This window comes from Nematostella vectensis, chromosome 14 (assembly GCF_932526225.1).
Source record: "Nematostella vectensis chromosome 14, jaNemVect1.1, whole genome shotgun sequence".
Taxonomy (NCBI): Eukaryota; Metazoa; Cnidaria; class Anthozoa; order Actiniaria; family Edwardsiidae; genus Nematostella; species Nematostella vectensis.
This window is the reverse complement of record NC_064047.1, coordinates 1,107,626-1,213,866: the sequence shown is the minus strand read 5'-3', so window position 1 is coordinate 1,213,866 and position 106,241 is coordinate 1,107,626. Positions and strand designations below refer to the sequence as shown.

At 41.4% G+C, this 106,241-nt stretch overlaps 6 protein-coding genes across 20 annotated transcripts; 5 read left to right on the top strand and 1 right to left on the bottom strand.

Moving 5' to 3' along the window:
• The first annotated feature begins 2,392 nt into the window (after positions 1 to 2,392).
• On the top strand, positions 2,393 to 14,709 carry LOC5512807 (chymotrypsin-like elastase family member 2A). Its single transcript, XM_032382316.2, has 8 exons — positions 2,393 to 2,939; positions 5,225 to 5,530; positions 10,891 to 11,109; positions 11,310 to 11,522; positions 11,919 to 12,028; positions 12,672 to 12,909; positions 14,147 to 14,313; positions 14,570 to 14,709. Exons 1-8 carry the CDS (start codon positions 2,876 to 2,878, stop codon positions 14,573 to 14,575), a joined length of 1,323 nt encoding a protein of 440 aa, XP_032238207.1. The 5' UTR covers positions 2,393 to 2,875; the 3' UTR covers positions 14,576 to 14,709.
• Positions 14,710 to 16,447: 1,738 nt separating this feature from the next.
• Positions 16,448 to 57,099, top strand: LOC5512795 (5-hydroxytryptamine receptor 1). Of its 14 annotated transcripts, none has more exons than XM_032382299.2 (5): positions 20,400 to 20,773; positions 47,333 to 47,395; positions 53,144 to 53,279; positions 55,058 to 55,272; positions 56,079 to 57,099. In XM_032382299.2, exons 4-5 carry the CDS (start codon positions 55,085 to 55,087, stop codon positions 56,923 to 56,925), a joined length of 1,035 nt encoding a protein of 344 aa, XP_032238190.1. In that variant the 5' UTR covers positions 20,400 to 20,773; positions 47,333 to 47,395; positions 53,144 to 53,279; positions 55,058 to 55,084; the 3' UTR covers positions 56,926 to 57,099. The 14 variants fall into 14 exon arrangements, with proteins under 14 accessions (XP_032238187.1, XP_048577580.1, XP_032238190.1 ...); XM_032382300.2 differs by lacking the exon at positions 20,400 to 20,773 and adding an exon at positions 22,794 to 23,174; XM_032382295.2 differs by lacking the exon at positions 20,400 to 20,773 and adding an exon at positions 26,006 to 26,499.
• Positions 28,364 to 29,290, top strand: LOC125559882 (transcription initiation factor IIB-like). The gene has a single exon (XM_048722046.1). It carries the CDS (start codon positions 28,364 to 28,366, stop codon positions 29,288 to 29,290), a length of 927 nt encoding a protein of 308 aa, XP_048578003.1.
• A 15,416-nt stretch (positions 57,100 to 72,515) lies between the features above and the next one.
• LOC5512819 (neuroglobin) lies at positions 72,516 to 89,779 on the top strand. Of its 2 annotated transcripts, XM_048721829.1 has the most exons (4): positions 72,516 to 72,848; positions 81,864 to 82,147; positions 86,456 to 86,684; positions 89,525 to 89,779. In XM_048721829.1, exons 2-4 carry the CDS (start codon positions 81,960 to 81,962, stop codon positions 89,663 to 89,665), a joined length of 558 nt encoding a protein of 185 aa, XP_048577786.1. In that variant the 5' UTR covers positions 72,516 to 72,848; positions 81,864 to 81,959; the 3' UTR covers positions 89,666 to 89,779. The 2 variants fall into 2 exon arrangements, with proteins under 2 accessions (XP_048577786.1, XP_048577787.1); XM_048721830.1 differs by lacking the exons at positions 72,516 to 72,848; positions 81,864 to 82,147 and adding an exon at positions 74,901 to 74,986.
• Positions 89,780 to 89,805: 26 nt separating this feature from the next.
• LOC125559881 (clumping factor A-like) lies at positions 89,806 to 91,604 on the top strand. Its single transcript, XM_048722045.1, has 4 exons — positions 89,806 to 90,628; positions 90,683 to 90,895; positions 91,067 to 91,305; positions 91,506 to 91,604. The coding sequence occupies exons 1-4, from the start codon at positions 89,806 to 89,808 to the stop codon at positions 91,602 to 91,604; spliced, it is 1,374 nt and encodes a 457-aa protein (XP_048578002.1).
• Positions 91,605 to 91,982: 378 nt separating this feature from the next.
• LOC5512843 (probable inactive peptidyl-prolyl cis-trans isomerase-like 6) lies at positions 91,983 to 105,589 on the bottom strand. Its single transcript, XM_001633104.3, has 9 exons — positions 105,458 to 105,589; positions 105,280 to 105,375; positions 103,906 to 104,030; positions 101,523 to 101,586; positions 100,924 to 100,986; positions 99,654 to 99,810; positions 95,057 to 95,113; positions 93,464 to 93,599; positions 91,983 to 92,673 (listed from the first exon to the last, which is right to left on the bottom strand). Exons 1-9 carry the CDS (start codon positions 105,533 to 105,535, stop codon positions 92,547 to 92,549), a joined length of 903 nt encoding a protein of 300 aa, XP_001633154.2. The 5' UTR covers positions 105,536 to 105,589; the 3' UTR covers positions 91,983 to 92,546.
• Positions 105,590 to 106,241: the final 652 nt, after the last annotated feature.

The window sequence follows — 106,241 nt, the reverse complement described above, 5'->3', positions numbered from 1 at the left end:
TTTTGCAGTTCAAATTTGTGAACGTTGCACTCGACATTGTTCTAGGAAATCCAAGAATGTAGCTTACCCGAGCCGATTTTTCAAACCAAAGCGCATAAAACATGTACAAAATCGTGTACATTCCTCATAGCATGATTCAGTTTACTTTGTAGTTCCTGAGCACATGACATATGCACGTGCGTGACTGAACAGAGAGAAACAAAGGCCATATAGACCTAGGCCCTAGCAGGCAGTACACAATGACGTACCATTACACTACCTAGCAACGCACTAACTCCCAAGAGACACTAGCGCCAGAAAGACCCCGATATTTTTCAGTGTACATCTCAGCGAGCTGTGCGTGGCGTAACCGACTAAGACAGGCCTGGGATCCTGGTTATTGCCTCCCCATTAATGCGCGGGTGCCTCAGGTGCCTTTGTGTTGTACAGTTCGCTAGATAGCGGTGCTGGGGCCGAAATCTCCAGCGTAGCCGTAAAGCTTTAAAGCTGCCATACGGCGTTTCAGCAAATGTCTGGAAGTATGGCCTATTTTTGTCTTTTTTCTTCTTATCTGGATGAGAGTTCGATCCTCGGCCACTTGACTTGATTTTTTTCCTATATGGTAATTAGCACTTTTCATGGCTTTATCTTTTTCGTGCAATTTTGAGTAATCTACGAACTCACCCTCGCGACAACTTGCATTTTTAGCTTCTGTCAGTCAAAAGCCTTGAGCTGCTCTTATTGGTCAAAACTTTCCAGCCAAGCCATCTCACTGCCACTACGTTGACCACTTAGATACAGTTTTTTTTATAAGAACGTCTAATCTTCAGTTGAGGCTGGGCCGTTCTTATTTTTGGGACATTTTAAGGCTGAATATGTTCTTAACGATGTTCTTAAATTTTTTGTATATAACAATATAACACCCAATGAATTATTAGGAAGAGAATTACACTAATGATCAATAGCAATATATGAGCACATTTTGATTCTGCATTTTAGAACGCATCAGGACTAAAACAAAAATTTTTTCTGCTATCTCAGCCTCGGCATGTTCTTAAAATTTGGTGAAATCTCAGGCTGGACGTTCTTATAAAAAAATAAGGTTCTTATAAAAAAAAGAGTGTGTACAAAACGTGTCCGTAGAAATTCAAGGGTTGAAAGAGGGAAGTTAGAAGCGGTTTTAGCGATTGGATCGTTCTTTTAATACTCGAAATCACAGTTAAATCAAATCAAACTTCGAAGCCAATTCCAGCCGTTTTTCGATTTCCTGATGTCCCTGTTGAGCCTGGAATTTCCGTGCGAAATACCGCAAATAATCGTTATTTTCAAAAAATAAACAAAAAAAGTTATGGCCTATCAAAATAATTAGTAAAACTAGTTATACTATTTCGACTCGTAAAACATCTCTTTATCCCCTTACTATTTTATTCCCTCATAACTTGATTAGTAGTAATGTGTAGCCGAGAAGTAGACATTGTTAAAAATTTTAAAGGAGTCCAAAAATGTTTCTCATAAGTAGTGACACACGTCAAACGAAAAGTGCTAGGAGTTTTTTTTTTTTTTCGAATGACAAAAAGTTGTCAACATTCAAAACAAAGCAAAATGGGAATTCATAAAAGTTATAACATATAAATGTTCGGAAACCAAACTTCCTTGACGCATTGACAACGCTTTGTTGAAACAACGATTACAAACCCTACCGTAAGTCAACAGCATAAAACCTTCCGCGGGAATTAATTATGATCAAAAGACAATTAAATGACGATCAAACGAGATTAATATACAGTTGAATTTGCGATCAGCACACAGAAAATGCTCTTTCGAATGAAATAACACTAAATATACTTCCTCTACGGAGAGAGAAACGTTAGACATATTTTACAACGTGGATTATAGCGATACGTTTAGGAAATCCAAGAAACAAAGAATAGAGGCTGCAAACGACTTTTTCCCGTCGAAAAAGCATACAAAACAAACAAAAACAAAACTAAAAGAAATAACAATTTTGACAAAGCATGCAAACTAGAAACTTTTTTAATTTTGTAACAAAAATTGCTAAAGGGGAAGCAATGCTCCTTGGTAAAACAAGTGCGAAATCATTAGAATTGTTACAATTTGCCTGACTAACTGACAAAGACCTGTAAGATTCTTATAAGAATAAGGTAAGTCAAGTACATTAATAAAGTAAGCTGCTCTTTGACAACGTGTTTACTGACAAAACAAATTTGCTAACTGTAGCCTCAGTTTCAATGCTATTGTCTGGCCGCCAACACGAAAAAGGAAAACTCATTTTTCAGTCAAAGGAAATTTATTAATAAAAAAATATTTGCATAATGTAATTAAAAAATCTTGTAGTATCCCTGACATGAAGTTGATATCAGAAGGTTCATTGGCCGCTCAGCTTCGCGCCGATATAAAAAGGGCAATTCGACATTGCACTATTTCATATCACAAAGAGCGTTTCTTGGAGTAAAAAAAACTCTCTTTGAGGTACGCATCTTCGGACCATACTAACAGCTGTCATCTTGCCCGTTTTTTAATTGACAAGTTCAAGTTACTATTTCAAACATTCTTTCCCTAATGGTGTTTTCGTATTGCTATTAATCTCGCATTTTGAATCCTGAGAATTGCGCCAAACAATTTTTGTCACTGGGAATGTCAGCGAGAGATGATTTGGGGAAAAGATAAACATAAACGACGTTAACGAGAAAGACTGAGTTTCATTTGAGGCCCTGGTAAATCAAATTTTATTTACACTTGTTTCCCAACCGGTGTCAAAACATTGTTATCACTTACATGCTATGATGTACAACGGAAACTTGAAAAAGCGTTGGTGGACGGTTATTAGATAGAGGGCACAGGACCAATAGGTACGGCATCAGTTTCAGGCGACAACATGCGTGTGTGTTTGGCGAGTGGAGGCTTTCTTAGCTTCTTAGTTCTTATACAACAAGCTCAAGGTATGTAATTGTGTCTCTACTTTGTTATTTTTTTAACTAAAATTCAAAGTAATGTTAGGTGAGACTTTTTCAAAAGGCATTTTTTTTGTTACCTTCACGAATAGGTATAAAAAATACATCGTTTGCTATGCTACCCTTGAATCAGTTATTCTATAACAAACTTTCATTCAAAATCTGTGAATTTGAAAATGCTTTTGGAGTTTTGCTTTATTACAAATACAGGGAAAAAAGACACATCTGCTTATCAAAATTTGACCCGCTCTGCTTCGAACCGTGAAATGTGAGCGCGCACGTATCCATGGGATCACCGACGTTCAAAGTATTTTCACGAATTGCGACCGTTATTCTCTGCAAAGTTTACTTAGTTCTTCAGAACTGCTGTGCTTTGTTTCAGAGCCGACTCTGCTTATTTGATAACGGTTATACTCTTATTTCAAATAAGGTTGTACTTGGAGAATCCATGTGTCATAACCCGCATCGTAGTGCTTCATGGGTATCAAATAAACCAATACTACTACTAATAATAAGCTCAAATAAAACAAAACCCAGGATGGATATTTGTAACATTCTTGTTTTTGTGTCGTTAGCATTCAAATGGTCCTCGGAGACCAGGATTCACTGCGAGTTACGACAATTGATTCCTTACAGGAGTACAACGTCCTTTGGAATTGATGTACACTCCTTTTTTATAAGATCCTTTTTTTATAAGAACGTCCAGCCTAAGATTTAACCAAATTCTAAAAACATACCAAGAAATGCCGAGGCTCAGATAGCAGAAAAAAATTCTTTTTTAGTCCTGATGGGTTCTAAAATGCAGAATCATGTGCTCATAGTAACAACCTTATTATTGCTATTGATCATTAGTGTAATTCTCTTCCTAAAATTCATATATTCTTAAATACACTAAAATTTAAGAACATCGTTAAGAACATTTCAGCCTTAAAATGTCCGAAAAATAAGAACAGGCCGGCCACAACTAAAAATTAGACGTTCTTATAAAAAAAAATTAAAGTGTATATGTCTTTACTGTAGAGCCCCCCCCCCCCCTTACCCAGGCTAAGCGGGTTCTTCTTCATCTATTTTTGAGCCCCCCCTCCCCCCTTACCCAGGCTAAGCGGGTTCTTCTTCATCTATTTTTGAGCCCCCCCCCCCCCACTTACCCAGGCTAAGCGGGTTCTTCTTCATCTATTTTTGAGCCCCCCCCCCTTACCCAGGCTACGCGGGTTCTTCTTCATCTATTTTTGAGCCCCCCCTCCTTACCCAGGCTAAGCGGGTTCTTCTTCATCTATTTTTTTAGCCCCCCCCCCTTACCCAGGCTACGCGGGTTCTTCTTCATCTATTTTTGAGCCCCCCCCTTACCCAGGCTAAGCGGGTTCTTCTTCATCTATTTTTGAGCCCCCCCCCTTACCCAGGCTAAGCGGGTTCTTCTTCATCTATTTTTTAGCCCCCCCCCCTTACCCAGGCTAAGCGGGTTCTTCTTCATCTATTTTTGAGCCCCCCCCCCCCCCCCCTTACCCAGGCTAAGCGGGTTCTTCTTCATCTATTTTTGAGCCCCTCCCCTTACCCAGGCTACGCGGGTGCTTCTTCATCTATTTTTGAGCCCCCCCCCCCCCTTACCCAGGCTACGCGGGTTGTTCTTCATCTATTTTTAAGCCCCCCCCCCCCCTTACCCAGGCTAAGCGGGTTCTTCTTCATCTATTTTTTAGCACCCCCCCCCCTTACCCAGGCTAAGCGGGTTCTTCTTCATCTATATTTGAGCCCCCCCCCCTTACCCAGGCTAAGCGGGTTCTTCTTCATCTATTTTTGAGCCCCCCCCCACTTACCCAGGCTAAGCGGGTTCTTCTTCATCTATTTTTTAGCCCCCCCCCCCCCCCCCCCTTACCCAGGCTACGCGGGTTCTTCTTCATCTATTTTTGAGCCCCCACCCCTTACCCAGGCTACGCGGGTTCTTCTTCATCTATTTTTGAGCCCCCCCCCCCTTACCCAGGCTACGCGGGTTCTTCTTCATCTATTTCTGAGTCCCCCCCCCCCCCTTACCCAGGCTACGCGGGTTCTTCTTCATCTATTTTTTGCGTGTGTCTGTACTCACAAGATATACAGATGACGTCACAGCGTGTCATAAAAAAGCACGCAACGAAGCAAAATGTTTTCTTACGTTACAATCTAGTTTTGATGAGCGCATGCGCGCTTGCTCATGAGCGCATGCTGACGCCAAGCGTCAATTAGAGCGTGCGAGTGTTAGAGTATAATGTAAAATATATAACAGTCTTAAACTAACTTCTCAGGTGTACCCAAATATAGAAGTGTCGGTTGCTATAGAGACACACAGGAGGGACGTCAGCGACCGCTTCCGAGACTCCTCGCCGACCTCCGACCATATATCGAATGGCCCGACATCAGTAAAACCATCGACAAGTGTGCAGCGTTAGCCCAGACGGAAGGATATCGATTCTTCGGGGTCCAGTTTTTCGGGGAGTGCTGGTCCGGCACGAATTCCATTGATGACGTCACGCGAGATGGGAAGTCAAACGCGTGCTTTCAGGGTGTGGGGGAGGCGTTTGCTAATTTTGTATACGAGCTTCCTGTGAAAGGTAAGTGTTCAATCAAACATCCTCTTCATTTTGTCATCCTAGCAAAGTACCAAGTGTGAAAAAGTATCCATTTCCTTCTGCTGATTTGCGAAATCTAATGCGATATTGTTTGATTGAATTTGGTATATAAAATATCAAACTCTGTTTTTATTTAGATGGTTATATTTTCGAGCTATTAAATAAAAACAACGACAAAGGTAAGACTGTCAAGTCTGTGAAATTATTCTTAAAAAGGCTTGAGTTTTTTTTCTCTAATGGCAAGCAAACTCGTAGTAGACACGAGTTCCTGCAAGTTTTAAGGAGTTCTCGACGTGCAAAGTCCTTAAAGTTAATGAGACATGACGGAAAAACATGACTTGACGTTTCCAATATCCTCATTTCCCATCAAATAAGGCAGAAATCCCCCTAAGAACTTAGGGAGTAACATCAGACAAAATATAAAATGCGACTTTTTTTAATTGAATGATGTGACTATTTTTAGGTGTCATTTAAAATTTGAGGTTTTCGTTCCTGAGTTTATAGAGATCGCAAGGATGATCAAGGAAAAAACCATCTTAAAAGGCCGATCCTGGGTATATGCATTTCGGCCTCACGTTAGTACTGGGATACCTGTGGTAGCCCAGTCATAAAATGCAACTGTTTTTTTTTTTTTCGTCGTCTCGCGTTTGTGCAAAATATCCAAGAATCTTTGCGATACCTTCTGCATAGTTTAAAACATAGGTGATCCAGCTCTCTTCCCGGGAAACATAGGTGATCTAGAAATACAAATTCCGGAAAAAGCAGACATTTCTAGACCGACCCCGAAATCCGTAGGTGACCTTGCTTCCGAACAGATATTTGACCGAAAATCGTCGTTGGGTGCCCTTGACCCATGTTATTTGTGCAGTTGAAGGCCAGAATCGCGATTTCATTACTGCATATATTACCGTAGTCTCAATCTCTATCAAGTCTTTGTGCAAACTCATCTCAAGACGGATTGATTTCGCTGTATTTACTAGTGTTTGCATTTGCGATTAGACGAAGAGACCTGGACACGTGAGGCTCGAGATTAGAATTATCTACTGCCTGCTTTAGACACATACAGCTTACTTCAAGACGTAATTAAATGTGCTGTACAGGACCCGAAATGATCCCAGGACCCGAAACGATCCCAGGACCCGAAATGATCCCCAAAAGTACCCCAACTGATCCAAAGACCCGAAACGATACCGAGGAGTCCCCGAAATCAACCCCACGGAATTGCGGTAATGGACCAAGGGAAAGCAGAAGAAAGCACTTCCTAAAATCGGCAATGTTCGCCTGTACTTTTGATCAGCGGATAAGCGCGTGAGTCTGGCGGGGTTTTCAAAATGGCGGCTCGCTACAGCCGTGAAGAAGTGCTCGCTCTTGTCTTTGATGACAGTGATCCTGAATATAACGAGGATTATGACAACCCTACGACAACGAAGACTGGCAAAAACTCTCGGCAGTTTTGCTTGTCCATTTTCTTTATTTCCAAGGACAAGAAGGAAGAAGTTCTGCACTTTTTTTCGATCCGTTTATTTAAGGTGTTTTGCGTTACTTTGTCCGGCTTCACATCAGAAGAGGTGATTGGAATTTTTCAAACGCCATCTTAAAGGAATGAAGACTGGGCATAAGGTGTCCCTTTTTGTCTCCGAAAACAAGGAGCTGAGACTAGCGTACAATACACGCAGATCGCAGGTTGTTCTTTCTTTTTATTATGGAGAATGGAACACTTGTGGAATTCCACAACACAAAAACTGACATTCTCGTTTTTACTGTTGTCTAACCTCTTTCCAAGGAACACTTCTATTCAAGGAACACCTCTATTCAAATGACACCTCTATTAAAGGGACACCTCTATTAAAGGGACACCTCTATTCAAGGGACACCTATACAAGGGACACCTCTATTCAAGAGACACCTCTATTCAAGAGACACCTCTATACAAGGAACACCTCTATTCAAGGGACACCTCTATTCAAGGGACACCTCTATTCAAGGGAAACCTCTATTCAAAGGAAACCTCTTTTCAAGGGACACCTCTATTCAAGGGACACCTCTATTCAAGGGACACCTCTATTCAAAGGAAACCTCTATTCAAAGGAAACCTCTATTCAAGGAACACCTCTATACAAGGGACACCTCTATTCAAGGGACACCTCTATTCAAGAGACACCTCTATTCAAAGTAAACCTCTATGCAATTGACACCTCTATTCAAAGAATACATCTATTCAATGGCATATCTCTCCTTAACTCAAGGAATACTTTTGTTTTATGGACAACTTTATTCAATGAACATCTCTATTCAAGTTACACCTCTATTCGAAGGGCACCTCTATCCAGGCAGACAATGCATTATTTTTAGTAAGATGAGATTCCTGACGAAAAATAGATATTGAATTCAGTCCTTTTCTGCAGTCTCTGTTGTCGTATAGTTGTCATGATCCTCGTTATATTCAGGATCACTGTCTATACAAGGGACCCTCTATTCAAGGGACACCTCTATGAAATTGACACCTCTATTCAAAGAATACCTCTATTCAACGGAATTATCTCTCCTTAACTCAAGATAGAACCTCTATGATATTCAAAGAACACTTTTGTTTTATGGACAACTTTATTCAATGGACATCTCTATTCAAGAAACACTTCTATTCAAAGGGCACCTCTATTTTATGGACATTCTATTCTAGTGACACCTCTATCAAGGGACACCTCTACCAACAAGAGACACCTCTATTCAAGGGACATATATTCAAGGGACAACTCTAGTGAGGGACTCCTACTTTAAGTTTATCTATATTAATAGAAAATATCTGGCAGAAGTATGAAATTGCAAGATTTATTTCAGAAATAGAGGTTACAAAATATGTAACAATTCAATAAATATTGTAAATATATATATATATATTTATAAATTGATATGATAATCTTATATTATTTATTATCTTATGAATAAAGTATTTATTAAATGGTCTCTATTACCATAAAAGGCACGAGCACTTCTAAAATTGAAGTAAGATTATATAAATATTTTTCAAATAAATTTTTACTTTTTTGCTAAATCCTTAATTGCTTTAAGCAATGAATGTCAAAAAAACTGTTGTGTGACAGAATAAATATTGGCAAGAATTAATAGTTATGGATATATCAGAAAATATATAAAAATATCAGCATTACAGTATTATGCCTCAGAATTCAAATATTACATAACTATTATTTTCAGATAGTATAGATCACTTTGTACAGTATATACAAAAAATATGTGTGAACATTTGCAACATTTTGTTGCATGGGATTTTGAAAACCTCAATAAAGAATAATTTACCAATATATTAAAGTATTTTAATTTTAGTACCATAGACGAATGTTGTTTATTTCTTCCCTGATTCTAGTATATACTAAGGGATATACAATTCCAGTTTCCTTACATTTCTTATGAAGCTGCATTAGGTAGCCACTTTATTTTATGCCAAAAGCAGATCAATCACACTTTTTATGTAAGAACACAATACAGTAAATGCTCTGCCAACATGCACTCTTGTGAGTAGACAGCTTTATTTCCAAACAACTTTTCTAAACCCAGATTTTGCATCATTGAAATACTGTGTTCAAGTTTATCATAGACCTCACTGCATCACAATAACAATGTTCTTATTCATAAAAAAAGAGTTGCTGATGATTTGAAATAATATATTTATCAAATGTATTCCAAAATTAACATGCAAATATGTCTTTTTTTTATTTGCTGTAATTTGTAATTGTATATCATAAGAGATCTGCATTTAGCATTTGTAAAGATAATGGGATAAGTAGAAAGTATACCAACTCTGTCTTAGGCTGCCATAAGATAATTTACAAAAAAAAGTTCAATAAAGATAATAGAAAATCAAACATTTTATTTAAAAAAATATTTTATCACCTAACAAAGTCTATCATTCATAAAAAAAAATCATTTAATCATTGGATGCTTACAAATAGATTGTTTTTTTTTTCTATCAAATTAGCCTCTTACATCTTTTTACTCACCTTTTTAAGGAGACAATCCACCTCAGAGTACATCAAACATGCTATTTTTTACAGGATTACATACCTTTATTATTTGACTCTTACAGCCATGGCAATCAGCCAGCAAGAAATGTTTGGATGCAACATTTATATCATGTACACAAAGTGTGTGTACATCAAACATGTTCTGGATGTATGTCAAGGCAAGATAAAAAACAACAGAGAAATAATGGAAACATGTAAACGTTAGTAGTGTAACCCTAAGTGACAGCACTTTGGGTGTAGTCAACAGTAATTCTTACCCCTAAGATATCTTAAAGCTTGCACATCACTATAGCATCACTATAGCAGGTAGCATGACCCCTCCCTCAGTGAAGCATGTCGGATTCTTCCTCCTCATAGACACTGCATTTCCATTTAAAAACCCCTTCTGACTGCCTCCTCCCTGACTGTTACCTTCCATACGACTGTCTGAATCTACCTACCTATTTTTAACTGCTATGCAGAGTAATGTTATTGATTACATTTAAATATAATAGCCTAATAATAATAATAAACTAATTACTGCTATCTATTTTCTATTGAGGATATCACTAATCTGAAGAGAATATCCATGTAGCCATCAAATATGAAACAAACAAACAAAGATAATAATTAGACCAACATGAAACTACAAGTCATCTGTTTGGAAGAACTCAGAATTTAGAATCCAATTAAGTACTAAGTCTTACTTAACTATTTTGATTTGACTAAGTTTTCTGATGTAACTTAAATGATTATCATATTTGGTTTCACTTGAGTTTCGTTAAGAACAAGTTTATCCAAGAATACAATAAACTGAAGCGCTGTTGAAACTGAAAATACTTTCACAACAAAGAATAATTATTGTTTATAAGCTACCATAGCAACGCGCACGCCGAGTTTTTTTAGTTCTATTCCATGTGTTATTTCTTTGACGAAACGATCTTCTTTCTCCATCTCTTCGAAGTGCGCATGTTCAGGGTTTTTCGGTCATGTCAGTTTAAGATGATTAAAACGCAATTTTTATTTTCTTTAAATAAGGTTAGACTCGAGAATCTATGTATCGTAAGTAGAAATGGTTAATTGGGGGGGGGGGGGTAACCCAAAATGATCTTAGACTCTGGAAGTCATGTAAGCATTAGCAGAACGGCAGCTTTTTGGACTGGGTTTGTTTTTATTTTCGCTTATTTGTTTGATACCCATAATGCACTTGTGGGCCACGACAGAAATAATCAATTCCGTGGCTAATTTTTTGGAAGTATAAATGCGAGTATATTTTAGGGAAATCTGGTACGAATAAGGCTATGAACACGATTTTGTTCCCAGCCCCCACTCCAACGTGCGGCATCAAGCCAATGTCACGTATCATCGGCGGAACGACTGCTGCCCCGCACGATTGGCCATGGCAGGCGCAGATCTTGATTCATGTTGACAAGTCCTGGAACCACCGCTGTGGAGGCACTTTGATCGACACAGAATGGGTGGTAACCGCTGCTCACTGTGTTTTTCAAAATATTGAGCCTTCGAATTATAAGATCAAGCTTGGTAAGATATAAACCTTTTCATTACTATTTATTTTACATATTATTAAGAAATGATTATAGAATTTAATGTGCGATCACGTCTTTCGACTAATAAGATATCAATCATTGCCTTTGATTTCCCATTCCTTGTTTATAGTAATTGATAGTCTTTAGTGTAAAATAGTGGAAATAGTGTAAATAATTCGCTTTTGCTATGAATAGGTGCGCATGACCGTGAGTCTAGCGAAGGTGCGCTGACCATACCAGTGACAGCGATCCACATGCACACTCGCTTTATGACGGATGGTAGCTATGGTTACGACATAGCGATCATGAAGCTCGCAAATCCAGCCCCGATTGGCCACACCATTAGCCCAGCCTGCCTTCCTGGCCTATATGACCAGGTCACCTCCGGGACCATGTGCTACGTCACAGGTATGACGTCATAGGTTACCTATGTATGGTATGGTACCATACCATACCATACTTTATTCACACCGTATACATTTTAGCGTGCATTGGTTTGTGTAGCTATTACACATTCACAAAAAAGTGAATATGAGTCATCCCAGCAGCGGTTCTCCTGGTTCATTTTTTTGTTGAAAACCAAGCCCTGATCAGATTACGAAACCCCCCCTGTGACCATGTGCTACGTCTTAGGTCTCTAGAATACTTTTTTCTAGCTCCAAGTGAAATCATTTTTAGTTTTGCTAGGCTTGAGTTACGGACTCGTTCAATACAGCGCTTTAGTAGGCCTATTTAAACAAGGCATGGTATCCGAGCTATGAGTTTATTCACGGGTCCTTATGTAGGATGATGTTGAACCCTTAGGTTGGGGCATGACCGAATATGGCAATGCAGGTGCAAGGCTACTGCAGCAAGCCAGGATCCCTGTGGTTTCCAGCGAAGAATGCGAGAGGGTGAACAACAAACACCGAAAGGTACCATGGGAAATCTAGGCAGAGAAAACAACATATGAAGAAAACGTTGTCGTTTTGAGGGACTGGTTCCGAGGACTCTTAGTTTCTTTTCAGATACTTTCTCCATTGACTAAAGATAGTCACAGTCACTGTTTTCTCTTCTGATTACAAGTCATAAAGTTTACGAAGCACCTGCGGTACGGTAACCTTAAAAATAACAAGAATCATGCAGTTTTTCCAAATAAGGAATATATTAGTTCCCTTATATGGAAATGCCCGCGTTTGGCAAAAACGACAATTTTAGCTGAATTTTCTTGATATGAAACAGTCAAACATTAGCGGTAGTCCGGTATCATTTCGACTGCAGAGTGCAATCTGGTCGCGCGTCATGTAGCTTTTAAAGTGACCTATAAACACGAGCGTGCTTGATTTTTAAGAGGGGGGGGGGGGGGGGTGGGAGCATAAGGTTCATATGCCTTTATTAACCTTCTGTCCGCAGGGGGACGGAGAGGGGAAGGGGTTATTACAATCAAAATACTGACGTATAGTCGTTTTTTGTCATGTTACAAAACTATTTTATTATACTGGAGCCAAGTATGTCTGATTGAAAACACCTGAACCCCCAAACGTTTACTCAACCGCTTCATTTTAACATCGCATTAAGGTTGACAAGGTGACAATGCTCTGCGCCGGTAACGGTGGCAACAGTTCTATCAGCGGTTGTCATGGGGACAGTGGTGGTCCATTCGTGTGCATGGGAGGGGATGGTCGCTGGGTCCTGCGTGGCGCGGTGAGCTGGGGCGACAATGAGTGTAAAGGAAGCACGTATTCTGTATTCACAAGAATCAGCTCGTTTGTTGATTGGATCAAATGCAAGATGACGTCAGAGCCTCTTCAAAGACGTGAGTACTTAATAAGGGACTTGCGCTAAGAGGTCACGTGTCCTTCTGGGTGGAAAGTCAAGCCAAAATAAACACAGAAATGATTGCCCCCGTCACGCCAGAGAACGACGAAAAGAATTAAATATTTCGATAAAAAAGCCCTTTCGGACAAAAAAAAACATTCTGACTTTATTTCCGCTAAATAAGTTGCTTTTTGTTGCTGTTTTTTTTTTTTTTTTTGCCGCTAAAAGCCTGGGCGCGCGCTAGTTTGCCAGCCAAAAGGTCACGTGATCTCTTAGCGCATATCCCCTATTGTAAATGATTCGCTCTTGTCATTAAAAGGTGCGCATGACCGTGAGTCTAGCGAAGGTGCGCTGAACATGTGGGGACGGCATCTCCTTGCGGCATGGGTTGCTAGATTAGGAGAGCGCAGATACAACAAGGCCGCGTCGAAGGCATTTATGGCACCCTAGGAAGCCATATTTAACCGAATATACAGTTTTCTAACAAATGGCCCTCGGTTAGTAAGCACTGTCACTGGGGGTGGTCACTGCCAGAGGGTTTGTTGCGTTTCCAGTTGTTCTTTTACATCCCTTCGGTTCAGGTTAATGTAGTGCATCAGCTTGAAGAGACCGGACGTCCGGTTCAGTGTCCTTATCCGAGAAGACTGGAAACACGGGAGAATAACTTCAACTCACTTGCGACACAAATTCGAATCAAGGCAGGAGCCCGGAAAAAATCCTCAGTTTGAGCCAGGATTCGAACCTGGCGGTGAGAGGCCCTTTCAGCATACGACTCAGATACGACTCATGTCTGGCCACGAAACAAAGCTCTTTCGGGTCAAAATAGTTTGATTTTGTGGAGGAGAACGATATATGATATTAAAGTATCTGGATTAGCTGAAATTAATGTTTTTGGATGACTCGAATATTGGACTTTCTTATGAGGTTTGTCTGATTTTTCAACCCAATAATCACAACACAATTTTTGTGTGTCGACACGCAGTCAGCTACTAGAAGCTCCGCAAAATTGATCTGTCTTAACGCCTGATAACTACGAATCTGGACTTTAAGTTTGTAACTAGGAGATTGTGCAGTTTGCGCACACCCCTTTGGCCGCTGAAAAAATCAGTGGGTTCTTATTGAGGGACCGTCAAATGTTATCCTTTTTCCTTATGAAACCTATGACCAGTAGGACTGCGCATTCCCAATCATTGAAAGTGATGTAGCACCTGTGTGTTTTGTGTGTCTGACGCCAGCTACTGAGTGCAAAGACGCGCATTTCTACTGCAAAGAGTGGAAGACGATGGGCTGGTGCAAGTATGACTACTTCGCCCACATGCTGAAAGGGTACTACTGCAGGAAGACTTGTGGTGCATGCAAGCCTGCAAGCCTTAACAACCATTGGCCTGGCGCCCACTTCGAGGTGAGACATAGCAAGATATTGATTTTATAAGAACCTCTAATTTGCAGTTGAGGCTGGGCACGTGCAGCCATTAGGAACTTTCTGAATGATTAACAAATTAGTTTATTGATGGCCCATTTGCAAGATATTATAACTCTCCTCCCATTTTGGCGTAACTGCATTAAATTTTGGAAAGCCCATAAAAAGTTCATAAAAGTGGGCTTTATAGAATACTATGCATTAATGGAACTGGTATTGTTTATTTTTTTTTTTTCAGGGTTAGGGTATCTTAACATTTTACTGTCGGACACTAGAAGCCCTTCTGTACCGCTTTTCAGGCGTCTGAAATACCATACTTTCCAGGAACTTCGAAAGCTGGATTCTAATTTGTGTGATAATAAAAGCACTTAAACAATTGGTTTTCTTTGTTTTTGTTTTCTAATACAATGGAACCCCGTTAATTCCAATCAGACCCCGTCTCCACCTTTCCGTTTTCGTTAGAAAATGAAACCTTTTTGTTACGGATACGGGTATCGTCCACACGGAAACAGGAAAACGATGGCCGAAAACGGAATGATTTGAAAACGATCTCCAGAGTGGAACAATTTGAAAGCAATACCCTGATGGCCGGATATACGGCATATAACTGATCCAGTGGTTCTGGGTGGGTCAGACAGATCTTACATACTTCACGCTGAATTTATCGCTTCAGCAAACTCAAGCAGGCAAAGGCACATGGACAGTACCTCCCGTCCCTCAGATATTTATTTTCTTGTGACTTTTCATTTTTTTACTCAAAAGGGGGGTGGATATCCACTCGATCCACCCCCCCCCCCCCCCCCCCCCCCCCTGTATCCGCCCCTGACCCTTTCGGTGCCGTGGGGACGGACAAAAACGGGACCTTTTGATAACGATGGCGTGTCAGGTCCAGTCCACTTGGCGCGCGAGTACGCACGCGCTGTAGAACTTGTCATCGTTTTCGTATCGTTTCTGCGTTTTCGTGTGGACGGGTCGTATCAAAATGAAAACGCTTCGTGTGGACGCGGATCTTTTTGAAAATGGAACAAACAGGTTGCGTTTTCAAACGATAACTGATACGTGGGGACGGGTTCTAATACGTGGGGACAGGGTCTTAGTTCGAGCTAGCGCGGGCTCAAACAGATGGCTTCGAGAATAACAAACAACGATAAACTATTACTCATAATTGTTTTTGCACAGTAAGGTTGCAGTCGATAATTCATCGTAACCCGCAATGATTCATGGGAAGCATAATGGCTGAATCGTGATCTCTAAGGCTAAGTGCATGAGTGCTAAATGCAAAGTGCTTGATGCAAATGAAGATGAAGCAATCGACTCGATTAATTTGCATGCGTTTGCATGAATAAGGCTCATGGGTAATACGACATTTGAACGTAGCCTTAAAGTCATGTGAATGTTTATTACAGACGAATGAACAAGTATGTAGCAGCTTATCAAACCTGGATTTGTTTATTTTCGTGAAGCAGGTATAAATGTCGACCAACTGTTATCCCTTAGGGGGTGTCGAAGGATTTTTCCGATTCTGCCGTCTCTTGGGCATAAAATTTGAAACAAGAATTGTTTTTGTTTACGCTTATCCGCCTATAAATTTGAAACCCATAAAACATGTTGTTGTATTTGGTATTTAGCGCTAGCGCAGCAAATGCGCGCTATACGGGTTTTTCCCAAGAAAAACTTTTCTATTTTCTGGGCAGCAAATGAGATGGGTAGGTGCACCTTAGAGGAACGCTTTTAAGGCATTTTTAGCCCAAAGTGGGGGGGGGGGGGGGCGAACTCCCGAAAGCCTCCCCTTAAAAATCCGCTACTGGCTATTATTAATATTAAAATTATAATACTACTATTTATCAATTGATTTTTTTTTTTGAAAGTCAGATAGAGCCGTAGCAGGCAAGTTAAGATTTGGGGGGGGGGGGGGGCACACTACAGAAACATTAAGAAAATATCGGGGGGCCCAGCTACGCCCCTACACGTCTTTTCCTTATAATTTTTGAAAATATTCCCGGGGGAGGGGGGAGGGGGGGCACAAGACCTCAGCATACCCCACCCCCTGATACGCGGCTCTGCAAGTGTCCCTTTCTTTGTACATTTTGGCACGTACTATATAACCTTCCGGATGTTTCTGTACAGGTAAAAACAACAAAAGAAATCCGCAAACCGAATTAGCTCTCTAAAACTTCTCAGCGGTTACCCCGTCTCTTGGAGACAACTCGAGTTTACTCCATGGGTAGCATTTATCATTATGGCATCGAGATTTACGGGCTAAGCCATCAAATCTCAACTGGGAAAAGAATAAAAGTCCTCAAATGCAGCTGCACTGGCGAGTCTTTGATTGGCTGATGCAAAACTCGTTACCAGAATCGTGCTTGTGTTTGAGTGAGGACTCTCCTGCCTTTGTGTGTTTCCAGACGGGAAAATGTTCAGATTATATTCTCAATGAAGATGGATTGATAATAAAGGAACTCATGCAGAATTGGCAAACCATAATTATATTCGACTACGAAATGGGTATATCTTCTTTGACAGCTTTTCGGATTGCACACACAGTTAAAAATTTTGAGTACTGAAGACCTGCGCGATAGAGCTCTTAAAAGGTCATAAGGTAAGATTTCAGCTTATGAACACGTATTTATTGCTCAAGTTTTATATTATTTACTTTACTATTATTCTTCACACGTGTAGGATTTGCATGTAAAACCACTAGGTAGGTCAAGCTGACACCAAGCGATTTTATTTTGATACGGGGAGAGGACTTTTCAATTTATCGGCTAAAACTGACACCTTACGCGAGTAAGGTATTTCCCCATCTGCATATATCGACGCCTTCGAGTTATGTTCTAGTTACGGAATACTAGAGATGAATAATAAACGGGATAATCATAAATCTCATAACATTATTCCTACTAGAAAGTATGTGTATCAAGATTTTCGAAAAAAAAATATCCACTGTTTTCCTTTGTTTAGTCTTATTTCCGTATGTATTTTCTTTATTTTTTGTAACATTATATAAAAAAAGTCAAATAAAAGATTATAAGAGTTGGTTTGTTAGGTATAGGACGTGTGTTTACTGAGATTCTGACTGAATAACAGAATATTGTCAAAACGTTAAAAAGATCGTCTGACAGAAATACTCAAGGCGCACTGTTAAAAATGAGTTATGTGCACATAGAGCAGTCGATACAACTGAAATGTTTTGTAAATACAGAAGAAACAACTATCATAATTTGATTGAAATGAAATTTAATTTAAAAAATTCTTTCTAGAAGGATATTAAAATACTTTTTTTTTCGTGTGTGCACGTATCAAATTTGAAGCTAAACCTACAAAATCGATTTCCCGGTTTTTCTAGACACAGTGCAATATCATTGAATTTTTTTGAATTTAATCATCTCAAAACCGCAAATAGTTGTGAAACCCCGGCGTTAAGAAAAATACTCATATGTGACATGTCAAAACAGTTTGAATGAGTAATCAATATCACTACAGTTCTCTATTCTAATCAGTTTTTGGCGCATGTACAAAAAAGAGGGGAATAAAAATGGGTAACCATATCTTAAATTTTATTGAAATTCTACCCAAAATTAGCAAAACGACTCTCCAGTTAGTCTATGACTATCGAGGATAACTGGCCCACAGTAATTCAACCACAAGGGAAGTTTGGAAATACCTACTCGGTAGATTTTCATAAAAAATGCCTCATAATAAATGTTAAGCGAAACCGAAAGAAAACAAGTAACTTGATATCATTCTCCAGCATTTTAAATATTCTGATAGCCACATTAGTATTCGAAGCAATTCACCAGAAATAGAGTAAAATTTGTATTTTTTAGTTATTTTATTATTATCTGCGCAATGCGTAAACGTAAAAGTATGATGGGGATAGCGGGAGATCAGCACCTGTTCCCTGTACCATCTGTCGTTGGGCGCGCTTGCAAATATCCCGCCTTTTGTTTTGGATGGGAAAACAAGCGAGTGCGTGTTTGTTTTTTTAGGCCTATTCAATGTCGTATGGAGAGGGTTTTCTAAGGTTTTCGTTATTGCTGCTGTTGTCGCCGCCGTCGTCGGTTGGTCTTATTGCTGTTCTTTTGTTGTTGTTCATGCTTAGGGCTTTGCTTGTTAAATAGCCTTAGGGGAGGGGTGGATTAAGGGAATATTTTGACTCAGGACCCTTGAAATGTAATCACATCGAACGGGCATTCGAAAGCTAAAAACGGTCAGGATTGCTGGCCGGTTCAAAGTAAACAATTTGATTTGATTTGATTTCTTCTCAACAACAATACCCAAAATGCTAAAACCGCCTCTCACTTGCGTCAATCAAGGGTTGGAGATTTCATTCCCGGCGTGCACCTCTTGGAGGGCAACCTAGCAATTACTCTAATCATCGCAGTACTTTCGATGAATGCCTCTTAACCGTCCGCCGCATTGGCATCGATATCACGGTATTTAGCCTACATATCATCGGTCTTATGTAATGAACTGCCTGATAATATGTTTAGAAACTCGTTACTTTGTGGGGTAAGTAGGCGTAGTGACAAGAAGAGGTCAAGGTTTTATTTATCGTGGTTGCTCGCATCATACGATCGTTTATGGCGCAAAGTAGTCAAGTAATTTAAAAAAAGATGAATGCATCTCAATTCCCTATATGCACGTCAAAAGCAATAGACAATCGCAGGAAACATTTTAAAACTTATACGTCTACATTTTGTTGTTGCAGCTTATCTGCTAACACAGCGCGTTTGCCCTAAAAATAGAAAAAGTGCTCATTCTGCACAATTATGCTAAATGTCTTAATAGCACAGCTCACCCATAACATCGCAATCTAAAGGGCGTGGTCACTCAAAAGAAGCCAAACGTGTAGCAAGTGGGGTGGGGGTACAAGAAAGGGTGCGCTTATCTCCACTTGGACAATCCAGACCACAAAAAATGGCAGAAATATACACCCCTCCTGTTTTCTATCGGTCTGTTCCTTACTTGAATTTCTGAAAAAAAAAAAAGTTTTACAATTGTGCACCATATAGATTCAAAATGAACGCTCTTACTTTTTTAGAGCAAGAGCGTATAACGGACCGTATAACGGACATCCGCGAATGCTCTTGAAAGATCTACAGTCATTTGGTGCAGTGCTACCTCAATATAACAACGTCCATTGAAAGGAGACTTTCCAGATCTCGGATTTCCAATTAAGCAGTAGGATTCTTTCTAAAACCAGACTCAAAAATGGTGTCATTTTTTGTCCCCGAAGAGTGTCCGTTATTTTCTTGCAACTGGTGCAGATAACTTAAGCTACTACATAGGAAGTTTCTAGCGGATTATACAAGGGTCAGTCATAGTGTAGGCTTGACCTGTCCAGCGGACCTCGCGCTGATATATTTCGGTATGCTTATCGCCTTCAGGTGTTCTTAGAAAGTGAGAGAAACAAGCAAATCCTGCGTATAAGTGTAAATGATGCGCACGGTAGGCGGGAGGTGTCAGGAGATAATAATAAACACATAATCGCCGAGCGAATAGATGGGCTGTTTTACACACAAGATGGAATGAAGCTTGGAGACAAAATACATAAGAAATAAGACATTTATCCATCACTATATAGCCCCAGGAGCATAACACGTCCTTCTTCATATAAGACATTAGCTTGTTCTTTTTTCGTCGGGTCGTGGCATAGAAAATTCTTCTCAACTAATCAAAACCTCTGATTTGTTTGCTGTATACATAGCGTTTTAGCTATGGCAGTTGTCGCTATACGCAAGTCTTCTTTGATAGCCTTAGGCCGTCTGTTAGCAGATACATGCGGCATTGGTCGCAATGAGCAGGTCTACTTTGCCAGTGAAAGTAATTTGTCAGCAGCTACTTGGCGGTGGTGGTCGCCATACGCAGGTCTACTTTGATAGCGAACTGTTAGCAGCTGCAAGACATGGTGGTCGCAATAAGCAGGTCTACTTTGATATTGTAAGGCATCTGTCAATAACTACAAGGCGGTGGTCGCAATAAGCAGGTCTACTTTGATATTGTAAGGCATCTGTCAATAACTACAAGGCGGTGGTCGCAATAAACAGTTCTACTTTGATAGTGAAAGTCATTTCAATGAAAGTAATTTGTCCGTAGCTTTAAGGCGGCAGTGGTCGCAATAAGCAGGTCTACTTGGTGGCCGCTGTATGCCGGTCTGCTTTGGTTTAACCCTTTAGGAAATTGCATTCCAAATCCGTCAGTGTTGGCATGACTCATCGCCATGTCCTTGATTGAGACTTCGCATGAAAAACTTCGTGGCGGACGTCTCTGGGATCAAAGTGTATACGAGCCGCCACGCGAAGCTGCGGTTAATTTCTAGTGCTTTCCATGGAATTTGTAAAAACGTGGTCTGAGCTTGGATATGTTTTCTTGCTGCGTGCCTAGAAGCGTTTGACAGATCCTGGGCACGCCAGGGAAGACAACAGTCTCAGAACATTTGGTAAGTTTTGTATTGATTTTAACCCCTTAGTAGATATACAAATTCAATGAAGAGGCAACCAGGTTTTCTAAGCATCTATGTTTCAACTTCATCCAGAAGTTTTCATCAGGGGGAATGAAGATCAACCGTTACAATATACGGAATAGTAGATATATTGAAACGACTTTTATTTTTTTGTCACTCGCGTCAGAGCATATAAAATAGACCGACTTAACTTTTACTTTCTCTGTGTGTACAGAAGTTTGTATTGTCGATAGTGCTTATGACTTTGCTTGTCAATATTTAATTCGGATAAAATTATTCGTTATTGTCGCACGCATAGAGTCTAGTTTTAGGTTATGAATATTTAAAAATCCCTCAATACTAGACCTGCCGTATTTACTACATGCATTCTCTATATTTCTCCCCGTTAAATATTAGTTATCGCCAGCAATACACCTCATGGAAACTAAAGAATCTGGATAAGACTTTGTGTGACGAAAAAATCGATTGAAATGCATTAGTACATTTCAGAACTGAACTAAATCCAATTGAATCACGGTCAAATCCAATTCATTCTACAATAAAACTGACTATATTCTATTGCTAAAGCTTATAATACTATATGGAAACAAACAACATAGGCTGGATTGAGTTGGGGGGGGGGGGGGGGGAGAAAGGCGCCGTTCTTACATAAAAAGAGCGGCGAACTCGGCCTAAGTTGTAATGTTCGAAAGTGAACCGTTGACTTCATTAAATGGCTAACTTCCTTATTAAACATTGTCTAGAAGGGCAAGATAGGGCAAGTCGCAGTTTCATGCCATTCATGTGGGACGAGTAGCGAGCCATGAGATTGAATCTTGATGTCAGGTGACATTTTTAGCTAATCGCCTTCTATAGCTGCGGATATTTGTGTTATCTTCTGTAAAAATGCGTTGTTGAAAAACATGTTGGTGTTCAAAGGACAAAAAGGGTGAGAGTGTCGAAGGGTCATCACTTGAATAGATTTTCGTCAAATTTATCATTTGATTATCAACTTTGTGTCATGTATGGTTATTGAAAAAGCTGTTATTGAAAAGCTAAATCGCATTTCCATTTTCGATTACAATGCATGAACGCCCAATCCAGAAAAACACATACACACAGAAAGGAAAAAAAAATAATGCACAACTGAAACATCCTCACCCCCTTCACTTTTCTAATGGTCCTTCCCTAAGAGAAGCAATCAGTTTGAACAGTTTTCAGAACGTTCATTTCATGGCCTGGTATTTCGCAACAATGGATTATTTCATCTTTGCTGTCGAATAGGTTGGCAAAGAGGCTAAGTATATGAGTTTTGGCATCTTACTGATCAAAAAGAAGGCATATATTTAGCGATAACATTTCCTCGACTACGCAGGTCCGATTAAAAATGAAACGTTATCAACATGATATATGGGAAAAGAGGATTATACGGATTTACAGTAAATACACACACGCGTCCGTTGGCGCGTGATAGGGTGGACCGCTGACAACGCCACAGGCACCAATTTCCCGCCCTTTTCTCAAAAATAGATGCCGCCGCCGCATGCAACCCTACAAACTACTTTCCATATAGTCTAAAGTCATTGAAAAAATGTCTGCCTCTCTAAACTGTTTTTAATTTACAGTCTAGTAAAAGAAGAGCTGAAGTTTATTGTCTGAGAAAGCTAATTTGATCTCCGTGAAGACGGAATTGACAAGACGTCTTCTAGACAAGACTAGTGCGGCTAAAACCGATGATATAAATCGAGAATTAAACGATCATTACAAAACCCTTTCTGTATTGCATGACCAGCTGGTTTTCAACTAATGCTGTACCCGAGATTTAAATCAGGATACAAAAAGAGAAATAGAAATCAAAAGTAAATTGGTTGCAACTTATGGAACAGTGCATTGTGCTGATTGCATTCAGTTGGTCTTACGAATTTATGTGATCTATTTAAAAACATAAGGCTGTATAAGACCATTTGGACGAATACTTGAATAAGAAATAATCTTCAATCAAGAGAAAAACGGTGGTTTGATAATCGCCTAAGATCGATCAATAGTGAAGACCGAACAGACTTTTCACATTTGTAAATGGTTTTCGTTTTGTTTGTTTAGATGACATTCTGACTCCTTTGCGTTAGATTTTTTAGCCACATTTTTGCTTCTACCCATTTAAAAGCAATTAAATACAAACCACAAGTGCAGAGATCACGAACTAAGCCTTGATTTTTATTTAGTCATAACAATAAACAAACACAGATGATAACAGGATCAACGAAGTATTGAAAGCTTGTTTCACGAAGCGAAATTTCATGTCACCTCTTTTTACATATGGAATCCGCATCGCAACAAGATATTTCAGAAACAGCATAGAATAGAAATTTAAAGTTATCCAAGGCTTGTTTTCTAGAAGGTAGGTACCAAAGCGAACATAACATGCACAACTGACTTCTTTGAAAATAGAAAAGGTTATCTCATTCCCGCGCGTTAAGCAATAACATGCACCTATTTAAATAAAGGTTGTCAGTGCAAACGGCGAATGGCATTTGCCAATTGCCGAAAGGTGTTTTTCGGGTATCACTTATTTGTAGAAATAAAGGTGGTAATAAACTCAAGCGAAATTAGAACTATATATTATTTTGGAACAATTTTTTTGGGATCCATGGGTCCTTTTGTTCGCAGAGCTGCCATTTGTCAATGGCCATTTCCCATTTGCACTGACAACGTTTTTTTGAAACAGGTGTTAACAAGAATTTGTATAGCGCCTATTTCACAGTTTCTTAGGCAAGTTCAAACGTCGTATTATCCATGAGCCGTATTCAATGCAAATGCATGCAAATGAATCAAGTCGATCGTTTCATCTTCATATTTGCACGCGTTTGCATTGAATACGGCTCGTGGATAATATGACGTTTGAACTTAGCCTTAGGGCTTTACATCGTATTAATAATGTCTATGTTGGGACGTAGGAACACAAGTTTCTAGTGAGCCCACAATAAGTTCGACAAGTCAAAATCAGGACTGAAAAACAAAAAAAAAGGCCCCATGTCTCGACCGGGAATCGAACCCGTTCTAGCAAAAGTGACGAGGTCCCATTAACTGACGCTCTTACACACTGAGCCACACGTTCATGAAACGAGGTTACAAGCGCAAGAATTAGCCATAGATCCTGAAACTACATAGTTTTTCCATTTTAAAGCAGTCGAATATACACTTGACTGTTTCCTGTTTTATAAAATTATTTAGAATTTTGTATTATATGTTTTGATTTGAAAAGTGCGTCATGAACACCTTTGTTTTCATTTAATATTGGAAGGCACATATTGTGACATATCTCGAAGTAACCTAAAACCTAACTTCTATACTTCATTTGCCAAATTCAGTCGGAAATATCGCATCGGTTTCCCCAAATCTGCCTATGGAAATGGGTGCTTTTTCACACTTGGTACTTTGCTAGGATCTCAGGCTAATTTTAATTTTGAAAAGGCTTGACTATGGGCTTATACGCGGAACAAAATGATTTTCTTGAATATCTCGCGAAGTATATATGGTATAGCAATAAAACTTGGTATAGTGGTAGATCGGGGTAACCTACAACAGCTGGAATTGTTGTTGCCATGGAAACGCGTTTAAAGGAATAAATTTAAATTGTAATTATCTAGTATCATTCAAGTAAAAATGGGGAACATTTAAGCAAAACAATTTGGAAATCTTAAGGCATATATGTGTTTATTGACATTACACAGATTTGAAATAGCCTTTGCACCTGGTCCAGCTGTTAATTTCAGTGAAATATATAATTTTTATGTTACCACGGTAACCATTGTCATAGTTACGGGGTCGATGGACCAGACGCAAAGGCTATTTATTATGGAGCTTTTGACTATGAATAAATATATGTGTTTAGAACACCAATTTAAGTGCATAAGTTTTCCCCATTTTCGTTTAAAATTTTTAGCTAATTAATATGCAAATATATGCACATTTGCTGCTTCCATGGCAACAGACTTTGCAGATCATGTTTTTCTCCTATGGTTATTCACCTTGCCAAATTTGGTTGTTGTAGGTTATCGCAGTCTTGAATTTTCTAAAAACGCTTAGATGTCCGCGTATAAGCCCATAGTCAAGCCTTCATTGGCAGAGATGACAAAATGGCGGCTGCCAGAGGCTGTTTAATTGAAAAGTGTTCTATGTAATCGAGGTTCATAAGAAGGGGCAATCCACTTCCCCATATACAGGAATGACAAAGTTGTCAGGGCGTTTTTACAGACCAGGCTATTTTTACACGCACATATTAACCAATCTTGTGCGACCTTTGACGTTTTCGTTTTGGGCTGAGCCCTCATCTGCGCGCGCAGTCTAAAAGCCATGCGCACACGGTTAGGAGAATCCCACATGTGCACTTTGATCACTGCTTCGCGAGGCCAAAAACTCACAGTGAGTGGACGTCGATCGGACGAACTCGCGTCTCGCGAGCAACTAAGGCGAAATTCTCTCCTGCTTGAACTGCGAGTTTTTGGCCTCGCGAGGCAATGAGCAAAGTACACACGTAAATTGTTCTCTCTTTGGTCCTTTCACTTTCATTGTTTTCTCCTTCAATACGAATTTCTAAACTCAACTCTACCTACGACTTTGAATCTTAGCTTGCAACGCTTTTCGTAAACAAAATAAAAACCGACGGATGATGGATACAAATATCACACTTCCTAATTGCATTTTTGCGCATGCGCCTCGCGTCAATAGCGAGCGCGACCAACACGAACATAGCGTGCATCCGGGCCTCAAACGAGCATTTACGGCGTTATTGCGAGCCCGCCAAAATATACAGCGGGAATGTTTACCTGTAAAGAGGCCGTTTGAACGAGCCAGCGACACCTCAGAGGATTGTGTTGAGTTAAAGTTGAACCGAGCCATAAAGAGCATCAATATAATCCGAACACAGCATACCAAATTGTTTACATTGCACTGTACGGCAAAAAAAAAAAAAAAAAAAAAAAAACTCAATGATCATGAAACGTGAGAAAGGTGATGCAAGGCTCCGCTATAGCGGAGGAGGGACGGGGGTTGTAATAGACATCATATGCAAATAAGCAGCCATTTATGCAAAAAGAAACTCTGAAAGTTTTTAAGACCGGTTGATATGGGAAGCGCACGGTCTTAGCGAAAAACTTTATGGAAATTTCGCACAAATGAATACCTTTCGCGAACACATCGGGGTATGTTTCATGTACAAGTGTAGTTTAAAAGTACACGTCCCGGTTTGCCCGCTTGTATTGTTTACGTTATCTTAAGAACTCCTTAGTATGCCTTTAATATCAACTAGAACTTCTACATCCCTCCCCTTCTTTAAAAGCCATCCACTTATTTTGGGCTTTTGTCTTCGTATTATCACCAATCCCCCTGGGCCGATTTACAATCCGCGATTGCGCTAATGGCTTTGAAGCATAACAAGCTACGGGAACACAAGATAACGAAACGTTGACAGGAAAAATCTCGGTGATTTGTTTTTATTAATTAAGCCATTCGAGGTTACGGAGCACGACGATTTCTCTTATCTTGGAAAAGGTTTTACTAAAGGCCTTGCGCTAGAAGGAAAGAGGCGGATTACTTTCAACGGGATTTTTAGACATCGCCGATTCGCAAAGCGGGAAATTGATTTTATCATCACTGCGTTTTGGCGTTTTCGTATTTCAGACAACATTTTCTTGGCCTTCAACCATATTTTACAGTTTCTTCTGGTAAGTAAAACACTATTTCTTTTTTTATTTATTGATTCCAATGTTTTATATTCATTTTTTTTACAAAATGATAATTATTGTTATCATGGAAACAGCGGGTGGCTCGTAAGAAAAGTCAAAGGATTCAAATTCCCATTCATTATCTAAAAAAAAAACATTTCGCTTGGAAATAAAAGGTAGAAGAAAGACAAATTTATTATACATTTATAGAGGCTTAATACTGTCATTTTCTTATCTCGGAGAAAATGGAAAACTTTATAACCTAGACAAGGAAAAATATACTCATACACAAGTATGTATTCATGATCAAATAGAAAAGTCACACTTGTTTTATCTTTTTTTTTAGTATTCATGTTTCAAATCGTGCTCTATCCCGCTGAATTTTAGAAATAAGTGATATTTGACGTAAAAACGCACTTAGTATGATAGACAGCTTGAAGTTAAGCTACAAATGCAAACCTCTGAGAATTTGAATTGGAATTGTGTTTTATTATTCTTTTAGTCAATCGTGAGTCAAAATATATTGTTCGTATATATTTACACAATGAAAATAAATGGAAATAAAGGGAATGATAGGTTTAATCGCTTATAATTGACAACTAAATCCTATAACTTATAATCCCTTTACAGTTGTCCCTTTCGGTTAAGATCCTAGCAAACAGTCAATGCCAGAAAACCGTTCCGTCGATAAAACTTTGAAAGTTCCTCCTTTGAAACTCTTTGTTACATACATTTGAAAATACAACAGTCTATTATAAGAAAACTTGTAAATAAACATCCGCAATTGAGGTTCGATACTTCAGTAACAATGTTTAATTTTAAGTACCCAAGAAATAACAGTAATGACAACATATTGTTAAAAAAACTGTTTACAACAGAATGGCGCAAACGTATGTTTACCACCTTAGCTACTGTGTTACAACTATTTACACAAATGCGGCTAATGTGTATGAATAGTCACCGTTCTACAAAAACTATATATTTTTCCATAAACATTATTCGTGCAGAACAGTAGTAGGGTTTTGGCGCAGCTGGCGCAACTTTTTGATCTCCCCAAATTTCATTCCAAAAATGGCGCAAAAGTCTCCACGCACCTCCGCCAAGCCCCGCGACCTGCGCATGCGCGAGTTTGCCAGAGATCTCTTGCACGACCAAGCCCACCTGTCAATCACTTTGTCACGTGACGACCAAGCCCACCTGTCAATCACTTTGTCACGTGATAGCCAAGCCCACCTGTCAATCACTTTGTAAAAAACCTGTCAATCACTTTGTCACGTGATAGCCACGCCCACCTGTCAATCACTTTGTAAAAAACCTGTCAATCACTTTGTCAAGGACCTGTCAATCACTTTGTCAAGGACCTGTCAATCACTTTGTAATGTGATAGCCACGCCCACCTGTCAATCACTTTGTCACGTGCTGCACTTAGGGGGAGCTCGGGAGGCTATTCTGGTCTAAAGACGTATGGGGTCCTAGATAAAATGACATTAAAGACGGAGGTTAAGATTAGAAATGGTGCGGCTACCGCCGGCGGTTGTTCGGTGCCGGAGGTGGATGTGAGTAACACTGCGGATGCGGGGCCTGAACACTGCTGTTGTGACGCTGATTACTATGAAGACTCAGAATACGGAAGCTTCGACCCCGTTGGGTTTGTGGCCGGAGCGGCGACAATTGTCCTTGGTGTTCTAGCAATGTTAGTCTCCATGCCACGGTATGACGAAAAAAGATGGGTGAGATACTAGTCCACGAATGTGGTGCGGAGACTTTAGACCCCACCTAGGGGGAGCTCGAGGGGGCTAGCCTCTCAGCTTCACATCTAGAAGGCCTTTGAAAAGTGGTTTAAAGACGTGAACAGTCTAATAAAATGGAGGAACGAACAGTTGAACGCACGGTTGAAGATCGGTCACCACCACCATATAATATCCCCGGCGGACCGGTGCCTGAGATTAACGTCCCCACCCTCATGCCGGAATTTGCACTGTTTGACCGAGCCCTCACCGAATACGAGACTAGTAGAGCCTCCTTGGGAGACGGGGATAGTAGTAACACCCTTTGCAATCATGACGACCTAGTCACAGAAGACGGGGTCACTAGTTGCTTAGAGTGCGGGGAACAGATGCAGCGCGTGATCGCGCACGAAAGGGAATGGGGTTTTTACGGACATTCCGACGGCAAACGGTCTTCGGATCCAAGTCGGGTCCAGGTACGTAGGTCTGAGGATAGAAATATTGACAAGGATGTGGAGGACATGGGTTTTAGCGGGGTAATTGTAGCCAAAGCTAACGAGATATACACTCAGGTGACGAAAGGCCAGATTTTTCGCGGCGACCCACGGAAGGCGATCGTCTTTGCGTGTATCTACTACGCCTACAAGATGTCCGGTAAGTGTCAGACACCGAAAACCTTGATGGAGACTTTTGGATTGAGCAGGAAGAGTTGCCTTAAGGGTCTAAAAATCTTTAGTATTAACGCGCCTAAAGATTACTTACTACACGGAACGTCTCCCACCGTCGTGGACCACATTCGCGATGTGATGGATAGATTCTCGGCGTCCCCCGCACAGAAGGGAGAGGTGGTCCAACTCTACTACAGATCTAAGAATCGCTCGTCTGAGTTGAATCGCGCTCGCCCACAATCCTTTGCGGTCGCTTTAACCTATTACTGGGTACGGCTAAAGGGGGTCGATATTACACTTAAAAAATTATCCGAGAGAACGGGCGTCTCCGAGTTAACCATCAGTAGGAAAGCGAGAGAAGTGGCCACAGTCCTGGGTACGCCTGGTGTGGTATGATGTTTCCTGATTTCCAGAGAAATCAGGATTTCCAGAAAACTGTCAGTTCGGAGTAGATGTGAATTGACACGTCTAAAAAAATTCGAAAAAAGTGGTTTAAAGATTTGCGTGGATTGTATAAATGGTTGGAACAAGATTGCTGGTGACCGGTGGCGGTGGCGGTGATACACATCTACAGGATGACAACATGTGTGATATATACTCCTGGGAGGATCCGTGGTATGGTACGGATGGAAAGTACTGTAATATCCCCCACTTCCTAGACCCCATTGATGATTTATCTGGGGAATATGATCAGTTGGTCTTCGAGTCAGTAGTCAACGCCGTAGGACGTGGCGGCGTCGCGGAGGTTGACGAGTACTTTAGTAGCCCAGCTGAGGCTACAGGTGACCGCCTCTCTGACGAGTTGGAGAAGGTCATGCTGGCCGCAGTGAGCTATAACAATCTTGAGGTCATGGAGGCGTGCCGCCGCTATGGGGTGGTCAACCTCGATGAGGCTTTGGCGTGCGCTTCCTCCCATGGTCATGTTGGTGCGGTGGGGAAGTGTCTGGAGTGGGGCGCCGGTGGGTTGGGGCGGGCGCTGCGCTGCGCGGTGTTTGGCCGTCACCTGGAGACTGTGAGGATGCTGCGTGGCGTCGGTGCTAAGATATCTGATGTGGAGTATGACATCGAGGACCCTGATGGTGATCACTGGGAGTGGTTAGAATACCTAGACTCAGAAATGGAGAGGGCCGGCAAGTACGGTGACGTCAGGGCCGTTAGAATGTGTTGTGAGCTGGGGGCCTGTTCGTTCTTTGAGCCGGCCACCGAGGCGGCCAGGTACGGTCGCATAGGGGTTTTAGAGGTGATGAATGACTACTGTGATGATGTGTATGTCTGGGAGGAGGCCATGATTGAGGCCGCGGGGTGGGATCAGGTGGGGGTGGCCAAGTGGTTAATAGAGAGGGGTGTTGGTGATTATGTTGGTGCTTACACCATTGAGGCGGTGTCCAATGGCTGCTATAGGTTTCTAAGACTGTTGAGGGAGAGCTTTGAGAATTTCGACCCAGACTACGCCCTGTTAGAAGCTACTAAATGTAATAATATTGGTATTATGAGGCTGTGCCTCGAGTTGGGTGCGGTTGACCTCGTTAGGCCTATGGTCTACGCGATCTACTGGTGGATGCGTGAGGCCCTAGATATACTACGCGAGGCGCAGGGATGGGTGTCCCTACATGAGGAGCTGTTTAGACACCACCACAAGCGAACGTTTCAGAAGCACATTGAGGACGAACTAATGCCAGTAGCTTGGCACCCGGACAGGTTTATGGATTGGTGCATTGATGAGGACCAGAGGAAGGAGTTGGGGGAGCTGTTCCGGGTGAAGTGAGAGCGTGGGGCTGAGGAGACGTTCCTAAATCTTTGAGAATTGATTTAAGAACATGAGGGCACCGATTAAAACGCGATGTCGTACTCGTGGAGCATATTCGGCGGTTCCTTTGCGGAGCCGCCTGAGAAAGATCGTGGTGGGATATGCGGGGTTTGTGGGTCGGAGTGCGAGCCGGGCCAGGCGCTGGATGAGATCGGGGACCTGGGCGAGAACGGCCTGCTGAGGCTAGATGTCGGCAGGCTAAAGTATTTGGCTCATAATATAGGTCTCAAAAACTTTGGTAGACTAGGAAAGACCAGACTCGTCGAACGTATAATAGAGGGTTCGGTCAGGTCCAGGGACGCACACGTATTGGCCTCGTTCGGGCCGGTCGGGTCGTGCGTTAGGGATATCGTTAATGACTGGAGGACCGATGACTTCAACCGGTATCTCCTCCAAGCTGTCGTCTACCAGAGATCTGACGTCGCGAAGGTGTGTGTTAGGCTAGGGGCCACCAATCTAAACAGTTTATCGCGGTTGGCGGTCCGGGCTGGTACGCCCGGTGTGGCGAGGGTGCCCCACGAGTTGAGGTTCAAGGAGTTGGAGGGTGAATTGCTCCGGGTGGCCTGGCACCCAGACAGGTTCTGGGACTGGTGTCTTGATGAGCAAGAGAAGGGAATGTTGGAAGAGTTTTTCGTCAGGTAGACGTCGGCCGGCTAGGAGGGTGAGTATCGAGGCGTAAAAAAATGAAAAGTGATTTAAGGACATGACCGGTTTGATAGAAATGGAGAACCAAACGGTGAAAGACCCGAAAGTATCCCCCGTAAAGCGAACAACGGATTATAAGTGTCTTCATGGCAGAGTGAAATATTATTGCAAAGATTGTCACGGATCGCAAATCTGCCCTCACAACCGGAGAAAAACGCGGTGCAGAGAATGTAACGGCGGTAGCATTTGTGAGCACAGACGAGCAAGATATGTCTGTAAAGACTGCAAGGGGAAAGGGATGTGTGAACACGGCAAACAGAGACCCTTTTGTAAGTTATGCGGAGGGTCTCAAATATGCGAACATGATAGACAAAAGCACCATTGCAGAACGTGTAACGGAAATTAACATTGACCCACTCAGTTTTGTAACGCGTCTCACGTTACAAAACACATACATTCCTAATCACCCTGACAACTAGCGATTCTGAAAATAGGTTTTGTATTTACATTGAGAGTTCGCGGTCGCCAGGGTGGTCTGGTATGCACACGTGAACAGGTATTGTCTTCTTGCGGTGCGTCACATCCGCCCACATGCACCCCGCATGTTACCGGAATAGATACCAAGCTAAACCAGCCGTAAAGGCTGTGATCGTGGCAAGGTTAGTTTCGTGCTGTGTGTTCGTGGGTTTAACCACGTCCGGCTTTGGGTTAGTTTTCGCCTCCGGTTCCGGTTTGTGAGCCGTGACTGACTCGGTATGAGGTAACACAATCTTTGAATGACCCATATTATGTTTTGGGATCGTTTTTATCTCGTTATTTATCGGATTCAGCCCCAGTTTCATATCAGTGGTGGCTTTTTGTAACTTGTTATTATAGCCAGCGATCGAAGTGTTGTTATTTATCACAAGATACGATGGACTTAACCAACAGCCGAGGGCGAAAGCCAGGTCTAGTTTTTGTCTCGCCTGTTGTAAAGCAAACTGATACCGTTGTATACTTTTCGATATACTGTTTTCCACCACCGCGCTTTCAAAGAGTTTCGTGAAGACCTGTTTCGTTTCCTGAGCTGAACCGCTATCACCGACGATTGACGACCGGGTCTGAACTTGCGCGCCTAGAATACAGTAAACAAAGGCTTCAATGCTCTGGTTTATCCTAGACAACCCAGCTTTGGTTAACCCCATTGATTTTTCCGGAAAGAACCACTCATACTGAAACCCAGTTCTAAGGTCTTTCAGGTACTCGATCTCAAAGTGATTCATGTGTTCGTGGTCGCTTTTGGCAGCGTCCCATTCGTCGTGTAATTGATCAATGGTGCCATAAGGCTTATACTTGTCGTTAGAAGATGACAAGCCGTGATAATCATAATTATAAACGTTCCCTAACCCATGATTTATCGGCCCGAGGAACCGGAAATCGTCACCAGTTCGGAATTCTGTTCTTAGTTTTTGGTAAGCCGCTTCGCTGTAAAAGTTTTTATTCCAACTAAAGAGCCTATCTTTTGGAAGAGGGCATTGTAGCTCGTTTAATATTCGTCTGATAGTGAAAATGATGTGAAATCTGTAGAATGACCCCACTTGAGAGTCGTCAATCATGTCACGCGTCACACCACATCCAGCAGTCGCGCAAAACATAGCAAAATTTAAGGCTTGACTCCAATAACTGAGGTTCGAGGCGTCGAGCCACCTACTAGCCTCCTTTGCTGTTCTGAATACTAGCAAGCTGTCGGTGAATATGTCCCTAAAAACAAAGTGTGTCTTCACCTTTGGTGTTATAAAAACATTAAAAGAGACGTAATTATTTCTCGTAGGGTTTTCGTCCCACGGCAATATCTTGTACTCTGCACGCGCGTCTAGTCTGTATTGTTTTGGGAACCCAAACAGTTGCTGGATCGTTTCCTTGTATGCTTGTGTGTCGTCAGCGACTAGAAAATCCTGGATATTCTCAGGTTTCCAGCTGTCACCGGGGAAGTGGTATAACGTCTTGACTAGATTCCCATTCTTGTCGAATGGATCGTATTCGTCCCCATTGAAAACGAATTGCACATCGCCATGCTCGTCGGCAGAGAACCTGAAGCGTGAATAGTAAGGGTACCTTTTCACAAATTCTGTAAACTTCATCTTATATGACATATAAGATGTTTTTAAATCAGTCCTTTACGCATCTCAATTCATAGATCCATCCGACGGGAGTTCTCTCGTACAGAAATTTCACCGAGCGGGTCGACTCGCCAGGTCTTTCAAAATCTCTTCTCTTACTGTTTCCCTCAGCTTGGTAATGTTTACGTTTTTTTCGTCCTCTCTTACCGACTTTTGACGGATCTGGAGCTTTAGAGCCTCAAACTTGTCCAATTCGTTCAAGATTAAAGAGAACTCTTCGTCTGATATTTTGTTGTCTTTTAAAGCTTTAGAGACCAGGTCGCGTATGCTATTTACTTTTGCCTTTGCCATCGCCGCTGTTTGGTCGTGCTTGGAGACTTTTTGCGACAGCCGTTTAGAAACCGCCGCACAGCCTACAGAGGTGAGACCGAAAACACCAGCCAGAGCGCCTAACGGGACTCCGACGATGATACCAAAACCCGACAGAGAAGTCCCCAAACCACTAGACCCAAGAATGACAGATATGAGTCCTAAGACCACACTCAACTTTGAAAACACGCTCTGCCCTCGTTTATACTTTTTCCTCACGTTCTCGTAATGTTTAACTTCTTGCTCCAAACTTCCCAAAACATCGTGGGTCTTTTGGAGTCTGAAGTTATCACCTGAGGGGCTGACCCCTCGGGGTACGTTCGGGTAGATTGAGTTGTACTCTTCCATAGCTTTATTATGGGGAGAGTTTATTCTTTAAGTGATTTCTAAAATTAGACGTATCGGGTAGAGACCGCGCTCTATTGTGTTTCCGTCACCACCCTTTATACTAAGACGGAGACTACTCACGTAACCGACTGATGTGGTGCTAACCCGTACCGGATCGCTTGGATTGAGGTATATCTTTCCTTCATCAAGCTCTACACTTGCTAGGATTTGTGAGGGCGCCCCTTGTTGGAGGGAGTCAGACGCGTTCACAAGATCGCAGTGGATAAAAATAGCCTCGTGACCTATCATCTTTATCTCGTGGCGAGTGTTTGCTTCCAGCTCCCTGGTCTTGAGTCCTAACAGGCAGGCGAGCGGCTCATTCAACGCGACGTTCCGGTGAACTTCGAGTGACGAGTCTCTAATAGAGACTGACTTTTCACCAAGACGCATACCCCCATCTATTTGACGTTTTAGCGTCTCGATCGTATACTGCCCCGCGGGGATCCTAAGGATAATGTTCTCACCGTCGGAGACCGTTCCCTCGCTTGAGAGACTGTTACAACGATTATGAAACGCACATCCTCGCAGCGCGATAAACCGCGGCTTTTCAATAGGTTGTTCTAAATAGACGGTAAAGTCACCAACGTTCCCTTCAATGTAGAGTAATACCATTTGTTATGATTTCCGTCTCCTTTTAAATCGTTCTACGAAATACAGGACGACAGCGACGATGAGAAGCCATGCGTTTTTAGCCAAAAAGCCTACGACTTCACCCGCCGTTCTAAAGATGAAACTGGCTATCGCACCAACCATTCCTGGGAGTATTTCTCCTAGTTTCTTGCCTATTGTTTTAAGACCGTCTCCAACGCCTTTTGCAACACTTGTCAAACCCGTCTTCAGGTTAGAGACAATAACACCGATAACAACGCCCACAGCGGTAACGACAGCAGCGACTGTAAATCCGTATTTCTTAAAAATCGCTTTGACACGATCTTTCAACGACATTCTCTCTTCAAGATTTTCTCTCTCCAATTGATTCTCTTCCAAAGTCTCATCTATGACAGAATTTCTTTCGCTGAGCTCTTCATTTTTACGATCTATAGCTCTTAGTCTTTCTTGGTTAGTTGTTTCACTTCGTTCCTCATTATTTTTTCTCATTTGCTCGGTGTTTCTCTCTTCTTCTTCTCTGAGTGTATTACCTGTAGCGTCTAGTTCATCGAGTTGAATCTGAATTTGCTTGTACTTTCCGGATCTGATTTTGTCGTCAACACTCTTCCGCACCGTTCTATCCTCATTATACAACCTTTCTGGTCTAGTCCAACCACCTTTTCTCGCAGAATAGAAGGAAATGAATTGTTTTCCTCTCTCATCCGTTGAAATCTGAACTAAATTTTCATCAAGATCTGGATATTTCGATAACAAAAGGTCTACCCTAAGTGTGTCCGTTGAAGGAGAACCTCCCATATTCTGTAACTCCATGTACTCGGGGACAGCCCTCCCGGGGTTTCGTGTTTTCCATAAGTCGGCCAACCTCCTACTCACATAGCTTGCACCTCTACCAAATCTGTTTGAAATCCTTTCATTCCATGATTCTCTTCCCTCACCATCGTTTGGAATAAGAGAGTCATAATCTTCGTCTACAGTAGTATTCAAATCTTCTCTACCTTCTTCTGTTGTGGGATCAAAATCTATGTCCATTTCTTATTTTGTTTGAAAATAAGAAATCTTTAAGTCGTGCCGGCTCATATCCACCTACTCGCTACATAGCCAAGGGCTAACATTCCACCTCCAACATATGCCATCTCTCCCATCTTTTGGTTGCTACTTGGTCTGTAGTAATCTGAGAGCTCAGGCTCTTTCAAATCAAAATCTGGATGTGTTTGAGCGTATAGTTTGAAGGCCTCATCCGTCTCTTTATCGTTCTCATCCGCACGAACTTTATTATTATATTCTTCCTCCAACCAATCCTGGTATTCCTGTCTTTTTTTCTGCCAATCACCCATTGCTTGTTGATACTTTTCGAGCGCTTTATCGTGTCTCACCTTCTCTTTATCAACGTGAGCAGCGTCAGAAGACAAGTATCTTGCAAGGTAACTCCCTCCGACAAACGCCGTCGCATTAATAAAAGCCCCACCAATCATAAATGCTATACTCGCCATTTATTAATCAATCTATAAGATCTTTAAGTCGCCTACAGCGGTTTTGGCAAAATCTTTTGTGTTTCCAGATAATCTTTCAGATACATACTACCGGACAGGACAGCAACCCATTTAGCGTAGTTTGTAACACTTGACGAAGGGTCGCTGATGAATGACTCTTTCATAGCCTTTTTAGCAACATAACCCATACCGGCGGCTAATCCGATGATGACTGCTGAGTCGGTGATCGTTTTCACAAGTTTGTTTTCAGTTGACATGATTTTATTTATTACAGATTCAGATAATCTTTAAATCACAACATTCCTATTTTTGGCGTCGCGTTCGGGAGGCTAGCCCCTCGAGCGGCAGGCCTCTCGAAAGTTTCAGTCTCGTTGGTGTTGATCTTAGGCGTCTTTTTGTAAAAACGCATATACATATCCAATGCGGTGAGCCCTATTCCGACTAGAGCCAGTACAGTTGTAAACGATAGCTCTGGAATCCAAGCGTCCGAGAGGCTATCCCCTCGAGCTCCCTCTTGGTGGGGTGTCTCCGCCTGTGTAGTGTCTTCTGAACTCGCCTCCGCCTCACGTTTCATTTCCCTAGCAAGTGCTTCTCTAGCCCTCCTATTAACTTCGGCAGCTCTCTTACCAGCAGCGACTTTTTTAGGATCTTTCTCCTTGCTTTTTGTCGGTTGTGGGTTCCTAGTAATCTGTTCAACCTCCTGATTTTCGTCAGACATTTCTTATTTCGATTTACAATAAGAAACAAATCTTTAAATGGCGTCTTAGCAGTTGTGCTCAAGAGTTTGCTCAGTTGTGTTCAGTTGTGCTCAAGAGTTCGCTCAGTTGTGCTCAAGAGTTTGCACAGTTGTGTTCAGTTGTGCTCAAGAGTTTGCTCAGTTGTGTTCAGTTGTGTTCAAGAGTTTGCTCAGTTGTGTTCAGTTGTGCTCAAGAGTTTGCTCAGTTGTGCTTGGAACTTCTTGAAGTTTGTTGGAAGTCTCCTGCGAAGAAGGTGTTAGTTTAACATGCTTAGCGACTCGGAAGAGACCGCTAGCAAGTGCTACCATCCTTCCTCCCTTCAATACCAAGAGACCTGCAAAGTTCGACAATTCGCGTTTAACCAACTCGTCGTTCTGTAAGTCTTTGCTAAGCGCTTCGGTGTCATCTACAGGAACCACATAGGAAATGACTTGAGACAGTACTTGAAGTGCTGATTCTACTAATCCATCAGTAACTTGTTTGCCTAAGACGGTCTGGTAGCGAACAAAGTATTTCTCGACGTCTTTCGCCGAGAGCTTCTTGATGTCCCCTAAACTCATGTCCACACCAAGAAATTCCTTCGTAGTCCCAAGAGATGCGAGAATAGCCAGCGATTCTCGTTTGACTTCAACATCATCTTCGGGAGGCGCACCCCTCGAACCCCCCTTAGACTCAGGCTCCTCTTCCATATAATCCTCAATGCTTGCCATCTTATTTTGTAAGTAGACCAAGATGTTTTTAAACCACTTCGAGGGGTCAGCCCCTCGAGCTCTCACCGCGTCGCAGGAATCTCCAAATAACGTTGGAATGGATGCCGTAGGCAGAAACAGAGTCTGGAATACTTTTCAGTTTTCAGCAGTTCTACGAACTTTTTACGAGTCTCGGCGTCTAAGTCACCCCCATAATCTTCAAACAGTGTTTTGGTACCGATTTGAGATGGATTATGGAATGTAACCACACAGGCGACGTTATCACGGAAGGGCTTTGCTATGGATGTTAATTGTTGCGTCAATACCCACACTGATAACCCATCGTGTCTCCCTGAGAACGCTAGATCGATAAACTTGTTCGAGCGTTGCTTTAGATCTTTCGATACAGCACAGTCATCCAAAACGAGTAACGTATTTGTACCAGAAAATAGCACCGCACAATCTGTTAGTAACTCGTTAATCTCATCGGTGTTACTAGAATCCGGTGATAATACCAAGAAACGTTTATCTCCGTGAGCAAATCCACGATAGGACTTATTTTTCGCATAAGTCGGACAAATCAACACAATGTATTCAAACACATGCCGGAACGGTCCCCGGAGCTGTTCCGTGAGGTACTTTGTCTTCCCACAATTAGTAGGTCCTGTGATAATACAATGAAAAGGAACTTTTTCCCGTAATTCTTCCATTCTTTTTGTATTATCACACAAGTCCTTTTTAATACATGATTGCTCTCAAATTCGAGTTCATAACCTCCATCAACGCGTCGGCTACTACAAACATGTAGCAGGTGATGTTTCCCGTTCCTCCAACTTTTCGTTTCATTTCTAGTTTTACTCCGTCCCGCGTGTTGTTCAAGACCAGACCTCCTCCGTGAATGCTGTTATCTGGATGTGCCCTCAAGTCGACCCACAGAGCAAACTTGTTATTAGCGTAAAAATCCTTTTGCTTAACACCCTCTCTACCGAAACGTTTCTTTACCGACTCCCAGAGGTCCGGCGGTGTCATCCCCTTGGAGTAGAGACGGTTTGGCATGCCATCCACATTAATGTTGATCGATGTGATACTTGGATTGACAAACTTTTCGGAATCCCTTGCTCCTCCTGTGTAGCTCTCTGTGAACAGACACAATATCCCTGTCATTGACCTCCTCGGCAGATTAATGTGCTCGTTTATGACACCATCATTAGGTTTGGAAATGGTGAACGTTTTGTGGAGAATGACGTTCTCGTAAAAGAATCCTCTACCAACCTGATAAGCCGACAACGCCTCACGAGCCAAGTATTCACTTGAGATGCAAGCATATTCCAACTCAAGGTTTGTGATTGTGTACGTTGGAGTCTTGACCGTGTCAGCATAAACAACGACGTCGGAAACTGGGGCTAGAGTTATTTCAAAGATTAGCGGATGAGGTAACGCCTTTGGATAAAAGACTCCATGCTCGCCGAGAATAGGATGGTCGAGTGGAATGCAGTACTTGGTGTTGTGAACTGCTGCAAGAGCTACTTCCTTAGCATCTGATGTCGCTTTGTCACCTGCATTTGTCCTGAGCTTCCTCATGTTTTCAGAGGAGATACCTTGTTTTATTCTATCCTCACGATCTTCAGCTTGTAAGTATAAGTCGTGATAGGTTTGGAAGAGATCGTATCTTTGAGTATCCTGTAGTGTTTCTCCACCGAAAAGAATCTTGAGCCTTGACACTAGGTTCCGACCAACGTTGTTGACGAGAGTATTATTCGCGTGTCCTGTGACGTTTAAGTCAAATAGTAAGGATACACTACCTGGAACAATCACTACATTTTCAGCAAGTTTAGGAATATTTATATAGAGGGTTTCTCCAGGACTTGCCGATGAGGGATTGAATGTAATCCGATTCAGCGACGATTCCGCTTTCAGGCCGAAGGGTTCCCGTGGGATCCTGTTTGGGTTAATTTTTTCTGATATCGCTTGTGCCATCTTTTATTTTAAGAAAAGAGAGATAATCTTTAAATGAGTAACGAAAGCAGGTTATCAAAAATATACTATTCCACCGATGGATACTGGAAAGGGTATTCAGCTATTTATAAGTTAGCTAGTGTCGCTAAAGTCAGTGAAGCCGAGGCTAAGAGGTGGCTTGAAAAACAGGCGTTGTGGCAGATCTATCTCCCAGCTCCAAAGTATGTCCCCAGACCGCATTGGACTGTGAATAAACCTAATCAGATTCACCAAGCCGATCTGTTGTTTATGCCCCACGATAACGTAGGCAGAAAAACCTACCGTTACGCGTTGGTCGTGATTGATATTGCCTCGAGATATAAAGATGCAGAAGCACTGACTACCAAGGATTCGAGTGGAATTGCTAAAGGGTTTGAAAAGATATACTCCAGAAAACTTAAATGGCCTCATACGGTGATTGTCGATCCGGGGACAGAATTTAGGGGAGAGGTAACGAAGATTATGAAAAAGAAGGGGGTTACCATCCAGCGAAGCGAAGCTGGGAACCATCGCGCACAGGCTTTTGTCGAACGCGCTAATAGAACACTTGCGGAGAGGTTGTTTTCTCATCAGTATGCTCAAGAAATGATTAGCGATGATCGATCTAGAGTTTGGGTGAAACGATTGCCAGATGTTTTGAAAACTCTGAATAGTCAACCCATAAGAATCACTGGCAAAGAGCCTGCAAAATCTATTGGTTTGAAAGAGGTTGATATCGATCCTCCAACGTATAAGCGGCCTGTTGGACTTGATGAAGTTAGACTACCACCGGGGGTTAGAGTTAGATATCTATTAGCTCCTGGAGAAGAGGAAGGAGGTGAACGCAGACGAGCCACAGACCCCATTTGGAGTTTGAAAGTGTTTGATCTATCACGCAGTGTTGTTTCGGTTGGGCAGCCTGTGTTGTATTACCTCTCCGAAGGCGCTCCAAGGAGGTCGTTCGTTAGGGAAGAACTTCAAGTCGTCCCTGAAGATACTGAGCCACCACCTAATAGCGTTCTGAAATGACCGTGAGCGAAGGTGTGAATACCATCATCACAGATGACCCGTTTATCATCCTCATGAGATAGAGCGACCTTGTTCACCGTTTCAGTGTAAACATCATGCTTATGACTTCTGATGACATTCATAAGTCTCATCTGAGGTTTCTTACCAAATAAGCAATCCTTGTAGTCATCGAAACCGATGCTCTTCTTGACGACTGCTCTCTTGACGCCCTTGCATTTCTTTTCTTCTTTACCTTCATCCATCTTGTACGAGTAAAGTTTGGCCCTCAGTCCTACAAATTCTGTGATTTGTTGGCCCCCAGCCTCATCTTTAAACATTCCGATGACTTTCTTGTTCACACCCACCTCAATACCAGATGGGTGACCCTTCGGAAAGTTGCTGGTGTCGAACATGGACCTCACATCCCCGCTGATGTCCTCGTAAAAGTCTTTCGTCTCGATCTCATACATCAGGCTGTCAGTATCAGTGAATAAGAGCTTTGCATCCTCACCGTACTTGGGCTTGACGAAGTTGTAGTGGAAATCGTACATGAGCGTCTTACTCAGGTCCAGAATGGACATGCCCAAGTAGACAGGCTTGTTGAAGATCAGCTTTGTCTTCTTCATGTGGATGGCGGCTAGATTCTCGCAAAAGATGGTGCGATGTTGATAGTTCGGCTTTGATATGAGCTTCTTGGCCTGCTTCTCGTCCGTCACCAACCGAATGTCCACCCTGTTCCTAATGTTCTCCATAGTCTTACCAAAGACGGAGTTGTTCATTAACTTGAAAAAATCTTTCTCAAAATCGTTTGTCGCCTTGGCTCTCAGATCGGTGTTCAAGTCAATGTAGGGCTCCAGCCAAGCAGACTCCTCAAAAGTGACACCCCTGTGAATCTTGGTGACTTTTAGCCCAAAACTCACATAAAGTCTCAGAGTCTCATGGTGGATAACGTACTTTGTCTTGTCGTTAAGGTTGGGGACCAACTTGTCCACATTGCCTAGCCCGATAGATTCCGGGGCTAGTGGGTAATCGTTGTGTAAGTCATGTAGGTGGTGAGGGTACTCCAAGTCAACCTCCAGAATGCATGGGCGGTCTCTCCAACCTGACAGCCCTTGGTCACCCATCCACCTGAAACCGTGAGTCGGTAAAGGGTTGCTCATCGCCCAGCCATACAAATTGTTAGCATCAAGGTAGGTGATATATTTTGTGGGTAGGTCAGGGTCATACTCCCTCATGTAAGGGTTATTTGCCTCCCCATGTCTGTTGCTTATCATGGAGACACCCCCACGGATGCCCTTCTCAATCATGAGCAACATGTCATAGTCCGTTAGAAGCTCTAGCCTCACCTTGGTGGTCTTCAACGCTGCATCCCAAGCCAACCCTGGCGCTGTGTAGTACCAAGCGGGGTCCAGACCGTAATTCTTGAGACAAACGTCCCTAAAGTTCTCGAAAACGTCAGCTAAAAGCAACACATCCGACTCTAGGTACAGATTGTGGTAATCCCTCATGGTCCCCATCCCAAAGACCTCCCACACTCTCCGCGCGTGCAGGTGATCCTCCTCCGATATGTCGGTGTCGTTGAGTTTGGAGTGGAATGCCTCTCTCTGTGGGAGCTGTGTTGCGTCGAGCTTGCTAAAGCCGTCGAACCAGTCGTAAGGGAAAACACCCTTCCTCAACAACAGCTGGAGCTCCTCCCCCTCATAGTACTCCGCCAGGTTTTTGAAGCACTCCCTTGACATATTACCCACTAGACTGTCGAGACTGGCCGACATAAACCTGAAACTGTCGATAAATCTGATATCACGTTTAACATCAATCTTGTTGCCCTCCTTGTTCGTGAAACTGTCGACTACAATCTGTTTTGTGAAAGAAATATACTTTTCCTCGTTATTAGGTATACAGTTTATTTTACCTTCCGATGTACCAAGGTTCTTGATAAATAGATGGCTGTCGTACCCAGACAGATTGTGAAAGATAACAGGGAAGAACTTTGGAATTTTGTGATCTAAGTTGCATGCGTTGTGAGCAGCACCTCTGTACTTTCCGGTGAGGTGGCAATGGTCCAAAACCTTGTCTTCCCCTAATTCACCCTCACAGATGTGACAGTGAGTGGCGCCGTTATAGGCGATTTTGTCCTTCGGAGTCATTTTCACCTTCTTAGGGAACCTGAACTTATCGTAAATTTTCTTAATGTCTGACTCCAAAGACTCTACGAAAAGCTGTGGGATATCTTCGTCTGGAGATTCAGCTGTGTATCGTACAAGCTCGGGTGGGGATATATCTCCGTCGAAACACTTAATGAGATAGCAGAAACCAGACGGTTTGTGCTTCTGGTATTGCTTAGTGAAGCTTTTACTCCCATCTGGGGAGCAAGTGTCTATATTCTCTGTGAAGCTCTCAAAGTCGGCATAGACAACAAAGGGGACGCGCATTTTTCTGTTGTAGTTTTTGAATTTAATGTGGGGTAGATTTCCATCCTTATCTATCTTAGGCATCTCTATTCCAACCGCTTCATGATTGCCGCAGCATTCAGAATGTTTTTCTAATGATTGTTTGCACCGAAACGAGTTCAGACATCTACAGCATAAAAAACGAGTATGATGAAACTCATCAATTTGAGTAGATACTAATCTCATCATATTCTTTATCCAGCAGTAATGATTCGTCTCATCATCCGAGATGAGAAGTAAGTTGATTGCATTATCTGGATCCTTCTCACTGATTCTCAATGGATATATTTTGGTTTCGTATCCAAACACATTAACCGTATACTGGTTCTGTTTCTCGAACTTGTCAATCTGTTTTAGTGAGACGGGGAACTCTATCCCTGACCAGTCGAATTTCTCAGAGTTCTCTATCATTTGTTTACTGAACCTTTGAGGATCTTTCTCCCTAGGACACACAGCAGAGGTCACTGCCCACTTGAAACATTCGTGATCATTCTCGTTCTTAACATTGATGATCGCCTTCTTAGACGCTAGTTTCGGCGGCAGCGGAATATAGGAAGACCCAGAAAGCGGTTCAAAGGGATCTATGTTGATGTCAAAGTATTCCACTTGGTCAAACTGCCATCCGGAGCCTTGCTTCTGGAACAGCTCAACTAATCCGAGTAAATAATTTGTCATCGTATCGAACAAATCAGAGAGATCAGTCGACTCTGTCACAATCTCGGGCTTTTCTGTATGAAAATATCCCAGTTCTTCTTCGATCTGAGCTGTAGCCGGATCCTCTTTTATAAACCCGCAAGTAAAGATAAACTTCACTTTGATAGGCTTTTTTTGTCGACTGATGAGCTCTAAGACTTTCGGTTTGATTCTGGCGATGAATGTCTTGGGGTCGTAACCTCTCTGCCCGGCTATTCCGTGGGTTTTAAGATACCCCTTCAACGCCGTCTGTTGTTCCTTGGGTGTGAAGCGATCTTCCACCTCCTCGTGTAGACGCTTAATCCTCTCCTTCAGACGTTTGACCCGTTTATCTGCAGCCTCTTCGACGGTCTTTTTGATGGGCTCAGGGACATAAGATAGTATCCAATCCGCAAACTTGTCTAACTCGCTCTTGATCAAGTTGGCCGCCCTGTTTGCAAAATGCTTGAGTGATTGGACGCGGGAACTCCGTGGGGGTTGGGAGGGTTTTAGAATAGGGACATTAATCTCAGGTATCGGGCCGTCGAGAATACTCTCCGACGTGTTGGACGGGGTAATGCGGGGTGGTCGTGGCAGCCCTTTGACAAGTTTGGGTAAAGGAGCCCGTCGGGGTGGTGGTGGTGGTGAAGTGCTGGTCAGCGCCCCGACGAGCTCGTCTCTCCGCATCCAGTAATATCTTGGGATACCCCGCTCCTTGGCGAGGGCTTTCAGATCTTTCACCTTCAGGTTCTCCATTTCTATCGAACCAGCCATGTCTTTAAACCACTTTTCAAAAGCTTTTTTAGATGTGAAGCTGAGAGGCTAGCCTCCCGAGCTCCTCCTAGGTGCGGCACGTGACAAAGTGATTGACAGGTTCTTGACAAAGTGATTGACAGGTTCTTGACAAAATGATTGACAGGTTTTTGACAAAATGATTGACAGGTTTTTGACAAAGTGATTGACAGGTTTTTTACAAAGTGATTGACAGGTGGGCGTGGCTATCACGTGACAAAGTGATTGACAGGTGGGCTTGGCTATCACGTGACAAAGTGATTGACAGGTGGGCTTGGTCGTGCAAGAGATCTCTGGCAAACTCGCGCATGCGCAGGTCGCGAGGCTTGGCGGAGGTGTGCGGAGACTTTTGCGCCACTTTTGGAATGAAATTTGGGGAGATCAAAAAGTTGCGCCAGCTGCGCCAAAACCCTACTACTAGAACAGTACCCGGAGGCAATAAATGAAATGGCCCGTTTTTTTACGAGAAAATATAGGTTTCCTCACGTTTACATCAGTGTTTATTGGATTTCGTTGTGACAGTTTGATTGACGAATATGCACTGTTTTTTTTTTTTTTTACATTTAGAGGTTGAGCTTTTAGGTGTATAAAGTTGAAGAAATTAAGAAATAGGAGACTGAATGATGTACGTGACTCGTGCCAGGGGTAATCAATTAGGAAGTACATTTAGGTAATTTCATGTTAATGTGTCGAATCATCACTGACTAATTTTGACTGACTGAAATTAAGATAGAGCAACAATTTCTTCTACTTTCTTATACAAAAGGTTTTTCATCTTAATCTTTTCACTCGCTGTAGTAGTTCAATTCAAAAGCTTTATGCCTTAATCTAGATCTACAGGGTGTTGGATTAATATCAATATGGCGGTGGCTTTGTCGGAGTGAAGTCTAGTATTTTTATCTGCTTTGACATATGTTGAGCCGTGGGATGAGCGAGATCGATCAATATTATACTAAACAGAAAACTGAAGAGGTTATTTTGCTGGGTGTTTGTCTGGATTTTTGATAAGCGAACTTGGGTCATGCGAAAAACAGAGCGATCACCAGTGTTATCTTTGACATTATCGCTGTCATCAGATAGACTTTTCTCCCGTATAACAGGGATTTTCTAAAAAAAAAACCTGTATAAAATAAGCGGCCACCCTCCATTCAACGGTCGCTAGTCAAAATGTTCTCTATTTACTGAAAAATTGACCCCCTATTTAGGGGTCACTAAGCGGGCGCGGTTGCCTAAAGATGATCTTAGTATAAAGATCTCCTTAGTAAAAAGATCATCTATATATAAAGTTCTCCTTAGTATAACGATCATCTAGTAAAAAGATCTTCTTTTAGTATAAAGATCATCTAGTATTAAGATCAACTTCATATAAAAATCATCTTGGAATAAAGATCAAGATCATCTTAGTATGAAGATCACCTAGGTAAATATCATCTTAGTAAGATCGTCTTAGTATAAGTACTCAAAAGCCAAAAAATTTGCCTTGAATGCAAATGACATTATGAAACTAATGATTCTCAGGCATCATTCAAAGAAGTAGATGGCCTTGAACATGCATATAAAGTTATTTGATATATACTATTTATTGGAATATTTGCCTGTGTTTTCGTTAAAATGTACGGGTCGAAAAGGAGATGGCAGGATTTCTTATTATAGCAATTAAGATATGTTGAAAAAAAATCGATCAGTAGAAACATCTGGAATTACAAATGAATGCCTTTTTTTCAAAATCCAGGTGAAACGCAGAAAAGCACTGAAACAGTGTTTGAACAAGTTTCGATAAAACCAAAATCCTAGAAGGGAAGTGAAAGACAATGGAGAAACGAGCCCTTTGAATCCATCAAACGGTGATCACACCATAAATGCACAAGTAACTCCTTAATGTGCGAAAACCTGTATCTTTTCACAACCAAAATACACCAACAATCAACTTTTCGTAAGCCGAGCACGCGAAACACAAAGCACAGACCGCAAAGCATTGATGAAAAGCATGTGCCATGAGTGACTAGGTACAGCGGTATTTGACCTTGACCGTATAGAACTCAAAATTGAGTGAAAGGATGCATCTCTTTTGCCCTTTGTTGTGCGCTAACTCTGCCCTTAAATAGCCAGCAGGGACTGGGTTAAGAAAGCCCATGATGCCTCCGTTATACGCATTTCCATCGGCTAATTTTTTCAAATGTAAACAATAACAAAGGGGCGGTTGATCGAAATTCTTTAATTGCAAACTCTCAAATCTGTCAAGGTGCCCACGGGAGCCGTGGTCGCATTGTTGTTGTCATATTGGTCGTCTTTTCGGTCGTGTATATCTTGGCCAAAACCATGATTTCCACGGTCATCTCGGTGGTACAGCGGAATCATTTCTCATTAGTGATTAGATATTATAGTTTTTTTTATGATCACACCAATTGGCCATCCTTTCTGTAACCACACCCCCCTCCCCCAAACAAAATGGTCTAGGCACGCTTGTAGGCTTCAAACCCAAATGCTAGCCGTGTAAAGTACAGTTAAGCAGCGTGTGTGCATGCGCTTAGCGATTCGTCTAGAGGCATTCTTCACAGCTGTGTCTCATTTGCATTTGTGCTTCCCTCTCGCCACAACTCGTCCGTTCCTGTATGTTGATTGACAGCCCAGCCAATGATAACAATCGCATGAAATGTGACCCGCGCCTTTTCTGTTCTATAAGTGGTATTTTTCTGTCTGCCTCTTTCAGGAATATTTAACTGAGGGCTTGAAAACTTGGACAAAATATCAGTGGGGTCGTGCAATAGGAAAGGTATGTTCTGGATTTGAGGTAGAAATAAAATATCTGCAACAAAATGTAAGTTTAACTGCAGGGCATAAAGTCACTAATGTCAGGTTTGATTTTCTTGTAGTTGTAACGGGAACTGTTTCATTGTCAGTGAAGCATGCATGTGGTTCATGCTCTAAGTTCTTTGTTAAGTCTTTATTCAATTTTCTTTGAATTGAAAGAGCTTTATGCAGAAATATCCGCTTAAAGGTTATCAGCAATATTATTGTGCTTGACTGCAGAATGAATGATCCTACTAGGCGAATTTTAAGCCATTTTTAATCCATGACTTACATTTGCAAGCTTGACGGTATCCAATCTTGTTCTATGAAAATTTGGAGATTGAAAACAGTTTGACATAATGGCTTAATTTGAGGTATGCTTGAATCAAGAATTATCTGAGAATCAGTCTTACAAATTCACTAAAAAATGCATAAACAACACATCATTGAAGCGCCGATTAAATGCACTGTGAATTATTCTGAGCCTAACAAGAATCCAATGGCAAATCCTCCCACAATACAAAAACAAACAGACAATAAACGAGATATGGAGTAGTTTTCATATTGACGCGAGCGCGGCGAAAGTGCAATATCTGATTGTTATTGTTATGGAATGAAATTCCTCTTTTCGCAGCGGACGCTATATAACTTCAGTTTCCCATTAAATGCGTCCACAGGGCTAGTTTCCCTTCTTCGTTGAGCGCAATTACCTCGGTGCCATTAGAAGCAAAAAGTGCCTTTAGGCCCTCAGTCTTCGCGTCAGAAAAGAATATAATGCGAAGGGAGTTTCTGAGCCATGAAATGTGCGCTATTTGCAATTGGGGTTTAGCTTATGTTTCACTTTCGATCGCACGCGTACAGGAATTAAAAATTGCGGCGTGGCTTTCACTCAACATAGCATCAATATTTCTGTCGTTTTATCGACACGGTGATACTGTCATTTGAAACCAATTTGGCGCCAATTCCTATTGGAATATTACTAGAACATACCTTATATTTTGATAGCCATATTATTATTTTTTTTCGGCTAGGGTTAAGTTATCTGTGGCAGATGTTTCCAGGAAGTTATCGTTTTCAGTAAAGAAAATGCCCTAGAAAAGCATCTCTGTAAACATTTACTTGAATAAGGTCTTGAATAAGGTTTAGTGGTACTTTGAAATTAAAAAACAAACGGAAATCTCGTTTCGGTTTGTCTTGAGTAAAGTGTAAAGGTTATTTATCGAAACGCGCGGAGGATAGCTACTATTTGATAATCGAATACATTTAAAATAAGATTAAAAGCAAATGCGTTTTGTATTCTGTGATGCTATCTTGATCAAACAAGTGCGAAGGCACTTTTCCGGCGACATATGACAGGGTGTTGGACTTGTTAAAATCTACGTTCGCGGCAAAGCACAGAGAAAAAGTGAATATACAAGCGTGTCAACACTAGCATAACGGATCTTATTCGATGCGCACGTGTGTGTTGACATGGCAACATCAAAGAAATACCTTCGTACGCTGAAGAGCACATAGAGAAATGGGAGTACGAGCAGTTTTAACTTTACGTGCGTACTCGTCATACGATGACTTGGCAACATGAGTGAAATTGCTAAAAGTTTTACGATACCACAGACGTGTGATGGGGCAGAGTCCATGATTTGTTCACGTGAGATCAAGCAAATAACATTAATTGATAACTGGATCAGTAGCGTACCCAGGACTGGCTGAACCATAGGTATCAAATCGAAAAAGCAAAGTATTTGAAGATTCCCCAGTTTGGCTTCCAGGGGGGGGGGGGGGGGGGGTTCGCGCGCACCCCGTGTGCGTAACTATGGGTCAGTGGTAAACTCGTTATCCTGGACAAAATTCACATTTCGTTTGATTTGTTTTATACAGTTACTGTATTTGCTACACTCAATATCTTCAAGATTACAAATCATAGCGTAAAACGATCCCGAAAAGCTTTGTCCTTTTCTACTTACTCTTTTTTGTTGGCGATTTTGTAGAAGTGATGGTATGCATAATAAAGGGGGAAAGGAATAAAATAGGTATTCGTGTACCCAGGGTAAGATACACGCCTTGGTATTTTGATGATAGGAATTGTTAGCCAATACGACGGCAAAAAGGGCGGCAAAGGTAAAAATCGGTATAAAATTCTAAACCAGCTCGTAGAAATACAATCTGTCTGGTACGTTAAAGCCGCTTCCCACCAAACCACGACGCGAAAATACCAAGTTTTAGCTTCTGTCGAGGACCGGGACGTTTGCGCTCCAAAAACAATTATCTGTGTTCGCTAAAGTAGAAATAAGTATGTTGTTTTATTTTGGTTCCTTTGGGAGTATAAACTATAAATATTATCTATGGGAAATATTTAAGAATTAAGCGCTTTTGGTCAACCTAGCCGTTGTTTTTGCTAAAACTTCCAAATACAGAGTGGCGCGGCCGTTCAGCATTCATTCGTCTCGCCTGTAGCACCGAGGGCGATATTGGGTTTCTGAATGACGAGAATCGGCGTGTTTCTGTATGTGCTTTTCGTGCGAGTTAAAGATAACGTGAATGCAGATATCATAATGGTCGCTTGTCGGCATCACAAAGACCCTAGATACACTGATAGTATATATGCGCCCTACCGCACCGTCACAAACATAGCCATAACATAGCCATAGAAGTTGTGATACCGACTACACTTATCTTTTATGCTTCCGATGGGCGGCGGTAAAATGAGGAATCTCCGGACTGTGGAACCGGTGTTCGGAATCAAGCATAATGTGGTTTCAACTTCCTTTTAACATAGCAGTAATAATATCCTATCACACTGCATTTCACAAATAAGGACATCGGTCTATTTTGCACTTGTTTCGAATTGATTTCCTTCGCAAATCGTGTCAAGGAGAAACTTATTTGATATTTCCTAGAATACATTTGTGCAGAATCCTATATTGCGCGCCATTCCGGAGTCCAACCCCGCACTCATTCATCCTCATTCATCGAACTTTTCGCTTCCGATCTACCTTTAGGATAGTAGCATCCCCTGGTCTAACAATCCTAGAGCCCGTGCTCGAGCAAAGGCACCAAAAGCAAATACACGCGCCAAGCGACACAAAGGTCCTAGTAGACACAAAGGTCTTAGTAGACACAAAGGTCCTAGTAGACACAAAGGTCTTAGTAGACACAAAGGTCTTAGTAGACACAAAGGTCCTAGTAGACACAAAGGTCTTAGTAGACACAAAGGTCTTAGTAGACACAAAGGTCCTAGTAGACACAAAGGTCTTAGTAGACACAAAGGTCTTAGTAGACACAAAGGTCTTAGTAGACACAAAGGTCTTAGTAGACACAAAGGTCCTAGTAGACACAAAGGTCCTAGTAGACACAAAGGTCTTAGTAGACACAAAGGTCTTAGTAGACACAAAGGTCCTAGTAGACACAAAGGTCTTAGTAGACACAAAGGTCTTAGTAGACACAAAGGTCTTAGTAGACACAAAGGTCCTAGTAGACACAAAGGTCTTAGTAGACACAAAGGTCTTAGTAGACACAAAGGTCTTAGTAGACACAAAGGTCCTAGTAGACACAAAGGTCTTAGTAGACACAAAGGTCTTAGTAGACACAAAGGTCTTAGTAGACACAAAGGTCCTAGTAGACACAAAGGTCTTAGTAGACACAAAGGTCTTAGTAGACACAAAGGTCTTAGTAGACACAAAGGTCTTAGTAGACACAAAGTTCTTAGTAGACACAAAGGTCTTAGTAGACACAAAGGTCTTAGTAGACACAAAGGTCTTAGTAGACACAAAGGTCCTAGTAGACACAAAGGTCTTAGTAGACACAAAGGTCTTAGTAGACACAAAGGTCTTAGTAGACACAATTGTCTTAGTAGCATTAGAGCATGTATGAACCTAATCGTAATCCAACTTGTGCTGCTAAACTGGCTCAATAAACCTATGTACTTATAACTCAAAGAGAACTCCTTTCAGCCTGTTTGGTAAGCAATTGTTCAGAAGAGCTTTAAATAGGAACGCGCGCTATAAAAGGGACTTATTAGAGAGCTTAAGATGGTGGCGCGCCGAAGTTGTTTTAGCTAAACAGCTTATACTAAGTTCCCTACAGAAGACTCATTTTCGGCGCGATTTTCTTTATCAGATTCCGCTAGATTCACTCTTCTTGGAAATCAAATTATTTTTTGTCATGCAAGTTAAAAGGATATTTTTATATTAAAATAAAAATCTCGAAATCTGCGCGATGAATTTTTTTCTAAATCTACAGGAACACCTAACAATACTCCAACTTGAAGCACACGAATTTTTGGCTTAAAACTGACCTGTCAAACTTCGGATTGATGAATCTTTATTTCACGCTAAAATTGTCCTCGCAATTGAAAAAATAAATGTACTCTTGCCTACAAAGATCCATCCCCGAATTTACGCCCCCTGCTAAGTCCAAACCCTAAGGCAACTTGTGTGAAAGGGGCAAGAGGACCAGTGTTGCACAAGAATGAATTCCAGATCCATTCGAGTCAATTCGAGAGTATTTTTGTTTAGATAATTAGAAAACTAAAGACAGGCAAGTTGTCATTCGTCATTTGACTTCACTCAGCAGTGCAGTGCAGAGAGAGGCCAGAAAGCTATAATAGTGCTCAAGATTTGTCGAAAACACATCATTGAAGTAAACAAAGTCTATTTATTAGCCTTTTGTTATAACACAACAAAAAACAAGGGTGGATTAGATAGGTTTTGCAGTGGTGAATTGTGTATATTTTGTTGTTTTTTCACGCCATTTCCAATGAGCGCGCGAACGCTGTTTTTGTATTTTATTTTTCAATTCAAACGAGCGCGCTCTGTGTTTAATTTCTCAATGATAATTTTTGCTCTTGTTTTTGTAGAGAATTGGCTCCAAACACTTTCCCGTATATGCCTGATAGTTCTTTAACAATCTCTTGTACTTTACAGTTGTCGTAGTTTGTCGTACGGCTTCTCTTTTTGCTATGTTTTTTTTCTGGAAGTTTCAGAGGTCCTCACTCAATGAAGTCTAGCTTTAAATGACGACGACTTGCGCGAGAGCGTGCGAGAAAGTGCGGAGCTATCCCTTTTATAGCGCGCGTTCGCGTTTAACAGGTGCCTTGATAGCTTTTCCAGCAAACCACAACGGTAGCATCCACATGGTAATATAATACACATCGAGGTAAACAAATATACGCTTGAAAATATTTACCTCACCATCTAGCCTTAATTGTACGAAACTGGCAATGAACTCACCAGATTTCAACTTAATGTCACCACTTAGATGTCATAAAATCGTCGTCAAGATAATTTCAAGTGTTAATTGAATAAAAAGCGGTGGCAAATTTCCTGTTAGAAAAGACGCGACGGCTAAGGGCTTGCTATCAACGGCGCCAAAGTGGCTACTGGCATTTAGCAGGAAATCCCCCCTCCCACTTGGCAGGCTATTTAAGGCGTTACACTTAACTTACACTTAAAAAGCGTAGGTAGCCGAAAAAGTTGAGTCCCACACACAGAACGATCTGTGAAAGAAAGAGCTAAGCAAATTCAGACCTAGAAATCAGACTTCAAGTTGTCTGACATGACTTGACATAAAACATTTAAAAAGTGATGGTTGGTTTAAACGAACGGCGAGTTACAATTAATGGAATAGCAAGATCTGACAAAGCTAATGCTTTTCGGGTATCATTTATGGTAGTTAAGCTTTTAAGCCGTTAACACAATTGACAAGCAAGATCTGTTTTTTTACGGTGTACCAGATGCGCAAACAGCACAATCTTACCAACTAAGGTGTAGAAAACGCGGACAAGTTGTGCAACTGTAATCGGCTTTAAGGCAGTCAGTTGGCAAGAGAAACTTGTGAAAATCGACTTCAAGACACACTTAACAACACCGGTAGGTAAAAGTAATATCCAAACTAAATAGGCAGCCAATAATCTAATTTGACAAGACACCACAGGATTTTTAACAGGAGGGGCCCTAAAGGACTTTCAAGGCATTTTCTCCTGTATTTTAGATAATGTCTCATACAGTTACTGTATTTTTGGCTGCTAGAAGGGGGGGGGCCCTCCTGGCTACGCCCCTGCACCATAAAACGAAATAGAGGTTGATTAGAATAGCTTTTGTATCGATAGAAAACTCAGTGAAAAAGGGATATTTGACATAAGACAGTGAAATTAAGGTTTTCAAAAGGATTTTTAAGAAAGCTCGGTAGACTGAGATATGCCAAGCGGAAAATTGAGAATATAAGCAGGGGCGTAGCCAGGGGGGTGGCCCAAGGTGCCCCCCCTTCTAGCAGCCAAAAATACAGTAACTGTATGAGACATTATCTAAAATACAGGGGAAATGCCTTGAAAGTCCCTTTTAGGCCACCTCCTGTTAAAAATCGTGGCTACGGGATAGGAAGTATTTAAATAACAGGAGTCTGCCGCTATTGCAACTCTACTTATGTACTCGTAGTGTACTAGTCATAAAACAAGAGCTAAAGGGTAAATATTTTAGATCAAAACATGAAATGAAAATGATGACATTCAAAAATAGATAGTAAAAGCCGGACAATAAAATTTATTTACAGAATATATGCATATCGGGAGAAGCCTTTGTCTCACAGAAAAAAAAGAGAGTAGCTGCTTCTGTTAATTGTGCTATTAGAAAACTTGTGGACGACTCAACTCTTCTTGTGGACGAGTGGGTTTGTTGACGAGTTGACTGGATAGCAACTGGAAAGATGGTTGTCACATTTGAAGCAAAGGCAGCTTAGACCTTACTGTGTTATTGTATTTTTGTACTTTTTCGAGTTTACATTTTTTTTGTAATTTGTCAGTTTACAGTTTACCTCTTTTAAATAGATTTTTTAACATAACTTCTAAGGTTAAATTAACGATTTACTCAAAATAAGTAGCCGCAAGAAAAGTCACATTTAGATTAGCGATGGAGATAAATATACCGCCTGTTTACATAGACTACCTAAAGGGATATGGTCGCTAAGCCAGGCGAATAAACAACCCGAGATCCTCCAAACGTCATCCCCCCCTAGGTAGGGCTATCTCTAATTTATGTGTTCGCATGGGCAAAGTTGGCCTACTACCAAACCTCATCCCCCCCCTAGGTAGGGCTATCTCTAATTTATGTGTTCGCATGGGCAAAGTTGGTCTACTACCGAGAGGTAGGAGAACCCTTTTCCCTCTAGAGGGAATAGAGGAGAAGGGAAACCCTACTTGGTAGGGACACACTCCCTCATGCAAACACCTCATCGAGTATCACCCTACTAGAGGGGGAAATTCTCCCTCATGTGAACACCTCATCACGTGTCACCCTACTAGATAGGGAGATTCTCCCTCATGTAAACACCTCATCGAATGTCACCCTACTAGAGGGGGAGATTCTCCCTCATGTAAACATCCCTTCACATGTCACCCTACTAGATAGGGAGATTCTCTCTCATGTGAACACCCCATCGAATGTCACCCTACTAGAGGGGGAGATTCTCCCTCATGTAAACACCCTTAACATGTCACCCTACTAGAGAGGGAGATTCTCCCTCATGTAAACACCCTTAACATGTCACCCTACTAGATAGGGCGCCCTTCCTAATTATGTGGATACACTCTAGTGAAATGGCGAGTGTACAAAAGCTTTATACTTCATCGCAGACGTCTTTTTTGTCGTTCCAGGGCACGTGTCTAGAAAAAAAATCCCGGATGGATGGTAACTTGACGTGTAACCTGAGTACGAACGGGTCAGCGGGCTTGCTCGAAGGCGCGTCGAGTTTCAGCATTGCGTTACAGGTGACGTTTCTGGCACTCGTCATCCTGATAGCCGTTGTGGCGAATGGCTTCGTTTGTTTGGTCATTTACAAGACGCCAGCTCTCCATAATGTCATCAACATGTAAGCCACGGATTTTAGGATAGTTTTTTTTTATTGTTTCGTTTTTGTTTTGCTCTTGCTATTACAGTTCACCTTAAGGTTTGAGGCCCTTGATCATTAGAGCCCTCAGCGCAAGCAGTGCGTCCTATGATAAGTGAACTCTAAAACACACTAGCTTAACACTCGTGGGCACGAGTCAGGCCAAAAGACGGAACGCAAGCAAGTCTTATTACCCGTGCAGTTCGGCAACCATGGCCAGCTGTTTCTTCGTTGTTAGGACTCATAAGCTTGAAAAAGCCGGGTAATAGAATATTCTAGCGTCCTGCCATTGGTCCGATTGGTGCTATCGTCAATTAACGTTAAACCGTAAGCGTCTGTTTCATCCTTTCTTTTTGCAGCATTTCCCCCTGAAGGTGGAGGGAGGGGGAATTGTGAACGAGAGGGGTTAGAAAAAAGATAAAAAAAAATTATTAAATGTTCAAGGATCAAACGTTTGCCCCATCCCCCTGATAAACACCTTTTTCGAAGAATGTTGCCAGTGCAAACAACAAATGTAAAATGACATTTCTACAAATAAAAGGTTCCTTGGGTCTCGTTATATTTCTGCTGAATGCATAAAAATGCGGATAAATCATGCGATAAAGTTATATATCATGGCAGTCGTAGGACTGCCATTTTCCATTTACACTGACAACGTTTTTGAAACAGGTGTATTCCAAGTAGCCCGACTTTGAGAGTTCACCCTCCAGTCTCAACTACAGCTTTACCATTTACACCCAAAATAAAAACAATGATTTCTCATGCATCCTTTGCAACTTCGTTTCCAGGTTCCTCGTCAGTATGTCAATCTCAGACCTCCTTCACGCCATACTCAAAATGAGCACCACCCTCGTTTCCACGCTGTATCGTGATTGGTACCCTCACAAAGCCATTTGTTACGTCACCACACCGTTTGGCGTGCTATTCGGCGCGGCGTCCGTCTTTAACCTCTGCGCAGTCGCAGTTAATCAATATTTCGTGATAGTAAAACCACTACATTACCCTCTCTTGATGACTTATACGCATGCGCGAAGGGTAATTACCGCTTTATGGCTGGGAAGTATCGTCATATCCACACCACCTATATTTTGGCGCTCGGCAAAAACAATTTGTCGAAGCGGGGCAGTGTCCCAACAGGACTATATTTCTGAGGTGTGCTACATAGGGGCTTTATGGACCTTCGTGATCTTCATCCCCTCTGTGGTTATGACCTGGGCATACTCAAACATCTACGTCACAGCTAGGAACCAAATCAAACGTATGCGCCTTCAGAATGGTGTCAGCGGTGGGATCACAAAGACTCGTAAAAAAGAGCTACGTGTAGCGGCACTGCTTGCGTTGATTGGTGGTATTTTCATCATCTGTTGGGTCCCATTTTTCATAGTTATGACTCTAGTCAAGTTTTCAGACATAAGCGTAGATAGGGAGTACTTTAAGATATTTCTATTTGTGATGTACGCTAAATCGGCTATCAACCCGCTACTCTATACAGTAATGAACTACGATCTCAAGCTGTCGTGCAAGAGGTTTTTGATGCGGAAAAGACTTGCACACAGAGAGAGCATGTTACTGATGAGGACGTATTCAGATAAAAGTCGTGTAAACGGCAGTAATGAAGAACCTTCGGCCGTGTAGCTTACCCCCCCCCCCCCCCACCCCCTAGGATTACCATCATTACTACAAGGCCAATGCAATGAAGTCTCGATGTTCAAGCCTGTGATCAATATATGTATTTAAGTGCCTTGGTACCAATCCAGTTGTGTTTCGAATCTGTGATAGCTGCTCTTTATTAAACCTTTTTAGTTCAAACCTGTTGAGTTCTTTAAGAATCCTCTTTCTTTCTTGGCCATCCTATGCCGGCACATACCAGACAACGCAAATACCAGACAACGCAAATACCAGACAACGCAAATACCAGAGCACGGCTGCGTCAGTCGTGTTTCAAGGCAAGAGCACAACACAGATTCAATGTGAACTTTAGAAGCACACTAGCATACACACATTGGCACCAGTCGGGCCAAGACGGGACGCTAGCACAGTCTATTACCCGTGCAGTTCGGCCGATGAAGTTTAACTGAGGCAAACCGGCTATGCCATGCTGACGATTCCTAATAAGGACGAAACAGCTGTCCATGGTTGCCGAACTGCACGGGTAATAGACTGTGCTAGCGTCCCGATTGAAGTCCACAGATTCAATCGTCGACCTTTTGTGTAAAATGAAATGCCATATCTTTAATTTGGGCAACAAAAACTTTACATCTAATGAGCTTTCGACACTAGCAACCTATTCAGCGCGACTCACTTGTGCGACGTCTAAATTAACGTTTAGCCCTATATATTTGTCTCGGGCTTTTTTTCAGTGCAGCACGACCGTTGCAGCTGTGTTCAGTGTCGTGCCGAAGTTATATTTACCATGCCGAACTTAAAGGGGCAGTGTCATGGTAAGAGCTTTGCAATAGCTCTCCGGCCCGGACACAACGAATTTCAGTCACATTCTAAAATTGACTTATGATCCTTTGGTACATGTGGGAAATTACCACAAACTGTCAATAAACATAGTTTTCAATAAAATATTGCATATTGTTATAACAAGGTATTAACAGCTTAAAGTTCAACTGTTGTAGACAATTAAAAACCTACAATAAACACTGACTCCAGATGTGCGCAGTACCATGACGCTTCCCCTTTAAGTGATTGAAACGTCGGACTGTTCACGTGACTCATCCAGACAATTAACTTTGACACGGCAGTAGTCTCCCGCGGCCGTCTTCGTGACGCGACACAAAGGGCGGCTGCGCGGGGGACTAGAAAGGCAGGAGCGCGACGTATGAATCGGTTCTTATCCGTGTTCCTGTCCCCTTTTAAACCACACTTTTGTTATTGTTTTCATTCAACATCGGAATAAAAATTATGTAAAGAAATTTCGAGCTGACCATCTATAAACAATGCTGAATATTTCGTTTACCAGATTTAGTCGGCAATATCACAATAGTTCCCTAAACTAGCCGATGGAAATGGATGCTTTCTTTCACTTGGTATTTTGCAAGGTATGTCTGTGACGTCTTACACGCATGTAATAGAAAAAATAAATTACTTAAGCCTGGGATTTATTATTTTATACAACATCCACACCATTACTCCGAACAAAAGACATTGCCGAGGACCTTAGGAAAAAAACGCGCGCATTTTACAGCCAAATTCGTTGTTGCGCGACCTCGATGTATCCAAAATCTTTGTCTCGTTTGGAAATAGCGATTAGTCAGACTCAAACTTTGAGGACAGTTTGTTTGGTTCTGATTGTTTGTTTGATTGACTACGCGCTATTCCTAAATGAAAAAAAGGAATTTTGGATTCTAGGAGGTCGCGCAACAAGGCTATAAACTGTTCTTTTGCAGGTGTGCGCACGCGCACTATGGCTCCATTTGCATGGTTTGCCGAGGAAGCAGGGCTTGCCTTTCGCTGGTGTCATTAGGGACCTCAAGCAACGACGACGGCGACGTGGACGACGACGGCAACGTGGACGACGACGGCGACGTGGACGACGACGGCAGAAAACAATAGAATTAGGGCGCGTTTTTTTCCTATCATTCTGAAATGGGAATGGTTGCTAGAGAATGTTCAGAATGGCATTCGAGTTATACTGCTACAGGTAGCAGAATGGGTGGAACGGCCTTCATTTCATTCCGGAGTGGGAACCCTAAAAAAAACCCCTAGATTCAAAATTCAATAGCAGCAAGGGGAAATACGTTCTGTCTGATACATTTCAGCCATTTTCCATAAAACCACGACGTGAAAACTCCAAGTTTCAAGGTCAATTGGGTACGTGGACGTTTGCACTGTAAACTCCTATAACCACGATATTCAATAGCAGCACGGGGAAATCCGTTCTGTCTGATACATTTCAGCCGTTTTCCATAAAACCACGACGTGAAAACTCCAAGTTTCAAGGTCAATTGGGTACGTGGACGTTTGCACTGTAAACTCCTATAACCACGATATTCAATAGCAGCACGGGGAAATCCGTTCTGTCTGATACATTTCAGCCATTTTCCATAAAACCACGACGTGAAAACTCCAAGTGTCAAGGTCAATTGGGTACGTGGACGTTTGCACTGTAAACTCCACTAACTACGTTCGTTACTGTAGAAATAATGTCCTTAGTATATTTTTATCTGTCTATAATGTTTTGCTTATTCCATTGCAATTAAATCATAATTGATTGCCACACGCGAAAAAATCTTCTTGATCGCGTTGTCCTAGCCGTTGTCGTCGTCATTGCTTATACCCCCTATTGTTGTATACTTTCTTTCTTATCGATAGACAGATCAATAGCTCACCACTGCAACGGATGGGCGGTCTTTTAGCAACAAATACGGGGAGACATTGTGAAATCATAAGAAAACTTTGCCTGCACGACATTTCATGCACGCGATACGCCGTCAATAGAGTGTGCGAGCGTGCGACAACCGGCACGATTAAAATCACTTCGATTAGAGTTTAGATCGTGACGATGCGGTACCTTTTTCACGTTACGATTAGGGGGCATTCATAGCATTAAAACATCTTTAAGATCAAGAAATATTTGATTCCAGAAAGGATTCAAACACCATACGGAGGGAATTAGAAACTGGAAATCAAAAGTGGGATGGGTCTTTCAGCGCCGAATTTCAGACTAAAACTCCCATGTTTCCAACTACCAAAAAGGAGGGATGATATGACGTTTAAAGCATTAATCCTTTTTCTACGACAAGTGGCAGATGAACTGGTTTTTTTCTTGGATAACTTTCAATGTATTGTAGATTTATTTCCCTTGCGTGAATCGGTCCCACCATCAATCACCGTTTTATCTCAAATTTTCATCACATCGACTCTTGACATCGAAAAGCCCCTATCAAATCTCGTGGTCGTCTCAATCCTTCTTTAGACCCAGGACGCCGCCTGTAATGGCACAATTGCGTGCACGAGCGTGTTAAGTTCAATTCCGTGCGTGCGCCGACAATTCTTCGCGAAAATCCGACTTGAAAAGATTTTAATTCTTTTATGTTGAAAGGGCATGTCGAAGTTGCGAAGGGGATTTCCCTGCGGGCATGATATGATCAATTGGAAGGTCAGCTTAGCGATAGCGCTCAATATACACGATATAAGATTTTTAACAACTCTGGATCCGAGGTGTGTAACGAACCATCAGCACCTGCCAGAATTGCTGGCGAATTCTTGCTCGACTGACCACAAGACAAAAGAAATGTCAGAAAGTCATTTTGACTATATGTCCTATAGTCAGTCAAGCGAAAATTATCCAGCAATGCTGGCAGGTGCATTTTAGTAACGAGTAAATAAACTAGAATCAACTATGAAATTCAACCACCCTGCAATAAAAAGAGCTTTATCTTTTATCTACATTAACAATAAATGGATAATTATATTTACCAGAACGATAAGATATTTAAGGATTTGAATAAAACCAAATAATAGTGAAACACTAACAGCCAAAAATTCCGGCATGCATCAAGTCACTCGCCATGAAAGAACTCGCGTCTTTCAACTCACGAATCTGGGGGCCTAATAAGATTACTAACAAGCGTAAAAAAAACGAGTTATGACTCTTTTAATGTCACTTGAATCTGAGTGATACATTTTTCAATTTTGTTCGTGATTATGAGATTACGATGATCATCATCAGTCTATTCAAACTTGAAATGAACTTGACATTTGTGTTCAGGAAGCACTCAAGGCAACAATCACTTTTGTAAGCTAATATGAATAAAATAAAACTCATATTTTGTCTGAACTTAAATGCTTAGCCTTTTTAATTATGAAAGCTCTGGGGTTGGTCGTCTTCCCGGAAAACCAGCTGAAAATCAATTTTTCTCTCACCTAATTACCGCGTTCTTGTAATTTGTTTGATTAGGAAAAGGCTATAGTTTTCGCTTATTTTAAGTGTGGGAATGAATGCTTTGCTTATTCAATTAAAGTTAAATTTGCGAGTATACACACCTTTTTTCAGGTGCTCCTCGTCACGTGTCCAAGAGATCACAGGTCAGTATTGAGTATCAAAGTATTTTATTTGAAAATAAAGCCTCGGGGTCCGAAAGATAATCCACACCACGGGATAAATGAAAATATATATATATATATTTATTTCTATAGGAAAAGTTCTTTGGTAGCGAGTCGCCGAAAAATAAAACAGTTATTTTCATATAACAAGTAGTGCAGCTTTGAGAAATTAAACAGCTACGAAATTATAAATAAAATATAATAAACAGTACCAGTGGTCATATCTTCGGCTTGTTATACATTATAAACTCTACGAAGTAAAGTATTTTTTTTCAAGAACGATACAGTAGTAGGGTTTTGGCGCAGCTGGCGCAAAGTTTTCATCATCCCGAATTTCATTCCAAAAATGGCGCAAAAGTCTCCGCACACCTCCGCCAAGCCTCGCGACCTGCGCATGCGCGAGTTTGCCAAAGATCTCTTGCACGACCACGCCAACCTGTCAATCACTTTGTCACGTGATAGCCAAGCCCACCTGTCAATCACTTTGTCACGTGATAGCCAAGCCCACCTGTCAATCACTTTGTAAAAAACCTGTCAATCACTTTGTCACGTGATAGCCACGCCCACCTGTCAATCACTTTGTAAAAAACCTATCAATCACTTTGTCAAAAACCTGTCAATCACTTTGTCACGTGATAGCCAAGCCCACCTGTCAATCACTTTGTAAAAAACCTGTCAATCACTTTGTCACGTGATAGCCACGCCCACCTGTCAATCACTTTGTAAAAAACCTATCAATCACTTTGTCAAAAACCTGTCAATCACTTTGTCACGTGATAGCCAAGCCCACCTGTCAATCACTTTGTCACGTGTCGCACCTAGGGGGAGCCTGGGAGGCTAGCCTCTAAGCTTCACATCTAAAAAAAAGCTTTTGAAAAGTGGTTTAAAGACATGGCTGGTTTGATAGAAATGGAGAACCTGAAGGTGAAAGATCTGAAAGCCCTCGCCAAGGAGCGGGGTATCCCAAGATATTACTGGATGCGGAGAGACGAGCTCGTCGGGGCGCTGACCAGCACGTCACCACCACCACCACCCCGACGGGTTCCTTTACCCAAACTTGTCAAAGGGCTACCACGACCACCCCGCATTACCCCATCCAACACGTCGGAGAGTATTCTCGACGGCCCGATACCTGAGATTAATGTCCCTATTCTAAAACCCTCCCAACCCCCACGGAGTTCCCGCGTCCAATCACTCAAGCATTTTGCAAACAGGGCGGCCAACTTGATCAAGAGCGAGTTAGACAAGTTTGCGGATTGGATACTATCTTATGTCCCTGAGCCCATCAAAAAGACCGTCAAAGAGGCTGCAGATAAACGGGTCGAACGTCTGAAGGAGAGGATTAAGCGTCTACACGAGGATGTGGAAGATCGCTTCACACCCAAGGAACAACAGACGGCGTTGAAGGGGTATCTTAAAACCCACGGAATAGCCGGGCAGAGAGGTTACGACCCCAAGACATTCATCGCCAGAATCAAACCGAAAGTCTTAGAGCTCATCAGTCGACAAAAAAAGCCTATCAAAGTGAAGTTTATCTTTACTTGCGGGTTTATAAAAGAGGATCCGGCTACAGCTCAGATCGAAGAAGAACTGGGATATTTTCATACAGAGAAGCCCGAGATTGTGACAGAGTCGACTGATCTCTCTGATTTGTTCGATACGATGACAAATTATTTACTCGGATTAGTTGAGCTGTTCCAGAAGCAAGGCTCCGGATGGCAGTTTGACCAAGTGGAATACTTTGACATCAACATAGACCCCTTTGAACCGCTTTCTGGGTCTTCCTATATTCCGCTGCCGCCGAAACTAGCGTCTAAGAAGGCGATCATCAATGTTAAGAACGAGAATGATCACGAATGTTTCAAGTGGGCAGTAACCTCTGCTGTGTATCCTAGGGAGAAAGATCCTCAAAGGTTCAGTAGACAAATGATAGAGAACTCTGAGAAATTCGACTGGTCAGGGATAGAGTTCCCCGTCTCACTAAAACAGATTGACAAGTTCGAGAAACAGAACCAGTATACGGTTAATGTGTTTGGATACGAAACCAAAATATATCCATTGAGAATCAGTGAGAAGGATCCAGATAATGCAATCAACTTACTTCTCATCTCGGATGATGAGACGAATCATTACTGCTGGATAAAGAATATGATGAGATTAGTATCTACTCAAATTGATGAGTTTCATCATACTCGTTTTTTATGCTGTAGATGTCTGAACTCGTTTCGGTGCAAACAATCATTAGAAAAACATTCTGAATGCTGCGGCAATCATGAAGCGGTTGGAATAGAGATGCCTAAGATAGATAAGGATGGAAATCTACCCCACATTAAATTCAAAAACTACAACAGAAAAATGCGTGTCCCCTTTGTTGTCTATGCCGACTTTGAGAGCTTCACAGAGAATATAGACACATGCTCCCCAGATGAGAGTAAAAGCTTCACTAAGCAATACCAGAAGCACAAACCGTCTGGTTTCTGCTATCTCATCAAGTGTTTCGACGGAGATATATCCCCACCCGAGCTTGTACGATACACAGCTGAATCTCCAGACGAAGATATCCCACAGCTTTTCGTAGAGTCTTTGGAGTCAGACATTAAGAAAATTTACGATAAGTTCAGGTTCCCTAAGAAGGTGAAAATGACTCCGAAGGACAAAATCGCCTATAACGACGCCACTCACTGCCACATCTGTGAGGGTGGATTAGGGGAAGACAAGGTTTTGGACCATTGCCACCTTACAGGGAAGTACAGAGGTGCTGCTCACAACGCATGCAACTTAGATCACAAAATTCCAAAGTTCTTTCCTGTTATCTTTCACAATCTGTCTGGGTACGACAGCCATCTATTTATCAAGAACCTTGGTACATCGGAAGGTAAAATAAACTGTATACCTAATAACGAGGAAAAGTATATTTCTTTCACAAAACAGATTGTAGTCGACAGTTTCACGAACAAGGAGGGCAACAAGATTGATGTTAAACGTGATATCAGATTTATCGACAGTTTCAGGTTTATGTCGGCCAGTCTCGACAGTCTAGTAGGTAATATGTCAAGGGAATGCTTCAAAAACATGGCGAAGTACTATGAGGGGGAGGGGCTCCAGCTGTTGTTGAGGAAGGGTGTTTTCCCTTACGACTGGTTCGACGGCTTTAGCAAGCTCGACGCAACACAGCTCCCACAGAGAGAGGCATTCCACTCCAAACTCAACGACACCGACGTATCGGAGGAGGATCACCTGCACGCGCGGAGAGTGTGGGAGGTCTTCGGGATGGGGACCATGAGGGATTACCACAATCTGTACCTAGAGTCGGATGTGTTGCTTTTAGCTGACGTTTTCGAGAACTTTAGGGACGTTTGTCTCAAGAATTACGGTCTGGACCCCGCTTGGTACTACACAGCGCCAGGGTTGGCTTGGGATGCAGCGTTGAAGACCACCAAGGTGAGGCTAGAGCTTCTGACGGACTATGACATGTTGCTCATGATTGAGAAGGGCATCCGTGGGGGTGTCTCCATGATAAGCAACAGACATGGGGAGGCAAATAACCCCTACATGAAGGAGTATGACCCTGACCTACCCACAAAATATATCACCTACCTTGATGCTAACAATTTGTATGGCTGGGCGATGAGCAACCCTTTACCGACTCACGGTTTCAGGTGGATGGGTGACCAAGAGCTGTCAGGTTGGAGAGACCGCCCATGCATTCTGGAGGTTGACTTGGAGTACCCTCACCACCTACATGACTTACACAACGATTACCCACTAGCCCCGGAATCTATCGGGCTAGGCAATGTGGACAAGTTGGTCCCCAACCTTAACGACAAGACAAAGTACGTTATCCACCATGAGACTCTGAGACTTTATGTGAGTTTTGGGCTAAAAGTCACCAAGATTCACAGGGGTGTCACTTTTGAGGAGTCTGCTTGGCTGGAGCCCTACATTGACTTGAACACCGATCTGAGAGCCAAGGCGACAAACGATTTTGAGAAAGATTTTTTCAAGTTAATGAACAACTCCGTCTTTGGTAAGACTATGGAGAACATTAGGAACAGGGTGGACATTCGGTTGGTGACGGACGAGAAGCAGGCCAAGAAGCTCATATCAAAGCCGAACTATCAACATCGCACCATCTTTTGCGAGAATCTAGCCGCCATCCACATGAAGAAGACAAAGCTGATCTTCAACAAGCCTGTCTACTTGGGCATGTCCATTCTGGACCTGAGTAAGACGCTCATGTACGATTTCCACTACAACTTCGTCAAGCCCAAGTACGGTGAGGATGCAAAGCTCTTATTCACTGATACTGACAGCCTGATGTATGAGATCGAGACGAAAGACTTTTACAAGGACATCAGCGGGGATGTGAGGTCCATGTTCGACACCAGCAACTTTCCGAAGGGTCACCCATCTGGTATTGAGGTGGGTGTGAACAAGAAAGTCATCGGAATGTTTAAAGATGAGGCTGGGGGCCAACAAATCACAGAATTTGTAGGACTGAGGGCCAAACTTTACTCGTACAAGATGGATGAAGGTAAAGAAGAAAAGAAATGCAAGGGCGTCAAGAGAGCAGTCGTCAAGAAGAGCATCGGTTTCGATGACTACAAGGATTGCTTATTTGGTAAGAAACCTCAGATGAGACTTATGAATGTCATCAGAAGTCATAAGCATGATGTTTACACTGAAACGGTGAACAAGGTCGCTCTATCTCATGAGGATGATAAACGGGTCATCTGTGATGATGGTATTCACACCTTCGCTCACGGTCATTTCAGAACGCTATTAGGTGGTGGCTCAGTATCTTCAGGGACGACTTGAAGTTCTTCCCTAACGAACGACCTCCTTGGAGCGCCTTCGGAGAGGTAGTACAACACAGGCTGTCCAACTGAAACAACACTGCGTGATAGATCAAACACTTTTAGACTCCAAATAGGATCTGTGGCTCGTCTGCGTTCACCTCCTTCCTCTTCTCCAGGAGCTAATAGATATCTAACTCTAACCCCTGGTGGTAGTCTAACTTCATCAAGTCCAACAGGCCGCTTATACGTTGGAGGGTCAATATCAACCTCTTTCAAACCAATAGATTTTGCAGGCTCTTTGCCAGTAATTCTTATGGGTTGACTATTCAGAGTTTTCAAAACACCTGGCAATCGTTTCACCCAAACTCTAGACCGGTCATCGCTAATCATTTCTTGAGCATACTGATGAGAAAACAACCTCTCCGCCAGTGTTCTATTGGCGCGTTCGACAAAAGCCTGTGCGCGATGGTTCCCAGCTTCGCTTCGCTGGATGGTGACACCCTTCTTTTTCATAATCTTCGTTACCTCTCCCCTAAATTCTGTCCCCGGGTCGACAATCACCGTATGGGGCCATTTAAGTTTTCTGGAGTATATCTTTTCAAACCCTTTAGCAATTCCACTCGAATCCTTGGTAGTCAGTGCTTCTGCATCTTTATATCTCGAGGCAATATCAATCACGACCAACGCGTAACGGTAGGTTTTTCTGCCTACGTTATCGTGGGGCATAAACAACAGATCGGCTTGGTGAATCTGATTAGGTTTATTCATAGTCCAATGCGGTCTGGGGACATACTTTGGGGCTGGGAGGTAGATCTGCCACAACGCCTGTTTTTCAAGCCACCTCTTAGCCTCGGCTTCACTGACTTTAGCGACACTAGCTAACTTAGAAATAGCTGAATACCCTTTCCAGTATCCATCGGTGGAATAGTATATTTTTGATAACCTGCTTTCGTTACTCATTTAAAGATTATCTCTCTTTTCTTAAAATAAAAGATGGCACAAGCGATATCAGAAAAAATTAACCCAAACAGGATCCCACGGGAACCCTTCGGCCTGAAAGCGGAATCGTCGCTGAATCGGATTACATTCAATCCCTCATCGGCAAGTCCTGGAGAAACCCTCTATATAAATATTCCTAAACTTGCCGAAAATGTAGTGATTGTTCCAGGTAGTGTATCCTTACTATTTGACTTAAACGTCACAGGACACGCGAATAATACTCTCGTCAACAACGTTGGTCGGAACCTAGTGTCAAGGCTCAAGATTCTTTTCGGTGGAGAAACACTACAGGATACTCAAAGATACGATCTCTTCCAAACCTATCACGACTTATACTTACAAGCTGAAGATCGTGAGGATAGAATAAAACAAGGTATCTCCTCTGAAAACATGAGGAAGCTCAGGACAAATGCAGGTGACAAAGCGACATCAGATGCTAAGGAAGTAGCTCTTGCAGCAGTTCACAACACCAAGTACTGCATTCCACTCGACCATCCTATTCTCGGCGAGCATGGAGTCTTTTATCCAAAGGCGTTACCTCATCCGCTAATCTTTGAAATTACTCTAGCCCCAGTTTCCGATGTCGTTGTTTATGCTGACACGGTCAAGACTCCAACGTACACAATCACAAACCTCGAGTTGGAATATGCTTGCATCTCAAGTGAATACTTGGCTCGTGAGGCGTTGTCGGCTTATCAGGTTGGTAGAGGATTCTTTTACGAGAACGTCATTCTCCACAAAACGTTCACCATTTCCAAACCTAATGATGGTGTCATAAACGAGCACATTAATCTGCCGAGGAGGTCAATGACAGGGATATTGTGTCTGTTCACAGAGAGCTACACAGGAGGAGCAAGGGATTCCGAAAAGTTTGTCAATCCAAGTATCACATCGATCAACATTAATGTGGATGGCATGCCAAACCGTCTCTACTCCAAGGGGATGACACCGCCGGACCTCTGGGAGTCGGTAAAGAAACGTTTCGGTAGAGAGGGTGTTAAGCAAAAGGATTTTTACGCTAATAACAAGTTTGCTCTGTGGGTCGACTTGAGGGCACATCCAGATAACAGCATTCACGGAGGAGGTCTGGTCTTGAACAACACGCGGGACGGAGTAAAACTAGAAATGAAACGAAAAGTTGGAGGAACGGGAAACATCACCTGCTACATGTTTGTAGTAGCCGACGCGTTGATGGAGGTTATGAACTCGAATTTGAGAGCAATCATGTATTAAAAAGGACTTGTGTGATAATACAAAAAGAATGGAAGAATTACGGGAAAAAGTTCCTTTTCATTGTATTATCACAGGACCTACTAATTGTGGGAAGACAAAGTACCTCACGGAACAGCTCCGGGGACCGTTCCGGCATGTGTTTGAATACATTGTGTTGATTTGTCCGACTTATGCGAAAAATAAGTCCTATCGTGGATTTGCTCACGGAGATAAACGTTTCTTGGTATTATCACCGGATTCTAGTAACACCGATGAGATTAACGAGTTACTAACAGATTGTGCGGTGCTATTTTCTGGTACAAATACGTTACTCGTTTTGGATGACTGTGCTGTATCGAAAGATCTAAAGCAACGCTCGAACAAGTTTATCGATCTAGCGTTCTCAGGGAGACACGATGGGTTATCAGTGTGGGTATTGACGCAACAATTAACATCCATAGCAAAGCCCTTCCGTGATAACGTCGCCTGTGTGGTTACATTCCATAATCCATCTCAAATCGGTACCAAAACACTGTTTGAAGATTATGGGGGTGACTTAGACGCCGAGACTCGTAAAAAGTTCGTAGAACTGCTGAAAACTGAAAAGTATTCCAGACTCTGTTTCTGCCTACGGCATCCATTCCAACGTTATTTGGAGATTCCTGCGACGCGGTGAGAGCTCGAGGGGCTGACCCCTCGAAGTGGTTTAAAAACATCTTAGTCTACTTACAAAATAAGATGACAAGCATTGAGGATTATATGGAAGAGGAGCCTGAGTCTAAGGGGAGTTCGAGGGGTGCGCCTCCTGAAGATGATGTTGAAGTCAAACGAGAATCGCTGGCTATTCTCGCATCTCTTGGGACTACGAAGGAATTTCTTGGTGTCGGTATGAGTCTTGGTGATATCAAGAAGCTCTCGGCGAAAGACGTCGAGAAATACTTTGTCCGCTACCAGACTGTCTTAGGCAAGCAAGTTACTGATGGATTAGTAGAATCAGCACTTCAAGTACTGTCTCAAGTCATTTCCTATGTGGTTCCTGTAGATGACACCGAAGCGCTTAGCAAAGACTTACAGAACGACGAGTTGGTTAAACGCGAATTGTCGAACTTTGCAGGTCTCTTGGTATTGAAGGGAGGAAGGATGGTAGCACTTGCTAGCGGTCTCTTCCGAGTCGCTAAGCATGTTAAACTAACACCTTCTTCACAGGAGACTTCCAACAAACTTCAAGAAGTTCCAAGCACAACTGAGCAAACTCTTGAGCACAACTGAACACAACTGAGCAAACTCTTGAACACAACTGAACACAACTGAGCAAACTCTTGAGCACAACTGAACACAACTGTGCAAACTCTTGAGCACAACTGAGCGAACTCTTGAGCACAACTGAACACAACTGAGCAAACTCTTGAGCACAACTGCTAAGACGCCATTTAAAGATTATGTTTCTTATTGTAAATCGAAATAAGAAATGTCTGACGAAAATCAGGAGGTTGAACAGATTACTAGGAACCCACAACCGACAAAAAGCAAGGAGAAAGATCCTAAAAAAGTCGCTGCTGGTAAGAGAGCTGCCGAAGTTAATAGGAGGGCTAGAGAAGCACTTGCTAGGGAAATGAAACGTGAGGCGGAGGCGAGTTCAGAAGACACTACACAGGCGGAGACACCCCACCAAGAGGGAGCTCGAGGGGATAGCCTCTCAGACGCTTGGATTCCAGAGCTATCGTTTACAACTGTACTGGCTCTAGTCGGAATAGGGCTCACCGCATTGGATATGTATATGCGTTTTTACAAAAAGACGCCTAAGATCAACGCCAACGAGACCGAAACTTTCGAGAGACCTGCCGCTCGAGGGGCTAGCCTCCCGAACGCGACGCCTAAAATAGGAATGTTGTGATTTAAAGATTAACCAGGCCTTTAATAAAAAAGTCATGTCAACTGAAAACAAGCTTGTGAAGACGTTTACCGATTCAGCGGTCATCATCGGGTTAGCCGCCGGTGTGGGTTATGTCGCTAAAAAGGCTATGAAAGAGTCATTCATCAGCGACCCTTCGTCGAGTGTTACAAACTACGCTAAATGGGTTGCTGTCCTGTCCGGCAGTATGTATCTGAAAGATTATCTGGAAACACAAAAGATTTTGCCGAAAGCGCTGTAGGCGGTCTAAAGATCTCGCAGACTGATTAATAAATGGCGAGTATAGCATTTATGATTGGTGGGGCTATTCTTAATGCGACGGCGTTTGTCGGAGGGAGTTACCTAGCGAGATACTTATCTTCTGACGCTACTCATGTTGATAAAGAAAAAATAAGACACGATAAAGCGCTTGAAAAGTATCAACAAGCAATGGGTGATTGGCAGAAAAAAAGACAGGAATACCAGGATTGGTTGACTGAACAATACAACGATAAAGTTCGTGCGGATGAGAACGATAAAGAGACGGATGAGGCCTTCAAACTATACGCTCAAACACATCCAGATTTTGATTTGAAAGAGCCTGAGCTCTCAGATTACTACAGACCAAGTAGCAACCAAAAGATGGGAGAGATGGCATATGTTGGAGGTGGAATGTTAGCCCTTGGCTATGTAGCGAGTAGGTGGATATAAGCCGGCACGACTTAAAGATTTCTTATCTTCAAACAAGATAAGAAATGGATACAGATTTTGATCCCACAACAGAAGAAGGTAGAGAAGATTTGAATACTACTGTAGACGAAGATTATGACTCTCTTATTCCAAACGATGGTGAGGGAAGAGAATCATGGAATGAAAGGATTTCAAACAGATTTGGTAGAGGTGCAAGCTATGTGAGTAGGAGGTTGACCGACTTATGGAAAACACGAAACCCCGGGAGGGCTGTCCCCGAGTACATGGAGTTACAGAATATGGGAGGTTCTCCTTCAACGGACACACTTAGGGTAGACCTTTTGTTATCGAAATATCCAGATCTTGATGAAAATTTAGTTCAGATTTCAACGGATGAGAGAGGAAAACAATTCATTTCCTTCTATTCTGCGAGAAAAGGTGGTTGGACTATACCAGAAAGGTTGTATAATGAGGATAGAACGGTGCGGAAGAGTGTTGACACCAAAATCAGATCCGGAAAGTACAAGCAAATTCAGATTCAACTCGATGAACTAGACGCTACAGCTAATACACTCAGAGAAGAAGAAGAGAGAAACACCGAGCAAATGAGAAAAAATAATGAGGAACGAAGTGAAACAACTAACCAAGAAAGACTAAGAGCTATAGATCGTAAAAATGAAGAGCTCAGCGAAAGAAATTCTGTCATAGATGAGACTTTGGAAGAGAATCAATTGGAGAGAGAAAATCTTGAAGAGAGAATGTCGTTGAAAGATCGTGTCAAAGCGATTTTTAAGAAATACGGATTTACAGTCGCTGCTGTCGTTACCGCTGTGGGCGTTGTTATCGGTGTTATTGTCTCTAATCTGAAAGCTGGGCTGACTAGTGTTGCAAAAGGTGTTGGAAATGGTCTGAAAACAATAGGCAAAAAATTAGGAGAAATACTCCCAGGAATGGTTGGTGTGATAGCTAGTTTCATATTTAGAACGGCGGGTGAAGTTGTTGGCTTTTTAGCTAAAAACGCTTGGCTTCTCATCGTCGCTGTCGTTCTGTACTTCGTAGAACGATTTAAAAGGAGACGGAAATCATAACAAATGGTATTACTCTACATTGAAGGGAACGTTGGTGACTTTACCGTCTATTTAGAACACCCTATTGAAAAGCCGCGGTTTATCGCGCTGCGAGGATGTGCGTTTCATAATCGTTGTAACAGTCTCTCAAGCGAGGGAACGGTCTCCGACGGTGAGAACATTATCCTCAGGATCCCCGCGGGGCAGTATACGATCGAGACGCTAAAACTTCAAATAGATGGGGGTATGCGTCTTGGTGAAAAGCCAATCTCTATTAGAGACTCGTCACTCGAGGTTCATCGAAACGTTGTGTTGAATGAGCCGCTTGCCTGCCTGTTAGGACTCAAGACCAGGGAGCTGGAAGCAAACACTCGCCACAAGATAAAGACGATAGGTCACGAGGCTATTTTTATCCACTGCGACCTTGTGAACGCGTCCGACTCCCTCCAACAAGGGGCGCCCTCACAAATCCTAGCAAGTGTAGAACTTGATGAAGGAAAGATATACCTCAATCCAAGCGATCCGGTACGGGTTAGCACCACATCAGTCGGTTACGTGAGTAGTCTCCGTCTTAGTATAAAGGGCGGTGACGGAAACACAATAGAGCGCGGTCTCTACCCGATACGTCTAATCTTAGAAATTACTTAAAGAATAAACTCTCCCCATAATAAAGCTATGGAAGAGTACAACTCAATCTACCCGAACGTACCCCGAGGGGTCAGCCCCTCGGGTGATAACTTCAGACTCCAAAAGATCCACGATGTTTTGGGAAGTTTGGAGCAGGAAGTTAAACATTACAAGAACGTGAGGAAAAAGTATAAACGAGCGCATAGCATGTTTTCAAAGGTAAGTGTGGGCTTAGGACTCGCATCCGTCATTCTTGGGTCTGGTGGTTTAGGAACTTCTCTGTCAGGTTTTGGTATCGTCGTTGGAGTTCCGTTGGGTGCTTTGGCTGGTGTTTTTGGTCTTACGTCTGTAGGCTGTGCGGCGGTTTCTAAACGACTGTCGCGAAAAGTCTCTAAGCACGACCAAACGGTGGCGATGGCAGAGGCGAAGGTGAATAGCATACGTGATTTGGTTTCTAAAGCTTTGAAAGACAACAAAATATCAGACGAAGAGTTCTCTTTAATCTTGAACGAGGTGGATAAGTTTGAGGCTCTAAAGCTGCAGATCCGTCAAAAGTCGGTAAGAGAGGACGAAAAAAACGTAAACATCACCAAGCTGAGGGAAACAGTAAGAGAAGAGATTTTGAAAGACCTGGCGAGTCGAGCCGCTCGGTGAAATTTCTGTTCGAAAGAACCCCCGTTGGATGGATCTATGAATTGAGATGCGTAAAGGACTGATTTAAAAACATCTTATATGTCATATAAGATGAAGTTTACAGAATTTGTGAAAAGGTACCCTTACTACTCACGCTTTAGGTTCTCTGCCGACGAGCATGGCGATGTGCAATTCGTTTTCAATGGGGACGAATACGATCCATTCGACAAGAATGGGAATCTAGTCAAGACGTTATACCACTTCCCCGGTGACAGCTGGAAACCTGAGAATATCCAGGATTTTCTAGTCGCCGACGACACACAAGCATACAAGGAAACGATCCAGCAACTGTTTGGGTTCCCAAAACAATACAGACTAGACGCGCGTGCAGAGTACAAGATATTGCCGTGGAACGAAAACCCTACGAGAAATAATTACGTCTCTTTCGATGTTTTTATAACACCAAAGGTGAAGACACACTTTGTTTTTAGGGACATATTCACCGACAGCTTGCTAGTATTCAGAACAGCAAAGGAGGCTAGTAGGTGGCTCGACGCCCCGAACCTCAGTTATTGGAGTCAAGCCTTAAATTTTGCTATGTTTTGCGCGACTGCTGGATGTGGTGTGACGCGTGACATGATTGACGACTCTCAAGTGGGGTCATTCTACAGATTTCACATCATTTTCACTATCAGACGAATATTAAACGAGCTACAATGTCCTCTTCCGAAAGATAAGCTTTTTAGTTGGAATAAAAACTTCTACAGCGAAGCAGCTTACCAAAAATTAAGGACAGAATTCCGAACTGGTGACGATTTCCGGTTCCTCGGACCGATAAATCATGGGTTAGGGAACGTTTATAATTATGATTATCACGGCTTGTCATCTTCTAACGACAAGTATAAGCCTTATGGCACCATTGATCAATTACACGACGAATGGGACGCTGCCAAAAGCGACCACGAACACATGAATCACTTTGAGATTGAGTACCTGAAAGACCTTAGAACTGGGTTTCAGTATGAGTGGTTCTTTCCGGAAAAATCGATGGGGTTAACCAAAGCTGGGTTGTCTAGGATAAACCAGAGCATCGAAGCCTTTGTTTACTGTATTCTAGGCGCGCAAGTTCAGACCCGGTCGTCAATCGTCGGTGATAGCGGTTCAGCTCAGGAAACGAAACAGGTCTTCACGAAACTCTTTGAAAGCGCGGTGGTGGAAAACAGTATATCGAAAAGTATACAACGGTATCAGTTTGCTTTACAACAGGCGAGACAAAAACTAGACCTGGCTTTCGCCCTCGGCTGTTGGTTAAGCCCATCGTATCTTGTGATAAATAACAACACTTCGATCGCTGGCTATAATAACAAGTTACAAAAAGCCACCACTGATATGAAACTGGGGCTGAATCCGATAAATAACGAGATAAAAACGATCCCAAAACATAATATGGGTCATTCAAAGATTGTGCTACCTCATACCGAGTCAGTCACGGCTCACAAACCGGAACCGGAGGCGAAAACTAACCCAAAGCCGGACGTGATTAAACCCACGAACACACAGCACGAAACTAACCTTGCCACGATCACAGCCTTTACGGCTGGTTTAGCTTGGTATCTATTCCGGTAACATGCGGGGTGCATGTGGACGGATGTGACGTACCGCAAGAAGACAATACCTGTCCACGTGTGCATACCAGACCACCCTGGCGACCGCGAACTCCCAATGTAAATACAAAACCTATTTTCAGAATCGCTAGTTGTTAGGGCGATTAGGAATGTATGTGTTTTGTAACGTGAGACGCGTTACAAAACTGAGTGGGCTAATGCTAATTTCCGTTACACGTTCTGCAATGGTGCTTTTGTCTATCGTGTTCGCATATTTGAGACCCTCCGCATAACTTACAAAAGGGTCTCTGTTTGCCGTGTCCACACATCCCTTTCCCCTTGCAGTCTTTACAGACATATCTTGCTCGTCTGTGCTCACAAATGCTACCGCCGTTACATTCTCTGCACCGCGTTTTTCTCCGGTTGTGAGGACAGATTTGCGATCCGTGACAATCTTTGCAATAATATTTCACTCTGCCATGAAGACACTTATAATCCGTTGTTCGCTTTACGGGGGATACTTTCGAGTCTTTCACCGTTTGGTTCTCCATTTCTATCAAACCGGTCATGTCCTTAAATCACTTTTCAATCCAACACGCGATACCCGCCTTCTAGCCGGCCGACGTCTACCTGGCGAAGCATTCTCCCAACATTTCCTTCTCTTGCTCATCCATGCACCAATCCCAAAACCTGTCAGGATGCCAAGCTACTGGCATTAGTTCGTCCTCCAGCTTTCTACGGAATCTCACCTTGTGTAGCTTCTCCGGGAGCTCCTCATGCACGAGACCCCACCTCCACGCCGCACGTAGCACCGCGACAATTTCGTGTAGACCCAAAAACCGCGCGTAGTTCATATGTACAATGAGATCGGTCGCGCCCCACTCCAAGCACAACCTCACAATCTCGAGGTTGCCAGATTCGGTGGCCGGTGTTATAGCATAGTCCGGGTCAAACTCGCTGAAGTTTTCTCTCAGCAGCTTTAGAACCTCAACGTGCCCATTGTACGCCGCCTCGGCGGTGGCCCAACCGACATCGACATCGGCACCTAGATCTATCAACAACTCAACAACCCCCACCTGACCTTCCGCCGCCGCAGCACCCATGGCCTCGGTCATGGCCTCTCCTCCGTCGGCACAATACTCGCCCATCACCTTCAAAACCTCTACGTGCCCGCCTTTCGCGGCCATGGACGCTGGATACACGAAGTCACAGGCGCCCGACTCACAACACATCTTAACGATCTCGGTGTGGCCGTTCATTGCGGCCCTGACCATCGGCTTTTCGAAATCCGTCGCACCCCAACTCTTACACAACCTCACGGTCTCGACGCACCCCTCCCACGCCGCGCGCTCCATAACGGCGTCAAAGTCTGCGGCTCCCCACCTCGCTAAGGTGGCGGCTTGATCCTCCACGGTGAGATTTGTAAGACTTCCAGCACTTTGCATATCCATTTTGTTATTACATCCACGTCTTTAAACCACTTTTTTCGAATTTTTTTAGACGTGTTAATTCACATCTACTCCGAACTGACAGTTTTCTGGAAATCCTGATTTCTCTGGAAATCAGGAAACATCATACCACACCAGGCGTACCCAGGACTGTGGCCACTTCTCTCGCTTTCCTACTGATGGTCAACTCGGAGACGCCCGTTCTTTCGGAGAATTTTTTAAGCGTAATATCGATCTTCTTTTGCCGTATCCAGTAATAGGTTAAAGCGACCGCAAAGGATTGTGGGCGAGCGCGATTCAACTCAGACGAGCGGTTCTTAGATCTGTAGTAGAGCTGGACCACCTCTCCCTTCTGTGCGGGGGACGCCGAGAATCTATCCATCACATCGCGAATGTGGTCCACGACGGTGGGAGACGTTCCGTGTAGTAAGTAATCTTTAGGCATGTTAATACTGAAGATTTTCAGACCCTTAAGGCAACTCTTCTTGCTCAATCCAAAAGTTTCCATCAAGGTTTTCGGTGTCTGACACTTACCAGACATCTTGTAGGCGTAGTAAATACACGCAAAGACGATCGCCTTCCGTGGGTCGCCGCGAAAAATCTGGCCTTTCGTCACCTGAGTGTATATCTCGTTAGCTTTGGCTACAATTACCCCGCTAAAACCCATGTTTTCCACATCCTTGTCAATATTTCTGTCCTCAGACCTACGTACCTGGACCCGACTTGGGTTCGAAGACCGTTTGCCGTCGGAATGTCCGTAAAAACCCCATTCCCTTTCGTGCGCGATCGCGCGCTGCATCTGTTCCCCGCACTCTAAGCAACTAGTGACCCCGTCTTCTGTGACTAGGTCGTCATGATTGCAAAGGGTGTTACTACTATCCTCGTCTCCCAAGGAGGCTCTACTAGTCTCGTATTCGGTGAGGGCTCGGTCAAACAGTGCAAATTCCGGCATGAGGGTGGGGATGTCAACCCTGGGTACAGGTCCGCCGGGGATATTGTATGGTGGTGGTGACCGATCTTCAACCATACGTTCAACCGTTTGTTCCTCCATTTTATTGAACTGTCCACGTCTTTAAGCCACTTTTCAATCCAACGCGCGATACCCGCCTTCTAGCCGGTCGGCGTCGAGGTCGGTCGCGCCCCACTCTTTACACAGCTCGACGATTCCAACGTGGCCATTCTCTGCCGCGTACGCCATGGCCCAGCCGATGTCCGTCGCACCCCACCCCCTGCACAACTCAACGATTCCGATATTACCACCCCCCGCTGCGTACACCATAGCCCAGTCAAAATCCGACGCCCCCCACTCTTTACACAGCTTGACGATCTCGCCGTGGCCGTGGAGTGCTGCGTTTATCATTGCGCCGTCAAAGTCTGTCGCACCCCACTCTCTACACAGTTCGACGATCTCGCCGTGGCCGTGGAGTGCTGCGGCCACCATTGCGCCGTCAAAGTCTGTCGCGCCCCACTCTTTAAACATCTCCACGATCTCGACATGCCCACCACACGCCGCCTGCACCATGGCCTCGTCGGAGCCCGTCGCGCCGCGCCCTCTACACACCTCTACGATCTCGATGTGACCACCATACGCTGCGGTTGCCATCGCTCTGTCGAGGTCCTTCACCGTAAGATTCTCCAACTGATCCACTGTCTGTTCCTTCATTTTATTAGACTGTTCATGTCTTTAGACTACTTTCTCAAGTTATTTCTAGACGTGAGCTAAAGTCTCCGCACCACATTCGTGGACTAGTATCTTATCCATCTTTTTTCGCCATACCGTGGCATGGAGACTAACATTGCTAGAGTACCAAGGACAATTGTCGCCGCTCCGGCCACAAACCCAACGGGGTCGAAGCTTCCGTATTCTGAGTCTTCATAGTAATCAGCGTTACAACAGCAGTGTTCAGGCCCCGCATCCGCAGTGTCACTCACATTCACCTCCAGCACCGGACAACCGCCGGCTGTAGCCGCATCGTTTTTAATCTTCACCTCCGTCTTTAATGTCATTTTATCTAGGACCCCATACGTCTTTAGACCAGAATAGCCCCCAGGCTCCCCCTAGGTGCGACACGTGACAAAGTGATTGACAGGTTTTCGACAAAGTGATTGACAGGTGGGCGTGGCTATCACGTGACAAAGTGATTGACAGGTTTTTTACAAAGTGATTGACAGGTGGGCTTGGCTATCACGTGACAAAGTGATTGACAGGTGGGCTTGGTCGTGCAAGAGATCTCTGGCAAACTCGCGCATGCGCAGGTCGCGAGGCTTGGCGGAGGTGTGCGGAGACTTTTGCGCCATTTTTGGAATGAAATTCGGGATGATGAAAACTTTGCGCCAGCTGCGCCAAAACCCTACTACTGATACTTACTTGTCCAAATATGGTTAGCGTGAAACATTGTTTCAAGAAGCATCATTTTCTGGTGTATCCTAAAAGCAGGGGCATGGGTGCGTCCTTTTCTCCTTTAATGGGTTTCTTTAGATGGATGAAACTTAGTTGTCCAAATATGGTTAGCATGGAACACTGTTTCAAAAAGCATCATTTTCTGATGTTTCCTAAAAGCAGGCGCACGCGTGCAAGCTGTCCGTTTCTCCTTATGCGTTTCCTTAGATGGATGAATGAGTCGGCCGCACCTTAGACCAAGGCAAGGATTTGTTTGAAGCCGACGTAGGGACAGCTTTTTTACGCTATTATCGACCTCACAGGCATGTAGAGCGACACGTACCTACAGTTAAGACTTTCTTGACGCTTTTAACCTTTCCTTAAATCCATTTGAAAGGCCTTAAAAGGTCAAGCATTGCACAACTGCAAAACATTATCTACATTAAGCTACATTAGCTTCAGCTACAGGAGCATTGTAATTAAAGTACTTAAAAACACAATAAAACCATTTACATTGTGCAAGTAATAGTGTATACTTAAACTATTTTGAAATCCTAGGTAGTATATTACATTCACAAGCAAATACACTTGCAAGTACATATTCAATAATGAAAATTTCTTCCCTTTTGCCTATACGCCCCTTGAAACTATCATTGCGTGCCGTATGATAGAATTACGTACGTCTAAAGTGTAGAGTGTAAAGTTGATATGCAGGATGACCTCTAATTATAATCACGAAATACTACTTAGAACAAATGGGCCTCTTAGAAAGTGACAATATTACATTTTATAAGATCAGTAAAACAAGAGAGAAAATTGCCAATGCAAAATTTGTAGGTACGTGTACTATGTACTGCATTTTTCGAAGTTTGTATAGAATAATGAAAAAAAAATGTGTTGCAACTACAAGCTATAATTCGAGTAAAAATAACACAAAGTTAAAAATGCTAAAACATGAAAAATTTTAATACGACGAATTGAACAATGGCAAACACATTTAATAACTATTTATTTATTTAAATGTGTTTAAATAATCCAATATTCCAACCCATGAAATATTGAGTGACATCTTATGTGACAACCGAATGCAGACAAAGTGTTTTTATTTTGCAAAATCGAATATGGTTTTCAGTTTGTTTTTTATCCCAACGTAAATGAGCTCAAAGAGATTACACGAAATATGAAAAAGTGAGATGATAAAAAAAATTATCACAATTTACTATGACCCAATGATTGGACACGTACTTTTTTCTGTTCACGAAATAATGCTGCTTCATAATTTAAGGAATAAATAAGGAAAAGCAAAAAAAAGACCATTTAATTTCATCAAGATTTTAAAAAAAGTGTAAGCACAAGCTATATAAAAAAATGTATGTTTTATGTTAAAAACATGAGGTATACTAAAATACATATATCAGCGATGTGACATACCAAACAATAAGGAAAAAAGGAATTATTATGAATGTAAAGAAAAGGACGTCAGACATAATTAAGAGTTTCCATTAATTCAGATCAAGGGATTAATTGGGGGAATATAGTCAGGTGTTAAGCCTAAGGTGCAATGTATTATTTAGATAATTCATTTTCTGATTATCTTGTTCCTACATGCTTTTCAAGTTTGCAATCGCTCGACTGAAATCGTTCTTGTGATAAAAGCAACTTTGCGATGCTCTTTTCATTTCGGAGATCAGATGTTTCAAGAAGATAAGTGTTGCACAATCGACCCTGAGGAAACAGCTTTCAACTACATTTTGGCCTGCGAACTGCGCTGAAAATTTAATCATTGTTCAAAAGACACTTTGATGTTACGAAGCTCTTTATATTTAAAATGACAGGTTGAAGAGCGAATTCAACTCGTAATAAGACGTGCCCTCTTCCAACAAATGTATCAAATGATTTGTTTGAAAATGGTATTAGTAGAGGCTTAACATAAAGCTCATGTCCTATTAAGGATTACATAACGCTATTTCTTCATCGGCAGAGGTGAATCTTGCAAAGCAGAAAGACGCTAAAAAGTTTAATGACATTTTATTTATCAGTAGATTAATACTTCTATATTCAAGGAAAAGGCCTATTTTGCATGGAATGCTAAACGTTATCCAACAAAAAAGTTAACCTTCAGGAAATTATGGAATAGGAATAAGTGAAATGTACAACAGAATATGTCATCGCGTCAATTATTGCATATTTTTTTTGGAAATGGAAGTGAAGGGCAATTTCAAACTCACGGATCTTACGGTTTAAGCGTCAAAACGTGAGGTGTGTTTATCTGCAAGCGCACTTTTCTTGATTTTCCAAGATTAGAAACAAAGCTCACACAATACCATCTCAAAAAACTGGGAAAATTGATTTGTCATTAATAAAAGCTGATAAAAAGCAGAAAAGGACTTTTTGTTCATTTATGAGTGGGCTTTAGGCTTTGCTCGGGGGCTTCTGCTGTCACGAAATCTTAAAGTGAATTTCATTTAAAACATTTTAAATAACAAGTTGCAGTATTACTTAAATAAGCGTATAATTAAAAAAAAATCGAACTGGAACCATACAACAGTTCTAAAAGTTACCGCTGTAGAGCTTTTTATATCAAAACGTTAAACGAATCATCGTTTTTAAATCAAACAAAGTGCGCAATTAAGCCTTCTAAAATCATATTGTAATTTGATTGGTGACATTGCGAAACGCTCCGTGTATGTTTTGGTAAACTACCCCAAGTTTTTATTAGATTGCTTGGGGCTACGGTGAACGAAAGATTCTCAACACATAGTTTCACGACTGTATAGGCAATTAAAGCAGCGTTTAATATTCCCTCAAGATATCAATCAGTTGCTCAGAAAAAGTCTTGCAGTGTTCAGAATATAAGCACTTTAGATAAACCGAGCCAAACGCAAATCCTAATGGAGAACAAGGTCGGGATTTCATTGGTTGCCTTAATTGGCTTGACCTAACGTGATGTAGAGCGAAACATCAAACAAAAACGAACAGGGTCTACAGAATTACGGAAAACTGTTTGATGTTCCCACGGCGCCCCTATTGTATTTCAACCCAAAATAGCTTAGTGGTTCAGGAGCCGTAGCGGAAGCAACCGCGTATGTTGATGTATGTTGAAATCGCGCACGTGATCGGGATGATTGTAAACTTAATCTTACACTCTTCCTCCCGTGTATCCATAAAGACCTGCGATCGGAGAGCAAATTAGTCACTTCTTCACGCCACAGAGTAGATCAGGGAGCGAAACGGAAACGACGAGGCGATCACAAAGAACATCACCATGGGCTGTGCTTCATCGCTAGCCACTCAAACGAAACTTCTGAAGGGACATCTACCAACTTGCGAGACGCAATATTTGACAAAAGTTGATCAACTTCCGTTGACAGAGACGCAGAAATATTATATCAAGCAGTCTTGGATGGGGCTAGAGAGTAATAAAGGGGAACTTGGGATTGAGATTTTTCTAAGGTGAGAGATTCCCTCTTTTTTAAGTTCGCACACAAACTTTTTTACTCTTTTTTATTTAGTGAGGAAGGATGTCGACGATGAAAAAAAACTAATTTACTTCGGTCCCCTTTGCATTTCATTCTATCTGTTCTTCAAACCTGTCTCTCTCTGTCTTTCTTCATATATAAATATTTGTGTTTCTAAGAAAAATTCCAAATTTCCGAGTCGATTTTTGGAGTTATAAACATATTTACCATGACGCGGATCAGTTTAGAATTATGTACGGATAACTAAAGTAATGCCACAGAGGTCCTAATCAAATGGTTTAACTGTGCACTTTACGGCGTCAAATTGATAGCCATCGGAATTTTTTATAAAGGGAGGAAACATTTCTGGTCAAACAAAAGGCACTTATCGCGAGAGAAAAAACACAAAGAAAATTGAATGAAATTACGGATAAATTCATTCTCTAAACACCGGCAGTAATGTCACTAAATTTTCACTTAATGTATCCGACATTAATCAGTTTTCTATATTGATCGTGGTTTGGTGTATGCGATAGTGTCATGGCTACAAGGTATTTATTAAGTTGACAAGTCTTGTAGGCGGGCTGCAAGACATCTAACCGAGTTATTTAATCAATGACAATTCTTGTGCGGGAAGGTACTAATCCAGAATCGTAAAAAATACACATTAATAAACCTAACTGTTTGTTTATAATGATTAACATAATTTTGCTTAGCCTTTATATGATTATCATCGTTATTTATCATTATTATATCGATTAAATCATTGTGTGCTTACAAAAATGAAGCGACAGCGGTTAGCATAAATGAGGCTTGTAGTAGGGAGGAGGGGAGGGGGGGGTGACTTTGTGGCTGCTTACTTTAACAATAGCCATATTTTAGACGTTTTTGTGTAATAATTACAAATAACAGAAAAAAAAGGATGTTGTTTTTATTGTAAATCAGACATTTTCTGTAAATATATATTTTGGGAATTGTAAACATGTTGGGACGTGCGGCTCCATTCGGCTCCACTTGATCGAGTTAATGATGTTTTGAGATATAAAAGGCAATACCCTTGTAATTCATAGTACCAAAAAGGAAGGAAATGAAGTCCTGTGACGGTCTTTATATTTCCCAGCGTGGATTCCTTGCTTGTGATTGCTTTTAATAAGGATTATATGGACGCTGAACATCTTCAGAATACCAAATGTATGGCAACAACGGAAGCAAAGAGCAGCTAACTTTTTTTTAAGACAGACATGAACAGACAATTATATAGATTCCGTCTGATGTGTTTCCCACGCGATTGAGAGAACTATGAAAACATTCGTTTGGTATTTGGTTATACTATGTTTGGGGAAGTTGGTATTGTTAAGTTCAATTTGTTTTTCCTTTTCGAATAAGCTAACAATCTGACATCTCACCATCAAATGTCTAAGAAATCTCAGCAAAGTCTAAGAAATCTTTGCGTCAAATGTCTAAGAAATCGCACACAAAAAGTCTATATCAATTGCTCATCATTTGCAAACAAACAAACCAGAAAATCGAGTCAATAATACAAGATCAAGTTTCGCAAAATTCAAGTATTTCACTCTTAGGTCCACTTGTAAAAATATTAGATGACCTTTTCAGTTTCGAAGGTTATTAATGGCATTATCATTAACAAAAAGTTATAAGATCAGAATCAAACTAAGTAATCATTTGTGACCATGCTAGTCACAAATGATCAAGTTTTAGACGGGGCGGTTCTCAATTTATAATTTACTAGCGACCAGCTATTACTAAGAGAGCAAATGAAGAAATGAGGTTTTCAAGCCGGAAAAAAGCACCGATCGGTACTTGTAGACTAAAATGGACAGGAAATAAACACATTCCAGAAAAAAAAGAAAAAGAAGAGTTGATATGGAAACCGTTTTGTTATAGTTTTCCATTTGTGTCTCAAAATTTTAAAGTGAAAAATCATTAATGTGAGAAACAATACGTGACATGCTCTTAGAGATCACGTGTCCTTTTGTGTGGCAAATTCAAACAAAAATAATATATATATATAAAGACATAAAATCTTTAAATGAAAATAAACCCTTTCTGAAAAAAAAAACCTTCTTCGTTTTATTCGTTAGCGCTGAATAAGTTGCTTTTTGTTGTTGCTATTTTGCCGCCAAAAAGCCGGAAGCGCGCGCGTTTGGCACCCAAACAGTCACGTGATCTCTTAGCGCAAGTCTTATTATGCACAAACTCAGCCAAATAGGATCATAATTGTTGTTTATTTTATAGAAATTTAAAATTGATTAATCTTAGTTCTATTCTATAGGGGCTTTCCTAATTTTCCAAAGTGGATAATAAGGCTCATACAAGTATTAGTCTTCATCGGAGCACTTCTTTTGCAGTTCTCGAATTGCATATTTCTTGGTGGTGATCAAATACTCGTAGAAAAAAAATTCTTTTGTCAAAGAGACGTTTAAAGCCGATAATTTGAAGATAGGCAGATTCTTGCTTTTGACTAGTTGCAATCATTGGTTTACAAGGAAGCCATATATTTTTAAATGATATCTGTTATTAATGTTTCACCAAGAAATATTTAATGTGCTTTCAGCTCGATATAAAATAGAATAAATGCTTGACATTCGCACAAAAAGGTTCTTCAAAGCGCCAAGAACAATCCAGTGGCCCTTGAGGCTATTTTGTTTTACACTGTATTTGTTCCGTAAATGCTTCTATGATTCTAGCAATCCAATTGTAATTGTTCGAAAAACAGATAATGGCAAGAGAGTATGCTCTCTTGGTAGAAATTAAACATATAATCTCACGGTCATCCTTCTAAAATACTCCCCCCCCCCCCCTGCAAATAGACAACCACTAAGCAACATCTAGGGTCTGCTACCCTCCAGCGCAGAGCTTTCTGTGTCGCACGTTTCCATTGCTTCACGTTATTGATGCGGAGCAAAGGAAACGAGCGAAGCGACACAGAAAGCTCTGCGTTGGAGGGTAAGTGTTTGCACGAGGGCGTGTAGACATCATCCAAGACCCGGTCATTAACTCGTGGGTTATACCTCATAACTAAAGAAGAAGTATCAATGACGTTGGTCTTATGGGCTAGCTTAAGTCGTTTACCTGCCATTTTCGCAAAGACGTCTATGCTTTTACCAAAAATTTCTTAGAGTCTTTCCCAAGCAAAGTAACAGAATCCTTATAATACGAGGGCGTGTAGACATCATCCAAGACCCGGCCATTAACTCGTGGGTTATACCTCATAACTAAAGACGTTGGTCTTATGGGCTAGCTTAAGTCGTTTACCTGCCATTTTCCAAAAAATATTCCTAGAGTCTTTCCCAAGCAAAGTAACAGAATCCTTATGATATTTACTTGGATGCAGCATGCCGAAAATAAGATAAAAGCAGGGGCGTATGCGTTATATATTATTCCATCCCCTTCCATATGGTCAGTTTAATTAACCGTAGATTATTTGCCATATCAATAAAGTTACCATATATCGGTATTTTCTTATATCAAAGACATCGAGGGTACAATATCTCGACACCATTTTTGCTAGGCTATGGCTTTTTCAAAAATGTATCAAGAATGCGCCTATAACTACCTTTTAAACAGCCTAAAGCGCGGTCTTAGAAAATCTATTAATGTTCCGGGATCCGAGTATTTAAATTCTCCTTAGGGCAACTTTGGCATAAACAATTCCTACGTGAATCATTAACGAAAGGCAAATATGGCGAGCTTTCATAGAATACTGCACTACAATACTGTATTGCATCAAAAAAGGTTAGGAAAGTCAAAGAAGTTTTTCGAGCTCTATCGCATCTATAACTGTTTGACTGAATTTTATTTTACCCGAGGCATTTTATGAATATATGGTGGGGATACATTAGGAGGAACTGGTACTGAATCATGAAAATGAGAGCCCATTACTTAGGAAGTAGAACGAGCGATAAATCCTTAAGAAATCCATCAAACAAACAAACACACTCGTCGGTTTTATAGCTTGTCCCTGCTATATCAAGTAAGCTTAACCTTTTTAAACACCCCCCTCTACCATCTCCATCAACATCAAAAAGCCCCTCTTTATTCCTTTGGAAGCATACAAAATATAATGTTACATTTTTACAAGAGAACAAATGATTTTGTAGAAATATACCTATTTCAATAAACGTTGTCATCGCGAACGTCAAATGGCAATTGCCAAATGGCAGGTCTACGACCGAAAGGTGTTTATGGGTAGTAATTATTTGTAAAACACTGTACCCAACACTGTACCCAAATTTTCTGCCATGTTGTGAATTCGGCGATTTCATCAATTTTTTTTGTTCAGATTATTCTCAGAGAATCCTACATTGCAACTGATGTTTCCGGAATTCAGGGAATACTCCACATTAGAGGAACTGAAGGAAAGCCGGAGCCTACAGGGACACACAAAACGCGTGATGAAAGTGGTGGAGAACGCGGTTAACAGCCTCGAGGATGGACACGCCCTAATGGAGTATCTACAAGAACTGGGCCGACGACACAAGACCAGGCAGATCAAGCCAACAGTGTCCAACGTAAGTCAAGGGCGGATCCAGGAGGGAAGACTATGGGGGTGGGGGTTGATCACCCCCATTATGGATGAATTACTGGTACGCTCTTTATACTCTCGAGCCTAAAACGTCATTTTTGTTCTTCATAACATAGTTGACCTAGTCCCCTCTTCTAACGATTAAAAGTTAGGGTGCACAAAACAGTAAAACAACAGGAAATCGACTCGATTGAACGACATTATGATAAAACAGTGCAAATTTTCCAGCCTTCTTGGTATGATCGATGCATAAAGGTTCCATTCTATATGTAACAGGTTACAAAGTGAAGTAAATAGCAAGGAGGGAAAGTGTAGAGTACAGGAGATTAATGTAATTCTCACATCAGAAGATGGAGGAAAGGTGGCGACCGAACAGTTTCAATTTTTCAAAGTCCTGGAAAGCCATTTAAGCTCTGGAAACTAAAGTTGGCGAATGGATAAGACGAGATTTTCCGAGATAGCGATTTCAGGGTTTTAAAATCAGAGTCAATCTATAAAGAAAATCATCTGATTTTGTATTTAATATCTAAAATGTTTGGGAGGTTTTGGGCATTGATAGTGCCCAAACCATTCGCTACTTCTCCCTCTAAACAAGAAATCTGACGCACTGAGAACCTTTCTAAGCTAGAAACAATAAGCAATTAGCGGATGAGTACTTTTAGCTGATTTTTTGTCGAAATGAGCCGATACAGTTCGATTGCCTTGACTTATGTCATTACATCGGAAGATGATTACTGTTTTGAGCCTGGTAGGGGGTTAGGGCTAATTAGCTGTCATATCACCGGTAATGTGCATAGGTTTAGGCTAGAATCCAAGATAACATTGACTATGTCTTGATTAAGGAGGCTCCCTACAGTTTTTTATGGTAGCCATTCCACTTATATTTGTAGGTTGCAGTTCTACTAACGCAAAATCACCTTGTTCACCCAATATTGTAGGCCGAATTATTTGATACAATATAACCATCTGAAAATCATCTAAGTTTGATACTACGTTTGATACTACATTTATGACCGAATTTAATAGAAAATATCGCAATAGCAATAGAAATGGCAGCCATCTAACACTTTGCTAAGGTGACAAAATTCTGGCCGACAGAGAGGCTTTTCCAAGTACCTTGATCTATTACTTGTGTGCGTTTCTAATGGGGATAAAATAAACAGGGTTGTTCTTCTAGAAAATCACATTCGTCACACTCGAGTGGAGAAGTGCTCTAGAAGATAGCAGAGTAGACTTCCTGAGTATGTAGTATGATCCGTTTTCAGGTTTCCATTTAATGGCGTACAAATTTGATTCCATTAAAAGTGCAGTTATTCTAGAAACAAATACGTCCCAAGTGTTAAAAAAAAGAAGAAATGTTTATTTACCTCCCAGAATATAGAATTTGCTTCCCTCGAAGTGCAGTTCTTCTAGAAAAAACATTTTTCAATTGTCTAGCATACACATCTCCGTAGATACATCTGCTTCTCTCGCTTTAACCCAATTGTAGCCTTCCGAAATATATAGAAATTGGTGTGGTCGATGGGCTAAATTAAAAATGACGATGTTCTCTTGTAAAACAAGAATGGGTAATCGCTATATTTTTTTTACTTCAATTGCAACATGAACACGATTTCCTCATTCTTAGAAGTCTCCAGTATTAATTAGAGTTTCTCGTTAATCTGTTCGTCAATATCCCCCCCCTCAAATTATCAGTGCTTTAAAGCAGCCAGGATATCAGATCGTGTAACAAATAGCATGACGGATTTGCGTAGTTTCTGACCTTTCTCCTCTTTTCTACCTTCTGATCAGCAAGGAGGGTGGGGAAAGAGGCTTTTTTATGAGAAAATTCTGGTAGAAATCTCTTTGAAATGAACAACTAAGACCCCGACAGTGGCAGCAACACATTTTTTACCCAAAAATTCACATACGATGCATGCTCAATGAATGGTGTTAGAAGTATCATTAAATATTTGATCTTCATGTAAGTCAGTAGCTAGGAAATGGGAAAACCATTTAAAAATAGTCCGTGTAAATTTTACTTGGTAGTAGCAGCCTAGCAATCGGCTAGTTAAGCATTTTTTTTATCATTGTAAGTTAAATAGATAACACTAACTACAAACGAATTAGGTACATGAAGGTAGCCCAAAGCTTTTAGATAAATAGTAAGAAAAGTTTAGTTGGGTAATATTATCATCGTCATTATCATTGTTTATATACTAAACAGCGACTTCTTGGGATTCAAGAAAAACATCGAAACCGTCCATGTTTAGGTGCTGAATTCACTAGTGAAAAAAAAACCCGGCGGTTTCAGCTGTTCATCGCAAGTGGAAAGCAATACTTCCTGAAACATCTTACTTAGTCTCAAGCACGCCTGTGCGCAATTTGTTACTACACTCAAAAGAACATACACATCAAGAAGTGCATTAAGAGGCTTCCCGCTTAGGGTAGCATTTCTTCTCATCGGTACGCACACGGGTGAAAGGTAGTAGGTTATTACAAGCACCGTATTTGAAATAGAATATGAAGCTTTGTAGACCGAGGCACGTACGACGGAAAAGACTCTTAACCCGATCTTTAGTTTTCGAAAACGAATTAACGATGGATTTACAGTGATAAATAAGCGGTTTATGTTACGAGAAACAACACGTATGGAGAATCTAAAAAGTTCATAATTACATACTGTAATAACAATAATAATGATAATGAAAAGAGATAAGATAATCTTTTTTTGTGATGTAATTTATTGCACCAATTAATTCTTGTCGGTCTTTCTGTTTTGGCGAAATAGACTATGCGACCCAGTTCAAAACAGAGCTCTGTCATATTCTTTTCATTTCATTTCAGCTTCAGGAAATCTCCCAGGCAATAAACGAAACATTCGAAGAAAATCTCGGAATTAAATGGACTGTGGAAATAGCGGAATCATGGAAACTTCTTTTGGACTATGTGATGGCGATGATCATCCGGGGACTACGATCGCCTTAATCACGTGACAAGAGATGACATAAGCTAACTAATGTGCCAGATGATTAGGGTGAAATTCTCTTTGGCCTGGTTCCCAAGCAATAAATCTTCTAGTCTGGAGGCAAGAGATGCACATAAAAAAACAGATTTCACTTAAAAACATGGAAACAATGTGCCTGGTTGAGTCGAACAGGACGTCGTGGAAACAATACGTTGATAGACAAGTTGCTGATGAGAGTGTTGATAACATCGATGCCAGTGATGGTGATGGCACGGATAGTCATGATGACATTGATGATGGCACTGATGATCATGATGACACTGGTGATCATGATGGCACTGATGATCATGATGATACTGGTGATGGCACGGATAGTCATGATGACATTGATGATGGCACGGATAGTCATGATGACATTGAGGATGGCACTGATGATCATGATGACATTGATGATAGCACAGATAGTCATGATGACATTGATGATGGCACTGATGATCATGATGACATTGATGATGGCAAGGATAGTCACGATGACATTGATGATGGCACGGATAGTCATGATGACATTGATGATGGCACTGATGATCATGATGACATTGATGATGGCACGGATAGTCATGATGACATTGATGATGGCACGGATAGTCATGATGACATTGATGATGGCACTGATGATCATGATGACATTGATGATGGCACGGATAGTCATGATGACATTGATGATGGCACTGATGATCATGATGACATTGATGATGGCAAGGATAGTCATGATGACATTGATGATGGCACTGATGATCATGATGACACTGAGGATCATGATGACATTGATGATGGCACAGAGAGTCATGATGACATTGATGATGGCACTGATGATCATGATGACATTGATGATGGCACGGATAGTCATGATGACATTGATGATGGCACTGATGATCATGATGACATTGATGATGGCAAGGATAGTCATGATGACATTGATGATGGCACAGATGATCATGATGACACTGATGATCATGATGACATTGATGATGGCACAGATAGTCATGATGACATTGATGATGACACGGATAATCATGATGACACTGATGATGGCACGGATAGTCATGATGACATTGATGATGGCACGGATAGTCATGATGACATTGATGATGGCACGGATAGTCATGATGACATTGATGATGGCACGGATAGTCATGATGACATTGATGATGGCACTGATGATCATGATGACACTGATGATGGCACGGATGGTCATGATGACATTGATGATGACACTTATGATCATGATGACATTGATGATGGCACTGATGATCATGATGGCATTGATGATGGCACTGATGATCATGATGACATTGATGATGGCACTGATGATCATGATGACACTGGTGATGACACTGATGATAACACTGGTAATCATGAAGACAGCGATGACACTGTTTATCATGATGACATTGATGATGACACTTATGATCATGATGACATTGATGATGACACTGATGAACATGATGACATTGATGATGACACTGATGAACATGATGACATTGATGATGACACTGATGATCATGATGACATTGATGATGACCATGATGACATTGAAGATTACCATGATGACACTTATGATTATGATGATACTGCGCTGATGAACAAAACTACAATCATGGTCAATTTTGGGGGGGGGGGACAAAATCCGAAAACGAATATCTTTTATATGGATTACCAGCCTTCTTGTAATTATATAAAAATCAACATCCACTCCCCTCTCCTTGCAATTATTTGAAAATTGACCTTCCGGCTCTCCTCTTCTTGTAATAATTTGAAAATTGACTTCCCCTCACTCTCCAATCAACGTTAAAACGACAGGCGAATCTCCCGCAAACTACACTGTCACCAAAATATCCAACATTGATCGGTAAGGAAAGGGAAGTGGAGAAGGACTTTGTGCAGAAGTTTGTCATCTGAACACCTTTGTTCCTAAGTAAATTGCGCATGAATGTATCATGATGGTGATGTTGCTCATAAATAAATAGATGATGACGAAATTAGTGAAGGCACCAATAACCATGAAATTGGTGATGATATTTCACTAATGATATACAATCAAATATGATGATAACACTGATAATAAAAAAAAAATGTATGAACATTTTGAAAATATACCTATTGTGGTTTGGAAAAAAAACTGAACTGTTTATATACGATAATGTTTGATGAATGCTGATTTATGCATCTTCAAAGTTTTTTTTTTCTTAAGAGCAAACATTATTTCGGTGAGATTCACATATGCTTTTAACCTTGGCTGCAAGATAAATTATTCACAAAATACTTATGACCAAGTACTTGTAATAAGCAATACAGAATTTATTATAAGATTTTCTCTATTTACACAACGAAGCTGAAATAATGATTAAGCAAGCAACTAAATACAAATTAGAGACTATCAACAAATAAAAATAAAAAGCTTCCTGTTCGCCACATCAGAAAGAAACTTTCTAAATATTTTAAATAAACTCTCTTCCACCATGCCATGAATAGCTGCGAAATTGCTCTAGCAATAGCAGCTTGTTTAAAGATCTGATTTACGTTTTAGAAGCTATTTTGCAGTGATTTAAAATCATCGACTTGAATTGCCAATAGATTGAATGGCATTGGTCCTGACCCATACACATCTTAAAAACACCCAAGAAAACTGTTATTGCATCACTAAGCATAAGTGAAAAAATAGCATTAGGAGAAAAATGCAAGCGTACTTAAAAAGATAACTCTGACGTGATGTAAAAAAAAAAAACACGTACATATACAACGGATAAAACTCCGTTCTTTGTGTTGAATATAAACTTCTCTAGTACTTAGATGGTCTGTTCATGGACGTGCTGTGTTGTAAGGCGGATGTTATGTTATGGTTTATTGCCATATTCTCTCGGGGTCTAAGACTCCACAGTCGGCTACCCTGCACTCAACCTTTGGTCGCTCATTGAAGGTTTCTTGTCCCTCCAATACATCCAGAACATTAAGGCCCTCAATTACTTGACTGCATATGAAATACGAAATAAGAAGATTGCTAAACTGAACTTTAAAGCATTTCCAAAGCAATGAAACGTTTTTACCAAACATGGTACCCCTGTGTTATAAAAGAGTGCTAAACCGGCAATAACTACAGAATGCTAAAAATTTACTTTTTGTTTCAGTCAAAGAACTTTAAAATTCAATTGGATTCAGAAATTTCTGCGTGAAATGTTCGTATTGTTTTTAAATTTGTCATTCTTGCATGTAGTTTTTTTCAGATACAATTGTCATCTGATGGTTGGATTATTTTGGTAAAATGTATAGGGAACATCACCAATACTCAAAGCTTCAACCACAGGTAGCCCAGGCAATGGTTTTGCAGCTTGATCGTAGCTTGGACCTTGTTCTAGTAGAGGTGAAACGAGTGGATTGAAGTAGCAATTATTTTGTGGAATTTTGCCAATAAAATTGCCTTAAAACTTAGGAAATGTCTTGTTGTTGCCAAATGTATGTCTAATAATGATTTGGGGGTGGTTTTCTTCGCGAAATATACAGCTTCACTCACCCTACCTACTAAGTAGGCAATTTTATTGGCAACATTTCACAAGAAAAAATCGCTACTTCAATCCATTCGTTTTACCTCTACTAGAACAAGATTCCAAGCTACGGTCAAGCTGCAAAACCATCGCCTGGGCTACCTGTGCTCCACCCAAACAATGTTGAGCTCATCTGGCAATGGAAGCTGGAGACAGAGAAGCAAGAAGGGCAGGGGATGGGGGCGGTGGTATTTCGTGAGAAAAGGAAGGATGACTCACCCAAAGGCCACATATTTGGTATCCATCCACGGGGCAGGCTGCAAAGTGATGTAGAATTGTGATCCATTCGTGTGTCGGCCTTTGTTTGCCATACCAACTACACCACGTCTGTTGTGAGCTACACTGAAATCTTCATCTAGAATAAGAGACACAGTTAAAAATGGATACAGAACAGGAAAGGGGAATAAATAGCGTAATGCAACCTGTGGATGATCGCCTTACCCAAGTAGTAAGGTGATGTGGTATACCTTGTAGAACCTTTGGGTTCTTAAAATTGTTCTTATTAGGGTGCCTCAGCCCCAGACTGAACACAGATACCTCCGAGTAAGTACGCAGCTGCTTTGTCTCCTATTAACTTTGTTCTACAAAGGAGTTCTTTTGTCTCTATTCTTTTCGTTCTTTGTGTTGAGGTGCGGATATTGTTCATTTGCCCAATCAAATTGCAGCTTGTAAGAGCTGCGTACTGACCCATACCTCCCCCCTACTAATATGAGCACAAATTGATGGCTGCTTGTATTTTTTATAAAACATACAGCTATGAGCATATTGGGAAACATCATGAAGTCTATTGGGGCGTAATTGAGTGCTGTGCTTATGGATATTTGCAAGCAAAGGTGGATTCATGGTGATTTTTTCTAGTTTGGCTTTGCCTGGATGAGAAAACAATTTCCCAATGAACCACCACAGCTCTCCTAAATGCTGTCTTTTCTGAAACCAAATTGATTCCAATTTTTTTTTACACTGCTATTCTGGGTCTGTATGATCTGGAATTGATTTGTTTGGTTTTGGGGTGAAAAGACTTATAAAAAACATCTGATTTTTGGGAGAGGAGTGTTGACTGGCCCTCCCCTTGTGGATTTTACCCCGGATCTCCCAGAATGCTTTGCAATCCGTAACGACATCCAAGTGGTTTCACAAGCCTTCAAGGATTGGACATTTTGTTTTGAGGCCATGGAAATTGACCTGGAGGATCAGAATAAAGGTATCTATGTGTGTCTTGAGCTGTGTTTGCTGATCTCTCTCCCTTGTGTGGTATTTTGAGCGTTTTGTTGAGAAGGGTGATTCTACTTTTTTTCCTTGTATGATTTGAAATTTGTCAAAGAATCTGAGCTATTATTTGGCTAAAGAGTAGTTGCTATCACCTCGGTTGGATGCATATCTTCAAGACCATTTATCCCTTAGACTGATGCCTGAGTATCTTCATCTCGTTGTGTTTATTTATGTTTTTTGGGTTGTGGGCACTTCTCAAGGCCGGTATGGGCCAGTTGATGGGGTTATGATATACACCTATTTCAATTAAGTTTGACGGTAAGAATATTGAAAATGGAACAAACTTTGACTAACAATGTTGTTTCTTGTGTTAAGTGTGCATTCACTACATGGGCCTTACTGGGAGCTAGATAGCCTCACTGAGAATGCCATAATCAGGAGCAAGGCTTGTATTCTCTAACCAGTGGTGTAAGGTCTTTGTCATTTTCCATTTTTTTATAGTTGAAATAGGTGTACATCAAATGTATGAAGCATTCTAGTCCTAATGCACCCTTATTTGGAAAGGCCACCCAAATATAAGATATAAATGTCAAGCTGCATTACCTTCAAATAGAGGCCCATAAACAGATTCTCCACCAATTCCCCTGCCACCTTCAATATCTGTAAAGAAAAAAAACAGAAAACATCAGAATGCAATGAATTATGGGCTCTGACCCATATATATTTTTCCCATTTTTTCTGCATTTTCACTTGAACCATTCTAGCATCATAAGGAGACATATCTCACTTTCAATTTTGATTAAATTATCAATAAATTTTGTTGGTGACAGGCAATCATTGCTAAAATTAATGGTTGGCCTTTGACTTTGCTAAATAAAAATGAGTTCTATAACACCATTACTAGATTTTGCTACTAGACTCAAAACGTTTTTTACCACTGGTGACAACCACTGGTGACAACCACTCGTGACAAAACCACTGGTGACAACCAATCGTGACAACCACTGGTAACAACCACTGGTGACAACCACTCGTGTGACGGCTGCTATTTGAAGACCGTTCGTGACAATCGCTTATTAGATACAAACGTAAAATTTAACTCAATACTTTAGCACCATAAAAAATAGCGTAATTATTAATTTGCTTCATTGTTTAACAATTATAAGTTTGTTGTCGGCATTTATCAGCAGCTTAAATTTTTCGAAGCAGGAAAGAAATGTCATACCATAACATGAAAAGTATCTGTGTAATTAAATCCTTAGATCAAATCCTTATACGCAACTTCGTGTTCAATTCTATATTATGAGAAACATGAAAGTAATAATAAGTTTAATTCAACCTCTCGAAGTATATACTAGATTACAGGTGAGTCAGAGATACAAGTAAGCACTACAACAAAGTACAATTAATTTAAATGTAATCAGCATATTTAACAGTAACGAACTCGTTGAAACGACTCGTATTAGTAGGCCTCTGATACGATGTAGATTTAGACCTGAGGTTACCCTGAATCATGTGTAATGCGACGCCCTTTAATGATAGGAAAAAGAGGATTCTGTGGTTTGATTCTGGAAACGAACCGCCGGCATGCAATATTTCTTCGCTCGTGCAACGTTGGAAGGTTTGCAAGCGTGAGTGAACCCTCATAACTACGACCTGGGAAAGTAAATGTTCACTTCATACTATTTCATTCCTGTTACCTAAGTCACTTGGTAACGAGGTTTGAGACCTCGAGGGGTAATAAAAATACTTTAAAAAAGTAATGTTTTTTTTTTGTAAACTAAAACTCGCTGCGGGTTAAAACTCCACGGGTTTCTTTGGTATTCTGTTTAGTATCGCGGTGTTATTTACATACATTTAGGGCGCCTGTCAGGGAATGCGGCGCTTATTCATTCATACTAAGATATGGTGAGAGGTGAAAATTTATTTATAATGAGGCTGTCAATACATACTACAGTGTATTGCCCCAATTACGGACGGTTTTTTGCATTTACCACCATAACTTCATAGAACACTTAGAATAGAACACTTTTGATATTTTTCCAGTAACAAGATTAGACGTTAACCTTATAAATACTTATAATATATTTACATATTTTTCAAATTTTGGGCGCCGTGCTCGAAAAGTATGGGTCACTGATTTGCCCTAATCCCGGTCTTCGGAAGATCTTTCATCCACGTTAATTACATTGAGATCGCTTTATTTTCCTGGAAGAAATTAACAGAATACCACTCGTGACAATTGGCTTTAATTCGATAGCAATTGATCCGAATCAAACCAAATTCATACAGATGAAGGGTCTTAGTAAGATCTTTCATCCACGTTAATTAGATTGAGATCGCACCAATTTCCAGGAAGAAATTAACAGAATACCAATCGTGACAAATGGCTCTTATTCAATAGCAATTAATCCGAATCAAACCAAACTCATACTGATGAAAGGTCTTGGTAAGATCTTTCATCCACGTTAATTAAATTGAGATCGCACTAATTTCCAATCAAACAAAACTTATACAGATGAAAGGTCAATACAATGTAGTATGTATTGACAGCCTCATTATAAATAAATTTTTACCCCTCACCATATCTTAGTATGAATGAATAAGCGCCGCATTCCCTGACATGCGCCCTAAATGTATGTAAATAACACCGCGATACTAAACGGAATAACAAAGAAACCCGTGGAGTTTTAACCCGCAGCGAGTTTTAGTTTACAAAAAAAAAAACATTTCTTTTTTAAAGTATTTTTTATTACCCCTCGAGGTCTCAAACCTCGTTACCAAGTGACTTAGGTAACAGGAATGAAATAGTATGAAATGAACATTTACTTTCCCAGGTCGTAGTTATGAGGGTTCACTCACGCTTGCAAACCTTCCAACGTTGCACGAGCGAAGAAATATTGCATGCCGGCGGTTCGTTTCCAGAATCAAACCACAGAATCCTCTTTTTCCTATCATTAAAGGGCGTCGCATTACACATGATTCAGGGTATAACCTCAGGTCTAAATCTACATCGTATCAGAGGCCTACTAATACGAGTCGTTTCAACGAGTTCGTTACTGTTAAATATGCTGATACATTTAAATTAATTGTACTTTGTTGTAGTGCTTACTTGTATCTCTGACTCACCTGTAATCTAGTATATACTTCGAGAGGTTGAATTAAACTTATTATTACTTTCATGTTTCTCATAATATAGAATTGAACACGAAGTTGCGTATAAGGATTTGATCTAAGGATTTAATTACACAGATACTTTTCATGTTATGGTATGACATTTCTTTCCTGCTTCGAAAAGTTTAAGCTGCTGATAAATGCCGACAACAAACTTATAATTGTTAAACAATGAAGCAAATTAATAATTACGCTATTTTTTATAGTGCTAAAGTAATGAGTTAAATTTTACGTTTGTTTTAATAAGCGATTGTCACGAACGGTCTTCAAATAGTAGCCGTCACACGAGAGGTTTTGTCACGAGTGTTTGTCACGAGTGGTTGTCGTGAGTGGTTGTCACGAGTGGTTGTCACGAGTGGTTGTCACGAGTGGTTGTCACCAGTGGTTGTCACGAGTGGTTTTTACAAGTGGTTGTCACCAGTGGTTTTCACCAGTGGTGAAAAACGTTTTGACCCCTGCTCAGATTTTGGGCTTTGTCAGCACCCTGCATCCATACATAGCTAAGTACCTCCCTGGAAATAAATCACAGTGTTACCAATACTGTTTGTAGAATACACTTTACAGACCTCCGCCCTGTATCCAGCCATTGGGCACTATCCTATGCAGGGTAGAGTCTTTATAGACCTATACATTACTGACCTCCGCCCCGTATCCAGCCATTGGGCACTATCCCATGCAGGATAGAGTCTCTATAGACCTATACATTACTGACCTCCACCCTGTATCCAGCCATTGGACACTATCCTATGCAGGATAGAGTCTTTATAGACCTATACATTACTGACCTCCACCCTGTATCCAGCCATTGGGCACTATCCTATGCAGGGTAGAGTCTTTATAGACCTATACATTACTGACCTCCGCCCTGTATCCAGCCATTGGACACTATCCCATGCAGGGTAGAGTCTCTATAGACCTATACATTACTGACCTCCACCCTGTATCCAGCCATTGGACACTATCCTATGCAGGATAGAGTCTTTATAGACCTATACATTACTGACCTCCACCCTGTATCCAGCCATTGGACACTATCCTATGCAGGATAGAGTCTCTATAGAACTATACATTACTGACCTCCGCCCTGTATCCAGCCATTGGGCACTATCCCATGCAGGATAGAGTCTTTATAGACCTATACATTACTGACCTCCACCCTGTATCCAGCCATTGGGCACTATCCTATGCAGGATAGAGTCTCTATAGAACTATACATTACTGACCTCCGCCCTGTATCCAGCCATTGGACACTATCCTATGCAGGATAGAGTCTCTATAGACCTATACATTACTGACCTCCACCCTGTATCCAGCCATTGGGCACTATCCTATGCAGGGTAGAGTCTCTATAGACCTATACATTACTGACCTCCACCCTGTATCCAGCCATTGGACACTATCCTATGCAGGGTAGAGTCTCTATAGAACTATACATTACTGACCTCCGCCCTGTATCCAGCCATTAGGCACTATCCCATGCAGGGTAGAGTCTCTATAGACCTATACATTACTGACCTCCACCCTGTATCCAGCCATTGGACACTATCCTATGCAGGATAGAGTCTCTATAGAACTATACATTACTGACCTCCGCCCTGTATCCAGCCATTGGACACTATCCTATGCAGGGTAGAGTCTCTATAGAACTATACATTACTGACCTCCGCCCTGTATCCAGCCATTGGACACTATCCTATGCAGGATAGAGTCTCTATAGACCTATACATTACTGACCTCCACCCTGTATCCAGCCATTGGACACTATCCTATGCAGGATAGAGTCTCTATAGACCTATACATTACTGACCTCCACCCTGTATCCAGCCATTGGGCACTATCCTATTCAGGATAGAGTCTCTATAGACCTATACATTACTGACCTCCGCCCTGTATCCAGCCATTGGGCACTATCCTATGCAGGATAGAGTCTTTATAGACCTATACATTACTGACCTCCACCCTGTATCCAGCCATTGGGCACTATCCTATGCAGGATAGAGTCTCTATAGACCTATACATTACTGACCTCCGCCCTGTATCCAGCCATTGGGCACTATCCTATGCAGGATAGAGTCTTTATATCTTAGTTTTAATGGTGGATCATGGCGCTCACTCTCCTCAAGGTTACCCGCTATCAGAGATTTGAAGTTTCCACAAGTCCTAGGCAGACGGTCAGAATATAGCTGGAATAAAGAAAAGAACCTGTTCGTTTATAAATTCAAGGCATTTTGCTAAAGTTTGTGAGCTAGCAAAAAAATTTGGTCAATGTTTCTGAGTTTACTTCAGAGAACACCTAAATCTCACTCGCCAACAAACTCAAGGTTATGAATATTTCATGAGTCGATACTCTAGAGCCACTCTCAAATATGCACGAGTCTCAGGCTTGTAGTCAGGATTTTTCTTGGGGGGTGCAAAATCTGAGAAAGTGGACCTAATTTGTCTGGGGGAGGGGGGAGGAGGGAGGGAGGGAGGTAGTTTTCTTAAATTTAAACAACTCCGAAAGAACAAAAATGGATTTTATTTTTGCCTTTGCAGTATCTCCACGGGACATTTATTGTAGGATTTGGAGTAATCTAGCTTATGATTTTGAGTTTTGTCTACAAATAGCAAGTCTATTGAGAACCAAAAGTGGACTTTCGGCCGTTGTGGGGGGTGCATTTGCACCCCCTGCACCCCCCTGGGGAGACAGGCACGGGCGTGAGTCTCCAGTGCTTGGGAGTGAAGGTTATGTCACTCTAGGCCTGTACAGTAATTTCAACTTTGAGGCACATTATCAGACTGCTGAACAAATAACCCTTTTTTATTTAGCTTTCCATAATTTCAAGGCAGAAAGTCCGAGTATAGATGAAAAATAACTTTTTTTCAATTAAAATTGCTTTACATTAATTGTAGGCAAATGCTCAAAATTAACCTGAAAAATATAATTGTTTTCTATTTTTCTTTCACAGGGTCAAGGCAATAACATATGAATTTTACTAATTTCAGTGGGAGAGTAGAGAGAAAATATTTTAGACATATACCCTCGCATAAGATAAGCTTGCACAATTAAGGCTTCAAAAACACAAAATTATGGGACTTTAAGCACCCAAGACAGTAAAGTAAATGCAGACAAAAGAAAGCGATTGAAAATTCAAAGATGCTGACATAAAATGCACTGAAATGGATTCTGTCTGATATATTTAAGCATAAAGGCATTTTTTGGGTCCCTTTTTCCTGCCATTGCAGTTGCTTAAACCCCAAATATGAAAAGAAGTTAGAGAGTCCAGAGAAGGATGATGTGGTCTATGTTTACCCACCTCTATAATAAGTCTTCCAATACTTTTTGCTCCAACAGCTATGTCAAAGTAGACAAACTCATGCTTTGAAGGAAAAAAAAATCAAAATGGGAATAAAAAGTTCAGATTATGGATTTAAACAAAAGCTCAGATCAGGGAATGGAAGGAAAAGAAAAAAAGAAATGTTGAGCATATGTAGTATAGTGCAAACATGGAGAGATGGTCCTGACTGTACTCGTCAGTGTGTAGATACGGACTGCTCCACATAGTTTACAATCATTAGTGTGAGTTAGTGAAAATGGTACCACAGGCCAGAAGCCTGATACAGGTTATGAGGTACGGTGAGAGAAAGACCCTTTGGTTTAATGTCCTTATCCAAAAAGACATTCCCCAATGATTTTAATCTCATGATCAAGAAGTACAAATGGCCTTGAGCTTAAAAGCTTTAGTGGTATGACTCTATACAGTAGGACCTACATTACTGCATTACAGGGCTACCATAATTATTTGAAATTTCCTTAAAAATCTAATAAGATGTAAGACCAAGAAGACCATGGTAAGGATGGAGTGGTTTTAGTGCACATGCATCAAGGATGGTAATGGATGGGGCTTTCACCAACCTTTAAACTCAATAAATGATCCTTGTAACTTGCCTTTGCCATAGCATACCATAGAGGGAGGGATCTAAAGAAAAAATAGGGAAAGAAACAGTAAATTTCGTTTTGGATTTGGATTTGGGGGTTTACACTGTATTCTCTGCATAGCCTCACTTGGCCTCTAGCATTACACCATACTCTCTGCATAGCCTTGTTTGGCCTTTTTCAACCATAGCATTACACCATACTCTCTGCATAGCCTCGTTTGGCCTTTTTCAACCATAGCATTACACCATACTCTCTGCATAGCCTTGTTTGGCCTTTTTCAACCATAGCATTACACCATACTCTCTGCATAGCCTCGCTTGGCATTTTTTAACCATATCAATACACCATACTCTCTGCATAGCCTCGCTTGGCCTTTTGCAACATAGCATTACACCATACTCTCTGCATAGCCTCGCTTGGCCTTTTGCAACAAAGCATTACACCATTTTTTCTGCATAGCCTCGCTTGGCCTTTTGCAACATAGCATTACACCATACTCTCTGCATAGCCTTGTTTGGCCTTTTTCAACCATAGCATTACGCCATACTATCTGCATAGCCTTGCTTGGCCTTTTGCAACATAGCATTACACCATACTCTCTGCATAGCCTTGTTTGGCCTTTTTCAACCATAGCATTACACCATACTATCTGCATAGCCTCGCTTGGCCTTTTGCAACATAGCATTACACCATACTCTCTGCATAGCCTCACTTGGCCTTTTGCAACATAGCATTACATCATACTCTCTGCATAGCCTCGCTTGGCCTTTTGCATCATAGCATTACATCATACTCTCTGCATAGCCTCGCTTGGCCTTTTGCAACCATAGCATTACACCATACTCTCTGCATAGCCTCGCTTGGCCTTTTGCAACATAGCATTACATCATACTCTCTGCATAGCCTCGCTTGGCCTTTTGCAACCATAGCATTACACCATTCTCTCTACATAGCCTTGTTTGGCCTTTTGCAACATAGCATTACACCATACTCTCTGCATAGCCTTGTTTGGCCTTTTGCAACCATAGCATTACACCGTTTTCTCTGCATAGCCTCGCTTGGCCTTTTGCAACCATACAGTGGCATTACATCATACTCTCTGCATAGCCTCGCTTGGCCTTTTGCAACCATAGCATTACACCATACTCTCTGCATAGCCTCACTTGGCCTTTTTCAACATAGCATTACATCATACTCTCTGCATAGCCTCGCTTGGCCTTTTGCATCATAGCATTACACCATACTCTCTGCATAGCCTCGCTTGGCCTTTTGCAACCATAGCATTACACCATACTCTCTGCATAGCCTCGCTTGGCCTTCTGCAACATAGCATTACATCATACTCTCTGCATAGCCTCGCTTGGCCTTTTGCAACCATAGCATTACACCATTCTCTCTGCATAGCCTTGTTTGGCCTTTTGCAACATAGCATTACACCATACTCTCTGCATAGCCTTGTTTGGCCTTTTGCAACCATAGCATTACACCGTTTTTTCTGCATAGCCTCGTTTGGCCTTTTGCAACCATACAGTGGCATTACATCATACTCTCTGCATAGCCTCGCTTGGCCTTTTGCAACCATAGCATTACACCATACTCTCTGCATAGCCTTGTTTGGCCTTTTGCAACATAGCATTACAACATACCCTCTGCATAGCCTCGCTTGGCCTTTTGCAACCATAGCATTACACCGTACTCTCTGCATAGCCTCACTAGACCTTTTGCAGCCATAGCATTACACCATATTCTCTGCATAGCGTCGCTTGGCCTTTGCAACCATAGCATAATGATATCTAGTTCCCCAGGATTGGCTCCAACCATATCTGGTAATCCTGATGTAATCACTACTCCATAGCTGTCATCTGTCCAACATTAGGCTGGAGTCTAAAGATTTTGAACCTTTTCTTGCAAACCTAATTTTCTTTTTAAAATATCCATACATTTACTGTATTCTCTCGCATTAGCTGCCTGTATTGCTAAAACGAGGTTGATGGCTATGCTACTCATCTTAAAAAAAACATTTATCTGTACAAAAACTTTATTTAAAAAATGTGTGGCAATCAAATCAGGCATTTAATACCCAATACATTTACAATTACAAAATCAACAAGAGATGTGGTAATCATAGATCTTTGATAATAAATAATGTTTTCTATGCTTCATGGCAAACTAAAATGCCCACTAACAAACTACTAAATTTCCCTTACAAACCATGTATAATAATAAAAAAAAATCATATATACCCTTACTGTAATTAGAACTGCCCCCTAACAAACTACTAAATTTCCCTTACAAACCATATAATAGTCAAAATAAAGTCATTGTACCCTTACTGTATTTAGAACTCATTTACTGTTACCTGAAATCCTGAAAGTTGAAACTCTCCTGAGCCCATTTTAGAAAATCTTCTTTCCCCCCTATGGGTTGTCCATCAATGAATACCAGCACACTCTCCTCAAATCCCCACATCTCTCCCTTGATCTCCTACAAGAAGGAAACAAGGGTCAAGAAAGGTCACACTACTTATCAGGCTATGAGCATGAAAACCAGAAGTCTGATTTGATTTTAGCATGAGATAAGTGCTCTTTCCAATACTTCTATTACTTCTCTCTAGGTTTGGGTTATATTTGGTCATAACCTAGTGACCATTTTTTCTGCTTTATGTTCTTGGTACAAATACACACATCATGTTATAAACAAAATACATACATCACAGTTGGGGTTCATGTTCTACAAATAGATTAATCACAAATTGCATAACATTGTTTCTAGAATTACAGCAGAACAGTCTCAGTTTTGGCTACATAATTGGTGAAAGTAATCATGGCATGATCTTAGGAATATTGGAGTTTTAGGAAATGTACATCATTGCAGGCAGTCTTGTTTCATATAATCAAGTCTTTGGTATAGACTATCATGTTTCAATAATGAATTTACCCACAAAAAGAAGCAGAATGATGCTAAAACAGTATTGGATCACTGACATTGTTACTTTTAAAACCCTTGCCTTAAGAACACCCCCGCTATTTTGGACACCTCCTTATAACAGACAGAAGTGTGATCCTAAATAAAAACTAAATACAAAGACTGACATGTGAAGAAGATGACTTCAATCTTTCATTGTTATATGGCTTTAATAGAGCCTAAATTACAGTACAGATGTGAGGTGTCCGTAATTTCGAGAGGTGAGTGTGGTCACTTATTATAGGAAAAATAAAAAATGTTGTGTGAGTCAACTACTTGGTGCACTGTTAATTATCAAAATTTTCATATTTTGGTCTTACACCAGGAAGAGGATAATGTTAAAGAAAGGGATCGTATCTCCATTTTAATAACAGCCCTTGACAGTTCCTTAAAAATTATTCCAAAACAGCTCAAATTAATGTGTCTACATAATATAAAGTAAACCATTTCAAATTTATAGAAATACAGAAATACAATTATATATTAAGAAAGTGTGCACCAGGCACATACTGTAACAATTAAAAGGTTGTGTTCAAAACTTATTTAAAACATTAGTACCACTGCAAATAGAAAATATAACCTACATATGACTAAACTTTAACTAGTTTCAAATGTAGAAATTCTTTGTGTAGACATTTTAATAACACCGATTGTTTTTTTTTTAAACTTATTTTCAAGGCTCCTAGCTTCAAAACATAACAAAAATGATTTTCCAAATCTATGATGAATTAAACAGGCAGCACGTTTGATGCCTAATTGATGTTCGTACCTTTTTCTTTCCTTGAATGAAAGAGACCCAATCACACTCCAGAAGTCCGAGGACATTTGGATCGTAAAAAGAGTCCGGCTCTTTCTGACGCAATTGCTACAAAACAAAACAACAAAAACCAAGATAAAAATAAATTTTCCTAAAGTATATAGCGACAAACAAACATGTAGAATATTACCAAGACTGCCCCCTTCGCTATGTGGAAATCCACGTCCTTTAGCAGACCCACAACTGACACTTCATGTTTGTCCGCCATTTTGAATGTTGTGCCAGTGAAATGGAATTTGGACTCGTTACTGTAGTAACGGTAATGGAGTCCAGTCTTTACCGCGCGTCTTGTGGTTATCAGTGCGTGATTTTCACGTGTTCCGAACAGGTAACATGTTAAGAAATTTGACAAGATCAGCGGGAAATTAAAGACAGGGGGCATTTTGCATTTCTAAGGAAACTTGGTGTGGGACGCACGAAAGCAAAGCAACTCTATGATTTATAATGGTTTGCGGGGCAGTCCTCGCCGGGAAATCGTGTCCATTCGCCTTTCCCTCTCTGCTCTACACTTATTCTTGTCTTTTTTTTTTTTAATGTATTTTGTTGTATTTCTTTATATATAAGTGTCGAGGAAGCCTCAAAATAAAATAAAATAAAATAAAATAAAATAAAATAAAATAAAATAAAATAAAATAAAATAAAATAAAATAAAATAAAATAAAATAAAATAAAATAAAATAAAATAAAATAAAATAAAATAAAATAAAATAAAATAAAATAAAATAAAATAAAATAAAATAAAATAAAATAAAATAATAAAATAAAATAAAATAAAATAAAATTAAATTAAATAAAATAATAAAATAAAATAAAATAAAATGAGGTCGACTTAACATTTTCATTACCATGGGTACCAGAGCCTCCAGACAATAGTCTCGCCCAGTGACACTCAGCCAAGCATTTTGGCTGAGCGC

Bases quoted from the DNA above. Each gene is read 5' to 3' on its own strand.
- LOC125559881 (XM_048722045.1), top strand. From the start codon at position 89,806: ATGGAAACAATGTGCCTGGTTGAGTCGAACAGGACGTCGTGGAAACAA. The intron at 90,896-91,066 runs GTCATGATGACA...GTAATCATGAAG, and splicing joins CACTGATGATGGCACGGATG to ACAGCGATGACACTGTTTAT. The intron at 91,306-91,505 runs GTCAATTTTGGG...TTAAAACGACAG, and splicing joins TGAACAAAACTACAATCATG to GCGAATCTCCCGCAAACTAC.
- LOC125559882 (XM_048722046.1), top strand. From the start codon at position 28,364: ATGGAGGAACGAACAGTTGAACGCACGGTTGAAGATCGGTCACCACCA.
- LOC5512843 (XM_001633104.3), bottom strand. From the start codon at position 105,535: ATGGCGGACAAACATGAAGTGTCAGTTGTGGGTCTGCTAAAGGACGTG. The intron at 100,987-101,522 runs GTTGGTGAAAGC...TTTCCTTCAAAG, and splicing joins ATCATTTATTGAGTTTAAAG to CATGAGTTTGTCTACTTTGA. The intron at 95,114-99,653 runs GTCAGTAATGTA...TTTTCTTTACAG, and splicing joins TGGCTGGATACAGGGCGGAG to ATATTGAAGGTGGCAGGGGA.
- LOC5512807 (XM_032382316.2), top strand. From the start codon at position 2,876: ATGCGTGTGTGTTTGGCGAGTGGAGGCTTTCTTAGCTTCTTAGTTCTT. The intron at 2,940-5,224 runs GTATGTAATTGT...CTAACTTCTCAG, and splicing joins TCTTATACAACAAGCTCAAG to GTGTACCCAAATATAGAAGT. The intron at 12,910-14,146 runs GTGAGTACTTAA...GTCTGACGCCAG, and splicing joins GTCAGAGCCTCTTCAAAGAC to CTACTGAGTGCAAAGACGCG.
- LOC5512795 (XM_048721621.1), top strand. From the start codon at position 54,980: ATGTGGATACACTCTAGTGAAATGGCGAGTGTACAAAAGCTTTATACT. The intron at 55,273-56,078 runs GTAAGCCACGGA...CTTCGTTTCCAG, and splicing joins CTCCATAATGTCATCAACAT to GTTCCTCGTCAGTATGTCAA.
- LOC5512819 (XM_048721829.1), top strand. From the start codon at position 81,960: ATGGGCTGTGCTTCATCGCTAGCCACTCAAACGAAACTTCTGAAGGGA. The intron at 82,148-86,455 runs GTGAGAGATTCC...TTTTTTGTTCAG, and splicing joins GGGATTGAGATTTTTCTAAG to ATTATTCTCAGAGAATCCTA. The intron at 86,685-89,524 runs GTAAGTCAAGGG...ATTTCATTTCAG, and splicing joins TCAAGCCAACAGTGTCCAAC to CTTCAGGAAATCTCCCAGGC.